The following is a 132919-nucleotide window of genomic DNA, read 5'->3' on the forward strand; positions in this document are numbered from 1 at the left end:
ATGGTTCCCCTCCGTCCCGAGGCTCATCCCGGACAGATTGTACACAATTTATTAATAACCCACCAGATGCTCGGGCACTTTCCAGCTCGGACTGTATTTCCTGATTGCTCAAATCCCGACGAGGGCGGGGGGAAGCCGCTCATTTACCTTCCTCCTCTGCTCTTTGTGCCCGACCAGCACCGACCTGACACAGAGGGAAAAGGGGAAATTCGCGCCCACATACGCCCCGTCCGGATCCTTAGTATAAACGTCGAGGTGTGAAACTAGCTTTGCTTTGGCCCCGCGAGCCCTCGTGTCCCGGGAAAACCATCCCTGGTCCTGCCGGGGCCGGCCCGCTCCCCACAGAGCGCGGAAAAGCGGCGCTGCGTCCCGCCGAGGCAGTGGAAGCAGAGAAGTCCCGTTAGCAGCCTGCCTGGACAGTGCCTGGCAGGGAGCAACGCGCCGTGAGTCCTGTTAAAACGGCAGGAATTGAGATTTATGCCCGTTATTTCCCGGGACTGTGCTAGCTGGATTGTAGAGAGCCAGGATTCCCCCTCTCGGAGCTGTTTTCCAACCGCTGGGGCGGGGAGGGGGGGCGCTCGCTATATCAAGGTGAAATTAAAACAATTCATTAAGAAAAATGATACTGCCCTAGACACGACCTCCCCCAGCCCTGGGCAGATCTGGCAGCGAAGCAGCCAGAGCCGAGGGCTTGTGCTCCTTTCTTCTTCCCTGGCAGAGGGTCTTAAGAGAGGAGGGGGAACTACTGGGAAAGACTGGTTACGCCCTGTGAGAGCCCTCCTGGAGCTGGACAAGATACTTCGCGCTCCAGGAATAGTCATCACAAACCTTTCAGTAACTCTATGTTCAATTTTAATGCATAAAGTGGGCTTTTCTTTGCTCTACAGGGAGAAGCACAAAAGCAGCTAGCTGTTTATACTACTGAATAAAATAAATGCAGGTCTCTGAGGGATGTTATACCAACCACTTACCTTGAAACATAACCCCATGGGGAAGTGAGCTATGGAGAGATACATAGTTAATGTACTTTATCTTCAGAGAAGTATCCAAGCAGCTCACTCAGCACCAGTTAACATTAGGTATCATTGCTGGTAGGGGGTGTAGTTATGATTTGGCATGTAGAGGGAGGTCACTTGTAAGGAGTAAGCAGGGCATTCTGGGCTGTAGTTTACCTTAGGTGGAACATGATATAGGGGTTAAGCCCGAAGGCAGAGGGCTTATATTAAGTCTTAAAGTTGAAGGTTAAGTACTGTAGAGAGAATCTGGAGGTAAAGTGCATTCACCATCGGAATGCATGTAACACTGCAATTTTAAAAGAAAAGTATGAAGCATGGAAATCTTTTCCTGCTCAGCGGAGGTTCAGCTCAGTAAAAGGCACTTCACTTTCTGTGGATGCAGGTGAGAGACACTCTCAGCGATAATAGCAGAAGACTGTTAGTCTGTTGCATTTTTCACAGCTCCTGACATTTGAAGTTCAATTCCACTTCCTTGCCTTCACCCCTCCCCCCCCCCGCCCAAAATATTTCGTGTAGGGAAGAGTTTTCTTCATTTCAGTTTCTGTACATACAGTGAGAGAATTAAATAATTGTAGGAAAAAAGAATTCCTTCCTCCTTGCTCCTACAGCAATGGGGAAGAACTGCAGCAAATGATGCCAGCCAGGCTTGCTGTGATTTTAAGGGAAATCAGGACATGTTGTGCTAACATGTCCAGTAAGTATGGTGTGAAAGGGAGTAGTGGGCTATCAGACTGAGCTCATCCGGTTTCATGTGGAAATCATATAAGGCCTTGCGTCCTGCTTACAATTTCACTTCCTACTGGTAAGTTCCTCTAATACTACTCATTCCTTGAAATGTCTGCCAATAAGGGAGTGGAGGGAATTTTTAAGGCTAGTAGAGGGTTCTCAGTCAGATGGTGGTCATTTTATCAAGTTTTCAATGTTCTTCCTATTTTTCTGCCTTCCTTCTGGGACAATGACTGAAAAATTTGTCCCACAGCAGGAATTCTTGTAGGCTGTTAAAGCTCTTTAAATAACACATACATTTAAAAGAATGTCTGGCTTGTTGTTGTCTTGCTAATTTTTCAGTCCTGACCTTGTCGCTGCTGAACTTGGAAAAGGGAAATTTGAGATATACCCAAAATAATAAAAGTTGCAAACTAGCTCCTTGTAACAACAACAACAGCAACAACAACAACAAACAACAACAACAAACAACAACAACAGCAAAGAAGTGTGAAGGAATAATTTCCTGCATTTCTTCTCTTTTTTCTATTACAAGTACCTTGAAAGTGGAAGGATCAGCCAACCTGTCCATTACTCTGAGGACAGACACACCACAGTACAGGCAAAATGAAAGTATGCTATAAAGATCAGTCTGCATATGCAGAACGGAGTCATTTGGGAACTTCATCTCTCACAGGACATCAGGAAATGTTTGGGGAAGAGTGAGTGAGAGGGAGAATCAGGACTCAGGACTCGTGGGCCAGTTATTCAAAATAGGGGGAAAAGGCTTCATCACCTACAGACTATCCTCCTGTTTGTACAGGACGAAGGTTTGTACAGGCAGAAAGGGTTGAATAATCAGTGATTCCAGGTACATGAGTAGTTTGGAAAACTGTTCCACATCTCCTAGGTCACATTACACTCTTAGTTAAGCTCGTCAAAACCTCATATTCCCCAAACTCCTCATATGTAAGCTAAGGTGCATGGCTCTGGACATTGTCATAGAAAGACATTTGCCTCTGTTCAAGCAGGTTCGAAATTATAAGGTTGCCTGAGGCTTGAGTGGGGAAGTCAGAAAGCCAGGACAGTCAGCAGAGCCTAAATGGTGTGTACCTTGTAGCAAGGCATGATTAGTACAGAGTATGTCTGAGCTTTGCAGGGCTCCTGGAAAGCTTGGTTCCAAATGAGAGAAAGAGAAACTGGTTTACACGCTCTTGACAGATATGCAGAGTTTTGCGCTGGGCTGTATTTTGTAAGAAACAATGAAGCAAACATGGAAATGTCTGAATTGTCTCCTTTGGACACAGCAATATATCCATTTCTTTTGGGCTGAGAAAAGCATAAAGCTGCCTGGTTGTGATTTTCTAGTCTTCCTCCTTAAACTGAGCATGGTTCCTTCTGTCTCATTTTCATTTCTGAAAAATTATCTCTCTCTTTAGAAATAATAAACAGTCAACAAGGGTTCACAAGGAGCGACTTTAGGAAACGGCAAAGGAAAGGATCGAAGACGGATGGAGATGACATTTTTGGTCAGTACATGGATTCATTTCTCCAGCAATAGTTTTCATGTTAGATACAGTTTTACCTTCCACATTGGTGTCCTTGGGATCAGCTTTCAGTTTTTGAAAGCTGGAAAAGCATATTTGTTTGGAGTGTTTTGTTTGTTTTCTTTTGTTAGAGAGGTCTCTGCATTGTTCTTATTTTGGAGGTCTTTCTGTGCACATGAACTCTGCTTGTGTCAGCCTTTCTGTTCTCTACTGATTTGTAAGGTAACAACCAACTGTTTGTGTGCCAAAAGGTGTTACTGAAATATAATAAAGTACCAAGCGATCTAGTCAATTCATTGAATGAGAGTCCCACAACCTCAACCTAGAAAATGTTGGGAGCTGCATTTAGATTGATACTTAATTTGCCACTATAATAAACAAATAAGTTAAGCCATAAACGCCATACCATTTATCAGGGAAACAAAAGCTAGTGCAGATTAGCAACCTCCTCACTTGGAACTGGGAAAAAGAAAAATAACTGAAGCCTGACACATAGTCCAAATTACAAGGTAAAAAAATGCAAATAACAAGGTCCACTGTACTTTGCAGACTGCAGACTACTACATCCACCAGCTAGCAGTTCTTGGTTAGACTTGCAGCACGAATACCAGTTTGTGATCTCTAACTGTTTTGCCTTCCTTTCACCTCTTTTAGGCATATGAAAACAGACACCTACAAGAAGATCTGCTATCTTCAGTTCCTGCCCATAGGCTTAGACCGGCCAAAGGGCTCACTGGAAAGACGTGGCTTCAGGGATTCTGCAGCTGCTTTATCTGTTCTAGGCAATGCTGGCCTGGAAAACTCTCACATCTGATATTTTGCTAGAACAAATGCTTTGTCAGGCTTCGTCCACTGCCTTGTTTACCATTTCTTGGCATTTCCAATGAATTCCAGGAAGAAAACAGACCACGCAGAACATAAAAGAAGAATACATATTTCCCTTCCAGTCCTTGCTGCTGGCTTTATGCTCGATAAAAAACAATTACTCTGGAAAGGCTTGGATTTGGGTCCCCACTGATGTTAGCAGGATAAATAGCCTCATTTTCAGTCTCTCAGTTGGAAAACAAATAATAATAACCATAATAATAGTAATAAGTATTTCCTAGTTCTCTCTGCCCCTGTTGTAATTCAAAGGAAAATTAAACTAATAACTCTCTTTGCAAGTGTGCTATGCAGATGTCAGGAGTCACGGATAAATGGATAAAACCATCCCAGGCAAAGTCCCTCGTGAAAGAGCCTCTGAACAGACAACTATTGTGCCTTAGAAGATTCAGAGTTTCCACAGCAACACAATATACATGGAGAGGGAATTGTTTCATTTTCCTGGAGTTTTCTTTTCTTCTTTTTAATTTGAATTCCACCTCTGGGCAGTACAAACCTTTATGATTTTTTGCTGCGCTCATTTCCTGCTCCATTTCCATTTCTTATCTGCCACATAGAGGTCTTTTGCAAAGAAACTTCCCCATGACTCCTAAATGTCAGTGGAATCAGGCCTTTCACAAGGGGTTGCCAGGCTAGTCTTGCCTTCCTTGTTCCTTTGGCAGACAGAAAGAAACAAAGCCTTGGGAGAAGACATGGGAGTCCCCCACGAGTTTGCAAGGTGAGCCTATTCCCAGGGTCTGTGCTGTGGTTTGCTCTGACACTTTTTTTTTTAAGAAATTAAAACATTAAAACAAAGTCCCTAACTTGCCCCTGCTGGTATCCAAGATGAGAGGAGCAGACATGAACTTCTAATTCTTCCCTTGCAAGCCTGGAAGCATCTTGCTAGTCAGCAGCAATGCCCAGCATTGGTCAATCTTGCAGTGTGTGGCTCAGAACCAAGGTGATCATATCACACCAATGCAATCTCCTTCCACATACCTTTTCAGTGAAATAAGGCACAAACCCCAGCTCTCTGGGTTGTAAGGCATCCAACTGCTGAAGAAAGGGTGTGAAATCGCAGAAGGCACACAAGGAGAAGAATCCCTCCCCCCTCATCTCCTTGGCCCTAAGAAGGTGCTCAGATACCATGCTACTGAACATGAGATGGCTCAGGAAACACACACACAGCAGATGTGATGGTTTTGTCCTGGTTAGGTTTTGGCAGTGTTGTGTAGCATGCAGACAAAATGAAGGGGCCACAATTTCACTAGGAGTTCGGCAGGTTTTTGGCTTGTGATCTTAATGGATTCATAGAATAACTGAGGTTGAAAGGGATGTCTAGAAGTCATTGAGCTTCCTGCTCAAAATAGTGTCACATCTGACCCAGCCTCACTAAGGAACTAGTGCAGGTGTACAACTGGAGGCAAAAGAAAGGAGAAGAAGAAAAGAGGGGACAAGTGTGGAGCCAGCACTGAAGAGGAGCATTTTGCAGTCTGTTCAAACATTGAAGAAGTATGACCATCAAGTGAATGGCATCTGACAGGCATTGAGGGAGTCATATGGCTCCTGTTATGTGACATAACCAGCCAGGAGGGCCCCTGGGGAACATGCAAGCACTTGGGAAAGGAAATCAGCCCCAGCTGTAGAACTCCTTAGACACTGAGGCAACTCTAAGAGTGTCCTGAAAAGAAGAGTTAAAGGGGAAAAAAAGATTGTTTGGGGAAGCAAACACAGTATGATATTGCATTTCCTGGCATCAGAACAATTAAGCTATAGGTTTGGGAACTGACTGCAGGACTACATTCCTGGAGTCTGGTCTTCTAGGGGAGAGTGTAAGCAACTAGCAAACTTGTTCCTCTGCTCTCTGATAAAATGCCACTGAAAGACAGGTACTAAATGTGCATGGTTTTATCTCCACTTCCGGTAAATTATATTAAGAGAAGAGCAAGGAAGAAACTGGGGACAAGTAGGATCCTACAGAAGGGTTTCAGCCCCAGAGCAAGCCCCCTACATTTAAATACTCAGAGCAGATTTAGTCACAGAATCACAGAATCATTCTGTGATTGGCCAAGGTTGGAAGGGACCTCTGGAGATCATCTAGTCCAACCTCCCTGCTCAAGCAGGGGCCGCTAGAGCATATTTCCCAGGATCACATCCAGACGGGTTTTGAATATCTCCAGGGAAGGAGACTCCACTACCTCTCTGGGCAACCCGTTCCAATGCTCTGTCACCCTCACAGTGATGAAGTTTTTTCTCAGGTTTAGGTGGAACTTCCTGTGGTTCAGTTTCTGCCCGTTGCCTCTTGTCCTGTTGCTGGGCACCATGGAGAAGAGGCTGGCCTCATCCTCTTGACACTCCCCCTTCAGATACTTGTACACGTTGATCAGATCCCCTCTCAATCTTCTCTTCTCCAAGCTGAACAGGCCCAGCTCTTGCAGTCTTTCTTCACAGGAGAGGTGCTCCAGCCCTCTAATCATCTTGGTAGCCCTCCGCTGGACTCTCTCCAGGAGTGCCATGTCTCTCTTGTCCTGGGGAGCCCAGAACTGGACACAGTACTCCAGGTGAGGCCTCCCCAGGGCTGAGGAGAGGCACAGGATCACCTCCCTCGTCCTGCTGGCAACACTCTGCCTAAGGCACCCCAGGAGACCATTGGCCTTCTTGGCTACAAGGCCACACTGTTGGCTCATGTTTAACTTGTTGTCCACCAGCACTCCCAGGTCCTTCTCTGCAGAGCTACTTTCCAACAGGTCAACCCCCAGCCTGTACTGGTGCAGGGGATTATTCCTGCCTAGGTGCAGGACCTTGCACTTGCCTTTGTTGAACTTCATGAGGTTCCTCTCTGCCCACCTCTCCAGCCTGCCCAGGTCCCTCTGAATGGCAGCACAGCCTTCTGGTGTGTTAGCCTCTCCTCCCAGTTTAGTATCATCAGCAAACTTGCTGAGGGTGCACTCTGTCCCTTCCTCCAGGTCATTGAGGAATATATTGAACAAGACTGGCCCCAGGACTGACCCCTGGGGGACACCACTAGCCACAGGCCTCCAACTTGACTCTGCGCCATTCACCACAACCCTCTGAGCTCGGCCATCCAGCCAGTTCTCAATCCACCTCACTGTCCACTCATCTAGCCCACACTTCCTGAGCTTACCTAGGAGGATGTGATGGGAGACAGTGTCCAAAGCCTTGCTGAAGTCCAGAAAGACAACATCCACTGCTCTGCCCTCATCTACCCAGCCAGTCATTCCATCATAGAAGGTTATCAGATTGGTCAAGCATGCTTTCCTTTTGGTGAATCCATGCTGACTACTCCTGATCACCTTCTTGTCCTCCACATGCTTAGTGAGGACCTTCAGGAGGAGCTGTTCCATCCCCTTTCCCGGGATGGAGGTGAGGCTGACAGGCCTGTAGTTTCCTGGCTCCTCCTTCTTGCCCTTTTTGAAGACTGGGGTGACATTGGCTTTCTTCCAGTCCTCAGGCACCTCTCCTGATCTCCAGGACCTTTCCAAGAGGATGGAGAGTGGCCTAGCGATAACATCCGCCAGCTCCCTCAGCACTCATGGGTGCATCCCATCGGGGCCCATGGATTTATGGATGCCAAGTTTGGACAAAAGATCTCTAACCTGATCCTCCTCAACCAAGGGAGAGTCTTCCTTTCTCCAGCCTTCCTCTCTTGTCTCCAAGGTCTGGAATTCCTCAGGACTGGCCTTAGCAGTGAAGACTGAAGCAAAGGCAGCATTCAATAACTCTGCCTTCTCTGTCTCCTTTGTCACCAGGGCACCCGCCCCATTCAGCAGCGGGCCCACGTTTTCCCTAGTCTTCCTTTTGCTATTGATGTATTTGCAGAACCCCTTCTTGTTGTCCTTGACGTCCCTTGCCAGATTTAATTCCAACTGGGCCTTAGCCTTCCTTGACGCATCCCTGCACGCTCTGACAACGTCCTTGTATTCCTCCCAAGTGGCCTGTCCCCTTTTCCACATTCTGTACACTTCCTTATTCTGCTGGAGTTTTGCCAGGAGTTCCTTGCTCATCCATGCAGGTCTCCTGCCCGCTTTGCTCAACTTCTTCCTCAGAGGGATGCACTGCTCTTGAGCCTGGAGGAAGTGACGCTTGAATATTAACCAGCTCTCTTGGACCCCTCTTCCTTCTAGGGCCCTGTCCCATGAGATTCCCCTAAGTAGGTCCCTGAAGAGGCCAAAGTCAGCTCTCCTGAAGTCCAGCGTTGCAATCCTACTCATTGCCCTGCTCCCTCCTCGGAGGATCCTCAACTCCACCATCTCATGGTCACTGCAGCCAAGGCTGCCCCCAGCCTTCACCTCTCCAACTAGACTTTCTTTGTTCGTTAGTACAAGGTCTAGCATTGCACCTCTCCTCGTTGGCGTCTCCACCACCTGAGTCAAGAAATTATCATCAATCCTCTGCAGGAACCTCTTTGACTGTTTGTGCCTAGCTGTGCTGTCTTGCCAACAGATGTCAGGGTGGTTGAAGTCCCCCATGAGAACCAGGGCCTGTGATCATGAGGCTACTTCCAGCTGTCTGTAGAAGGCCTCATCGATGACTTCCTCCTGGTCAGGTGGCCTGTAGTAGACCCCCACAACAGTGTCACCCATGTTACCCTTCCCTTTAATCCTTACCCATAGGCTCTCAACTTGCTCTTCATCCACCCCGAGGCAGAGCTCCATACATTCTAGTTGCTCCCTCACATAAAGAGCAACTCCACCACCTCGCCTTCCTGGCCTGTCTTTCCTAAAAAGCACATAGCCATCCATGACAGCATCCCAGTCATGTGAACTATCCCACCATGTCTCTGTAAGCGCAATGAGATCATGGCCCTGCGACCGCACACAGATCTCTAACTCTTCCTGCTTATTCCCCATGCTGCATGCATTGGTATTACAGGCATTTCAGAGAGCCAGTCAAGCACGCAGGCTTCCCAGAAGAGGTGCAAGAGGATCCTCCATAGCCATGTCCCATGCTGTCTCCCCTGGTTGTATGCACCCGCTGGAGGCATCCTGACTTGAGCGGTGTTTTACTGACTCCCCTGCCACTATACCACTCCCCTTCCCCCATCTTGCCTAGTTTAAAGCCCTCCGTACCAGGCTGGCCAATCTGCTGGCAAAGACACGCGTGCCCCACTTGGTAAGGTGGATCCCATCGCTCCCCATCAGCTGTTGATCTTCAAACAGGGTCCCATGGTCATAGAAACCAAAGCCCTGTTGCCAACACCAGCGGCGCAGCCAACTGTTAACTTGGAAAACTTGTCTACTCCTCCTCCTGTCCTTTCCCCTCACAGGCAAGATTGAGGAGAATAATATAATATTATATATAATATTATATTAAGATATAATAATAATATATTATATTATTATTATATAATAAATATAATAATATTTCTCTTAACAAAAATACCAGGAAACATGATATGAGTATTAAGAGGGCACTCACCAAATTATAAGGCCTGTAAGCCGGTGTTGGCCCAGAAAAGGTGGGAGAGTCCACAGGCCTACTGACAGCCTTCCCAATAACTGCAGAAGACATGGTAATGGTGTGTAGGGAGGCACAGAGGGAAAGCAGTGGCTTGGGGCAGGGTGGGAATGCTGTGACCTCAACTGTGGCAAAAGACCTGAATGAAAATACTTCACCTGCACCAGGAGTTAGCAGATCATCCACACGTGTGTGGTGAAGGAAGGCTTAAAAAACGGGGATGCTCCTTAGCCTGCTTCAGTCAATGGGGCATTGCAAAGTTCCCTCCATTAAGACCATTAGCTGAATCTGATATAATTAGCAGTTTGTTAAGGCAAACCCTCCATACTCAGTAACTCATATAGGGGAATGTAACTATCCTAGCCAGACTTCTCTGTGCTCCTAGAGCGTAAGCCAAACAAATCCTGTAAATGTCTGATGTATTGTTCTCACCACTACAAAAATGTTCAGCTGCAGTGTTATTTAGGGGAAGATTTGAATACTGAAGTGCAATAACTCATTATAACAAAATAGAACACATTCAGACAGCTCATCTTTCCTTTGGATTCACATAGCAATTTAACCTAAATTTTTCTATTTCAGATATGGACTCCAATCACACACACTCTACATCTTGGCCTATCTGAAATCCTACTAATGCTTATAATGATTTGCTCAGTTGATGGATGCTTTTCCTGCTTATCTTTCCTTCATATAAATATGATTTATTTCTGTGCAGGCGAAATGTATGATAAGAAGTTTCTGGAGCTATTTAATGATATTCACTGTTGTAGACATTATTGAAATGAGGAGATTTGATATGAAGACCTTAGTGACCCTTCTGGGAGTCTTCACTCTCTCTTCATTTCTTCTGATGTATTTCTTCCACCTGTTGTTGCAGATACTCCTAGCAATTAATTAAAAAGAATATTTCGTCACAAATGCCTCCAGATCCTTGGGATGTATTTCTGATGGTCGACTGCACAAACATTTTATTTTTCAATCCGTTTAACATGAACTTGTTTGCCCTGCTTCCTGGCACTGGAGAAACACATTGAATTCTGAATACTGAAATAAAAATTGCTGCTATTGTTTAAAACGTGCAAAAATGTATCATTTATTTAAACGCGAGATTTGTAAATCATTGAATTTCACGGGAGTTGAGTCATTAGTCAAAGTGCAGACTGCACCAGAGGTCATATTTAATTTATTTTCAAAGCCTTCATTGGTGCTCTTTGGTCCATAATGTCCTAAGTTATTCAATGCACAAAGGTGTCTACTTATGTCTCACAATAGTTAAGCTGATTAAGCTGTATTATCACTAACAAGAAACATTCATTCCACTCAAGTGAACACTGCAAACAGAGGCAGTGAATTTTCCACCACTTAGACTGGAAACACATTATAGGCAAACTGAGAGGCAAGAGCCTCACTTAGCCCAGGCCCATTTCTTCATCTGATCTCCATGGAGGAGTTAGCAACTGAAGTTTTCAGAGCAGTCAAAAAAGAAAAGGAGCAAAGGAGAGAGAAAAACAACACGTGACAATCAGATAGTTTTTCAGTGCGGCAGAGGCTAAATGATGAGGAAGTGAATGAAGGAGTGTTTATTTCTACAAAACATCTACTGAGATCGAGAAGGAAGCAGATGGAGAGAATTTAACCAAGAGCAGGAGGCTATTCTGTAGGATGAGTCCAGAGAGCTGTTTAAAATACTAAGGCAATCTGAAAAGAAATCAGGCTGGATCGGACCCAGTCATGACTAAATTAAGGCATGTTCATCCTGGTATCATCTTCAGAGGACAGGAAGAGAAGGCCTAGCATCACCGGAGACGATAGTTAACCAGTGAGTGCTGCAAATCTTGGGCTGAATCCAGAGCCCTCCAAGGTCATTGCACAGACTCTCATCGATCCCCAGGGCTTTTAGATCTGGCCTGTTGGTACCGATCCCTCTGTGGAGCTGTGACCACAAGCGTGGTAATAGCTCTACCCAACCCAGTGTGGCTGAATGCTGAAGGAAGGCTGTATCTCCACTAAAATTTCCTGAGGGCCTGGCTTTACTGATTGTTACTAGACTCCATGCAGGGCAGAGGGATAGAGCTGAGCACAGACTCTGGGTGCCTTCTCTCTGTCCTCTTTTCTCTCTACTTTTGGATTCATTTTACCTCTCTGGTATAGGCTTCTAAGTCATTACAGAGATGTAAGTAATGTTTCCATCCAAAAAGCCTACTCAGCAATAGCAGGAGCATGAAAACCATCCCTATTTGTGCTGGTGCTCAGAAGCACTATATGCCTGCCTAACATGGCATGAAGCATTTTGCACCACATGGCAGCCTTCCTACTGTTGTAGAAGCAAATCTCAGGCTGTTTGGCAGGTCCCTGAAAGCTGGATTTGCCTCTGGATCTCTGTGAGAGCTGCAGGGCTATATGAGTAGGGCATAAAGAGAGCTGTCTGTTGAGTGCATCTCCAAAGTGGCTCTCATGCCCTGTGCATTACCAGACTACAGAAACCAGCTAATGCTCATGAACTGTGCAGGAGTGTAAGCACAGAAAGAGTTGTAAAAATAACTGACTGTAAGGCTAAGACCTTGCATTTTTAATCACACTCTGGCCCCCTGGGAGTTCTTCAGAGTAGGTAGATCTATTAGACCAATGTGTCTGGCCAGGCATGCCCTTTGAAGAAGGGACAGAACTATCGTTGCAGTTAGGTTTAAGCAAGTGCTATCTTCCCTAAAGCAAGTCCCTTTTTATCATCCCTTTTATTGATATGCCAGTACAGAAGAGAGACTGGAACTGAGCTCTTGTCAGTATAGTTGAATTTTCTCTGACAAAACAGGAGGAGATCCTCGGGGCCTGAAGGGAGCTGGGGTTGGATAGGCTGTTTGTTGACCCCCAAGTCTCTACTGAGAGTGGCCTGGTCTGCACTGTGGTGCAGGCCTGGTGATTAACAAGAAGCACAAATATGTGTGTGTGTGTGTTTGTGTGTGTGTTTATGTATGTGTCTATCTTACCTCCTGGGCTGAGGATGTCCAAGAGTGATGGGATGGAGAGGGAGGCAGTTTACTCAAGGCTGATTTAGCCTTAGCAGTAGGGAAGAAAAATGCTGATGAAATGCACTAGACAGTGAGACGCACTCCTGGGGAGGTGACAACAGCTGGCTGCTTGGTTGCTTAACCTCATGAATTAGCAAGGACAGGGTGCAAATTGTCCATTTCAAATACCTGCATTTCAGGTGCTCATTTCTGATTGGGGAGCAACACCTAGGAAGCCAGTAAAAAACAATAGCTCCATATGTAAGAAGCGCTGTTATTTCACTCAGGTCCTGGATACCATGTACGGGGTAACCAGGTCATGTGAGCTAAAACACAGCTACTGGCTTGGCCCCACTGCAGAGGGGATGGGACTGAGTCCCTCCAGGCTTGCTGGAGAAGAGCTGTAGTGCCATCTCCTAATGCCTGCTCAGCAGCACCTGAAAACAGCAGGGAAGATATTACCAGAGCTGATCTGAGACAGGGGAATGTCCGATGCCCCCACAGGAAGCCGAGTCCATTTGACGCTTTGTTAATAAGTTTATTGTATCACTTTGCATAATTATCCTGTTCTTCCGAAGCCGTGAAAAAGGCTAATGCTGTAAGGGGTCTGAGGCTGCAGCTGTTTGGGCTTTTTTATTTTTTTTTTTACCCTTAACACTCTGCAGAGGCCATTGAACCTTCTACCCACTTCCCAGAATAACACCCTTCACTCTACTATCAAATCAGGACAGGGAGTCTTTCATCTGCTCAGACATGAGCAGGAATTGAAGTCACCAGAAGCAACCAGGTCCCTTTCATCATGTCCAAAATAGTGTCTCCCTGGGGGTCTCTGACCCCCATGGACCCCTTTGAGTGGTTTCCTCCCCACCCTACACACCTCCAGGAAAGAGCATATTACATGCTTGTAGACAAGGACTTGCTGGATTAATCTCAAAAGCCGCATTACAGCCTCCACAAGCTGGTTGCTAAGTGAGCAAGGGGTAAGGGAACAACAGCCATGATGTGGTCATCTCAGGACTTCATCTGAAGACAGACCCCCCCCCCCCCTTGCTCCATCAAAGATGAAAAGTGCCCCCCTCCCCCACCCAGATACAGACTTCCCTATTCCCCAACAGTTGGCCCCTATTCCTGTCACACATCCAGGTTCTCTCTTCCTGTCTTCCTGCTAATCTCAAGGCTAGCTAGTGGATAGCACCAAGCACTCTAGCAGGTATCTAGGGGAAAGCTTAAGTGAGCCATAGAAACAATGTAAAAAAATAACTATAAGGCATTATTGTTAGATCCAGCCCCTCTTCCCAGTAGTTCAAGGCCCTTTATGCCCATGCCTTGGCACAAATCTCTGCAGAGTCTTTGTGCAAGCTGAAGTAAGAGCAAGGAGCTATTTGATGTCTTCAGCACACAGACCCTCCTGACCATGTTCCCCAAATGTTCCTGAATTCAGGAAGGGAGGAAAGGAAACCTTGAGCCCCTAACAGTCTGGTGAAATGAGTAAAATGGTCTCTCCTTGGCTGCTCCAGTAGTTGAGGAGGCCAGAGGGATATGCATGACTGCTGGAGCAGAAGGCCATGCTCCACAGCTCAGCAGCAATTTCTGCTGTCAGGTACAGCTGGCAGCTCAGACACAGCAAGGTGCCAAGATGAGCTAGTAAAATACACTTTTATTGGTACAAATCAGACATCGTGAAACAAACTTGTTTTAGAAAGAGCTGTCACGCTCTGCACAGATGGGTTAGAAATGAGCTGCCCAACGACATGCTAGCAATTGGCAATGCTGGCAGACAGACTGGGTGGACAGATACACCATCAGGTTCCCACAATTTCCTCCTCTCCTTCCCTCTGCCCTTGACCTGGACAGGGGCAGAACTGATATACAAAATGCCTGAGAATGAACTTGGTGGGCTTCTGGCATGTCTCACACCCCTTGGTAGGGTTCTTTTGGTACCTCTGCTCCCCAGGTTGGGGAGTGAGTGGAGCAGGGAGAAATTCTCTTCTAGGGATGGAGTTCTGCCATTGAGGGCACCTGACAGCCTGTTAAAAGCCCTCAAAGAGAAGCAGAGCACAGAGGGAGATGTCTCCCCTGTGCAGGTGTGGAAATATGTGGACACCCCAAGTCAGGGGTTCCCCCCGCCAGGGGTTCAGAGGTTGGGGAAAGTAGAGATCCTTGTGAGGGTGGAAGGAGCAGGGGAAGGGGAACGTTATCCATTTTGGGGCCCCTCTGATGTCTGGAAACTTTCAAATCATGTCACCTTGGGCTAAAGAGTAACCCAGGAGGGCCTCTTGCTGTGCCTCTCTCAGCCACTTAAACTAACAGCTCTTCTGGCAGTCAGATCTGTTTCTGATGCATCCTGTACTGCTCAGAGAGCAGAGACTGGCGGTGACCTGGACCCCAGCTGTCTCCTGGGCTCCAGATCTCCAGCCCTGCTAGTGTCAGGTCACAGTCAGAAGGGAAGCACCCATGATGGCTGGGTTTTGCACTCTCTTCCCAGAGAAACCAGGCACCAGTGGCTGCTCTGAGCACGCAGCGCATCCTGCTGGGTCTCTGGGACAGGGTACATGTATTGGGCCAGGCTGGACTGGATCAGGTTTAGTGTGTTTCCTTTGTGTGGAGAGCCCCTTCTCATGCCTCCTGCAGCAGAAATACATGCGTGCAGCTCAGTACACTCACACAGCTGGACAAGACAAAGAGGTGATAATGTTTACAGAGAAGGAGTGTCCCTAAAAGGACACAGTGATGGGTAAACTCAAGGCAGATTTGCTTAACAGGTCATATAGACCCCCAGTACTGCCCACTGCCAACACAGCCCTGCAAAATGAGATGGGAGAACCCTCCCCCCACCCCCTTCCCTAGTCTCTTGCTCCTGAAATCCTTTCTGTGCACCCTGGCGAAGCACAGTCCTAGCAGCTCTGTGGGATTCGGAATGGTCCATACATGGGTGTGTGTGCTCCAGATGGACTTTGCAGCTGAAATAATGTAAGCGACCCCCAAGACCTTGGGCAGAGCCATTCAGGCCCAACACCAGCCACTATTTCAGGTCATTGTTAATAACCACATTGTCATGCATGTTGCAGTAGGTTGTCATCTTCTTCCTCTTGCCAAAGGTGGAAAAGCTATTCTTGTCCTCCCGGCCCAGGAAGAGGGGTCCGTCTTTGCTGGAAAGCAGGGTGGGGGTGCCAGGTATGTAGACATTGTGTTGATAATCCAGGGCTGGCAGGTGCCCCGGGTACAGGGGGCCATACCAGGGTGTCCAGATGCTATTGGTTCCTGCTGAGGCTTTCTGAAATTCTGAAGGAAAGATCAATGTGAAACCAGCTCAAGGGAGGTCACATTCCATGGCTCAATGGGGCGGTTATATTTATTTCCCGGGGTGCAAGCCCGTGGTTACTTGCCACCATCCTCCCTTCTGGGGCCTGGATACCCCTTTTCCTCCCACAGTACTCTACCACTGCCAGGAGCAGGGATGTGTCCCCCTTCGCATCTCTACCACGTGACAAAAACCCTGATCTCCCCAGCCCCAGTGCCCCAATACTAACCAGAGATGGGGGTCATCAGTGTACACAACCTCTCTTGCTCCTTCTGGAGGGCTCTACGGATTTCCCCCATGTCTTCCAGGCTCTGGGAGCTAAAGAGAAAAGACTGATTCAAAGTTGAGTCAGAGATAACCTCCCTGCCTCCACACACCCCTTCCACCTGCTCCTTCCATTCCCATACTGCCAGATTAAGTACCTCTTCAGGGCAGGTCGCTGCGTGCTTGGAGGCAGCCAGTCTGTGTTGGGTTGTTTGATCTGGAAAACACAGGGAAGGGGAAGGCCGGTTACCAGGGTCCTCTGTTGATCAGTCTAGGCCTGCCAGTACCAGGCTCTCATAATCAAAGTGGGAAGCCCACATCCTCACTTTCCCCATTCCCTTTGTGGAAAGGTAAGTAGGATCTACTCATATTACAGACAGGGAAACTGAGGAAGGGTAGAACCAGCCCATTCCCTTCTGGGCTTTTCCCAGCCTCTCGGACATTTGGGTGGCCTAAGGCTCAGACTCTTTCTACAGGGTTTAATTGTCGAGGCCTGTCCATTTGAATGGGGTTTGCTTTTCTTACTCCTGTTAATTTTAGGAAGTCTCTTTTTCAGGTGTGATGGCAGCTTAGCGCAGCTCTCAAGCCACCAAAAAGTGAGAGGTGCCGGAATGGGCCAGGGGAGGGGGGAGTGGGATAAAAATTTGGGGGTTGTAAGTGACTGGTTGGAATATTAGGCAAGTGTATTGAGAAGTGTAAGGAGATGGGCCGGGAGAGTCTGTCAGCAGTGAGTCGAGCTGATCTTCTCAGATCTGTTTTGTTAAAAGTCAAATATTTTTAAGAGGATTAGACGCTTCATCCTTCTCCATCCCAGTAATCGTGTTTCCGAAAGAGTCTTTCATTGGAGAAATTAGACATTCCTCATTTCAATACGTAACCAGAGTTGACATTAAAAATCCCTCCTCGGCTCCACTGTTCCCTCCCGTCGGCTCGGCCCGGCGCCGCACAGCGGCCGTCCCGGGGAAGCGCCGGTTCCTGCGTCGGGACCGGGTGGGAGAGGAGCGGGGGGGCCAGGACCGAGGACTTGAGCGGCGCCGCGGCGGGGGGACGGACCCGTGCGGCGCCGGGAGGGCCCGAGAGGGGCTGCAGGGGCCAGGCCCAGCCCCGGCTCCCGCAGTGGGACGCGGCGGCCCCCGCCCCGCTCCCGCGCCGCTGACACCCGCGATGGCTCCGCAGCGCTGCAGAACCCCCGCGGCCGCTCGCCGGCCTGGGGCAGCGCAGCGGCGGGGGCGTCCCGCCGTGAATTACCTACCGAGACAAAGGCGAAGCCGCCGTCACCACCCCCGCACTCCCCCGGGGCACCGGAGCCTCTAATGTGTGCGAAGGGAGGCGGGAGGGGTTTTCCACTGTCTCAGCCGAGCCTGCCGTTCCCCCGGTAATTAGACCCATAGGGGAACTCGGCGGAGAATTTCCCGCTGTCTGACGGCTGCTAATTCCCGCACTGATCAAAGGCCGGGTTATTTTATTGGAAAAGTTGTACCCGGATTCTCCCACGGCAAAGGTTGAGGGAGGTGCTCTTTCGGGGAGAGAGACGGGGGATCTGGTGGAGCCGCGGTAGGCACTGCCCAGCCCTGTGCCCGAGCCTTACCTGCTTGGAGACCTGGAGCTGCTGGTCTGGCCGGGATCGCTTCCCGGGAGCCGGGAGGTTCCCAGGATCCTTCTCATTGTTCCGGGGTGGGCTGCAGGGCTTGAGGAACATGAAGTCGCTTTGGGCGGACTCTGGGCTGAGGCAAACCTTGTAGCAGTAGCCCGGGGGGCCTCCACCAGGCACGTCCAGGCAGCCGGTAGGCGCTGTGCCTGCGGGAAGCTGCACCGCAAGATTTGATGTCTTGAGGCCATCAGAGGAGGCCCTGGGCCCTGGGCAGCACCGGCAGTGGGGTAGTGAGCAGCCACCACCTCGCCAGGAGCGCCGCTCTCCACGGCATCGGATGGCCATGAGGATGAAGATGGCAAGGAGGAAGGTGAAGGAGACTGAGCCCAGGGACACGAGGAGGTAGAGGGTGAGCGGAGAAGAGGAGGAGGCCTCAGGGGGGAGGCTGAACTCACTGAAGTCAGAGAGGGTCTGGGGCATGTTCTCCACCACTGAGAGCAGGATGGACACAGTGGCTGAGAGGGCTGGCTGTCCACCGTCGCGTACCTGCACCACCAATCTCTGCCGGGTTGCATCCTGCTCCAGAAAGGAGCGGAGGGTGCGCAGCTCACCTGTGTCTGGTGCCACACTGAAGAGGGTGAAGTCAGTGGCCTGGAGGAGCTGGTAGGAGAGGTGGGAGTTCAGCCCTGCATCCGCATCCACTGCTGACACTGTGCCCACCAGGTAGCCAGGCCCAGCTGATCTTGGCACCAGCTCAGTGGCCACCGAGCCATTGCGTGGCATGGGTGAGACGATGACAGGTGCGTTGTCATTTTGGTCCAGTACAAAGACATGAACAGTGACGTTGGTGCTGAGTGGGGGGAAACCCGCATCCTGTGCTTGCACCTGGATCTGAAAGCTGCGGATCTGCTCATAATCAAGGGAACGCAGGGCATACATGTGCCCGCTATCTGAGTTGATAGACACGTAGGTGCCCACAGGCATGCCGTGGATGTGCCCGTCAGCAATGGAGTAGGACAGGTAGGCATTCTGCTGGCAATCAGGGTCCGATGCACTGACAGAGCAAATGGAGGCACCCGGAGCATTGTTCTCCATCACATAGACGCTGTAAGACGGCTGGAGGAAGCGTGGTGCGTTGTCATTCACATCGGACACAGGGACAGTGAGGGTGCTGCGGGTCAGCAGGGCAGGTGAGCCCATATCCCGTGCTACGATGCTCACATTGTACTCGGGCACAGCCTCTCGGTCCAGCGCCTCCTTGGTGACCAGCGTGTAGTAGTTGCGGAAGGAGGAGCGGAGCTCAAAGGGCACGTCAGGGCTGACCTCGCAGCTCACTCGCCCATTCTCCCCAGAGTCCCGGTCAAGCACACTGATGACAGCGATGACAGTGCCTGGTGGGGCATCCTCCAGCACGGGCGTGGACACAGAGGTGAGGGTCACCTCTGGTGCATTGTCATTCACATCAAGAAGGTGCACAAGGACCCGGCAGTGCACAGCCACGGCTGAGGGTCCACGGTCCTTGGCTTGCACATAGAGCTCATGGAGGCTGACGCGCTCATAGTCCAGAGGGCTCTTCAGCAACACCTGCCCACTGCGAGGCTCCACACGGAAGAGATCACGGACACGCGGTGGTGCATGTCCACTGAATGAATACTCGATCTCCCCGTTGGAGCCCTCATCCAAGTCAGTGGCATTGAGCTGGATGACCAGGGTGCCGGCAGGGGCATCCTCAGGCAGGCTCACTCTGTATGAAGGCTGGTCAAAGGCAGGCACATTGTCATTTGCATCCAGCACTGTGACAAGGATGCGGGCTGTGCCTGAGCGCTCAGGAACACCACCATCGAGGGCAGTGAGCAGCAGCCGGTGTGTGCGTTGCTGCTCACGATCCAGAGCATGCTCCAGCACCAGCTCTGCAAACTTGCTGTCGTCACTGCGCGTCTTTACCTCCAGGGAGAAGAAACCATTGGGGCTGAGCTGGTAGGTACGCACAGAGTTGGTGCCCACGTCAGGGTCCTGGGCGCTCTCGAGTGGGAAGCGGGCACCAGGCACAGCAGATTCAGCCACTTCCAGCACGTACTCCTGCCAGGGGAAAGTAGGTGCATGGTCATTGATGTCCTGCACCTCCACCTCGACCCGGTAAAGCTCTAGTGGGCTCTCGACAAGTAGCTGTAGATGGAGGAGGCAGGTCCCCCCTGCCTCGCACACCTCCTCCCGGTCAATCCGCTCATTCACAAAGAGGATCCCGTTCTCGAGGTTCACCTCCAGGTGCTGCCGGGCGCCGGCCCGCGAGACAATGCGGAACCGCCGCGCTGACAGTGTGGACACGTCCAGGCCCAGGTCCTCCCCGAGGTTGGCCACGAAGGCGCCGTGCTCCAGCTCCTCCGGCACTGCGTAGCGCAGCTGCCCGGCCGCGGGGCGCGGGGCCGGGGTCCCGGTCAGGAGGAAGAGGAGGAGGGAGGGGAGGAAGATCTGTCCCTGCCCGGCGCCTGCCGCGGCTCCCATGGTCCCGCAGCTCTCCCGGAGCGGCGGCGGCGGTGGGAAGACCCGCTCCGCTGCGGCGGGGGCAGCCCCGCTCCGCCGGCGCCGCCGCGTCCTCCCTCGCGTTTGCTCGCCACTTGCACTTCCAAGTAGTTTCGGGCTCCCGGGGGCGGCGGGGGAGGGCCCCGCCCGGCGCTTCAGCACCGCATTGGTGGGCCGAGTCGCGGCCACCGGCGGCCGCTTAACCCTTTCCCTGCCGGCTCGAGGTGCCACTGGGGGTGCAGTCCGCTCGGTTTGCCCCGAGAACCGGCCCGCGGGAGCCGGACCAACTTGGGGGCGGGGAGGGGATTAGCCCCGGGGAGGAAGCGACGCCCCGTTAAAGGCGATGGGAGCGGCGGCGGGACTGGCCACTGGCCCCGCACCCGGAGCACCGGTATTACCCCGCAGTTGCTGCGCTCCTCCCCGCGGTAGATTAAGAGGAGCCCGGAAGGCAGCGGCTGCCAAATCCCCCGGCTGCGTCCCCCGCCGTGCCGGCCCTAACCTTTACCAGATGGTTAAGCCCCTCCAGACTTGATTACATTTCCCTGCACACCGTTTTCCTTGTAATGCGGAGTTTTTAATTACCGGAGCAGGGGGATTACAGCCCCGGATAAAGCTGAGCCCATCAGCGTAGAGGCGCAGAGAGACCCCCCGCCTCTTTCCCTGCCTGCTTCAATCCCCGACACCCTGCCTGCCCAGAGCCCCTCGCCCCTAATCCCGCGGCTATATCGGCCGCCCCCACCGGGCACCCGAGCGCCAGCCCCTTTGCTCCGCCGAGGCAGATCGCCCAGAGGAGCGAGCGCCAGCCTCCCCCTTCCCTCGGGGCACGATCCCTCCGGAGAGCCGGCGGCCAGGCCCTCCCGCCCCCCGGGGCAGGTCCCCCCGCGGGAGGCGCGGGCACAAACTTTCCGCCGAGCGCGGAAGAGGAGGGGGAGGCGGGTGTGGACCGAGCCTCGGCTCCCCTCCAGCCCCCGAAGGGCAATCGATGGAGCCGATGGCACTTCCCCCTCCACCCCCCAGCCCCCCAGCCCCCCGCCCCGGTACCAGTCACGGTCCCTTCGCTGGACGATCCGCTCCCGCTGCAGCCCCGGTCTCCAGCCGCTGAGGCGCCCGGGCAGCTCCGCGCTTCGCCTCCCGCCGGCGGAAGGACCGCGGCCGGCGGCGCCGTCCCCAGGCGCTCGTTAGCGGGACGGTGCGGACGCGCCGAGCCCCGGGGCCGCCTGCCCGTGGCTGATTAGGGCGCGGATAATCTCCTAATGATCTAGTTAAGGGATCGGCAGGGCTCGGAGCGGCTTTAGTTGTGCAGTGATATTTTACCGCTTTTGTCTCTGCCTCCCGGTCCCCCGTGGACTCACGGAGAAAGGAACTGCCTGCCCCAACCACTCCCCCCCTTCCCCCAAAAGACTCTCGTGGGAAGCAGAGCGTGGGGGCGAGCGAGGGATGGGAGGAAGCGCGGGGCTGCGGAAAGGGGCATAGGGGCTGGAAGAGGCAGCTGGCTACGGAAAGGGAATTTGTACCCGGGGAGCCCAAATGGCCCCACGTGGAACGTGTCACGCGTGGGGATGCCGGCTAGGGAGTGGCGGGGGGGGGAGATGTGTGGTGTGGGAGCAGAATGACAGTGCAGGGCGAACAGCGGTCAAGAGCCGCGAGCCTGAGTCGCGCATGGTCTCGGACCCAGGGCCCCCGTGAGAGCAGTAGGCTGGGGATGACACCCAGTAAATGAAGCCCAAGCAGTGTCAGAAGCTCTGATCCCTGCCACCTGCTCCCTGAACCATCTTCCAAACGAGGGCCACCTCTATCTTCTCCCTCCTGCCCCCTAACCCCCAAAAGCGATCTATTTCCCCCTTATCCCTGATCTGACCCCACTATCTCTGATCTGGTCTCCCAGTCCTTGTTCTATCCCTACCCACCTCTGCCGGGTGCCTGGACCTCCTAGAGCCACTAGCGGGACGGTTGGGATACCACTGCCCCAGCAGCCCTCTGAGCACTGCCCAGACAAGAGGGGTATTTAGGGGGCCAGGGGCTTTATGGAGGAGGTGGGGTGGGAGGGAGTCTCATTTTCTCCCCTCCAGTCCTCTCCCATCTCTGACCTAGTACATGCAGGGAAATTCTTGGAGCTGCTCTTGCCCCTTTGTCTGCTTCAGATTAAAATATTCATTCCCCCCTCCTCCGGTGTAATCTGCTTCTGGAGGGATCCCTACCCCCCCGGCCCCCTCGCTTGCCCTGTGGAGTAACAGTGCCCATTGCCTCCCATTCAGTTCTGCCTGCACTTTCCAGGCCCTGCTGCTGGTGCACCCCCTCACCCCCCCCTGCATATCTCTCAGCTGCTCCCCAGGCTTACTGCTGCTTTGGGTAGGAGGAATCTGTCCCTCTCTCCTTCCTACCTTGCTTTCCTCCCGTGGGGGCCCTGTAGACCCATCCTGTTCCTCTTCTGCATGTCCGTAAACCTTGGGGCCCTTTCCTGGCCCCCCTCCCCCCACCCACTCTCTGTCTGTGCCCTAACCCCGTCAGGCACCAAGCCACCTCGCCACATGTGTTTTACCAACCACTGAAACTCCCTCTGCCTGACCAATCCTTCTTGGTCCTCCTCTCCCCCATGTTCAGGATCTCCGAGGACCCAGGTGAAAAGTGGTAGGCTTGGAAGAAAAAGCACAAGCTGGGAGGTGACCAAGGGGTGCTGCAGGGGGACGGGGGCTCTAAGAAAGAGCCTTTTGTTGGGGAGAGCACAGCAGAGGAGGGCAGACAGCAGGGCAGGGAAGATGGCATGAGGGCAGCCCAGTTCTTCCTGCTAACGCCCCAGTTTGCATCCTATAGATTTTAAGTTCTCTCTTGTGACTGGGTCACCCATGGGAGCATTCAGCTGTCATTCTTGTTCTCCTGGGGTGAGAAATCAGGGTGCAACTAGAAGCTTGTTTTTGGAAGAGGCTGGAGGCTAGAAGGTGGGGGGGGGGTCACTTGCTCTGAGATATCTTGGCACAGGCAGGTGGGAGCCTGGGTGCTGCAGGTTGGCACTGACGTGTCTTGGCAGGCCAGCAGCAGAGATCAGGGTGGGATGTAGCAAGAAATGCCATGGGCTAGGACTGACATGCCTTGGAAAAGCCATTCAGAAATCAAAGGGGTTCATCCAACTGCCTGCTGGCACCAAGCCTTGCTCAGCCACCACTGTCACTCCACTTTCCTGCCCACTGCATTGTGGGGCAGAAGAAGCATCTGAAAGAAAAAGGTGCCCCTATCAGAGCACGTATACCTTCCCCCAACTCTCCCAAGGGGCCCATGTGCCCAGCCATGCAAGTGGGTCTGCTGCTCCCTTCCTGCCGGAAGTGAGAGTAGTTATAGTTTGGGGGACATCACAGTAGGGGGCTCCCATTTGAAGGTCAGAATGGGCCCAGCTGTTTGCTGGCCCTGCAGCTGGTGAGTCACTCCCAGGTTACCTGTGCAGGGTCAGGAGCTAGGGACTTGGCTCTGCGAAGCCAAGAGGCTCTGTGCAGCAGGTGCCTTGATCATCGCTCCTTTCTGAGAGCATGTCTGAGGATCCTTCCCTGCATTCACTTGAGAAGATAAAAGAAGTGCCTTGAAGAGGACAGTGGCTGTCCTGGTATGTTTACCAGTGCTAGTGGGGCAGTCTGCCATCCCTTGGTTGCTGGGATGTAAAGCATTAAACATGCATCAAACCATGCTAACACCATATTGGTCTCCCCAGTACAAGAAAGACATGGGCAAACTGGAGCAACTTCAGCAGAGGCCACCAATATGGCTGGGCTCTGGAGCAAATGAGGTACAAGAAGAGGCTAAGAGACATGGGCCAACCTAGAGAAGAGAAGGTGAAGGGGCATTTAACTGACTTGAACTCTCTGAATGGAAGATGGAGCCAGTGTCCTCTCAGAGGTGCTCAGGTACAGGATGAGAAACAAGGGCACAAGTTGGAACAAAGGGAATTTGTGTTAGATAGTGGCAAAAAATCTTCACCATGAGGGTGGTTATATCCTGGAAAAGGGACCAGAGAAGGTTGGGAATTGCCATTCTTGGAGATATTCAACCCTCACCTGGATGAGACACTGAGCAACCTGATTTACTGGCCCTACTGTGAGCAGCGGCTGGACCAGAGACCTCCAGAGGTCCTTCCTGACCAAAATTATTCTGTGATTCTGAAAGCCCCAGGGTATAACAATGCAGAAGCGGCCCTGGAGGTGAAGGGAACTGATGCCCAAAGGTCTTAGTTCCAAGAAAGCTCAGCTCTTATGTTGGGCAAGGAGACATTACTTTTTGCAGGTCCCTGCCCCAGAGGTGGGAATAGGATGTAGTTGAGGAAGCCAAATCAAAGGCCACTATTGACAGGGTAAATTGGATTCTCTTGACCAGCCATACATAGGAATTAATCCCCCAACCCTTCTGACTGGCATGGAGGGAGGTTGAGACACAGACTCACCTTAGCTCAGAGCAACCCACCATAGTCATCATCTACTTCTGAGCATATTCAGAACATGTGGAGACAGGTCCTGGGTCACTCAGTTCCCTTTGCTCCCTGTAGGACACAGACTTCATTGGCAGCTCATAAAGAAGCTATCTCCATTCCTGCTTGAGAGGGGGAGATTTTTCTTGCCAGCCCCAGGCTGCAAGAGGAGCTGGTTCCATGGCTGGTATCTTGTTCCTCTTGAAGTAAGAGTTCAGACTCAAAGTAGAAGAAGAAGGGTTAAGTCTCCATTATTCTCAAAGCTGGGACTTATCCTCTCCCAGGCACCTCCTTTGGCCCCCTGCTAATGTCCTGTGTGGATGTTTCCACTCCTGGAACTCTGAGCAGGACTGTGGGGTCAGTGGGAAGGAAAGTCAGGCTGAACAATGCTGTGATCCTTGGAAGGGGGAAAAGAAGAGGCCTTGCGACAGAGAAGGTGATGTCACTCCTCTGTCATGCACCATGTGACTCATCTTGGAATATTGTACACAATGTCTGTGTCTGCAGATTTGAAGGAAGGTTGAAAAACTGATTTAAGGCTTGGAAAAATACCTTAGAGGGAGACACTTAAATGAAACAGAAAGAACTTTTTTTTTCGAAAGAGGCTGAAGGTGGCTTGACTGTAAGGCCAGAGAGTTGTCACAAGGAGGAAATGTCGGGGACTACAGGACATTTAAAGGCATAAGGATCCATGGCTTGAGGTTAGAGCCTTAGGCAACTTCATTCTTTGAACAGCAAGAGAGGATCAAGCCATTAGAACTGTTGATATGTCTCTGTCTTTTGGTGTCTGCAGGTCCACGTGGGACAGAAAATTTGGTTTCATCAAACCCATGTTTCCCAGTGTACCTGGATGAAATGGGAAGATAAGCCCTGGGGAGGAGGGTTCAGATTGACCTCACATTCTCCTGCAGAGAAACTGTTGCTGCTGTCTCCTCTGTGCTGGTGATCCCAGAAGGACTTCACCTGCTCTCTCCTATGAGAAGCAGGTCCTGTAGTCACAAGGAAACCTCCTGTCAGCTCCTAAAGAGCTCCAGGGAAGGGACCATAACATTGACAGTCTCCCTTGGCAGAAGGCCTCCATGATACTGTGTTTAGAGCCTGAAATCATGCCTCCTCTCCTCTCCTCTCCTCTCCTCTCCTCCCCTCTCCTCCCCTCCCCTCTCCTCTCCTCTCCTCTCCTCTCCTCTCCTCTCCTCTCCTCTCCTCTCCTCTCCTCTCCTCTCCTCTCCTCTCCTCTCCTCACCTCACCTGGCCTCACCTCACCTGGCCTCACCTTGCCTCGCCTCTCCCCTTTCCCAACCTCTATCCTCGAGGGTACTTGGCTGCATGCTCCACTCTCCAGGAAAGATGGACATGCTTTCAAGGAACAGGCCCACTTTTCTGGTAGAAAGCACAAGGGAAGGAACATATCTGTGGGCAACAGCAGGGTTTTTCCTGGACTGGTGTCATGGAGGAGCAGTGTCCACTCACCCACCTCCTGCCCAGTGTGGCATGGGCATGCGCTCACAGTAGCGCTCGCCTCAGGAGACCCACTACAGGAAGCCACAAGGGCAGGAGGCTGAATTAACACACCAGACTCTGGTTGCTGCAGCGCACTTTCAGGCAAGCTTAGAAAGATGCCTCAGTGCTAAATAGCAGTCAGGGATATGGAAGTTAAAAGGACTCAGGCAAGAAGGCAGAGAGGTGGGAGCTGGGGCTGATGTTCGTTTGTCACTCTCCCCACACATTTCCCTATATCAATGCCCAAACAACAAATGTATGCATGCATCTCTCTTCAAACTCCCCTATTTCTGGGCTAGGTTGGCGGCTTTCAGGAGAGAAAGGGAGAAAAAGGTACATTCTCCTTTGTCCCCACTCCTTCTCTTCAGCTATCTGTTCCCATGGACCCATCCTGGGTCTTTGGGGATGCCTCTCTGGAGAGGAAATCCCAGTTCTTCCAGTCCTGGACAGGTATGGGAATGTTTCCTCTTCTGAGCTCCCCCTCCATTTCCTTTTGCCATCCCTAGACTAGAGACCCTCTCCACCTTCCTTCCTCCCCTGACCCCTGCCAGGGACTGTGTGGCCCTCCATGATGCCTCCCGACATCCCTGTCTGCTCCTGGGAGCTTTGCAGATCCTCCAAGTCTCCCTTTCTCCCCCACCAGTCCTACTTCTTTTCTCTCTGTCTGGGAGATCAGTCACTGAGGGTGTCGACACGTCCAACTCCCCCGGGAAGATGGGGAGTGCAAAGCTGGGGGTGTTGTTATGCTGCAAGGAGGCAAAGCTGCCATGAGCAGGCGCTTTGATCTACAGACAATTACAGACGAGTGTAGGACCTCGCTTCGCTCAGCCGATAAATAATGGAATTCGTGCGTTGACACAGACAGATTCCCCCAAACTGTCAGTGAAAGGGAGACGGAGAGAGAATGAACAGGGAGACAGAGTGACTGGAGGGAAGGGGAGAGGAGCAGGGAGAGAAAGGGAAGAGGAGATCCTGTGGGAAAACAAGGAGAGATGGCAAGGGAGAAAAGAACAAGTTTAGGGAGGCAATGCTGATGGAGGGAAAAGGATAAGAAGAAGAAGAAGAAGGAGCATATGGAGAAAGGACAGCGACAAGGAACACATATTTGTTGAGGGGAAGGAAAATCAGACAGGAAACATGGGTAGAAGGGGTGGGGGGAGTGATATACAGCAGGCTGGAAGCAGAGAAAAAAATCTGAAGGTGGAAAAGAAGGAGGAGGAACAAAGGCATGCCAGTGTCCCCTGGGCTCCCCAGCTGCCTGGTAGATCACTCACTCCTGAGGGCAGGGACCATATTCCTGCTTCGGGTGTGCACAGCGCTCTGCAGAGTGGCCCTGACCCCCCTGAGGCTCTCAGCACAGCAAAGCCATGTAGCAAGAACACACATGTGATTTGATCAAATGATTCCCCTGGTGCACAGCCAGCAGCAGAAATTTACTCTAAGATCACAGCTCCTCAAAAGGGCTCCCGTGGACACCCTGTCCCCATGCCTTCCCTCCCCCGTTCCCCCCTGTTTCTCCCCATCACCCTCCCCATCTTCCTATTGCCTTGATCCTTCTTCAGCCTGAAGCTGTTTGTTCTCTGGCTGAGGACGATTTTTTAATGCCTCTCCATTGCTCATGTGCCCTGCCACAAGCCTTCCATGCCCATGAGTACCGCCACCGAGCCCAGCAGAAATGATCCTTCTAGCAGCCCTCCAGCCAAACATGGCCATGCAAACAGCTCTGATAGGGATGGGGTGAGCCACTGGGGTTGTCCCTGTCCTTCCCATTTGGAGCACTCAAGGGGACCATCACTTTCCCCTCAGCCCCATTTGTGGCTTAACCCAGCCCAGACATGAGTGTGTGGAGAATGGCCTGACCTGCTTAGGTTTCCAGGACAAGCACCACTTCACTGCTACTGTCCCCTGCTCCCTGCTTGGCTCTTTTCAGAAAATCACAGCCTCCAAGCTCTGGAGGGGAACTGAAAACCTCCCGCCCCAGGGAACCCACACCCAAGTCTCCAGTCCCCCACTGCCATAGCCCCTCCAGCCCTCTACGCTCCCCTCTTTGGAAATGCAGATTCCAGCCAGGGCTTGGACTGTTGTCCTCATTGGTACATAGCAGGATCTCCCACAGGGAGGCGTTCCTCTCCTTGGTGAGGAAAGTAGGACAGGTTGCATCCCCAGAGTGGGCTGGGCCAAGGGCCAACCCACAAGCAAGGCGATGGAGCTGGGGATGCGCTGGGAAGATGCAGAGCAGCCTGGGGGCACTGGCGAGTAGTGCCATCTTCTCCACCAACCTTGCAGGGAAGCAGAGGGCACTGGCCCAGCTGGATCAGGATGACACATAGGAAACAGGGATCTCTAGGGGTGTCCCTCCAGCCAACAGGCAGGAGGGCAGGCAGAAATACTGGCTCCAGGGCTACATATGAGGGTGTTGCAGTGGAGGGTTGACTGATGGGGCACAGAAGACCCGGGAGCCTGCCTTTATGGCCAGACCCTGCCTACATCCCATTCCTCCTACACACACACCTCAGCAGAGCTGGGGTTTGAAGGTAGATCCTCCTGGCACCGTGTTACTGGGTCAAAGTAGAGCGGGAGGGCAGTTTTATGGGGATGTCTCCCATGGAAGTGATTTAGCTTAATGATGGTGAATGGCAAGAACTGCTGCCTAACTGGGGCAGCATTAGCATATGGCCTGAGTAGTGGGAAGACTGGAGCCCCTGCCAAGCACTTACACAGCAGTTTGGGGGGGCGGGGGAGGGAAACAGGCGCAAACTGCTAAAAAGCTGGTCTTCTAATATCAACATTGCCAGTAAAGCCACTGAGGCACATCACAATTACACTGACCAAGGCACAGTAATGCATGGGGCCAGGCTGGGAACCCCCTGCTTCCCCTAGCTCCCTCTGGGTCCCTGGTGCAGGGCCAAACCCAGCTGTTTTACTGGTACAGTGGGAACCCTGGGCTGGATCTGACTGCTGCTTCTCCAGTCCTGAATGCAGTCAGAAGAGAGACTGCCCCAGCCTTGCCCAGGCAGGACAGCAGAAGAGGGCAGTGATGGGGGAGGCACAGCAGCCCCCTGGATGCCCCTGCCAAGAACGGGAACAGCAGCATCATGCTGCACATGGCAGGGCTCAGGCACTCTGCAGGGTTTCTGCCCCCTTGCCTCCCGGGACAAGGCCAGGGAAGTGAGCGCCTGGGAGAGAAAACGCAGTACGAGCAAAAGGGATTTTTGCTTTCTCTGGGGTCTGTCATGACGCTTGAGTGCTTGCCTGAGCATCACCATCAATATTTAATTTCATGGAGCAGGGATAGACTCGCTCAGGCTGACCACAGGCCCCAGCTCAGCCAGGACTGTGTGGTGAGCATATAGGTCTGCTGAACTGGGAGAGTGTGCCCACAGGGTCAAGGGGGAGGGCTGCATGCCATGAAGAACCACTCCATGGCCAGGCCAGAGCTGGCCCTGCACCCCTCTGCCCAGGCACTGAGACTAAGCACTGAGCCGGCTTCAGGCAGATCAAACCACATTCCCTGGGATACCTGACAGAGTACCCTGGCCTGGACATGGGAGACATGAGAAATGTCCCTTCCTGCTCTACCAGCCCCCATTTGGCCCAGTACAAACCAGTAGAAGAACTGCAATAAAAAGGGGGCACAGCCCTGGGAAGAGTGAAGCCAGAAGCAGCAGGCACAGAGCACCCTGGGGCTGTTTGTGAAGGGAAGCAGCAAGAAGAGTTACTGAGCTGGGCCCTGCCTCCCTCCGGATAAAGCCTAAAGCCAACCCATGTCCTGCAGAGGCACAGCCTGCCCTCTACCTGCCGGGCTACAGCTCAGCATGGAAACAAAGAGGGCTAATGAAGAGCCATGGAGAATCACTGTTCTGGTGCTGCAGATAGTGAGCAAAGGGTTAACCTCCAACAGCTGTAAGCAGCACAGGGAGCTAAGGGTTAATGCAGAGTGTGCAGGGAACGTTATCTGTCTCTTCTCTAAATATTATTTCCTCCCATGAAACCAGCTTTTCATCCTTGGCTAGAGGCAGCTCCCGCTGCTGGGAATCCAGCAAGAGCTTGTATCTCTGCTCCTGCACACGCCACTGCTCCCAGCAAGCAGCCAAGACAAAGAGCCGTGCTCCCCTAGAGAAAGCAGCCCCAGCACGGGGACTGGGCAGCGCACAGAAATGCTGGCACGCGTAGGCGGGTGCTTCAGCCCAGCGGATGCAGATGGCCTCAGGCTTGGGTTTAGGTAAAAAGCTTTTAGTGAAGGCTGGGGAAGAATCGTGTTAACGAAAGCCCTCTCCCACCTCGCTACACTGCGGAGCGATTTCCTCCTCCTTCTCGCCGACATGGCATAGAGAGCAATGGAGAGCACCAAGTAGAGACAGCGGGACTTCCAAAAGGTTCGGTTGGCCCTGAACAGGCTTGAGCCCAGCAACAGGAAGCTGCACAAGCCCTGCAGCCTCCCCCAGGGAAAGGAAAGGAGGGCATTCAGGAGCAGGGGAAGCTGTGCTGCCCCTTTCACACCTCTCCCTGTGGGTGTGCTGGGATCAAGAGAACCAAGGGATGCTCCACAGGGAAAACCAAGGCAGCAGCCGTTGACGCTGCTCCAAGGTCACAAACCAGGAAAGATGAAGAGCGCAAAGCAGCCTCTGCTAGCTCATCACGCATCTCTGCGGCATTAGCCAAACTGAATTAGTTCAGGCTACAGTGAGGGTCCGTTTGGCTGCAGAGTTGGTGCCTGGGGTAAAATGGCTGCTGCTAAATCTTGTCTGAAACATCCTAAACTTCTAATGTGCGTGAAACAGCGCCATGGCAGCATCCCTTCCCCACCCCGGAGGGCACAAAGGCACAAGCGTCTCCTCTCTCCCATTCAGCTGGAGCCATGTGCTGCAGTCTGAACAGCAGCAGGTACGTGGCTGGAATGAAAGTCGCCTTTCCAGCCCGCGTGCTGAGGGAGTGTTTGCCGAAGTCAAAGAATTGCTGAGTTGAAAGGGTCAAATCTCCAAGGACAGTTGTATCTGACTGGCTATACATCATTTCAATAGCATCTTCAATGGGGATTATAATCTGAATTGAAGTGGAAAGACCTGAGGCAATGAAGCTGTCAGCAGTCTAAGATTAAGGAATTAAAACAGCAGCAAAGCATTATAGGATTTGTTCTAGACATATTGGAAAGAGAAGGCTAAACACACTTCAGCCTTCCTCGGGTAGGAATCTTCATAAAGGTACAGAGAAGGGCAAGAACAAGAATCCCATCAGCATACACAAAAGAGCGAGAGGAGAAAGGGAGAGACAGAGCTATGAAAACTCAGCCACACAAAATGTAAATCCTAACTGGAGATGGAAATGAGTCACACAAGGTTTGACTGAGGTGAACAAAAGCAGCAATGATGGGGATTTAGGGAAGGGCAGAGGTGAAATGACACTGAAAGCCAGTAGACAGGAAAGAAATGGGCCTTAATATATTGGCTGGTAAATTCTGGAATCCAGTCCAGTCTGCTCTGGGATTCCCTAATGGAAACACAGGTCCCTGGTCCTGTCCTTCCCTCCCTCCCTTCCCCCTCCCAGTTTCTTACACACATCTTCAGCACTATTTCAGAAAGCAAAGAATGAGGGCAACCGCCTGTGCAGGGGAGCTGGCAGCTGAGTAAGTAGCTGCTGAGGGAGAGGGGACAAGCCCTGCCTTCGCCTCCCTCAAGTGCTCCAGAAGACCACCGCCAGCTTTGCATACCTCGGGAGATGTCAGCCACTCTTCACAGCAAGATGCAGAAGCTCTCAAAACAAAAAAGGAGTCGAACTCCCACCAAAGGACCAATTAAAACTAACAATTTATTTATTTTTGGCAAATTGCGCACACTTTTCTGCCATTCGCTCTATCCTAGATCAATCCTGGGGAGGAACTTCTCCCTTGGATTAAAGACACCATAGTTATGCCGCGAAACGCAAAGCAAACCAGGAACGTAAAACAGTCAATTCCTTGCTGATAAAATACACGGGAAAGTTTCGGAAACCCAGGCTCCAAGCAGCCTCCAGCTCTGCTCAGCACAAGCCATAAAGATTCAGGCTGTACAAATCAGCACCACTCACTGTGGCACATTTCCTTCGGTTACATGATCTCAAAAGAAACGGAATCACTCCCTGCATCTTGAACATACAGCCCCAGAACAACAATGTCCCTTTGCCAACTAGAATAATTCTGAGTGATGCTGTCTGTACAGAAGTGTAGTACTTTATTGACACAAAAACATACCCAGCAGAACATTTCCCTGCACGCACAAGGCCACAGAGCACAGTGACAAGTAGCCAGACCTAGGACACAGAAGGAGATGGGAAGCTAATGACAGGTGGAGCTTGTTCTGCAGCACAGGTAGAGAGCGTGGAATCACTTCTCAATTCCTCCAGCCAGCTTCTACTGGGAGATTTACATACAAGTCCTCAATCAAGTCTTTAAAGAGTTGCCCAGAATCCCCTGGTAAAAACAATCTGTTTCAAGAAAGAGGAGAGTCCAGAGCTGCTCAGTGATTCTTTTTGGTTGAACCAAAACCAGAGAAACCCATCACAGCTGCCATTTCATCGTCCTCTTCAAATGTCAAGTCTTCCTCTGCCCTCCTTTTCTTCTCTCGCTGCTTCTCCTTTTTGTAGGCTTTGGCCTTTTCCTCCTGCAGCAAGGAAAAGATAAGCAAATTAATTTGAACCTCCTTAGCCGACTAAGCTTTTGAGACCCTGGGCACTGCACAGTCATCCCAAGATCTACACAGCACCCAAGTTATATCTGAGGAAATAAAATAGCCAGAGGGAACCATGGCCTGCAGTCTCCCAGGAGGTCTCCCATTGTCTACAGACTCCCAAGAGTAAAGTCACACACAGCGGATGCAGCCAAAGAGAAGCGTCATGAAGTTGTCAGCTCCTGCTTCAGAACAAACGTCAGATGCTTCACCTGGAATCAACACTGAAGCGAGAAGGAGCCGTTTTTAAAGCACGAGGCGTTTCCCTTGTACCAATGCCCTGTTCCAACAATTGCAATGTCAAATGTCACTGCCTGATGCCTTTCAGAGTGGCAGAGTGACAGCTGCTTTCTGGAACAGAAGCTGAGCTTTGAGTGGCTTTGGGGGTTTTGGCATCAAAGAGCTTGCGCTGCTCTAGTCAAAGTGTTTCACTGTGCAAGGATCACAGGCTGTGGAACAGCGCCAGGCTTGCACTGGGTCACGTAGAAGCACAGCTTTGGCTCCCAACTTAGCAACTGCTCCCACTATCCCCATCACCGTTCACCACTCAGCATCTACAGAAGACAGCTATACCCCGGAGAAAGCTACACCACAAAGTTGCTGCTGATTTCTTTGCTGCCATACATTTATTGGCAGTAGCTTTTCAACTCACAGTGCACACTGCACCACCGGGGCATCTGTCTCTTACCTCCTCCAAATAGATTAGGCTCAGCAGCACCAAAGTCTGCTGGAGAACAAAGCACAGGGCTGCTCTTAGTGCTAGGACTCCAGCAGCATCCCTAACAGGGCATCTGGCTGTGCAGCAAAGCTCAGGGCTCAGACAGGGAGACTCAAACAGGCAGCAATTTTAATATTTGGCTTTTAAGTGACCGCTGGTCAAAAAGAAGTATCCACAGAAGCTCCCCACTCCCAGGATAACTTCGTCAGCTGGTTTTCCAATGCGCTCAATCTTCATTTCACATTACTGCCATTTAAGCCCAGGTTTGAGAGGGCTTTCATATCTTTCACTGCCTCCACACACATCTTGTAGCACAGCACACCCCTCAAAAGGCTCTTCCACGTGTTGGGAGGCCACATAGAGGCAACATGCCACATGGAGAAGGAACCCCAACAATCCCAAGGACCATGTCAAACTTTAGGATGACAGGTGACAAATATATGAATCTGCTCATCAGAGCACGTAAGTTCAAACACAAGGAATGGGAGATACAAAACAGGGTGCACTCTCAGGGCTGTGCTGCTCTCAGTGGGAGCCTGAAGTGTCAAAAGTTATTCTTGCACATAAAGAGGGAAAAGGATTTCCAGGGACACCAGCAGAGAATTTAAAAAACAAAACAAAGAAACAAACCAAAGAAACAAACTCAAAGCAGCATATCAGAAGATATGTTCTATCAAGAACAAGATTTCTGTTGAATTAGGAACTACAGCTGCTTTCTTTAGGCAATGCGTTTCTTGGGAGCCCACCGAGTCAGAAGTACACTGTCACTGCTTAGGCTCACCTCCTCACGGAGCTCTTTCATCCTCTCCTCAAAGTCATAGTCTTTCTGCTTCTCCTCCATCTTCTTCTTGTTCACCTCAAAGCGTTTTTTCACCTGGTCCAGCGTGGAACGCTCCACTCTCATGGACATGCCCAGATTCCTCTGGTCTAGAGAAACAGGAACGGAGCCAGCAACATTCTTAGCCTTTAAAGATCTGTGCGCAGCCTCTTCCCTGACTCCAATTTAAATACCTCAGCATGGCATCCTCTTACTGATTGCCATCCACCCCCTTAAAACAGCTTCTATTGCCGGACTAAACTCACACACAGGCTGTACATGGTCATTCATCTCAGAAGCTCAGTACTGCCAACCTGACCTAGCTGCATTGAATCTCAGTCCACAGGATCAGCAAACAACCACTGAGAGTGCAGGCAGCGATTTTGTTCCCCATGCTCCTGAGTGACAGAGCCCAGCCCAGCACTGTACAACCACCCAGCCTTCAGGGCATCTCTTTCCACACCACGTCTGGTTATGGACGTGCCAGGTCCCTCGGAGCCACCTTGGGGAGTATGACCTAGCAGTGCCTCCCCCACAGAGAGGCATACAGTTTCTGCCCTCCTTTGGTCCTATACTCCTAGATGGGCTGGAATTTCTCATGTGAGAGGGGATGGGCTTTAGAGGAACATCATAACCTAAACAGAGAGTGAATAGGGTGATCTGGATATTACTTCCAACAACAAGAAAGACCTGGCCCATTCTTTAAAGGTTCCCAATTTGGATGCTCCCCATCATCTTGTTGTTCTGGTACTCCATGAAATTTAATCCTGGACCAGGGAAAAAAGGGCCGGACTGTGGAAGAAAAAGGATCAGAATAAAACTGGCGAGCAACAGCTCTTCCCAGACATGGGAGAAAATAAGACAAGATGTCAATAGCTTTCTGTAAGAGATCCAGGTTATACAGGACATTTCTAGCCAAAGCAGAGACATGCAGTACTAAGACAGGCCTCTGATTCAGTGGCTATGTAGGGCAGATCCAAATTTTTTGAAAGCGCCACCTCCACCAATGTCTCCAATACGTTTTGCCCGGTGGATCCCCACATCCACCCCAAAAAGCCTGCTGACTCCAGTAGCTGCACAGGTTTGCCTCAGGGATGCAAGAGTACTACCAAGCTCAAACTATACACCAGAAACAAGTGAGAGTGCAGCAAGAACAAGAAGTTTTTAGCCAGCTTTACAGACCATATCAAAAGCTCCCAAACTCACTCTGTGAATCATTTTGTACCAAAGACTTCCCCATCAGCCACTTTCCAGCCCAAGCTCAACCATTCATCCCAGAACCATGCATGCAGATGTTCTAGGATTTCTGATTCCAGATTCTCTCACCCACACTTGTTGCTAATCTCCGAGCACCTCAGATAAGCACTTCAGTGTCATCTTCACATTCATATACAAGTACAGGGCTGTAATATTGCTTATTACCCCCAAGCTAAAAAAAATTTGCCCTCAGCTCCTCTTCTGCAGCTCCTGTTTCTCAAAGGTTCAAGCATCCAAGAAGCAGTCTCCCAGTGGAGAATGGGAAGTTGGGTATTCCTCAATACAAGGGGGTGCTTATGTCTGTATTACACATATTACTGCCTTTCTAAAAAGGGGTCAAACACAAGCTTACGCAGGCAGCTAAGTTCACCTTTGAGTCTGGAACAATATGCCAAGAGTGTGTTGATGTATCCTGTTGCTCCCTGGCTTTTTCCACATCCTCACTATCTGAACATGCCAAGGAGAAGCAGTGCCAGCTCCTTGGCAGAGTCCAGACTCATGAAACGAGAGTCAGCTCAATGAGGATACAGTCTTGTTTTGACCACGTTCCACTATAACCCTCTTTTTTAAGTTATATATAGTAAAGGAACAGGTTGATGAACTGGGATTTTTTTTTTTCTTCTGACTGTATCTTAAGCTAAGGTACATGTGCGATTACAGCAATGGAAAGAAGAACCAGAGATAGGTCTGGTTTACACTTTGCACTCTCAAAGTGTTTAATCCTATCCATGCATGAACACTCTTGAACAGCTGTACAGGACAATAACAGAACCGCACAGCAACTCTAGGGTCATCCTGCCCCACTCCTGTCTGTGCTCATCTTCAGCAAATATCAGTCTCCAACACTGTAAACTCTGCTCCGTATCCTAGAGCTCAGAGATCAGCTGGTTTTGAGCTTGATACTCAACTCTCCAAAGAGAAGCTTCTGATCCAGGAGGAAGCTAGGTCCCACACCTGTTTCCTATCTAAGAACCTCTTTAAAGTTTCAGTGTTGTAAGGAAATCTCTCTCCAGATGTTCAGAGGAGACATCAGGATTTGCTGACCCTGGGCTTCTCGCAGTGCAGACAATCTGAATAGGGAAAACACTTCCACCTAACCAGAGTAAAGAGATCACTATTCCTCCTGGGCTTATTCCACACAAATGGTCCAGTAGCATAGAGAAGTTGTCAGGAGTAAAAGGCAGCACTTTCACGGCTCTCACCAGCAAACATTACCTATGCCCCAATCTCCAAAGCACATTTTGGTACATGTGTCAGTCAGTGTTTGGCACTCAGCCACTGGCCAGTATGAAGGCCCAGGACACACATGAACAGCCTGGAGCATTGCAGCAACCCTCTGAGTCAACCAACCCTCCAACGACTCACAAAAGTTATCCTTACGTTTTTTGCCATTGATGTGATCCAAGAAGTTAATGGAGTCTTTCACCACGCAGTCGCACACGTTACAGTAATACCTGACAGGAGAGAAAAATATTAGCTCCACAGCATGGAACAAACCTTGCTTTACAGAACAACTATTTAAGAGCATCTGAAATGCAAAATCCACACCTCATTTGGACCATTTGGTGCTAACCTAGACTGCTGCTCTAGACTAAAATCAAATCAGATCAATGCCCAAAAGCCAAAATGCCTCATCAGCATTACAGAAGCAAGCACAACCCCAGCACTATAAACTGAATTTCCCTCTGCTCTAATCTGGTCTCAGAGTCACTGGAGCACCAGGCCTTCCTTTGGGACAAAGCTCCTTTATCCAGCACAAGAGGGAAGTTACTTTCATTGCAAAGAGCCTCAATGAAAGGAAGCGTGCAAGGCCATGCCCCATATTTACAGAGCCACCCGAGTTAAAATCGGAGTTTCCACTTCTGACCTTGATGTCTACACCACTGTGATGGAGGACAGAAGCCAAGACCCGAGCTGACCTATCACTACAGCAGCCGTGGTATCTACCCCTTCCAGTCGCAAGGAACAGGGCTGGATGGACCCTAAGACATCACAGGGCTCAGCTGCCTTCCTCCGAGGCAGGACTGGCCAGGCAGCCCAGGTTCCCACCTTGGCTCCTGACTACAGTCTACTCTCATCTGGCTGCGAGGTAAGTCCTCCCACCCTTATCACCTCTCAAAAGCGACTCCTAGCTTTAAACAGCAGCACTCCAATCCTCTTTAACAGCTATCGCTGCAAAAACCCAGCCAGAGCCTGCACTTCCATCCCTGGATGCTGTACAGGGCTGTGCATCTCCCTGGGCATTGCTGGCTACTGTGAGTCACTCACAGGCTTACTCTTATAATAGCACAACCTTAAAGCATTTTTTTTAGCCGCTCAAGGGCTTAGGATGAGCTAAGAATCCTTTCAGCATTTGGCCAAACACAATCAACACAAATAGCAACCAAATACCATTCCTAAGGACATGCCTCTGGCTGTTTCTCTCATTCCCAGCACAGAGATATCAAAATCACAGACCCAAATCAACAGCAGTTAGTCTCTTCCTGTGAGTAGGCCTCCTGGCTAACAAAACCGAAGCGGGCAGCAGAAATCTGTCTCAGTTGCATTTTCATAGGAGGACTAAGCAGCACTGATGTCAAGCAGCAACACTGGCAGGGGCTCTGCCTGCTGCATCTCTTCCATACACCATCCTAGAAGGTTCAATTTAGGTGTAATATTGCACAGTGCCATCTCACCACGCTCAAAAGCCAGCAGGAAATCACTGCCTGGTACTCCCTAACGGTTCACTGCTTTACCAGCATCCCCAGGTATTACCCACCCTGACACAAAGACCACAACCTACCCTCCCATCTCTGACTGAGGGGTAGTTTTGGTGATGACGATGGTCTTCCCCAGCTTCGATTCCAGGTCCACCTTATAGTCTCGGTGCCGCAGGAGTTCCCTTTTGACAGGCTGAGCTGGTTTGCCTACAACATAAGCAAAAAACCCAAGTTCTCATCAGGAAGGGTCAAGCTTTACATGCTGGATTTTGTGTTGCACTCAGTGAAGAGGGGCCCACCAAGAACCTGAGAAGTACATGATTCATACAGGAATCGCACATTGCACCCAAGAAAGGGTTCCATCTCCTCCTCATTGTGCAGGCCAGAATTAAGACTCTTATAAACAGAGCGATCAGTAAGGCATCTTCAGCTCTGATTTGGGTCATCCTCCGAGATTTTCCCATTTCCAGAGGCTGTTCGTTCTCTCTTCACAAAGAATATGCAGACAGAGGCAAAGGTTCCCAGTAATTGCTTTTGTAACAATTACATTCAATGGCAAGCACAAGAAAAAGGATCAGAGCAAGCCAATCTTGAATTGCTGCTATTTCCCTTTGGGACTTTACTTTCAGCTGCTCTCTCCCTCTCAAACTCAAAGGGTTTGGGTGACTAACTGCCAAATGAGCAAAGCTTGCCTGGAGTCAGTACGTTACTCACCATCTTTCTTTTCTCTCTCTTCTGTGAGCCGCTTCTCTGCAAGTTTCTCATATTCATCTTTGTCCCACTTTCGGCGGAAGTCCAAATTCTTAGTCTGAAAAGGAAATAAAGTGTATTAACATTTGTTATACACTTTAGCTAGCTATGAGGAGAGATGGAGGAAGAATCGGAATCATTTGGCCTGTGATGCCACAGCAATAAATTATGGACACTACATTATATTCCAAATTCCTCTGTTTTCATACCCAGAAACTAAGGATGTAGCTTAAGAGAATAATACTCCATATGCCTATATCTGTTTCTTCCAGAAGAATTTCAAAGTGCTGAGCAAAGTAATGAGTTTATCTTAATAGCTCCTGAGATGATCATCCATGATTTCTATTTGAATACCAGACACAAACAGGGATTTCAACTGTTTGGTCTAAGGGCTTGGAACCTGACAAAACACAACCTAGTCATTAGCCAATTATACCTACTTTTTCCAAAGTCAGTTAAATCTGAGCTCCAAAAAAATCACATGAGGAGGCCATGAAACATAATATTAGCTATAAAGAATTTGATTAAAATATATGCACAAGTCCAGAAGGATATATACACTTGCTCTGAAAGACATCAGCAATATGTGTTCATGTCATGAGAATCAAAGCACTGAGTTTGCTATTAAATCAAAGGAAGCAGTATTCTTCATGTGAGATACGCATACAAGCAAACCAGGAAAAGCCCTGAAAACCCCATTTTTCAAATCAGGATGCAGAGACAGCAGGAAGACAATTGTACCCAACTCACAGTAAACTGTCCCATGCCCATAACTCCCCCATTCCAAATTTCAGACAAGCAGGGAAAAGGAGAAACATCTCCAAGACAGACTGGCCCTTAACTAGCTTCCCAAAGCACCTGAAACTGGGAATGACAGGATATATTGCAGGAACAGAGGCAGAGTTCAGGTGAAGCTGGCAATGAAGATATAGAAAGACTATTCTTTCTGCAGATACCTCTGTCACCACCCGTCATATGTGGATTTTTATCTAGCCACCAACACCGAGGGCAACGTGGACCTGAGAGGAACCCCTCTTCCACCCACATTTATTTATTCACTAAACTGTCAGATTCTCTTCTTGATGTCTGCCTATCATAGGCACAAAGGCCACAAAGAAAAGCCCCAGCACCTGGTAAGAGTCAGGGCTTACAGCTCAGACACTTCTTTACTTTCTGAAGAGGGTAATTCTCAGATAATTAGAAAGTTGCATTTCACTTGGCATGGCAGAGGCAGCAACAGGTTCTCAATTTCATATTGAGAATGAGGATGGCTGTATTTTAAGCCACCTTGGGGGTGGGGGAAGGACCCACATACACCCACCACCTTCTCCAGTTTAGTCAAATCAAGAATCCAATCACAATCCAAAGAAAATAAATCCCATTTGAAGCTACAGCAGCAGCACAATCATTTAAGGTTTTCTCCTCTGGCAGTCCTTCAAATGGAACGAACAACTACTGATAAGAACAAAAATGCCTTAGAGAAGTGTAGAAAAATTCTCATTTATTCCCAGAGCTTCTTAAGCACTTTAAGTGTATCATAACAGGTTTTATTAGCTACCCTGAGCAAAGGAAAAAGGAATTATCATAGAGTGCAAATTAACGTTTCAGGGTGTTTTCTGGATTCTCCTGCATACTGGCATATTATCACAAATCAAAGCTGGCTGAAGCCCAGGGAGGAGGAAATTTACTTGCTGCTTCACCCTCCTGTTATAATAAAAGGAAAATAATCTTTCATACATCTTTTCCCAGTCTCCCTAAGCCAGACACAATGAAACAAATCGAATCCAACTGCGAGCTATCTCTGACAAGATCTAAGCTTATCCAAAGGAACTTTCCTTAATTGGTCCAGTGGAAGCAAGAGTGGCTGCAAGCCCCCAAATCTAACAACTGCTCAGGGTGACATACACTATTTCCCAAACAAGTAACAACAATTAAAAAAAGAAAAGTGCTCCAAAGCCTCCTGTTTGCTGCAGATGTAGGCAGTGAATGATCTTTTCAGTTTCAAAGCCTATACAAGAATTCAGTAGTCTCAAGACTGGCGCTAAGCAGGAGGAACACAACCACCAGCGGCTAAAAATAAAACACAGGCTCCAACTCTTTCCCCAGAAGACATCCTGTTTCTTGCCCTCTCTCAGCATTGCTCGCTTCTCAGCGAGTGCCTTCAAGTGACAAAAACATTTGCAAAGAAAGCAGAAAGACACAGCCTCTGGTGCTGTAGTGCTGACAGCTGTCTTGGGTATTACTGGAGCTATTTACGACAATCTGGCTCTCCAGTTTGGTTATACAAATAGCATCTACTTCACTCATCTGATCTCAACAGGCCCAACACCAAATCCTGCAGGCTCCGTACAGGCAGAAAGACCTCACTGCCACAATACACAGATCAAGCAATGCCAATAAAACAATCAAGTTAAGCAGGAGCCATCAGAGACTTGAGGACCACAATCACAGGAAGGAAGGTTTCCCTATGCAGGGTAGTCAGCAACAGGTAGCAATTTTGGCCAGTTGGGACACTGGCAACCATTCCCCAAAGAAACTGAAAAGGAGCTGGGCAGGACGAGAGGGGGAATGGACAGAGGGAGCTCCCTCCACACCTCATCTCCGAGCCCGGGAGAGCCTCTGCGATGGGCCAGTCTTCCCCAGGAGAGCGAAGGGGGGGGGGGGGTTTCTCCACACCCGGGTTGGGACAGGTGCAACTCTCTTCACGAAGCCTAGCAGAAAAAATGGCTCCCTGGCCCTAAGGGGGCTGAGGTGGCTTCCATCTCCCCCTTTCAGCCACGAAGGGATCGAGGCTTCTCAGCTCGCAGCCGGGGGCTCGGCGAGGGGGACAGTCGGGGACGGGGCCTCCCGCAGGCCTCGGCCCCGGGGGGACGCTCACCCCGCGGCCTGCCAGCAGGCCCCGAGCACGGCCCGCCTGCGCCGGGCGCCCCTTCCCCGCCTCCGCCGCCGCCCTGCACTCCAAGAACGGCCCCAGCCGGCGCGGCCCAGTCCCCGACGGGGCCCGGAGCCCACAGAGAGAAAGGGGAACGGATCACCGCTGCCTCGCCGCCACCTACCCCGCTGCCCGACGCCATGTTGAGGATGCAGGCGATCGGCGAACGGAAACTGTCGCGCTCTGTCCGCCTGGGTCGTAAAGCGAGGCAGTCCGCCCAAGTACCAAGGAGAGCCCGCCGCTTAGGCCTAGAGTGCCACGCGGAAGCGGCGCGGGGCCGGTCACGTCACGACGTCACGACAGGTCTAGCCTCAGCGTCTGTGGTTGGCTCTCCGGCCAGAGCGCCGCGTCTCTATGGTTGCCAAGAGCCGCGGGACGCTCTAGCTGTCCCATCGCCTGCTCTGGTGCACCGGAACTCTGTGATGCCGGGAGCGGCCCCGCGTGTCGGCCCGGGGGGGGCGCGCGCCCTGCGCTGAGAGCGGCGCGCGCCGCCGCGAGCCGGGCTCGCCGCGACCGGCCATGCTGCGGCTGCGCCCGCTGGCCGCGGCCGGGCGGCTGCGCCCCGCCGGGGGCCAGCTGAGAGCCGGCCCGGCCCGGCCGCCCCGTCCACCGGGGCCGCTCGCTGACCGCGGGCTCTTGTCCCGGCAGGTGCGGGCGGCGGCGGCGGGCTCGGCCGGCGGCAGGCGGGGCCCGGCTCTGAAGACGCCCAAGGTGACGGTGGGGCGAGGAAGCGGGGGCACCGGGGGGGGGGGGCTGGGGACGGAGGGCGGGAGCTAGCGGCGGTGGCGCCCCGGCGCTGAGGGCCGCTCTGCCCCCGGACCAGGGCACCCGCGACCACCTCCCCGCGCACATGGCGCTGCGCGACCGGCTCTTCGCCACCGTCGTGGCCTGCTTCAAGCGGCACGGGGCGGCCGCCATCGACACGCCCGCGCTGGAGCTCCGGGTGAGGGGGCGCCGGGGCCGGCAGGACCCCGCAGGGCTGTGGGCCCCCCGCCTCGCTTGGGGCCGGGGGAGGGGGGAAGGGGCGCCCCCCCCGCCTCGCTTGGGGAGGGGGGAAGGGGCGCGCCCCCCCCCCGCCTCGCTTGGGGAGGGGGGAAGGGGCGCGCCCCCCGCCTCGCTTGGGGAGGGGGGAAGGGGCGCCCCCCCCCCGCCTCGCTTGGGGAGGGGGGAAGGGGCGCGCCCCCCGCCTCGCTTGGGGAGGGGGGAAGGGGCGCCCCCCCCCCGCCTCGCTTGGGGAGGGGGGAAGGGGCGCCCCCCCCCCGCCTCGCTTGGGGAGGGGGGAAGGGGCGCCCCCCCCGCCTCGCTTGGGGAGGGGGGAAGGGGCGCCCCCCCCCGCCTCGCTTGGGGAGGGGGGAAGGGGCGCCCCCCCCCGCCTCGCTTGGGGAGGGGGGAAGGGGCGCCCCCCCCCCCGCCTCGCTTGGGGAGGGGGGAGGGAGAGCTGTGCCCCCTCTTGGCATGGGGAGCAGGGACATAGGGCAGGGAGGGTGTTGGGGCCAATGCGGTGGGGGAAGGAGGGGACTGTGGAAACACCCTAGGGCAAGGGGTTGGGGGGGGGAATATGTGCCCTGCCCCAAACACATGCTGCTCTGCTTGTGGGGCTGCAGCGCTTGATCCATGGGGCTGTGGGAGAGCTGGAGAACCCTTCCATCCCGTGCTGCTTCTGCGGAGCTTCCCTGTGCCTTGCCCCTGTTTGTTTGTGGGCCTGGGGGTACTGAGGGACCCCCGGATGGTGGCACGAGTCATGCAGTTCTTCCCTGCAGGGCCCAGCGATGGTTTTAGTGCTGAAAAACTTTGTGTGTTCCCCCCTCTTCCCCACCAAGGGACTCCTCACAGCAAGGTTGGGGCTGGAGTTCAAGCCAGCCAACCTGCTCAGGGGTTTGGGCTTTAGTGCCTGTTCTCCATCCTGGGGGCTCTGAGCTTCAGCTGTTGCTGCTCTGTGCCTCCCCTAATGACTGCCTTGCTTCTCCCTAGGAAACGTTGATGGGGAAGTATGGAGACAACTCAAAGCTCATCTATGAGCTGCAGGATCAGGGAGGAGAGCTGCTGGCCCTTCGCTATGACCTGACTGTATCCTGCCACAGCCCTGAGCACGTGGGGAGCGTGCAGCCCTTGTGGAGGGTACAGTGACAGGCTGTGGTCTCTGCCTAGGTTAAAGGCGTTAGCATGAGTCCTCCTTCCCCATGTAACGTTACCCTGACCGATCTACGAATCCCAGCTTCCTTCTGTATGGATGACCGAAACTCTTGACTCCTTCACTCTGACCAGTTGAGATCCCAAGCTGGTCTGACTCTGTGACTCCCACCTCTAACTGCCTCCCAGTCAGTCCAATATCTGCAACAAATCTGCTCTTTCTCCTGCGGTCTGTGGGTATGTACCAGTATCCCCCACAATATTGGTTTTACCTCTTCCTAGACATGGTCCCCACCTGTGTGGGCTCCTGTCCTCCCCTGCCACCTTTCCCATACCTCTGCAGAGCATTGGTGGTTGTTTTGAGAGCAAAAGTGATTGCTGCAGATATGAAAGAAGCATCCATCCTGGGCCTTCTCTATCACCACTTGTCTCCCCTAAAAGCTCTTTTCTCCAATATCTCCTGCACTATGTATTGAATTGTTTCTGTATCAGACCTTAAGAAAGCAAAATGACCCAGCGAAGGTCTGTGTTTGCAAGGTGTTGACATACTGCAGTTAATGAAAAGGAAATGAAATTGTTCCTGCATTAAAAGAGCTAAGCGTAGTTCATCATACACAGCATCAGCCCAGTCTGTGTTTTAGAGAGCTGTTGCCTGGTCTGGGAGCAGCCTGCGAAGTGACAGGAGGACAGGGGTGGCTTTGGGATTCGGTTGTCCGGCTCAGGGAATCTCTGGGTTCTGTCCTTAACCCTTTGGTCTCAGGTGCCCTTCGCTCGCTATTTGGCAATGAACAAAATCACCAACATTAAGCGCTACCACATCGCTAAGGTGTACAGGAGGGACAACCCGGCCACAACCAGGGGCCGCTACAGGGAATTCTACCAGTGCGTGAGTGTTGTAGCTGCTGTGCGAGGGGAGCTGGGCTGGTTCCTCTCAGGAACGTGGGAGGAGAGAGCTGGAGAGTGGTGAGAGGGGTGGTTACTTTCAGCTGCTGTGTGCTTATACGATGCTTTGTGCCCCATTGAGCTCTGCCTCTGGAGTAGAGGCCCTGCACAGCAGTCCTGAAGCTGGGCTCCTGCTGAAGTAGAAGGGGATGCTACATAGGAGGATGGGCTGGATTTCAGGAGCAGCCCAGCTATGCCAGGAATTTCTCTACCTTTTCCTGTCCCCAGGATTTTGACATTGCTGGCCAGTTCGATCCTATGATTCCTGATGCAGAATGCCTGAAAATAGTGCATGAGATCCTGAGTGAGTTGCAGCTTGGGGACTTTCTCATTAAGGTGAGATGAGAGCCGAGTGGAGCCTTCCCTCCCATCCCCCGCTCCAGTGTGCTGTGGGTTTGAGAGACCAGTGAAAAGGTACAAGGAGACTCCAACAGCTGTAGCTTCCAGCACCTCTTGGGCAGGGGCAAGGAGAAATTGCAGTGGGATGATCTCCCCTGGGCTGAGAATGCCTCTTCCTCCTCCCAGGTCAATGACCGACGCATTTTGAACGGTGTGTTTGCCATTTGTGGTGTCCCAGAGAGCAAGTTCATAACCACATGCTCTACCGTGGACAAACTGGACAAGGTAAGGGAGTTCTGGGGGTTCTCCTACCTGTGTCCAGTGCTTTATGGGATAGTAACAAATGCTTGGAAGTAGCCCTGAAGTTGCAAAATGTGCATTTTGCTCTTTGGGCAGGTCACTTCCAGTTTCGGGATGTTCAGCCTGGGCAGTGGTTTTGCTATTCCCATCAGAAAGAAGTATCACAGCAGTTAATTCAGTAGTGTTTGTAAGGGACTCTGAGAACTCTTGGGCTAGTAGCAGTGGCCAAGAATAAAGCCTGGCATTGTCAGTGATTTCCCTTAAGGATTCCTGTGACATAGGCACAGATCATTAGTGAGAATGCTTGCTGTGAAGCATCTGCTCTCCTCCCACACACGTTCTGAATCCATGGGCTGGTGGAGACCACGGATGAGGGCATTCTGCAGTGACTGATGCTCTTGTCTCCCCTCACAGATGTCGTGGGAGGATGTGAGGAGCGAGATGCTGGGAGAAAAGGGGCTCTCTCCTGAGGCTGCGAATCGCATTGGGGAATATGTCCAGCTCCACGGTGAGCGCTTTGCAGGGGGGATCCCTTCTCCCTCTCGGCTGAAAGCCCCCCCCTCCAGCCTGCTCGGTCATTGTCCCTACAAGCACTGCCACCCTCTTGCAGGCCAGGCAGGCAGGGGCCAGCGCACCCTGGGCAGGGGCAGAGGGTGCAAAGCAGCACCCGCGACCGACTGGGCCCACGGTTGCCAGTGCAGCTCTGTTGCTGGCTCCTGGCAGACCTCAAGCATGGCTTGTTCCCACAGGTGGCCTGGAGCTGATTGAGCAGCTCCTCCAGGACCCAAAGCTATCCCAGAATCAACTAGCCAAGGAGGGGTTGGGGGACATGAAGCTGCTGTTTGAGTACCTGACGCTGTTTGGCATCACAGGGAAGGTGAGGAGGTGCAGAGGCGGGGGAATGCTGCCATCGTGGCTAGGCAGCCCTGTGTGCCCCAGCTGCACCCGGTGACGGGACTCGGCTTGTGTCCTGCAGATCTCCTTCGACCTGAGCCTGGCGCGAGGCCTGGACTATTATACAGGGGTGATCTTTGAGGCCGTCCTGGTACAGCAGGAGAACAACCATGAGGAGGAGCCAGTCAGCGTTGGGAGTGTGGCTGGAGGTGGTCGCTACGATGGGCTGGTGGGGATGTTTGATCCCAAAGGACGGAGGGTGCCCTGTGTGGGAGTCAGCATTGGGATTGAGCGGATCTTCTCCATCATGGAGCAAAGAGTGAAGGTAAGTGCTGCAGGCAGTACTTAATATGGACAAGGCTCTCAGGAGCAATCACTTGTTACAGATGATGGAAAACGCATATCTCTGTGGTGCTCAAGAAATGGGCTTTGGGGAGAGGGCATTCATGTCTCAATGTCACTGGAAGACAGAGCCCTTTTCTGCAGCCCATTGTGTGGCAGTCATTTGGCATCTGAGAGCAGCGTTTCATAGCAGACACTAAGGAAGTGACAGAGATGGGCCCTGAGTTCTAGTCCTGGTTCTGTCTTTTGTTTTCTGTGTGGCTTGGCCCAAGTCACTTCACTCTTGTCTCTCCCCTGTGAAGTTTTTCCCCCAGGGGTTGTGAAATTATAAATTCAGTAACAGCTGTGAAACTCACTTTGTAATGAGTGCCATAGGAAGCCCTGTGAGGAAAGTAATCACTGTGCATTTAGTTCTGAGCTCGTGATTGATAGTAAATGAGGCCAAGGCAATGTGTTTATACATGAAGAATCAAAAGAAATATTGGAAAGTTGTCCAGGAGGAAGGCCAATGTCCCATGGAAACAGCAGCATACAATTAAATGATCTGTCAGAATGCAGACTCCCTGGGGGGGGGGAGGGGCTCATTAAACTTGGCCATGCAGTCTTAATTGTGGACCCTGTTAGCTTCTGAAAGTTTAGCCTTGCTCAGTAATATTCACTGAACAGTGATGATTTGCTTTTAAATATGCTTGTGTTAGCCAGCTGTTACAGTCCAAGGTGAGTTTGGATGATCCTGTTGCGATCTGCGGATTCCCTCAAAGCCAGTCATGAGTGCATCTGTCCTTGCAGGCCTCTGGGGAGAAGGTTCGTACGACCGAGACGCAAGTGCTGGTGGCTACACCTCAGAAACACTTACTTGGTGCTAGACTGAAGCTCATCTCTGAGCTGTGGGAAGCAGGCATCAAGGTAAAGTAGGGATGTTGGCTTGGCCCTGTTACATTAACTGCAGTCACAGGACAGAGATCAACCCCACTAGCTGTCTGTCTATTTAGATCTGGACCTATCTGAGATCTAGCAGGCAGAGAGGGGAAACAGCTGTGAGCACCACAGGCAACCAACCACTTGCTGCAGGAGTAATGAGGCAGTTTTCTGTGGGGTTTCGGTGCTGGGTATTTTGCTGCATGATCCATCAGAGCAAATTGTGCATTAATGATTCGTGCCACCTGTTCTACTCCCTTCTAGGCAGAGATGCTCTACAAGAAGGACCCTAAACTGCTGAAACAGCTGCAGTACTGTGAGGACACAGGGATTCCCCTCGTTGCCATCATAGGAGAGCAAGAGCTGACAGACCGAGTTGTCAAACTGCGAGATGTCACAACAAGAGAAGAGGTGAGAATACCCCTTTACACCAGGATTCAAAAGTGCTTCCAAAACCTAGAAATTGTCATTGAAAGGCTCCAGCTTTTCCCTTATTGATGGTGTTCCTTTGGGTAGCTGTATCACAGATCTGTTGAATGACTTCTCCAGAAAATCCTTGTCACAAACTGCATTGGGATGCACAGCAAGTCCCCAGGGCCAGGTCAAACTGTGCTCTACTCAGCAGCCTTAAATATATTTGTTCCCCCAAGAAGAGCGCAGCAATGAGCCCCTTCATTTTTCACTGTCCCTTCTTGGACAGCCTAAACTGTACTCTGAGGCAGGAGGCAAGACACTCTGAGTAGTGGGCCCCATTAAGCCGGGGGGATGGTTGGGAAGAGGCGGTCTCCTGATCAGCAGCACTGCTTTCCGCAGAACAGGTTCTGCCGCTGCTACCTCTTTCTTACTGTTTGCTTTGTAGGTCAATATCCCAAGAGAGAAGCTTGCTGATGAGATCAGAAGAAGGCTGGAGCCCTGCAGCCATGCTGTCCAGAGCTGCTTGACTCTGTGAACTGCTGTGTAACGGGAAACCCCCAGTGTCCTTAGCCATGAACTGCCCACTGAACTCTGGTCACCACCTGTTACCCTGAAGCTCATCTGCCTAGGCTAAGGCAGTGTTGAAATGGGGTATTTGTTTGGAAGGAGTAGACAGATTTTTAAAAGGCATGGACCATGCAATCACCATCTTAACCTTCTGGTTAACTATCTGAGGGGCAGGACCTGTTTGTGTGCTCCTAATATCACAGTACCAGTAACCGTACAGCAACTTCTATCTGCTGTGAGCATCAGCTTAGTGGTGGGGAGGGAACCTGCAGCTGTGGCTGTGACCCGTACGGAGGGTCAGCAGTGTGTCAGGTTGGGGGAGGAAGCTCTGCTGGTGCTCCCAGAGGTTCAGGCCTTGTGTGAAAACTGATGGTCACAAGTCAGCCTTTGCCAGGGCGAGGGCTACAAAGGGTCATGCCGAGCCTGCAGCGCACTCTGAGGAAGAGCGGAGCCTTTGGGGCCCTGCTGTCCAGTGCAAGGCAAGGTGAGCCATGGTTGTCGGATGTTCATCCTTCTACCTAGCTGTTTGCCACAAAACACGGCAGCAAACCCCACGGGGGCTGGCGGCAGCCTGCGTCCCGCAGCGCTGCGCGGGGCAAACCGAAGCCAGGCCGGCAGTGCTGCAGGCCGCTGAGCACCCACCGGGCGCCTCGCCCCCTTTCTAAAGGGGAAAAGCTTCCCGGGGCGGGGGGGGGGGGGGGTGTGGTGGTGGTGGTGGTGGTGGGAACAGAGCAGCACTTCTGTGTAATTTTTCTGAGAACACAATCACAGAATGGTTTAGGTTGGAAGGGACCTCTGGAGATGACTAGTCCAACCTCCCTGCTCCAGGGGAGGTTGCTAGAGCATATTTCCCAGGATCACATCCACATGGGTTTTGAATATCTCCATCGAAGGAGACTCCACTACCTCTCTGGGCAACCCGTTCCAATGCTCAGTCACCCTCACAGTGAAGAAGTTTTTTCTCAGGTTTAGGTGGAACTTCCTGTGGTTCAGTTTCTGCCTGTTGCCTCTTTTCTCCGTGGTGCCCAGCAACAGGACGAGACTGGCCTCATCCTCTTGACACCCCCCCTTTCAGATACTTATACACGTTGATGAGATCACCTCTCAGCCTTCTCTTCTCCAGGCTGAACACGCCCAGCTCTCGCAGCCTTTCTTCAGAGGAGACGTGCTCCAGTCCCCTCATCCTCTTTGTAGCCCTCCTTTGTAGCTGGACTCTCTCCAGTAGCGCCATGTCTCTCTTGTACCGGAGAGCTCAGAACTGGTCACAGTACTCGAGATGTGGCCTCAGCAGGGCTGAGGAGAGGGAGACGATCTTCATCACTTGACCTGCTGGCAACACTCTGCCTAAGGCACCCCCGGATACCCTTGGCCTTCTTGGCCACAAGGGCACGTTGCTGGCTCATGGTCAACTTGTCCACTAGGACTCCCAGGTCCTTTTCTGCAGAGCTGCTTTCCAGCAGGTCAACCCCCAGCCTGTACTGGTGCAGGGGGTTGTTCCTCCCTAGGTGCAGGATCCTGCGCTTGCCTTTGTTGAACTGCATGAAGTTCCTCTCTTCCCAGCTCTCCAGCCTGTCCAGGTCCCTCTGAATGGCAGCACAGCCTTCTGGTGTGTTAGCCTCTCCTCCCAGTTTAGTATCATCAGCAAACTTGCTAAGAGTGCACTCTGTCCCTTCCTCCAGGTCATTGATGAATACATTGAACAGGACTGGACCCAGGACTGACCCCTGGGGGACACCACTAGCCACAGGCCTCCAACTAGACTCTGCGCCATTCACCACAACCCTCTGAGCTCGGCCATCCAGCCAGTTCTCAATCTACCTCCCTGTCCACTCATCTAGCCCACACTTCCTGAGCTTACCTAGGAGGATGTGATGGGAGACAGTGTCCAAAGCCTTGCTCAAGTCCAGGGAGACAACATCCACCGCTCTGCCCTCATCTACCCAGCCAGTCATTCCGTCATAGAAGGCTATCAGATTGGTCAAGCATGATTTCCCTTTGGTGAATCCATGCTGACTACTCCTGATCACCTTCTTGTCCTCCACATGCTTGGAGATGACCTTCAGGATGAGCTGTTCCATCACCTTTCCCGGGATGGAGGTGAGGCTGACAGGCCTGGAGTTTCCTGGCTCCTCCTTCTTGCCCTTGTGGAAGACTGGCGTGACATTGGCTTTCTTCCAGTCCTCAGGCCCCTCTCCTGATCTCCAGGACCTTTCCAAGATGATGGAGAGTGGCCTAGCGATAACATCTGCCAGCTCCCTCAGCACTCGTGGGTGCATCCCATCAGGGCCCATGGATTTATGGATGTCAAGTTTGGACAAAAGATCTCTAACCCGATCCTCCTCCACCAAGGGAGAGTCTTCCTTTCTCCAGCCTTCTCTCTGGTCTCCAAGGTCTGCAATTCCTGAGGACTGGCCTTAGCAGTGAAGACTGAAGCAGAGGCAGCATTCAATAACTGTGCCTTCTCTGTATCTTTTGTCACCAGGGCACCCGCCCCGTTCAGCAGCGGGCCCACGTTTTCCCTAGTCTTCCTTTTGCTATTGATGTATTTGCAGAACCCCTTCTTGTTGTCCTTGACGTCCCTTGCCAGATTTAATTCCAACTGGGCCTTAGCCTTCCTTGTCGCATCCCTGCACGCTCTGACGACGTCCCTGTATTCCTCCCAAGTGGCCTGTCCCCTTTGCCACACTCTGTGTACTTCCTTCTTCTGCGGGAGTTTTGCCAGTAGCGACTCAATACGTAAACGGAGGCAGCCGGGCGGCCCGAGCAGCCCTCCGCCCGCCTGCGCGGGGGGAGCGCGGGGGGAGGGCGGGGCCGGCCCGGCCCCGCCCCCGCCGCCCGGCGGCAGTGCGCAGGCGCGCGGCCGGGCGCAGGAGCGGGCGGCGGCGCGGCCATGGCGGCGGCGGCGGCGGCGGTGCAGGCGCAGGCGGACGCGGTGCGGCGGCTCAAGCAGGAGCAGGCCGAGCCCGACGAGGTGCGGCGGCTGCGGGGCCCGGGGGGGGAGCGCGGGGGCCGCCGAGGGGCGTGGAGGTAGCGGCAGTCCGGGCGGTTGGGCTGGGGGGACTCGGGGTGTTGAGGCGGGGGCGCTTGTAGCAGCAGCGGGGGGTGCTGGGGGACAGGGCTGCAACGGTTGTTGGAGGGACTGGGGCTGAGGTTGCGGGGGGGGGGCTGGCTGTACGGGGGATGCTGAGGCTGAAGGTGGCGGGGGAGGCCTGGGGGCTGCGCCTGGCCAGCAGGTTTAGCCCCGCTTCCCTTTTTGTTCCCTCCCCAGATCGCAAAGGAGGTGGCGAAGTTGCTGGAGATGAAGGCGCAGCTGGGAGATGAGGGGAAGTCCAAGTTCGTGCTCAAGACCCCGAAGGTAACGTCCCCGAACATATGCGCTCACGCAGCTCTCCGTGCCCACAGCCTCCTCGTTTGAACACCCACACGCGCCTGTGTGTGTGAACTCTTGGTGTGCAACACTGACCTGCCTGTCTTTGCTCTTGTTTCTGTTTCGTTTTTGCTCCTAATAGCCAGATGGTGGGAAAGAGAAGTATGAAAATGTCCCTGGCAGCATTCAACCCAGATATCCCTACTAAAACTTAAACGTTTCTGGTGCCTTTGTGATAAGCCAACCACAAGCTGATGCAGTTAAGGACGGAAATTCAAGTTATTTCACAGCTGCACACTCTAAGAGGTCTTGCATCTGCATAGGTTGCACTGTTTGAAGTAGGGTCATGACTTGTATTACCTCTGGTGAGCAGTTTAGGACTAGGACTCTTCAGGCTACGTAGCATTGACCAGTAGCACCAGTGTCTGCAAACATTGGCTCTCAAAGGTAGGGATCCTCAATGTGATCGTGTTCCCTGTTAACCTGCCAGAGTGGGTGAAGCTGCTGGCAGGCTGAGCGAGTGCACGGTGCTGTGAAGCGTAGCTGTGCTGGGACTAGGCTTGGTGGGGTAACTGCAGAGAATATACGAGCCAAAGAAAGCTAAATGCCTGGCAGTGCTTACCAGAAATGTTCAGCACGCCTTACAGTGAGGCAGGGAGGAAGGGTGTCTGTTTTCCTCATAGCTTCTGGTCTTGCATCAGTCTGTGGGAGTGGAGCCATCCTGTATAGAGTGGGTCTGGTCTGCGGCCAATATCTCTTTGTCCTTCCCTGAGGAAGGACTCTTTCCTTATGGACAGCTTTTCAGTCTTCAGGCCCCAGAGAACAGCATGAACTGTGTTACAGGTACTGAAGTTTTAAGTTTTTTGTAGCCGGAGTGTTTCTTTGCTAGCAGCTGACCAGAGCGAAACTGTTCTCCCATGCTGTGACCTGTAGACAGCTATGAAACCAGCTTATGTTAACTCTACTGACTCAGAGGAAAGCCTTCAGAACTTTCTCCCTTGACTATTCTGTTTCCTTTATCGTATATTTTGGTAAAAGTATTTGTGATCTGAGACCTAAAAAGAGGATGAGTATCTAAAGATTTGGAGAGGGGGTTCCCAGCTCTGTGAGTTCCAGGGGAAACACAGCTGGGGTTTCCTGCCTGTCTTAGCCATGTCAGGGCACTATTGAAAGCCACTCTTCACTGTGTGACCTGCAGGCAGGGTGTTGCCGAGTGTAATATGCCTGACCTCTGCTTTCTCCTGTCTGACTGTCTCTATAAAAGAGAGATGCAGTTAATTAACAGTCAGTTATGTGTTGCTGAAAGCCTAAAGCGGATGATCAAAATATTTAGTGACTCTAAATAGTGGAAAAATTAAAAGGGAGCCCATCCCAGTGAACAGCAGATGGGCACTTCATAATTAGCACCCTTTGAAAATATCTGACTTCTTTCTTTGTCAGTTCTTTGGAAAATACAAAGCTACTGCTTGTCTGGCAGCTTCAAAACGTGTCTGCCCTCCTAGCCCAGCGTCAAGAATGCGTTATTGTATGGATCCAGCTGATGGATCTGAATCAAAGCTGTGGACAGATCCTCGCTGTACGATCTGCTTTAAGAGCTTTCAGCTCTCTGGGTCCTGGATTGGCGTTAGCTCCTTTGTCTACTGCCTCTTGAAACACCTGGCTCACGTTTGGCTCTGCTGACTGTGACAGATCATGTATGAGCTGGGTCTTGATGTCTTCTAGTATTCTTTTGTGCTGCTTTTTACCAGCTGTCCTGACATCTGGTTTCTGGACTGGATCTTGGTAGATTGTGCACCTCAATTCTCTCTTCTCTGTCTCCTGCTGCGTGCCTGGCCCTCAACAGAGAAAGCTGCTGGGATTCTCTGTGTTACCTCCAAACTGATGTGTTTTTTGTTCTTCTTTTCCTCATTTCATCCCAGGGCACACGAGACTATAGCCCCAAGCAAATGGCCATTCGGGAGAGAGTCTTCAATGCTATCATCACCTGCTTCAAGCGCCACGGAGCCGAGGTCATTGACACGCCAGTGTTTGAGCTGAAGGTGAGCAAGAGCGTGGCAAGCTGGCTGAGCTGGTTCAGGTCGTGCAGTTGAAAGCTTAGGATGTATTTACAAGGTGGAAAATTCATTAATGCTGACCTTAAGGGACCTGTGACCTCAGGAGATCGTGGTCCCTCTGTGGTAAATTGGAGGGCTAAGGAGTATTTTCTTCCATCTCCTGGGGCGTCCTTCCTTTCCGTCCTTGTTCTCGGAGTGCTTTGGGGCTGATCCCCTCGATCAACTTTTAGGTAGCACAGACAGGTTGTGGACTCACTGTCCTTGGAGATATTTAAAAGCTATCTGAACATGGTCCAGGGCAACCTGCTGTAGGTGACCCTGCTTGACCCTTGAGGAGGGCTGGAATAGATGATCTCCAAAGGTCCCTTTCAACCTCAACCATTCTGTGATTCTGTGATCCACTGTCACTGAAGATGCTGCTTGTTCGTTTTTCTTTTTTGTAGGAGACACTGACGGGGAAGTATGGAGAAGACTCGAAACTCATCTATGATCTGAAAGATCAGGGGGGAGAGCTGCTGTCCCTGCGCTATGACTTGACTGTATCCTGCCACAGCCCAGTTCCCGCAATGCTGCGGGGTCTTGTAGCCTTTGGTATGCCCCTTTTGGGGCAACCCTGTCCAGAGGGCGAAGGAGGAGAGTTTCTTGATTCTGACCTCTGTAGTGGCATGGAGAGCGTGAGCAGATGGCCTGGTTCAGTGTGGGCAGGGCTCTTGCTCAGTTACTTGCTGTCCAACGCTTCAGTTGAGGGAAGTAATGCTTGCATGTGGAGGGTAGGGAGATCTATGTTAAGTAGGTTTTGTTCTACAACAGGGCACCCAATCCAGGCTACAGTGGAACGCAAGCCACATGGGAGTGAGATCTAGCCTGCAGCAGTGTAGGGAGGTGCCTGTAGGGACAGGTGTCCTTGTGCTAACAGCAGAACATGTGGGACTGTGTCTCAGAGAGCTGGGGAAGCCTCAGGGAGCTGCAAGGAGTCCAGACACTTGTTGTTGCTTTGCCTCATGGATATATACCCTACTGTGCTGGATTTTGGGGAGATAGTGAGGGCCCAGCACTGCCAGTGGGTGATGACAGGGTGGGGTGATCCCTCTCCGTTTTTGTCCTTAACCTTTTGGTTCTAGGTGCCTTTTGCTCGCTATTTGGCAATGAACAAAATCACCAACATTAAGCGCTATCACATTGCTAAGGTGTACAGGCGGGACAACCCAGCCATGACCAGGGGCCGCTACAGGGAATTTTACCAGTGTGTGAGTTTGGCTGTTGGCAGGGGTGTTGCTGAGCAGGACTCTAGGCTGGGCAGTGGTTGTGGGGACGCAGGACCAAAGTCTGTGCCATCCTGAGGTCTGCTTCCCTGTGGCTGTAAGAAGCTTAGAGAGAATCCATTGACTTTCTCCCCTGTGGGTACTAAACGCAGCTTGAGAGTGGGAGAGACTGAAGGCAGTCATAACACAGGGCCCTCTTGTAACAGGGAACTTAGTAATGCAACCTCCCGGTGCCGCAGGTAGCAGGCCATGCTTCGCACTAAGGAGGAGGGCAGCTCCATACTGTAGTGCTTGCCAGTCTGGAGCAGGGGAAGAATTTCCTCCTGATCCCACATCTGGCATCAGTTTTACATTTGGGGTCTGAACAGGGCGCGTGAATCAGGAAGGTGAGTGACTCAGCCATAGCACTTAATTGCTTCTCTCCTGTGCTTTGTCGAGCCTCCATTTCAAATGAAGGCACAGAAAAAAGAGGCCTAATTACAGAACAGGTCAGAAAGCAATTTCTTATGTGGCTCTCTCAGACAAGTATAGGAGCCCTGAAGAATGGGTTTGTTCCACTGTATTAACACAATCCGCAGGCCCTCATATCAAAACCTGTCTTAATTGAGAATATTCCTGTTTCTTCATGCAGTCCATGTTGATATCTCTCAATTCCTGACGCTGGCAAATTTCCGTTCTCAAAATACTTAGGGTATTTGCTTGGTGTCTCATTTGAAAGACCATTCCAGTGAAGTGCTGCTGCCGCGGCCACAGTAGCAATGCCAAAGTGCTCACTGCCTTTTCCTGTCCCCAGGATTTTGACATCGCTGGCCACTTCGATCCTATGATTCCTGATGCTGAGTGCCTGAAAATAGCGCATGAGATCTTGAGTGAGCTGCAGCTTGGAGACTTTCTTATTAAGGTGAGACCAGAGCCAGATCCCCAGGCAGGATTCTCTGTGCTGCAGTGCAAAGCAGCGGTCGTCGTCCCTATGGCTCTACCGAGCAGCTACCCCTCTCTAATGCCCGCTGAGGCCTCATCCAGAAACCCTAGTTCATCTGGCCTCTCCTTGCTCTTGTGCTGTCTCTGTTTACAGGTTGAATGTTGGTCCTCATCTCAGACTGCCCTTCAGATGGGAACACGGTGGGTTCCCTCAGGCCAGAGTTAGAGTTCTCTGTAGCGTTAACCGTGATCCCCTGCAAAATGTCTGGCAACCTGAGTAACAACGTGTCTGTCGTATTCACTGCCTGCAGTAAAATACAGACTCTAAGCCAGGATCTCTGCCCTTGTCTCAGCTTCTGATGCCCCCTTAGTAGGGATGTCTCCTGTTCGTGTGCAGCATTGTCTGCAAATTCCTGCCTTCCCACCAGATCCTTTTTGGGGCTGAGACCTCTTCCAGAAGACTCATGCATTACTCTAGGTTGTGCTTGCCATTTGCTTCAAAACAGCTGTCATCTTGGTGTGGTACTACGTGGCCTTGGGTGTGCAGATCAGCCAGGATGGGTGAGAGTTTACAGTGGCAGGAGTGTGATGAGTAGGTGGATCTGATGTGCCAGAGGGCGGTGGGAGCTCTGAGAGAGACCTAGAGCTGGACTGTTGTTGAGCTCTGGGAGGTGAGAGGCACAGGTCACATCTGACTGCAGGCTGGGTATTTTGCTCGCCTGGGTGGCCCCCACTGAGTGGGAAGTCGGCTTTCTGCCCTTGAACCGGTCTGGGATAAGCTGAAGGGCTGTGCACAGGAACTGCCTCTCCAGATCAAGTTGAGGTCCAGCTAGTTTGTGTTTGGCCAGTGGCAACAGCAGATTCCTCTGAGGACAGGCAGGCAACCCTGCAATGCGGAATGGCAGAATAACCTGCCTGTGTTGGAAACAGCTCCATGTCTTCCATGAGTGACCATCTGGTTATGTCAATAACCATTGAACAATCTTTGTTTCTATCTAATTTAACTGCAGATGTTCTCGCTACTCATAGAAATGTTGAATCCAGCTAAACCTTTGGCCTCAGTTACCTCCTTGTGCAGAGCATAATTAAACCATAGAATTCACTGTGCTATCAAAAAAAAAAAAATCCCTTAACAAGGTTTTAACATAATCAGATACCGCTTTGTTCTTGACCTGAGAGAACAGGGCAGTGTGCTCAATTCATCTCCTCAGTTCGTGGTCTATTCCTGAGCTGTTTTTCCACCTGCACCAGACTGATGGCATATGTCCCCATATAAGAGGACTTAGTTTTCTTCAGCTTTTTCTCTGTTGAATGAAGGTGTCTGTGGCTCTAGAAGGAGAAGCTGATGGTTGTACCCAGGCTTGGTAGGATTCAGTTGCACTAGTTGGCCTGGTGTGAGAAGAGAGGCAGCTTTGCTCCCCAAGAGTGAGGAAGAGACTGAAATTGCCCCAGAATTATAAGCAGCAGAAAACGCTGGCAGCCCCTTGCACTCTAGGTTGACTGTGCTGTTTCTCTTCCACTATCTGTCAGTCCTCTCCACTGTTCCAGCTGAGTCTCGGTCTCCACGTTCTGGTAAAGCTCATCTCATCCTGACCTTTACTTTCCAGTTCCTAATCCATGATGAAATTTTGCCCATTGCTGACTGTGGCTTCTTGAGTCTCTGGAAAGGTCTACTGGCATAGGCTTTTGAAAATGCAGATAGAATCCAATGCTGTCCTTTTTCCCCGCTATTCTGAAATGGGAAATATCTTATCCATCAGAATGCCAAGTGGCTTGGCAAGGCTAGGGTGACTGCTAGTTTCTCTCTTCCATTCCTAGAACCAGAGAGGAGAGAAACTGGATTCAGTTGAAGCATCTATTTAAGTTCGTAGTAAATGACTTGCTCCCTGTCCCCTAGGTCAACGATCGACGCATCCTTGATGGGATGTTTGCAGTTTGTGGTGTCCCAGACAGCAAGTTCCGGACGATCTGTTCCAGCGTTGACAAACTGGATAAGGTATGGGCTGGAGCTCTGGGCTGTGGTAGCTGTTGCTGAGGGCTGTGAGAGCTGGCTGGAAAATGCCAATAAACATTGAGTTGCTGCTGTTTCTTTCTTTCCTTTCCCACACAAACGTTGAGAAGGAGGCATGTTGGGCACTGCAGCCATGTAGCAGAGCTGGATTTTATGCTCTCTCCTCCGACATCCCACATGGTGCTGACAAATGGAAAGGAGAGAGGGAAAGGTGCCTCTTCTCCTTGGAGGCTCTGCAGGTCCCTAAAATTAATGTCCCAAACCTCAGCCTTCTTATGCTGCCACTGCTTATGAACCTAGAGCTTGAGATCCCACCTTTCAAACTGGGCCATGATTTTGAAAAGCCCTTTCTAATGCGGTGGTTTTGGGCTGGTGGGTTAAGGTATCACCGTTGTGTTCTGGAACCTTTGTTCAAATGTCAGAACTCAGTAGGGAAGAGATCTTGATGTAATGGCAAATCACTGTGGTTGTCTAGAAGCAGTGAACTGCAGTCATTCATAAAGGCAGTTACCCTGCAGGTGACAGGGCCACATCAAATGGAAATCGTTGAGTTGGCTGCAAAAATCATTGTGTTGTCCAGCAAATCTCGCTGTCGAGCAAGTGCTATTCTTGCTTAGCAATGTCACGTCCAGCATCCTCCCTGGGAATGTGGGGTCTGTAGTGGGTCCGTGTTGCTGGCCGTGCTGCTTGGGGGTAATCACGGCATCCTAGTAGAACATGTGCCTCTGGCTGGGTTGTGGGAGTCTTGGGAGATGAAGTGAGAGAACAGCAGGAAGACAGCAATAGGAAGCAAGATGGACTTAGAGGAATGAGGTTTCCATGTTCACTTGGAAACAAGTGTCTGAGGTAGAGAAAGGGATCAAGAAAAAAAAGCAAGAAAGAATAAGAGATCGGGAACACAGGCCTGAAGAATAACCTTAATGGCATATTCCTGCCTTCTGGCCTGGGGAGGCGTGGTCTGCTTGGTCTCACACTGCATTATATCCACCACTGCATGTGTCCACACTCATTTGTTGCCACCATCAGCACAAGGATCTCTTGCTGGGAATGTGGCTCCTTGGTGTTAACAGCTGGCCTGACCGTGCAGCATCCTAGCAGGCCACAGACAGTGTGAACATGTCACTCAGTGCCATAATCTCTCTGCTCAGTGCTGTGAGACCCTGGTAGCCCATCCCATGTTTCCTGTTCGCTTCATTCATGCCTGCGCTGGTTGGTTTAGGTGCTTTTATAAAACATGCTGTTTGTAGACATCACATTTGTATGGCTTGCTTGGGTTTGATATGATGCAGAACACTCTGTGCACAGCTGCTCCTGTTAGACACAAGAGAGGAGGTACCCACACATTCATGCTTGCCAAGCTGCCTCAAGAGCGCTAGCTGTCAGTTCTCTAAAGGGATTCAGGCCCTTATATGGCCTTTTGGAGATGAGAGAAAGGTGCCAGTCTAGGAGCAACTTTTTGTTTGCAGCTAATTCTATTGACTGTAGACCCCGGTCAGATATCTGGATGATGGAGAGAAGTCTATAAAAGTGTATACTGTCCTCTACTAATAGCTAAGGAGTAGGAATCTTAAAATAAAGATGCAAATTTTAGGCTCCAAGTTTTAGGGCAGCTTTGCTGCCTGCAGCATGGGGATACAAAGAGACTGTGCGGAGGTATAAGAGATGGAGTTACAGCCATGTGTTGAGAGCATGGCAGAGGTGATAAGGCAGTTCTCCATGTACAGCTTGTATCTCCCAAGAAGTGCCAGCGTTTAGGGAAGAGTGAGCATCGGATCAAGCAAGCTAGCTGCTAATACAAATCAGCACCTTTTGCCATGAGTCCTTCTGTCCCTTTTCAGACAGCTGAATACAGCATGGGGAGCTTGCCTGCTCCTGCCAGTACTGTTCCTGGCCTGTGCTTCCCAAAGCCCCTTTTAAGATTTCTTGGTAGGATTCAGTTCAGTCAGCAAACCTCAGCCCTGATGTGGAGCGGAACAGTGTTATTGCTTCACTGTGTCCAAGTTGCACCTTGGTAGCATTCCCAAGTTGCTTCTGACCTTGCAGGTGAGACAGTGCTAGCACTGTGGGCTGATTATCTGCATACTCAGCTTCATACAAGGGTTTCCAGCTGTGCTGAGGTCTGTGCTGTCTCAGTGCAGGCCTGCTGCATGCATTGCAGGTTAGGCACAGCTGTAGAAGCAACAGTACCAGGTGAGAGCGAAGCCAACATCTTGTTTGCAAATGCAAGTGCCAAGGGAAGAACTGAAGAATGGTAAGCGTGTAGTGATGCCTCCCCCAGACATGCCCCAACTTTCTCACCAAATGTGCTCTACACATTGAGAGAGTGAGATATACTGTTGGAAAGCATCAGGTGCGGTGGATTCTTTCTGTCGTATGCCTCTGTCTTCATTTGGGCACTGATCTTTGTCCCCTGTGTCTTGGTTTTTCTCCTTAGTAGAAAGGATGTAGTTGTCTGGGTTGTAACTGGGTATGTGCACATATCTATATTAGGGAATGATTGGACTGTTTAAAAGACAGATAAATCAAGCCAATTTCAGACTTCGAAACGACCCTTGATTAGAGTGATATTCATTAACAGTACACATTGCCAGTGGATAGTTCTTAATTATTATCCAGCATTATCACCACAAAGAATTAGTCATATACAATCTCATCCCAAATTAGCTGTGAGTGTACTTAACTGTTGCTGTGTAGTTAACACTGTTGGCTCTATCCTTGATGATCCCAGCAGCTGAGGTGGAGGCGACTTGAGCTTTCCATGGAGGGAAGGTGGAACTAAAGTGCTCAAATTCTTTCTTTCTTTCTTGTTTTTCACCACTCATTATTGGTATTTGTATGCTCCTGATTCCATCCCCAAGAAAAACGGAGGGGTTTCATCTGCTGCCAGCATGGTTTGTCTTGTTTCCGGGACCAGGACTTGTTCTGATTCCGCCATACATCTGTCCTGCTCGTTTTGCACCCTCTGTTGTTGCGTTGCAGATTTTAGTCCTTCCCTGTGCTTGCCTTCACCTCCTTTACGCAGCTGTCACAAATCTGTTTGCTGCTTTGTGGTTACATGTTTATTATATAGTTATGCTGAGCTCTGTAGCAAAAGGTTTTTACATAGTTGCTGGCAATGCGATTAGTAGTGTTACAGTGTTACAAAAGGCTACTACAGTGTCGGTTATTATATTACACTTCTAGGTGGGTTCAAGGCAAGTGTATTAATTATGTGCTGCTAAGAATACTTCATGGGTGCAACAGGCCTTAGCTTTGGCTACATGTCATTTTCTGTTTCTCTCATGCAGTGCTTGCCCGCCCTGACACTGACAGAGTCCCACAGTGTAAAGACAGGTTGGAAGCAGATGAGTCTGTTCACCAGTATAAGGCAGGACAGAGGGCCAGGGCTGCCAAAGAGGGTCTCCAGGAAGGACAGTATCCCTGGGGCAGTGGCTGATGTTCTTGTCTTCCCTTGCAGATGCCATGGGAAGATGTGAGGAGTGAGATGCTGGGAGAAAAGGGGCTCTCTCCTGAGGCTGCGAATCGCATTGGGGAATATGTCCAGCTCCACGGTGAGCGCTTTGCAGGGGGGATCCCTTCTCCCTCTCGGCTGAAAGCCCCCCTCCAGCCTGCTCGGTCATTGTCCCTACAAGCACTGCCACCCTCTTGCAGGCCAGGCAGGCAGGGGCCAGCGCACCCTGGGCAGGGGCAGAGGGTGCAAAGCAGCACCCGCGACCGACTGGGCCCACGGTGCCCAGACCCCAGTGCAGCTCTGTTGCTGGCTCCTGGCAGACCTCAAGCATGGCTTGTTCCCACAGGTGGCCTGGAGCTGATTGAGCAGCTCCTCCAGGACCCAAAGCTATCCCAGAATCAACTAGCCAAGGAGGGGTTGGGGGACATGAAGCTGCTGTTTGAGTACCTGACGCTGTTTGGCATCACAGGGAAGGTGAGGAGGTGCAGAGGCGGGGGAATGCTGCCATCGTGGCTAGGCAGCCCTGTGTGCCCCAGCTGCACCCGGTGACGGGACTCGGCTTGTGTCCTGCAGATCTCCTTCGACCTGAGCCTGGCGCGAGGCCTGGACTATTATACAGGGGTGATCTTTGAGGCCGTCCTGGTACAGCAGGAGAACAACCATGAGGAGGAGCCAGTCAGCGTTGGGAGTGTGGCTGGAGGTGGTCGCTACGATGGGCTGGTGGGGATGTTTGATCCCAAAGGACGGAGGGTGCCCTGTGTGGGAGTCAGCATTGGGATTGAGCGGATCTTCTCCATCATGGAGCAGAAGGTGGAGGTACGTGCCTTGGTGCTTGATTACGAAGGGAAAAAGGCAAGATTTACACTCTTCCCTGTGTCAGTTGTGCCCCAGACCAGCAGATGCTGAAGTGAGTCTTACTCACTGTGGTCCTTGATGGAGGAGCCAGCCAGGACCCCACTCTGCTCTGCAGCAGGAGTCAGAGCCAGGTCACAGTCTCCCCTTTCCTGTTGCTTCGGAGATGATCTCTGGAGGTCTCACTAGAGATAAGATTCCTCTTCTAGCACCCCTGGAGATGGGAGCCTGGCATGTTCAGCTGCAGCTGTAGGGGGTACTTTAATTCTCAACAGTACCAGGTACTCAGATCAAATGCCTTAGTGTTCCCCACTGCATTGAACATCTAAAGTGACCCCCTGGCCTTCTTGGCAGCACTGTCCTGCAAGGCTGACTGAGTGACAGCAGCCCTGCATGTGTACCCAGCACATACAAGGCGCTATGGAGACCAGAAAGGAGTTGGATATCCCAGATTAGGGAGCACAGTGTGTCTGGGAGGTCCCGGATATCTTATTCCTGTTCCCTCCTCCTCAGAGTTTCTCTGGCCGTTCCTTGTCTTCAGTCCTATTCAATGTGTTATGCATGTCTTTGTAGGTTCCCAACACACTACCTCCCATTTACATCCCCCAGAGCTCTGTTGTGGGGGGCTCTCTCCTGACAGCCAGATACAGTCTGGATTTCTTAGTGGAAAATGAACCCTCCCCCTACTGTGTCCAATCCTAGGCAGGTTTGTCCTTTTGCAGGTGACCTTTAAAGGCTTCTCCCTCCAAAGAATGAAGAGACAAGAAAATGCCACTTTGAGTATCCAGTGTCTCCTGTGGAAGCAGGTGGCTGATGATTACTCCTGACAGTGCTGGAGCATATCAGCTTGCTGCTGTTAAGTTCAACCCGCAGTTTCCAGCCCAGCTGTGGAGCAGACAGCTAACTCTGTCCAGCTCCTGCTGGGTTGCTCCAGAGCCACCCAAAGCAGGTTTCTGTGAGGCTGAAACCCCTTGGGTGCAGAGGAATGATCTCTAGGTAGAAACTGAGAGAGGTGTCGTTCATCCTCAGCAGATCCTCCAGCATGCGTGCACTTGCAGTGCGGGAGGGAGGCTGTGTTAAGCCCCCCTTGCAGAATGATCCCCCCGCAAGGTTGGATTTGGCTCCAGGAGAGGGTCTGTGGCCCCCTCCCTGACTGTGATGAGGCTATGCTGCTTGTCCCACTGAGCCTGGTCCTCTGCTGAACAGATGGACCTGGTATGTGGACCATTCCTACTCATAGGGTCTGGAATATCTTTGTATGTCCATGGCCTTTATTGAGTCCGCCTCTCCTCCAGGCCTCTGCAGAGAAGATCCGGACAACAGAGACACAGGTACTAGTGGCCTCTGCCCAGAAGAAGCTCCTAGAAGAGCGGCTGAAGCTCATCTCTGAGCTGTGGGACGCTGGGATCAAGGTACAAACAGCTGGTATCTAAGTGAGGAGCTGCCTGATCTACCCTCCTGTTTCCTGCTCCAGGAATTGACCTGATCTAGCTTTATCAGGGGAGGAGGGAGTTGTGGGGAGAAAGTGGGCAGCAGACTGCCTTCGTGACTGGAGCCTGCCTCTTCTCTGTGTCCTGAATTGGACGTTCCCTGGGAAGGGCTGGACGCAATTTGGTTAGCCCCCTAGCATTGCAGGGGCTACTCTGGCTGCATCTTTAGCTTAGGATGGATTTCCAAGCCAGGCAATGCTCTAACCCCTGCTGCATGGCAGCTGTGATGTCATGCTGCCTCCAACAGAAAGCCAAAAACACAAGGCCTTTCAAGGAGGGGAAGGAGTCAGGGAGGAGCCTGGGCTGTGTTTTGTGCATGTGAAAGGTGAGTTGTGTGGCAGGCCCTGCTCCCTGCTGGCAGCTTTCTCCCAGCCTCCTCAGAGACTGAGCAGTGCCTGGGTACTCTGCGGGGGATTCTGAGCCTGCAAGGACATCACAGGTGCCAGCCCTGGTCTGCTACAGACAAGCTAATGAGCTGGTGCTGTCCAGGATAAACGGGGTCTTGTGGGTGCCTTTGAGCTTCGTGGTGTTACTCACTAGCTGTAATGTCCAGCCTTCTCCGTTAGCTAGTCTCCCAGCCCGCCCCACTCACCAGACAGCAATGAGCAGAGTAGGACCAGGAATGTCTGGCTGAGGGTATGGAGAAATGGGCTGGTGCTGAGCACAATGTTGTGTTCTGGGTCTCTTCCAGGCAGAGATGCTGTACAAGAAGAATCCTAAACTACTGAATCAACTGCAGTACTGCGAGGACACAGGCATTCCCCTTGTTGCCATCGTGGGTGAGCAGGAGCTCAAGGATGGAGTTGTCAAGCTGCGGGTCGTGGCCACCAGGGAGGAGGTGAGGCCTGTGGTACCTCGGAGTGGGACTGCAAGCTACTTAACCCTTCATCCCATCTCAGGCCAGCCCTCAAGACCTGTTCATACCCCGTTGTTCAGCAGCAGTGCAGTCAGGCTGTATGTAGCAAGGTGGCTTTGCAGGCTCACATTTTGAGCTTAGCATCCAAAGGGGGAGATTGAAGGAGCGAGGCACTTCCACCTAATGTGAAGAGCTTCCAAGACTTAGGACTGCTTGTCCGGGAGGTGCTGCGGAGGGAAAGACTGTCCACAGACGACAGTCAGAGGAATGAGAGCCAGGGCCGGCGGACTCGAGATGAGGTCCATGGATTGGTGGCAGTTCTTTAATAGGCCTGGACTTGTCTGTGCACCTTTGGAGACAGTGTGAGGTGAGTCTCCTCAGCCTTTCTAGCAGTTTAGGTTCTCAGGTCTTTATATATTGCCCCTCTCATTGGATTTTTTTTTTTAAAGCTGTGGTGTTTCAGAAGTCCCTGAAGACACCCGATGTTCCAGTTCTTCCCTCTGCACAGTTCCTCCAAGCCAAGGAGCACTGTCCCCTCCACCTCTGGAGAGTCTCCCATCCCGTGGCCTCCTTGAACTCCCAGCTCCTCAGTTCAGGGGTCTGGAGTGTTGGGGGGGAAACTCAACGGGCTGTGTGGCTGCTCCCGCTCTCCTTCCAGCGCATAGGACATCACTGATCACCCTGGGTGTGCTGTGTTAGGATGAGTGGTGACAACAGTAACCCATGCACTGGCTGTGGCTTTGGAACCAGTAGGAAGCAGTCTGAGAAGAACGTAGCTCTTCAGTTATTTGTCAGGAGGGTGCGTGGCAGAATTGCTGAGAGGCACTGCCACTTGCAGGGCCCTATCTAGATCTGCCTTTGCTGCTTGATCTCTGTGGAGGAACAGGGGACAGAGCACCATGGTGTGATCTCCTGAGACAGGGCGGCGAATGCAGTGTGGGCCGTTCCTCTAGGACCAGAGAAAGTCGCAATACTTCAAGCTGCTTGTGTTGTATTTATGGAACTTTGTGCTCCCCCTTTATAGGTTGATGTTCGCAGGGAGAGCCTTGTTGAGGAGATCAAGACACGAACAAGCCCGTCTTAAGCCCTTCTGGCTGCCTCTACTCATTCACTGGATTTCAGCTGACAGACTTCCTCCTGTAAATGCCAAGCTGCTTGTCTCCTTTGCCAAGCAGTGTGGCAGCGGGTGCAGGGCTGGGGAGCATTTGAAAGCTGTATTTATTCTCGACTTGTGCCCTCCTTTTCCCAGTGGGAGCAGAGAAGCTGCATTGCCTTCTACAAAACACTATGGCCCTGAGCATGTTGCTGGAAAGATGTTTTGCGAGAGTCCCTGGCAAGCGTTTGCCTCCTGTCCGTGATCGTTATGGTGACATGTGGAGCCCCATGCTGTTGGCAGACCCCGGGGTCTTGGCTGCAGCTTCTTGTTCCCTTCATTTTGAATAAACCTCCTATCTAGCATCTCTGCTCTGGCTGCAGGGAGGTGACCTTATCCAAAGCAAAATGTAAAGCCCATTCCAAGAAACATAATAAATCTTCTGTCTGTCTTATCCCTGCCTTCTGTTTTCTCCTGCTTTTTGTTTGGGGCAGGGATTCATTTACCTGCATCCGCTACTCTGAGTGTGCCATTTTGGCTGTTTCTTAAGCTGCACTTCCCGGCCCCTTGAACGAGTGCTTCTGCGAAACACTGCGCTGCGTGCAAAGAAACAGTGTGCTGAGGTCTGGCCCAGACAAAACAGCACAGCCCTGTGCAGGCTCATCATGCTGCTGCGCCAGCTGAGACGGGTCTCCTTGCCCCCTGCGCAAAGACTGTGGGTGCTCTGTCCCCAGCGGTAGCCACCCCACCTCTGTGCCCGTTCACCTCAGCGCTGACCCACACCTCTTGCCCAGCACGGTGCTCGGGGCCCCTCTGCAAAGCAGGTATATTTTTTGATTTGCCCGATCTTTCCCATTCCCAGCTGTCCTGCGGTTGCGGAGCCCACGTCCCGCCGCGAGGCGGTGGGGCCCATAGCTTGGGGGCCCGGGGTATCCCCGCGGCAGCCGCTTGCCCGGGGGCGCGTCCCCGGGGACGGGCCGGCACCGGGTGGGCTCGGCGGGCCGGGGCGGGGCGGCGGGGCGGCGGGGGCCCTCCCGCCCCGGGGCGGGGTAGCCGCGGCCCAATGGGCGGTTGCGGCGCTGGAAGCTTCCAGGCCGCGGCGAGGGCGGAGCGGCGGCGGCGAGGAGCGGGCGCGGCGATGGAGGCGGAGGTAGGTGCCGTCGGGGAGCGAGGGGGCTCGCTTGCGGGCACGGCTGCCGGCGGCGGGTCCCGGTCTGGCCCCGCCGCGCTTCCCTTCGCGGGGCGGAGGGGCGGCGCCGATCGTCCCTCCCGGCGGCCCCCGTGGGGCTGATGGAGCGGCAGCTTCGCGGCGGCGCTCCGGTGCTGCCGTCGGATCCGGCAGTGGTGCCGCTTAGCTGGGCGGAGAGGGGAGGTGCGGCCGTCGGTTTCGGAGCCGTGTCCGTCGGGGGCTGGCGGGAGGAGCTCGGGGCCGGAGGTCCCGGGGCCGGTCTTGCTGCGTTTCCCCGTCGTGGTCCGCACCGGGGAGCAGCGCTCCGAGCCACGCTCCCTCGGGCGGCGGCGGGGCCGGGCCCGGGCCGAGAGCCGTCGGGGCGGCGTTGGCTCTTCGCTCCGTGCCTTCCGCCGGCGCGGCGGCACCGCGGGAACGGCATCCTCCCGGGGGCGCAGCTGATGGCTTCCCGGGCTTGGAGTCCCGATCCCGTCCTGCTGCGTCTCTTCTGCCTCGCCAGGTTGGCCCCCTGCCTAGGTGGTGTTTATAGACCATCAAGGTGATGTTAGCACCTAATCGGCTGGGGCTGTGCTCCCAGCTGGCTATGGACGGCTTTGCTTTGAACGTGCTGGGAGAGCCGGGCCCTGCCCTTCCCGAGGGCCCAGGTGTGCCCACACGTACAAGCTACCCGAGAAGGTGGGGAGAGATGGCCTGAAAGGGCAGGCAGTAGCCTGGGCCCTGACCTGGCCCTGGAGCTGTGGAGGCGGGAGGCTTGGTTGCAGAGTGGCATATGTGGCTGGATGTGAAGCTGGTCTTTCTGCTTCTTCTCAGCAGAGTTGACCCACTTTAGGGTCCCCATCTCTATGCAGAAGTGTTTTCTCACCTTCAAGAAGGGCCAAACCCTATGGAGAGAAAGCGGCCGTTACCTAATGGTGCAAACAAAGATACCTCAGGTTAAGATGTACCCAAATTGATAAGTTTAACTTTAATCTCCCTCAGTTCATGGCCTTCAGAGGTCGTAACAGGACCTTTTAGCACTTAATAAGCTGAAATGCAGTATTGTTGAGTAGCTGGTGTTTTCAGTCCCTCCTTGAAGTTCCTGTGACCCCAAAAGCCTGGGAAGATGCTAGCAGAGAAGAGATTTGGCTGTCTGGGGGTCCTAGCCTAACTGGGATCCCATGTTAAAATGGGTCATCTTGGCTCTAGTCCTTTCTTGCAGTGCTGCAAGGCTGTTGAGCAGGTGCCTGTGTCTCTGCTTTCAAAGCTCCCGTGGACATCTGTAGAAGAATCCTTAGTGTCCTTGTGTTCTACAAAATCTCTGGAGTTGCCTGTTTCACATGGAGCAGGCTTGGAGAGCAGACACGGAAGCCCATAGGATGTACAGTGTTGGGAGTTTACTCTGGTTTCCTGATGGGCCTTGCCTTAAGGGCACAGCAGCTAAGCGTTTGCCCCTCCATGAGGCAGCTGCAGCTGGTGGTAGGGCTTGCGATTGCTTCCTGGGGTTGGGATGCCCCTAGTTGGGAAGTTGGAAACTTTTTGCCCGGAGCTGTACTAGCATCATCTGCCATTGCAGGCATGGACCGACAGCATCAACCAAGCCAATAAGATGGCCCTGATCGCCTGGGTGAAAGAAACCGGCATCGACCTGGTGCAGATCAACGGGCAGAGGCGATACGGCGGCCCCCCACCAGGTACATGAAGGGCATGTTAGGACTGCAGTGCCCTGGGAGCATGGCATGCCTGGGCGCCTGGTGGGTGTGGAGGTTAAGCGGGTCTTGCCCACGTGTGCTGTGTCACTGTGTGCCTACAGGCTGGGTGGGTGACCCCCCACCGACGGGCTCAGAGGTGTTCATCGGGAAGCTGCCGCAGGACATGTACGAGAACACACTGATCCCGCTCTTCCAGAGCGTGGGGAAGCTCTACGAGTTTCGCCTCATGATGACGTTCAGTGGGCTCAACCGGGGCTTTGCCTATGCCAAGTACAGCAACCGGCGCAGTGCCAAGGTGGCGATCACCGCCCTCAACAACTTTGAGGTTCAGGAAGGCTGTACCATCCTGGTATGCAAGAGCACAGAGAAGTGTGAGCTGAGTGTGGATGGCCTGGCCACCTCGCTGAGTCGGAAGCGCCTGGAGGCCATGCTGCAGGAGGCTGCTGAGGGTATCCTCAGCATCACTCTGTATACCAGCCCATACCAGAAACGGGCCCAGCTTGCAGTGCTGAAGTACAACTCGCACCGGGCTGCTGCCATGGCCAAGAAAAGCCTGATGGAAGGTACTGGGAGGCGAGTGGGAGGCTTGGTTGCTGTGGGATGGTGCTGGGCCTTGTCTTCCTGGTGTCTGTAGGCAAGCACTGGCCCCAGCTCCAGGCTCAGCTGAGAGGTGACTTCAGCCTTGAGACATCCCCTGTCCTCTCCCCATGTTCCCTCCAGGACCAGAGGTCCTCCATGAGGCTGATCCCTGGCAGTCCTCGGGCAAATCTTGCAGTGCTGGGGGGCATCTGGAGGTCCTCAGTCTAATTGCCTGCTCAGAGCAGGAACATCACTGCTACTAGTCTGGGTCAGTTGGGGCTTTGGCTAAGTTCTGCAAACCCCCTTGGTGGAGGCACTGCACCTTTCAGTGCTGTGTCCCACCCTCCTAAGGGACCTGTTTCCCAAAGGTCCAACTTGAGCCTCTCAGGTCCCAATTTGTGCCCATGTCCCCAGCTTTTATCTGCCCCAGCTGAGAAGCATTTGGCTCTGTCATCTTTGCGCCTGTCTCCAGGTAGCTGTAGGCTGTCTTTAAAAACACCCAAGCTTCACAGCCAGCCCTGTGCCGCAGCCTAGCTTGGTTGCAAAACGGAGCGGAGAAGTGGTACTCTGAAATGAGAGCTGGCCTGTGGCTGAGTGAGGTGTCGTAGAGTTGAGGCATCCTGTGCGGTTCATGCACTCTGGGTCAGTGTCAGACCAGCCCTTGGTCACCATGCCGGATGCTGGGGAACAGGAGAGGATAGTGCGATACTAGAGGGCTGGTGCAGAAGTGTCTCGTGCAAGCTGGACGCTCTCTCACACAGGGAATATGAGGCTCTATGAGGAGGAGATGAGGGTGGACTGGCTGAAACCTGACCTGAAACAAAAACTGCGATCCAGTGAGAAGCCACTGGCCATCTGGGTGTCACGTGGCAAGTCTTCAGGGAGCACCAAGCAAGCGCAGGTGCACCTGTCTCCGGTGTTGTGCAACGTGTTGGACCGTCTGGACGCCCTGTGCCAGAGGCGACACCTAGGGGCCCCCTTGTTCTTCACAAAGTGTGTCCAGGCAAACCCCGATGGTTGGCTGCGATTTTGGTGCCAAGTGGTGATCCCGGCGTACCCACTGCCCTTCAGTGGGTTCACATGGGTCCGGCAGGATGTGCCGGGTGCCAGCGGGCATGACAAGGCAAAGGATGTGCTGGCGCTGCAGGTGCTCAGGATGCTAGGTGAGTCCTTACACAGAACTAACACAATACTTACCTCTCTCAAAGTCTTGGAGGATCTCCTGGGACTGTGGGAGTTCTGGGCTACATAGGGCAGGCTGGGACCGAATGTGGGAAGGAACCAGCCCAGCCTGGTAGGTTGGGCCAGGATCCTGGCGCAGAAACACTGACAAACCCCAGCCATATGTAACTCCAGCAGCTGTGAGCACAGGGTGGGGTTTCTGGTTGGAAGTAGAGGGTGCAAGGAGCTGGGAGGAGGCTTTGGGGTGTTGAGCTCTTGGCTTCCTGCAGCACTGCACAGAGCCTGATGCTCTCTTCTCCGTCACAGGATGCCGGCTGGCCTAGGCGGTCGTCCCACCTGAACCATGGGCCGATCCTGAACCATTGCTTACTCATCACCAGCCCACAGGAGCAGGATGCAGGCCCAGCCGGGGATGCGGTCCTGTTTGTTTTGGTTTGTTTGTGTTTGAGAGCTGGCTCTGGAGGATGGAGGTGTAGTCACAGTCCGTGATGGCTTCCCCATCCTCAGCTGGCATTTGGTTCTGTTCTGTTCTTGGGGGTATAGGTTTTACTCACCTGGTTTGGCAGTTTTTTAACTGGTTTGTGTTGCTCTGTGCTGGTGGGGAAGCCCAGTGTAGGTCCTGGGAGAAGAGGAAATTGGAGGGACTCCTGGCAGTGGGTGAAGACCAAGAAGCCTTAGGGGACCTCCCGGGCTGGCCTAGGATCATGGGCACCGTGCGTGGCCTTGGCTCTCCTCTGCTAGCATGCCTGGTATCCAACGAACAGCCTGGCTGATGGCGTGAGGCTGATGTTCAAGATGGGGACAGGGCTGTGCATGGGGACTGTCCTGGTAAAGGAGGTATGTCCCATTGGCTGGCAGAGCTGTTTTTTAACTAGGAGAGCGTCTGCAGGCTCTTGGAGGTGTGGAGCTGTTCATATCCCTGGGCTGCGAGAAAGCAGTGCTGGGGTTATCGGCTGTCTATGAATGAGTCCTCAGCACCAGGAGGACCGGCTGCAAGCTGGCCACTTGGTATTAAAGTAGCCTGGAAGGTGCCCCGCTGTGTCATGTCATCTTTTGCCACCACAGTTTCCTTGGCCCTGTGTGGCAGCTCAGCAGGTGGGGTCTGAGCTCGGGGTCTGCGCTCTGAGCTCAGGGTGTGCCTAGGCCCTGAGCGTTTAAAACAGGGTAACAGCTGGTCCCTGGGCTCTTAGGTATTCGGGGCTCCTGAGGTCCTGGAGCAGCTCATGAGGGCTTAGGTGCGTATGGGAAGATGGGACGTTGCCTCCTGGTAGGATGGAGTAGCTGGCCTTGAACTGTGGATCCCGGGGAAGAAACACTGGTTATGGAAGGCGCTGCTTTGGGGAGTGCGAAGCTCCAGGCTGCATCAAGACACAACTGAGTCCCTAAATCCTAGAGCTGCTGTAGGTACCCTCTGTAAGGTCTACTGAGATGCCATAAAGGGTGGCAGTTTCGGCGTGAGGGTTATAGTAAGGCCCCTTCAGCTTTCTAAGCTGGCCTCTAGGGAAGCTAGAGGCTGGCAGGCCCTGGCAGCATCACCCAAGCAGCTACTGTGGCTGAGCAGACCACAAGACAGGCAAGAGCCTCTCCCTGGTCCTCTCAGTGAGACCCAGAGCACTTGGGCTGCAAACCAGAGCCCTCTGTGTGCTCTCTGGATCACTCGAGATCCAACCTTGTGGTGCTTCTTCAATCACCCCCAAGGCCCACTGTGTGTCTTTTGGTGACACTGGAGCTCTCCACGTGCCTTTCCTCAGTTCAACGCCAGGCCCTCCATATGGCTTCCTGTGCTCTCCGTTTCATCTGCCATCTTGCTCTCTGAGGTGTTGTGATGCCCTTTGCTGTGCACAAAGGCCCTGCGTATAAGGCCCTGTGCTCTTGATGCTGGACAGAGCCCTACATGTGCCCTTTGGTTCCCTCAAAACCCCTCCGTGTGCTTCTCCACGCTCGCTGTTGCCCTGCATGTACTTTGCAGTGCCTATCAGAATGCCTTGTTTTGCTTTTGGTGTCCAACAAGAGCTCTCTGGTTTGCTTTTGGTGCCATCCAGAGCCATCTGTATTTCTATTGGTGCTGCCAAAAGCCATCCACGTGTCCTTCAGTGACCCCAGCACCCCCCGGTTGCCTTTCTTTGCATCCCTGAGGCCTCTGTGTAGTTTTCCTTCCCTCCCCTAAAGCTCTCTGCACCTTCTTGCGGCCTTTTGGTGTCTCCCAGAGCTCTAGGTGCTGCTGAGCTTCCTCCCTGTGCTTTCAGCATGGGCTGTGTCTTCTGCTGTCCCTGGGCTCCTCTGTGCCTTTTGGTACATGTCACCACCTGCATGTGACTGAGTCTCTCAGAGCTCTCTGTTTGCTTCCGGAGTACCCTACAGTCCCTGGTTTGCAATTTGGCATGCCTTGCAGCCCCTAGTTTACCTTTCCAGGCATGCCAGAGCTTCTCCCCTTTGGCTGCCTGAGCCCTTTGAGTGCCTTTCAGAGCCCTCCAGAGCTTTTGTTTCCCCTCCAGAGAGCCTGCCGTGTGCCTTTGGGTGCAACCTGGAGCTCTCTGGAGCTAGAGCCCTTGTTTTGCCTTAAATTGCACCCCAGGATGCTCAGATTGCCTTCTGGAGTGCCTTCCTATTCCCACTCCTATGTTTGCCTTTTGATGTGTCATGTTTCTTCCCCGGCCCCCTGCAGACCCATGTTCATCTTTGGAGGGGCTGGCTGCACAGGAGCTTCCTGGGGAGGGATCAGGGTTGTGAGTTTGCATCAAGAGGTGCAGCTCCCCAGCAAGCTGAGGCAGAGCAATTTCATCTCTCCCTGAGCCTCTTTGTGCCCCAGCGATGAGCAGGGTGGGCTGGGCTGGGGGAGAACAGCTGGTGTAAGCAGAGAGGTTTGGCTTCAACCCTCTGTGCAGCCCTGTGAAACATCCCTGTGCTGAGAGCTGGGTGCTCAGGGGAGCTCCTCCAGCTCTCTGCCTTTGCCACTGCCAGTGACCCTCTTGGGGACCTGTTATTGCTGCCTGGGGTGAGCTGGCATGGAAGGATGACTCTGTGGCCACCAGCCTTGGGGACAACCGGGCAAACAGGATGGGGACACCATGGCTGTCATGTTGGTTCCTCCAGTGGCTTTATTAGCTCTGGGGTGCTCTGGGCAGTGCCGCACGCTCCTCACTGGAGCTCCCTGAGGGACTGCTGCTACCCAGGGCTTTGTGTTGGGGGGTTGACGGGGAGGTGGCAATTCTGTGCTTGCTGCCCAAGGGGGGCTCTGTTTGTCAGTGATCTAACAAAGTGGTGCTGAATATCAGGCTCTGCTCCTGTCCCCTTGCCCAGGACTCCCAGCAGTTGCACTGCCCCAGCTCTTGGGAGCCAGGGGTGTTACTGGAGTTGGTGCAGCAGGACTGGATCACACCAGATGCACCCTGGCTGGGGCTAGGGCAGACCCCAGGTGTCCTCAGCCCTTGGGAGCAGAGTGCCAAAGCTGGAGGCTGCTGTGGGACGTGATTTAGGGCCACTATGTTAGGGTGTGTTATAAAAAAAGCTCCTCTGCAGGGACACAGAGGAACAGGGGCAAGCGGGGGAACCCAAATAATGCCCTGACTCGGCTTCTCCCAGGCCCATCACAGGAGAGCAGCTCACCCATCAGTGACTCAGCTGCAATGACCTGGTCAGAGAAAGGAGCCAGAGCCCCAGCCCCAACGCCCACAGAGCTGTCCCAGAAGAGCATCAGCCCCATGGGCCAGGGGGACGCCCACTGCAAGGAGTCAAGGGGAGCAGCTCCCCAAAGCCCCTTTCCCCCTGAGGAGGGCTGTTCCGCTGGGGTATGGGATGTAGAGGAAGAGCATTTTGGGACTACACAAGACTTTTTTAATGGGATGCTTAGGGAGAAACCAAAGGTGTAGGGGGTGAGGCTGGATCCTAGTGGTTTGGGGGAAACAAAGGTGGGGAAAATAGAGGGATAAGGGGGTAAAAAGGGCCAATTTTTGCATGCAAAGAGTGGTGGTCTGCATGCTTGCCTGGGCAAGCACAGCACAGTCAGTCCTATCTTCTTTATTTCCTAACTTTCTTCCTGGGTGAGGGATCTCTTCTGGGTGCGTGTGTGTGTTGGGGGGGGGGGTGTGGCAGTCTAAGTGCCAGCAACTGGGGGGTGGGGGGGTGTGGCAGTCTAAGTGCCAGCAACTGGGGGGTGGGGGGGTGGGGGGGGGTGCCATGGATGTGTCAGAGGGCCCATGTGTTGGGATGCCAGCAACCAGCGAGACCAGAGTGGGCTGTGGTTGCAGCAACTGGAGTGAGTGAGGACATATAAGTCAGTGTGTGATTGCTAGGGAATACCAGGCCAGACATGCCAGCAAGGAGGTTATGTGGCTTGGGGGGGGGGGGGGGGGCCAGGAAGGTGCATGTGACTCTAAGGATGAGCACACAGGAGTTGGCTGCAGAGGACCCAGGGGTCCTAGCCAACTGCCAGAGAGAGTGTAGGGTCTGGAAGGTGGCTGGGGGGGGGGGTGTGGGGAGGGGGGGGGGATGTGGGTGGGTGTGGATTGGGGTGGGGGGGAAATAGGTGTGTGTATGGGGGGGGGGGCTGTACCAGCTGGTACAGTGAGGCTGTGGCCTTGGCTGGGGAGACCTGGGATCCAGGGGCAGCTACTGAGTAGACTCAGTATCTCAGCATAGCTCAGGGTGGGAGAAGGAATGCCCATACTTTCCACAGACAGCCCTTCATCCTGGGCTAGGATGAGGCCATTCGTGCTGCTTGTGTTTGAGTGAGTGCTGTGTGCGGCCCAGACCGAGGACACCTGGGGTCTGCCCTAGCTTCAGCCAGGGTGCATCTGGGGCCGGGGGGGGGGAGGAGAGCAGCCCCTGGGTATGCAGAGGCTCCTGGGGCAGCCCAGCCCTGTCCCCATGCTCCCTGCAAGCAAGGGATTTGCCCGATTGGCCCCACACCCAGGTCTCGCAGCTGTTATGCAGCTGGGCATGGGACCCCCAGGGCAAGGGGGCCCTGTTCTTCTGTGGCATGGGTACACCCTAGCCCTGGGCACCAGGAATGCGGCTGGGTGAAGAGGTCCCATCTCTGGGGGCAGCCCAGCACCACGCAGAGGGTGAACGCATGGCACTGCAGTGTCCTGAGCCGTGCTGGGGCACCAACAGGGCAGGGCTGCCACGTCCCAAGTCAACAGTGGGGAAGCGTCCCACAGGGGGATCAGACCAACCCCCACAGACAAAATTTCTGTGACCGTCCTCCCAGCAGGGCCTCAGGGATGGGAGAAGGGACACAGTAGGTCAGACCCAGGCACATGGAGCTGCAGCAGCCACCTGTCCTTCCTCCTGCCCTCCAAGCCCCTGGTTGCTGCAGCCCCTGTCCACCCTCTGCTCCCACCTGCCCAGCAGAGCTTTGGGTGCTCTGCGTTCCCCCTTCCTCATGATCCCTGTCACCACCAGGTCCCCTTCACCAGCCTCCTGCCCCCACTGTCCCGCTGTCCTCACTGCTGGGGCTTTCTAAGGCGCTCGGCCTCACAGCGCTGCCGTGGCAGCAGCCTGGTCCCCCCAGCCCTATCCCCATCCTGGTGGAGAGCAGCCACAAGGGGCTGCAGGGGGAGGTGGGGGCAGCTCCAAAAGTCTGTCCCCCCCCCCCGAGCCCTTGGCCCCCAGTTGGCCAGGATCCACACACACTGTGGGCTGTGGCCAGGGGCCCTTTGGGCTCTGTTGAGGCTGCGGTCCCTGTGCCTGCAGGTCTCTCCCAGGAGCTGACATGGTCGGAGATGCTCAGAGGGCCAGGCCCCAGGTGAGGCCACGTTGCCCCAGTGCTGGGGCTGCTGGGCCAGCGTGCCTGGCTGGCTCATGGCCCCAGCCCCGAGCTGTCCCATGGGAGCTGCTCACATCTTGCACATGTACCCATGTGGGTACATGTGCAAGATGTGGGGTTTGCAATGGGACAAGCCCTACTCCAGGCTTGTGGGGGGCCCTGTTCATCCATCTGCTCAGCCCTGCTGCTTTGTGCAGCCTTACAGGGGGAGTCCTGTGTCTCCCAAACCACTGTGGCTGTCCTGGTGCTCCTGCTCTCTCCAACAAGTTGGAAGGGCCAACGTGTGCTGTGAAACAGAGACACTACCCACGAGGCCAGCTTCTGCACCAACCCGGGCTTGCACACAGCTGACAGGGGTGGCAGCCTGCCTGGTGGTACAGATCCTCATCCTATGTCAAGGTTGGAGCTGGGGCAGGATTTCAGAAAGAGACTATGAATGCACATAGCAAGGAAGGATCTAGAGACCAAGTTGGGAATCCTCCCTGCCTTGGTGTGGCAGTCCTACGAGGTGTCCGTCTGCAGGGTGGTGCCCCCCCCCCCCCCATCCCCTGTACTGCTGCACTCTGGTGTTGCTCCATCTACAGCCAGACACGGGAGGCCCTGTTTCTGCCAGAGGCAGCCCTGTTCCTTCTGGAGGAGGCCTGGGGGGGCTCTGGAGATCCTCATCAAGGCGAAGAGGCTGCACCATCAATGGGAGGTTGCTCAGACCATCTGTGCCCCAGGCACTTGAGTCACCCCAGACAGCATCATACACAGCTCCCCATCCAACTTCTTCCTCAGCACATGCCCTGCCTTCCACGACCCACCTGGCACTGCTTGGAGCCACAGCCCAACTGCTTCCCCTGGAAGCAGAACCAGATCAGCGAGTGCAAGGTAAAGAAATACCACAAAGTCTGGCTTGGTGCACCTCCTGGCCCGGTGCATGGGTCCCACAGAGGAGCACATGAAGAGGAGGGTGGGCAGTTCAGCCTGGCCATCCCCTGCAGCTCTCTGGAGGCTAGCGAGGCAGGCAGCAGGCTGGGCGAGAGCTGGGGCTGCTCCGAGACAGCCTCCATCGAGATGGTGGGCTGGAGTTGAAGGAAGATCCAGCAGGAGCTGGCATTCAGGCCTGAGAATCATAGGCCCCTCACATCTCACCATCACCCTCGGGCGTGGGGAAAGGAGCCCTGAGCCCAAGCAAGTGCTCAGCCTCCTCCACGTCTGCCCCAAGCCCCTGTGCGGCCGCAAGCCTGTGGCTAGTGGTTGGGGAGCCCCCCCGATGGGGCAAGGGTGCCCTGGAAGAAAGGGAGCAGGGGGTCTCTGGCTCTCCCTTTCGGGCTTTCCTAGGAAGGAAAGAATCTACCTCCTGCCTCAGAGGCACTAGAAGAAAGGATGACTGCCCTGGCTGATGAGGCTGGCCAGCCCCACAGCAGTCCCATGAGTACGGGACCGCCTTCTGCAGGAGGAGGTGGACTCCCACACCTTGCTTCTTGCCTTACACAGCTCCACTTGGCACAGGGGCTAGGCTGGCCATGAGGAATGTGTCCTGCCTTGGTGTGGCTCAGGACCATGTGGGAGGCTGCAAGCTGCCAGGAGAAGGAGCAGGGCTGGAGGAAGGGTCAAGCCAGCTCATGAAGCAGCCAAATCTCTTTATTACAACAGTCTGGAAGGAGAGACATCAGCCCAGCTTTGGTAAGAGCCAATGGAGAGGGAGTCCCTGTCTCCAGGAAGACCACCCATCTTATCCATGGTCAGCAGCACCCATCAGATACAGATGCATCATCTCTCCAATGTACCTTATGATGAATCTGCAGATACATCATATCTTCATCTTCTTCAAGGGGGGAGCCTGGAGGTCCAGCTGGGAGATGGTGCTGGCAGTGAAGGGGATGCGCTGGCTGATCCTCTTGCCGATAGTCTCCACCTGGAGTACAAGCCACCAAAAGCCTATGGGTGCCAGCCCTGAGCACACCCCTGGCCTGCAGGCCTCAGCCCCTGTGCCTGGGCTCACTAGCAGCTCTGCTGCCACTAAGGCCATACCTGGAAGCCAAGCTGCTGCAACCGGCCATGCAGGCTGTCCAGGATCCTCCTGCCATCGAAGATAAAGGCCGGCTTGAGCATGGCCTGGTAGATTCGCCCATAGTCCAGCTCCTGGAACAACATACAAGGGGAACTCACAAAGCTGAGAATCGGGACTGAAAGCGGTGGCTTCTCCCAGGCAAGACCACAGGGCTGCCGGGGGGCTCAGCCCCCTGTTTGGTAAGTCCTGGTTTGCACGCGGGGTGCAGGTGGTTGTAGGGTTAGAGGCTCCAGGGGATGGCTTGGACTTGAAGGGGGAGGAACAAACAATCCCACAAGGGGAAGGAGAATGTGGCAGAGTTGATGCCCAAGTAGAGTAACCACAAGGGCGCTGAGTCTTTCCAAGCAGCATGGCCAAGGCTGGGGCACCTTACCTTGAAGATGTCCCATTCAGTGCAGATCACGATGGCATGGGCATTGTCACAGGCCTCGTAGGGGTCTGAGGCAATGGAGACCAGGCTGAGCCCTGCAAGACACAGGCACAGCAGCATGCTACCTTCTGGGACACAACTGCTGGGGCCTGGGATGGCACCAGGGATCTGTGCCAAGCTTTCGGGCTGGGGAGTATCAGTGGCCTGCAGTCCCTGCCAGCCCAGGCAAACACTGGCCCTACCCCTCTCTGGATCCTCAGCTGAAGCAGTGGTGTGAGACAGGTCCTGCATGATCTGCTCCTTCTTCACTTTGGGGTCATAGATGTGCAGGCGGGCACCCTCATCCATCAGGTACTTGCTGATGTGGATGCTGGATGACTCCCTGGGCCGAGAGAGGGAGAGCTGAGCCATGCTGGGGGGGCCTGTGTGCCCATCTCAGGGTGGCAATTGTTTGCTGCAGCCAGCTGGAGCAAGAGCCAAGGCTATGCTAGCAGCCCTTGGTTTCCCAGCCCCAGTTCCTCTCGGCCTGGCCTTCAGGTTTCCTTTAAATGCTGCCTTTCACATTCCTCACAGGGCATCGTGGGAACATAATTTTACTGCCGCCCTGAGGGGGAGCTGCAGAGAGCAGGACACTCATCACATCTGTGACTGTTGAAGGACTGCAGGTAGGGGAATGGCCTGGCTCAGCTACTCCCTCACCCTCCACCAGCTGGTACCTTGTGTCCCCTGTGTCCTTTTTGAAGGCGAAGCCTAAGAGCGCGATCTTCTTGTCCGTGACAGTGTTGAAGAGGCAGCTGACAATACGGGCAGCAAACCGCCGGCGCTGGTATTCATTGAGTTCGATTACCTGGTGGGAGGTGCTGTGGCAGGTCAGGCCAGGTGCTGAGCCACAGCCCAGCAGCTGTGGTGAGTGCCAGCTCCCAGAGTGGGATGCCAACCCCAACCCTGGCCACGACAGGACCCTGGCCAGGCCTTACCTGCTGCCAATACCGAGCCACTTCAGGCAAGTTGAGAGCCTCACAGAGATAGACCAGGTTGAGGACATCTTTCTGGAAACAGCTGCCCCCAAAACCTGCTCTGACAGAGCACCATGGTCAGATAGTGCCAGTTGGAGACCCTAAGGGTTCCCTTGGAGAGGGGGTAACTGCAAACCTCTCTCTCCACCCCAGCACTAGGAGAGGCAGATGACAAGCTGGGACAGGCCAGGGGGACACCAGGGCTGATAAAGGACAAGTGAACTGCCAGGTAGATGCATCTCATCAGTCTACATGAGATGTCCCAGCCTAGATGCCAGTGCAGACCCAGGGATCTTCCTCATGCTTCCTGGGGCCGAGGAGCAGGGACCCCCTGGGCACAGCACGGTGGGCGCGAGGGCTGCAGTCACCCACTGGGGCAGAAGGTGCAGGACTCACCCACACTGGCCTTGAGGAAGCGGTTGCCAATGCGCTGATCTGTGCCAATGGCGTGGGCCACTTCCTCCACGTCAGCCCCTGTCACCTCACACAGGGCGCTGATGGAGTTGATGCTGCTGATCCTCTGGGCCAGGAACGCGTTGGCAGCCTGGACAAAGGAGATATGTGGGACCCTTGCCCACTTCTCTTGGGCCAGCTTAGGGATAGGAGCACGTACCAGCTTGGAGAGCTCTGAAGACCACGTGTTGGTAGTGATGATGCGGGTTTTGGGCACCCAGCGCACATAGATGCTGCTGAGGGTTTCGATCGCCCTTTGCCCCTCGGGCGTCTCGTCACCACCAATGAGGACACGGTCGGGGTTCTTCAGATCGGAGATGGCTGTGCCTTCAGCCAAGAACTCAGGGTTTGACAGGACCTGTGAGGACGAGACTGCGTGGGTGTGGGACGCTGTAACCTCCCCCCTTTCCAGTTCTTGCTGTCTCTGATCTAGCAATCAGATATGGGGGCCTCCCCTCTGATATCACATCTCCCTGTGATTCCCAGCCACCCTCTAACTTGTGATCTCCCAGGATCTTTAGCATTCAATGGCACTGGAAGTGAAGACTCTGCTCCAGCAGGCCGCCCACCCATGCTGTACCTGGAAGGACAGGTCAGATTTGGTGTTCGCATTGAAGATCCGCTGGATGCTCTCAGCTGCTCGCACAGGCACTGTGCTTTTCTCCACCACAATCTTGTAACCTGTGGCTACCTGGGCGATGCGCCGGGCACAGGCCTCGATGTACTTCAGATCAGCTGCCCGGCCCTTGCCGAGCCCGAAGGTCTTGGTGGGAGTGTTCACCTGCAGAGAGAGCCAACACATTGGGAGAGTCGAGCGGCCACAGCAGTTGGAAAGAAAGGAGGTCACTGTTGTCACCAAGACCCAGAGAGGCACACAGCATGGGGCAGGTCTTAGCCATGGGCTGCCCTCCCCCCCCTCACCGATATGAAGATGATGTCAGCCTCTCTCACTGCCTTGTCGATATCAGTTGAGAAGAAGAGGTTGATGCCGCGCTGGGCCTCCACCACCTCCTGCAGGCCAGGCTGCAAGAAAAAGGAACAGGCGTGGGCCCCTGAAAGCAGGGATGCATGGTAGAGAGCTGGGTACCACCTGCTGAACGCCCATGAGCACCCAGAGCCGTACTTTTTGGGAAGCTGCTGAAGAAGGGGAACAGCAGGACCCCAACAGCCAGCCACACGAGGTTACCCTACCCAGATTCTGGGCTCTGCTAAAACATGGCATGCAAAGGCCCGTGGTGCAGGGGCACGGGGCTGTGCAAACCCTCCTGAGAAGCTCACCTGCCTGGCATGGCCTCACCTCAAAAATGGGCAGCTGGTCCGAATTCCAGGCCCGAATACGCTCCTCATTGACATCCACCACTGTGACAGCAATTTCTGGGCACATCTGGGCAATGACGCTGCATGTGGGCCCTCCCACGTAGCCAGCCCCAATGCAGCAAATGCGCTTCACTGGCCCCATGGTCCCAGGGCTGGCCAGAGCCCAGAGGGCTCACTGATACCTAGGGGAAACAGCTATGCTGTGGATTAGTCTGCCCCTGCAACTGCCCCCTGCAACCCTCTTTGCCAGCAGCCCCCTCCGGCAACGTCTGAGGCTGGGGAGCGAGGTGAGCACACGGCAGGTTGCCTAGCTCCAGAGAGACCAGCCTTCTTGCTGTTTGCCAAGAGCTCCACGCTTGGCTGGGGAAGCTGCCATGCATCATGATTTACGGGATTTTAAGCCCTATAGACATAACGCAGGCTGCAGGCTCTTCTGGGTCACATAGTGCCACAGGAAAGCACTCTCCTTCCCCTGCCTTAGTCCAGGCTGCCAGGCCCCCCCACCCCGTGCCTGCAGCCACCGCCTCTAGCAAGGTCTCCAGGCCAACGCGCACCCTGCCCTGCAAGGACGAACCAGTGAGTGCAGGTGGCGGTGCTGCCCAGTGCAGGGCTACAGGGAAGGCGGCAAAGCAACCCGGGCAGTTCAAGCAGCTCTGCCGGCAGAGTCAGCACTTACAAATCCCTGCGCTGCGTCTGCCGAGCCTCAGGCGGTGTCCAAGCCTCAGGACAACTTCAGCCCAGTTGAGCCCATGTAACGTGGTCAGCAAGTTCAACATCTCCATGCCACGTGGGGCCGGAGGGGGCACCAGGCAGGTGCTGTTGGGCACCCAGAACTGGGGCAGGTCAATGCATCCCCTTGCTCTGTCCCTTAGCAGAGTGAGGAAAAAAAAACCACTTTCCCTCACAAAAATCAGTCCTTTTAAAACACACCTGGTGTCTAGGTTAATTAATGAACAACACTTAACATCTCTGCCTCGGACAGTGACATGGGGGCAGCTGGGGGGCACCCTGCATCACCCGCTGCAGCCTCATGGGGTGAGCAGGACGCCACCCAGGGCTGGGCAGGCCCACGGGGAAGGGCTGGATCTGGTGGCCAGTGCTGTGCTGGGTGCCGTGACGCCCTGCAGCACCCCACGTTACACACCCCAGGGACCTGCGCCTCCCTGGGCTCAGAGCCCCAGCTGAGGGGCCCCGCACCGGCGACCCCCCGCCGCGTGCCCCTCGTCCCGGGCCCCCCGCACTGGTGACTCCTAGTCACGTCCCCCCGCCCCCATCAGCCTGCCCTTCAGCACCCCCCAGCCACACCCTCCCCCATCTCAGGGCCCCCACCCCAGGGTGCTGCCCCACCTGCAAGCCCCCTCTGGTGATCCCCGGCCTTGCCTCCCCCCCCCCCCAGGAACCCCACTCTGGGGATAGCACCATGTCGGGTCCCAATTGCCCCCAAACCGCGTCGCTCCCCCGCCCCTCCACACCTCCAACACCCCCTATGAACGCTGCTCCCCCCAACATTAGGGACCCCACCCTGAGGCAGCGCCCTCCCAGCCCCTGGCCTCCAGCACTGCTGTGCCCATGGGCCCGGGTCCCCCGGCCCGCCACCCCCACTCAGCCCCCCCCCCCCCACACCCCTTAAGGGCCCGTCCGCGGCCCAGCTTGAGCGGCAGCCCCGCGAACCAATGAGAACACCGCCTCCCGGCGGCACGGCCCAATGAGGCGAGCGCGCCGCCCCCCCTCAGAACGGCCTACCTCGGCGCGGCGGCCGCTTCCCGCCGGGCGCGCGCGACGCCTGCGCACGGCTCCTCCCGCTGCCGGCGCCCAGCCCCGCCGAGCGGGAGCCCCGCCCCTGCCCCGGCGCGGCACAGACCCAGCCAAACGGCCCCACCCGCAGCGCTTTATTGGCCGGCCCGAGCCCCGCCCCCCTCCGAGCCCCGCCCCGGACCTCTGCCGTGCCGGCCCGGCCCCCCCGTACCCGGGCCCCGACCTCCGGGGCGCTGGGCGCCCTGGCCTGGCTCCCAGGGCTACGTGCCCCGCCTCAGTCACTGTCATCGCTGTCGCTCCCCGTTGCCGCTTCCTCCACCGCCTCCGGCTCCTCGCGCAGATCCGCAAAGAAGTCCTCGCCGCCGCCCGCAGCCTTGCTGCTCAGGGCCTTCAGCGGCCCTCCCTTCTTCTTCTTCTTCCGGTAGTCGTCCACCACGATGGAGGCCAGCGAGGAGATGTCCCAGAACTTCACCTTCTGGTCGTGGGCGCAGCTGGCCAGGAGCTGCCCCCCAGGGGCCACGGCCAGCTGCTCGATGGGCTCCCCCGCGTGCTGCCCGACGCAGCCCAGCACCCGGTTCGGCAAGACGTTCACTGCCCTGGAGACAAGGTGAACGACACCTGAGCGAGGACTGTCCTGGGCCAACTGCGACCTCATCCAAGCCATAAGCCCATCCCTGTAGCAGCAGGTCAGACGCACGCCTCCCGTGTGCCAGTGCAACCTTTGCTCGCCTTCCTCCTTTTCCCTCCTCCTCACTCCCACCCAAGGGTAATCTTGTCCTGTGAGTTCCCTAAAGCCTCCTCCCGTCCCAGCCCAGGCCCAGGGCACTCTGACCTGATGACTCCATCAAGGGACCCTGTGCACACGATGTTCTCTGTGATGGGGACCATGCAGTCGATGGACTCGGCCCTCAGAGCGAAGCGGTCACTGGTGGCCCCAAAGCCATCCCAGTTGAAGAGGTAGATTGTCCCCTCGCTGGAGCCACAAGCCACTTTCTTCCCCCTCTGAGCAAGGTGGGGGAACATAAGATGGAGGCAAGGAAACGAGCCTGGGGACTCGGAGAGCGAGCCGTGGGGCTGAGGCCCTTGCTCCGCAGCAGGGCCTAGCACCTACCTTCAGGAGCACAACGGATGTCAGGTCCCCGTTCTGCGGCTCTGAGAGCAGCTCAAAGCGCCGTCTCTTGATGTTGAAGACGCCCAAGGTGCCATCACCGCTGCAGGAAACAGAATGAGCCTCTCATGGGGGCAGGATCCTGAGGCAGGGTGCAGACAGCAGGAGCCCTGGTCACAGGGGAGTGCCCCGCACGAGCACAGGTTGCTGATCCAGGCACCAAGGAGCCTTGCGGTACCTGGCAGTCAGCAGGAGCTTCCCATTACCATCCACAGCCATAGCGCTGATGTATTCCTCGTGCTGCCGGGCCTCCAGGACCGTGGCCCCTTTACGCAAGTCCCACACCTTCAGCGCGCCACCGTCATCCCCCGTAGCAAAGACGTGGTCATTGATAGGCAGCACACAGTTGAGGGCTGAGCTGCGAAGACCCCAGCCCCGCGCCGGCAAAGTCACGGTACACGCTCTTGCCCTGGCCACTAGCAAACGGAGCCCAGAGCATTGGGGCTGACTCTTCAGCCTCCAACTGCCTGGCCCCGGGCTCCACGGAAGGGGAGGGAACGGGGTGTCAGGGTAGCTGGGATGAGCCATCCCCTCTGCAGGGGGTTGCCTAGCCTGCAATGGCCTACGCACAGGTACCTGTGAGCCTTGGAGAAGCGCGTCTCCAGCCGGCCCTCCTCCACTGTCAGGACGTGGATAGACTTATCCTTGGACACCGTGAAGAGCTCTGGAGAGCCGTGTCAGCACCAAGGGCACTGGCATCACCCGGGGCGGGTGCGTGGGTCCCCCTGACCCTTCGGGGCGTGCCCTGGGCTCACGCTCTGCCTGCGGGAGAGGCGCTTGCCCAGCGCCCCAGCCGAGGCCTCCAGCAGGCGAAGCACCCAGCCGCCCCGCGGGGTCGCACACTCACTCTGCCCGTCGAGGGAAAAGGCCACATCCCGGCACGACTTCAGGTGGTGCCCCGACGACCAGAGCTCCCGGTTCTCTCCCTCCACGCAGGAGTACGAGTACCTGCGGGCACTGCCTCAGGCTCGGGAAGGCCCGGGCCCCGCACCACCAGGAGGAGCCACCTCCCGGGCCCCGCGGAGGTCCTGCCCCGCGGCACCCGCCGATTCTGCGCCACCCCGAGCTCCGGCTGCGGCCGTGCCCCCGCAGGGCCCGGGGACAGGCGGCTCCGCGCCCCCAGCCCCGCTCACAAGTACACGTCGCCGTCCACGTCCCCCGCCGCCAGCACGGCCCGGGCCGGGTGCAGGGCGACGGCGTTGGCCGCCGCCTCGAAGAGGATGTCCTCGGGGGTGTCCCGCAGCCGCGGCTCCCTCCCCGCCTCCGCCGCCTCCGCCTCGTCGTCGGCCGAGCACACCTGGGGCAGAACGGCGCGGTGAGCCGGGCACCGGCACCGGCACCGGCACCGGCACCGGCACCGGCACCGGCACCGGCACCGGCACCTCCCCGCCGTGCTCACCTCCCCCGCCGCCGCCATGCCGGCGCACGAGCCACGCCACCTGCTATGCGCAGGCGCGGCGCTCCGCCTCTCATTTGCATGCAGCGCCGGGACGCTCGTTCTCTCCGAGCGGGCGCTCCCCAGGGCCCGGACAGCCCCGCCCACCGTCCGCATGATGCGCAGTCTCATTTGCATGGGGCGATGCGCGAGGCTCTTAGCCCAGCTGCGGCGAGTAGTCTCGCGGGCCGGCTATAGCCCAGCGGTTACTTCGTTCAATTGCAGCGTGTTTGCTTTCGCCCCGACAGGGGTTCGATCCCGCGGGCACCCCTGGCCCTTTTGTCGGACGCCACTCCGCAATTTAATTTGTTAATGGACCCGGCCTTTTAATTTGTTCTGTTTCTTAATTACTCATTTGCACCCTAGGGTCCTACTGCCCTTGGCAGCACCTCAGTTTGCACCTTCCAGGACAGCTGGGGCAGCCAGACAAGCCCGGAAGCACCCTGGCAGGGGCCTGTTCTCTAGCCTCCCGCAAGAGTCCCATGTCCTAGGGGAAGAAAGCAGCCAGGGCCTGGTGCTAACTGACAGCCCTGCTGGGAGTTCAAAGGCTGGGCCCAGCAGGCTCAGCTGCAAGAAGCACACAGCACCCCAAGGTGCTGCCCAGCACCCCATCCAACCCCCCAGGAGCCTTGTCCCTAGCTTAGGGACTATTCCAGCTCCCTGCAGGCTGCACACTGCAGTGACAAGCTTTGCCTCATGTTGGCTGCAGCCCCAGGCTCTCTGCTCTGCCAACCGCATCGCATCCACCACGCGGCTCGCCCCCAGGCCAGACCAGGCCGGCCAGCACAGCAAAGCATTGCCCTGAGCCCTGGCACACCCCTGCCTCCGAGACAGGGAGGCACACTGAGCCACGGCACCAGGCAGCAGAGAGCAGCTCTGAGGCTGGGGCTGCACAGCTCAGGGATGCTTGCTGCTCCCACGTTAGGTGTAGTCCCATTTTGGCAGCTTGGACAAAATTTACATGCAGGAAGGAGTATGAACTATCAGGTCCCATCTTTCTCATGCACCAAGGCACAGGTGTCTAATAACACATCCAGCTGAGGTGTACTTCCTCAGATAGGCTTAGCAGCTGATTTTCTTCAGCTGTTGCTCAAAACCACCATTAGTATAGCATTTACTATTTCTCCAGGCACTAAGACAGCCTTGATGTACTCTAACCCTTACTGGTTGCACACAGATTCTCACAGGTTCTCTGGAAATCCACATTACATAGGAAGGACTTGCGTTTTCTTTTTACCCTTTATAACTTGTTACCAACTTCTCTGCAGGTATAGCAGCAGTACTACATAAGCTTAACTGAAATTCATTTCAGGTTCCAACATCTGAGATCCCCCAGCCTGGGTCAAGCCTCTGGCCCTGCTCTAGTTGCTGGGCAGCAGAGAGCCCACCCCTGCCCCAGACAGCTCCCATGCAGGATGTCCTTGTCTGGGATAAGGGAAGGAAGGGGGGGTCTGCCATACGAAGGGTAGCAAAACCAGGCTGCAGACCCAAATGGATGGTCACTACCAGGGAAAGACACGTGTGAGGGAAGGAGCTCATGCTGCTGTCAGTTAATCCAGGCACCCTCCCTCCACACCCCCCGTCCACTCACTGACATTCACTCAAAGTTAGTGCAATTTTATTGCAGCTACAAGGGTTACAAATCACAGGCTGCACAGCCAACTCCAGCGGGGAGAGCCTAGGCACACAACCCCACAGCACAATGTCAGGCAGCACATATCACTCCGGCCTGGAGCAGAGAGGAAATAGCTCAGGGGCCAAGGAGAGGCAGAACCCAGCCTGCAGCACATCAGTGAGCTCTAGGAACACAGCATCCAGTGGGCTGGGGCTCCAGGAGCTGAAGGACGAGACATGGGAACGTAGCCAGGGCATCAGTACTTGGGCCTTTTCACCTCAACCCTGAAACAAGACGTGGGAGTGATGCTGGTGAGAAGGACATGCAGCAGACAGGTCAATTCCCCTCCCACCCAGGGCTCAGCACTGGGGCCCCGTCCAGAGCTTCACCCCACAGCAGAGCGCTGGGCCTCAACAGTTCTTGGATGCACCTGGCCAGACAGGGTACAGCTACCTGCCTGGTGAAGGAAGAGCCCAAGCAGGGCCCTCAGCTCTCAGGACTATTCAGCACCCACCCACAGCCAGGGACAGAGGTGTCCTGCAAGCCCTGCAGAAGCACCCTGGAGAGGCTGCACATTCTCCACTGTCTCTCCAGCCTCACTGATGAGAGCTGGCAAGGAGGAGACTGAGAGTCCCCAGCCCCTCCAGCCCCAGGGACAGGTGGCAGGAGGCAGCCACGCTCTCCACACTGAAGGACGCGGGCCCCAGAGCTGCCCAGCTATTGAGCTGAAAGCAGAGGCAACTATACTAACCCATCAGCCTCCAACTTCTTCCTCTTCTCGATGATCTGCAGAGAAAACACAAGCTCCTGTTACCCTGAGGACAGACAGCTGCCTGTAACCACACAAGGACAACTCACTTCTACAAGGGCAAGGCTCCTTAAAGGGAAAGACAGGCTGGAGCTCAGGCCTTGCAGCAGAGGGCTGACGCCAGCTGAGGTAAGGGGAAGCTGTGCTACAACCTGCCCAAGCCCAGAGAAACTTGGCCTGTTCCCTCTCTTTGCTCCATTTGAGCCAGCAAGGACAGGCCATGTTTTCTTAGGGTCTGTTCTTGCTTCCTCCCAGGCCATGCCGTTCCACTGGGCTGTTCATGGTGAGCTCATCCTGTCACGACACCCTCCTCCCAGAGCTCCCAGCACTGCCAGCTGGTGAACAGGGAGCCAGTAACAAGCCCATTCAGAGAGCTCAGAGCTGCCAGCTTTGGATGCATTCACCTGCTACAGAGCCCTGAGCAAAGCTACCCTGGATCAGGGCTGCTCCCAGGGTAAGAGCTGCAAAAGGAGAACCTGAGGCTCTGGATACCTCCTCATTCCTGAAGCCCCAAGTATTTGGGTCTGGCTAACAGTCTGGTAAGGAGCAGACTCAGCTTCTGGAGAGAACCAGAACTGCTGCACATCAGCAATGCCTGGCAGCAAGGTCACAGGCTGGACTGAAGGGAGGTGCCAGTGAGTGCAGAGCTGGGGCAGGAACTCTCCCGACCCCAGGATGCGCTAGCAGTTCATGGCCCAGGCAGACAGCACCCCAGCTTCAGGCACTAACCGCACTGATCTTCTTCCACTGGCGGTCCAGCTCTGCCTTGTCATTTGTCTCCTTGAAGCGACGAGTTTTGCGTCCCTCAGACATTTTGATTCCGTACTGGAACGCCGCTCTGGGGAAGGAGTGAGATAGTGAGCTCAGTGCTCAGAGCAGATGCACTGGGCTGACAGTGGAATGGACACTTAGATCTGCTCCAGTTACAGGCCTGCTCTGGGCAGCCTGGGCTGAGCTGGAGTCCCAAAGGAAGATCCTAAGAGCAAAGACAAGCCGACAGGCACTGGACTCGGGGAAAGCTTCCTCTAGCCCTCACCAGGGGATCCCCTCCTTGATTTAAGCTCCCCCAGGGTGTGGGTTTGGCCAGTGTTACTGTCCCCACCCAGAACCCTCCTCCAGCTGCATCCAGCCCTTCACAAGTGCCGCACTCACTTGGGCAGAGCCTCTTTGTTGTTCATGTATTCACTGTACTCCTCCTGCGTGTCAAAGTCCCAGCGGCCCAGGGGCCCTTTCTTGTTACCCTGCAGCAAAAAGAGAGACTCAGTGCTGCTCCTCAGTCAACGCTGGTCAGGGCTTCTCATGCAGCCTGTGGACCTGGGCAAGATCTCAGCCTCCCATCAGCTCCAGTTCAACGCTACAAAGAAGGCAGCACTGAACTCTAGCACCAAGCCTGGATTTGGCTCCGAGATCCCTTCCCTGAGGAACCCCAAATGGTAGATACTGTGGAATAGGGAGTCGAGACAGACTAGCTCAACGTCCGAATGGCATCTCAATCGATCGTCAGAAAGCAGCGCATATTTGCTCCCCGGGGCAATAGCTCCTTCACAGACCCAGTCACGTAGCACTTCAGCAAGCCTCAAAACACATTCAACACCCAGCTCCAGAGCATCCAAACCCTCTGCACAAGCATGCTCCCCTCCTGTGGGCTCCTCTGAGCCTGCACTGATGCCTAGCTCACTGCCTGGTCCTAAAAGCTTGCAAGGGCATACCTGATCCATTTTGCTGTAGTCCACTTCTTCATCGCTGTCTACAGCCATATCATCCATTCTGCAAAAGGCAAGGAAAGTGCTTCAAGGGGGTCCTCGGGACACACATCAGGACCTCAAGACCCAGCTACAATGCTAATGAGGCGGCAAGCTGGTGGGAGCCATCTGTCAAAGCCCCAGGCCAAACATGCTCAATTCCCAGACCAGAGGGAAGTTCCTCTACCTGCAAGCCCTAAAGGTAAACCTGGATAACAAGGACATCCAAGGTCAAACTTCATACGCTAAGGTGACTCTACAGGCTCAAAGTTGCTTTTCTTTGCTGACTGACTGCTTTGCAGCCAGAGCTCAATGAGCACATCCTTCACCAGGGCACACAGCAGATTCCGAGCCCCCTCCACCAATCCCTGGGAAAGGACTAGGACGGGGGTAGCACGCTCCAGGTAGCTGTTTCTGGCAGAGACCTGCTAAGAGTTTTCTCTACCTGAACCAAGGACCCAGGGAGCACTTTACTAACTAGTTGCACAGGGTGGCAAGGCCCCCAAACAGAGACAGCAAGGAGCAGTGTGCTGGTGTGCCAGCTCTTGCTGCCAGAGAACAGCAGCCCCTCGGTGCATCCTACTCCCACCCCACATCTTCCTGGGGCTCCCTTACGTGGCAGGGTAGCACTCAGCATAGCTGTTTGACATGCCAAAGAAGTCACCCAGTTGCTTCTTGTCTTCCGGCTTCTTCAACGTGACAGTGGTAAAGGAAAGCAACAGGACGGCAACACCACATAGCCCCGCAGCAAAGGGCCGAGCACGGCCAGGCAAAGAGCTATTTCCTCCCGCCCTCTCCAAGCGGAGACTGCCCCACCACAAGCAACTCAAAGGCTGCAAAGGCTCGTATGCAGTGCATAAAACGCAACAAGGTTTGAATGATGTTTCTCCACTACAGCAAAAGAAGCCCTTCTGCACTGAGGAAGGGCAGTCACACAACTCTGCTTGTGCGAGGCTTGCCCTCAAGGAAAACCCAGCCCTGTAGTCAACCAGGCTGGCACAGATGGTAAAGGATATGTCTCTGTTCCCTCCCAGCCAGCAGCTCCAGCAAACTTCTCATTGATGGATTTGATGAGCTCCTTGGCAGAGCCAGGTCCTGGGGTAGAAAAAGCAGCAGATTCAGTTTTGGTGGGGGAACAGCTCCTCTTGACACACATGCAGGGCTGGCAGGAGCCCCTTCTGCACAACCACTTCATACAGCCTCCTGGGGCAGCCAGAGGCAGCCTGCTGCAAGGTAGTTGGGATGGCCGGTCCTAGGCAGGGACAACAGCCAGCAGGACAGGCTCCATACAGGGTAGAAAAGGAGGAGCTGGGAGAACAACCGAGAAGCAACAAATGCTAGTCTGAGGACAGAGAGGGATGAGCGAGGAGCAGGTTTTGCAAGGCTGATTCCGGGAGACCCTGAAACCTCTTCAATTTACAGTCAGCACAAAGCTTGCTGTGCTGGTTCACTGCCAGGGAAACATCTACGCACACGCTCAGCCAGGGCTGGCACGCACCGGCCTGGAGGCACAAGGCTCCTCACCCCAATACCCACCCCTTATGGCAGCCAGTTCCCCCTGTCATAGCAGTCTCTGGGAGCACAGAGGGCTCATGCAGGCTAGAGAGATGGAGCAAAGCAGCTGCTCTGCAGTTTGCAACCCCGTCTGATCTTGCTCAAGCGTCCACACCACTTGACTCACCTTTGTCAATGTCTGTGGGCTGGAAAGAAAAGGGAGAGATACAGTGTTACCTGGGAGAGCTGGAAGCAGGCAAGTGACAGAGCTGCAGGATACGCAGCTCCGCCTTAGACTGTCCGTGGCAAGCGTATGCACACAGGACCAAGCCATAAGGGTCACCAGCTCGCTCCAGTCCTGCCTTACTGCTGGAGAAGAGGATAATTACCCAGCCAGCCACCAGTCTCTGGCTCTGTGAGACAGAGCTCAGCAAGAGCTGAACACAGGCATGTGTGATGACCTGATCAACAAGACACCCGAAGCCATCAGAGTAACCACACTAACCCCACAGCTGCACTCCCCAAAGAGCAGAGATCAGGTGGGAAAAGTTCACGCTTCATAAGTGGGGACTCACCTCGTCATCAGCTTTGGGCTTCTCAAAGTAGCTGTGCCTCTTCTTTTCCTCCTCCCGCTCACGGTCACGCTCTCTCTCGCGGTCACGCTCCCGGTCCCTCTCACGTTCCCTGTCCCGGTCGCGCTCTCGCTCCCTGTCGCGCTCTCTCTCACGGTACCTTTCCCGCTCCTTCTCTCGTGGAATCTTCGCAGTGGAGGGTACGTAATCCCCAATGTCTTCAAAGATGCTAGAAGGGGAAAAGAGCTTCCAATTACGAATGAGGCAACAGGAGAGGCCACAATTGCCTTGCCTTGAACTGGAACCTAACAAAAGAAGCACGCAGCACCAGCAGAGAGCTAAGGATGCCCACTGGAACTGGCTTCCACGTCTATCTGAGGTATCGCTGCATCTCTGCTCTCCCCTACTGCCTTGACTTACTTCCTGTGGACCAGGACAACACAAAGCCCTTGCATGCCTCAAATCTGAGCTAAAACCAGGGCCTGCCCCGAGCCTGGGCCACCTTGTCCTAAAAACAACTCCAATAAAACTACATCTGGAGAGGCACTTTGCTCTAGGTGCCCTAAACTCAGCCCTCTCCCAATTTAGAGAGACATTCCAAAGAGCAGAAAGCTATGACCCAACAGCCCTAGTGAGGTCACTTACTTCATATCAGCTTCAGGGGGTTTCTTCTCATCCAGCTTCCCTGCAAGGACACAGAAGCAGTCAGAGGCAGGTCATTCCCCACCCCACCCACATTACTTCCCTGTTATCCACCCCTGCTTCCCAAGCCCCTACAGAAGCAGGCCTAGAGGATGCCCTCACAACTTCCCCTAGGGCTCCCAACATCATATCTGACCCCCTCAGCAAGCTGCCATGCCCCTCCCTGAAAGGGGGCATTTCCCCAAGGAATGGGGGCTTAAACAGGGAAGAGAGTGCAACATGAGCCACTCGTGCAGCTGTAAGTCCCTTGTGGTCCCGGCTCAGAGCAGCCTGCCTCCATAACCCAGTGCTCGGGGAACTAAAAGAAGTTACCATCCTCCAAGTCCACTGCCTCATGGTGCAGGGGAGTATGACACCACCAAAATAACTCTCGTTCTTTTGAGGTGCACTTCAAGGTTAAAGTCCTGCTATTGGCTCACTTGAGCTCCTACCTTTGTCTTTCTTCTTGAGCTTCTTGTTGCGCGTCCCTTGCCTGAGATAGGAGAGGATCTGTGTCAATTTGCTGATGACAATGTCATTTGTGGTCAGCGTAGTTTGTGCCTGAAAGAGAAATCCCCAAGGAAGCAGCTGATTCTCTAGCCAAGGATCCCCTCTTGCCAGGCCCTGCCCTGGCCAATTCATACCAAAGCAGTTAGGAAACCTGGACGCTAGCTGGGTACCTCCATGGTGGGGCAGTCAGCCTTGCTCCGGATCAGCGTGGTTGGGATATCAGTGTCTGCATACTCGTCATCCAGATCCACCACATAGGCCATTCTCCCGGGCAGGAACAGCTCGTTCCGTTCATAGGCTTTACTCTTGAACAGAATACGGTAGATATTCCGCCCTGGGAGGAAGGAAACGTGTGGGAGAGCCACTCTTGAGAGCACTACGGATAGTCCCACACTGAGGCATCTGTAGCTGATCAGAGATCTCATAACTACCCGCTAGGAGAGACACTTCCTCCAGCCCTAAAAAAATCAGAATTTCTACACGACAAAGATATTCCTGCTTGCCAGACCCTCCTGTCCAACAGGTTAAAACTTTCATTCCTCCATCCACCCTTCGAGACTCCTCCCACCCTTCCTGGCACAACCCATGTAAGGTGGTGAGCAGTCACATGCACATAATCTTACCCAACCGAGTCTTGAATTCAATTTTGTTTTCAGGATCTTCATCTTTCCTAAGAAGAAAGAGAAGCATTACAGTAAGTGTTTGCATGCCTCCTCTTCCTCCTCTCCGGGAGGCCTCTGCACGCAGGAGCAGAGCGCCCTGAAACACTTACTTGGTTTCCTTTTGGGGCTTCTCCATCATTTCCTCCTCTTCCTTCTCTTTGCTGGCAATCTCAGCCCGTACCTGGCCACAAAGCAAATCCATGCATTACAGACCAATCCATGATACAGCTGCTCATCTGAGCCAGCAAGAGTTCCTCCACCAGATCCCCAACCCCTCTTAAACCTCTCCCAAAAAGAGCAAGCTATTCCAAGAACACACTGACAACGCTAGACTGAAGTGTCTATAAACAGTGAATACTACCTTCTCCCCACCCTCTGCGCCAGTAGAGAAGAGGAGAGAACAGAGGAATACGAGTGGAACTCTGGCAAGCCAAGCGCTGCTCAGAGCAACATGGTGCTATCTGTGCTCACCTTCTGCAGCAGCGCAAAATCCAGACCCTTCACCAAGTGAGTGTGCTCCATGTCACCACCCAAGAACTTGGACTCCTGGATCAACTGTCTCCTCTTCTCTGCAGCTGACTTATCCCTGTGCAACAAAAATAGAGCCAATTATGAGAGAGTCACTCTGGAGTAGACTGGCAACACAAGGCCTGGCCATAGGCTCACGTACGCCTCTGCAGTGGGCCCCACAGCTCTGTAGTTCGCAGTCGTGCTGATCAGCTCTGTTTCCTCGTAGTCCTTGTTGACTCCATCTCTCCTCTCCTTGGCTCGATCCCTATACTTCTCAGCCAGCTCCCTCTCACGCTCTATCTCCTGCTGGCGCAGCTTTGCATAATAGCTGGGGTTGGAGAAACAGCTCAGTGTTAGAGCTACAGGGTTACACTTATAACGCCCGGTCAGCTAACACAGCCCCCGAAGGCCCCAGCACATGCCTTTTCTGCTCCCTACTCCATCCCCAAACATGGGCTAAAGCACCAAGGGACACAGCACGCTTTGAAAACACTAGTCAAGATGAAACTGTTCTACAGGTTCACTGGAGAGGAGCCTAGCCCCTTCTAAAGGGAAGGGCCTCGAGCACAGTTCTGCTGCACAGGTGTGCACCAGGGGAAATGCTCACTAGTACAGATACCCCAGCACTGTCCAGATCTGCCAGTCACTTGCAGAGCGCTCTCCCACTTCTTCTGGCAGAGAAGCTTCGCCCCCACCCTGCTGCTACCCTTCCACATCCATTCCCACAAGCAGTGGCAGTCACTCAGTCCAAACCCTTCTCACTCTACTTGGCTCCTTTGCTCTTGCTCCAAAGTCTCAAACTAGTCCCGCCCATTTAGGGTCCTCTTTGGTAGCCCAAGCTGCTGAAGAATTGCTTCCATGGGAAGGAGATGACATGGGCCGATGTCTCTCGATGCATCATTTTCCCCATTTACCTTTTCTTCTTCCTTCTGCGAGCGGCTGGATCTTCATCTTCGTTGTACTCCCGGGGCATCCTGGAGAAGGGTGAGAAACCACACACATCATAAGCTGCACAGACTCACATCATCGAAGGCAGCTAGACAGAACAGTAACTCAGGAACTACAAGGCACTGAGATACTCAAAGGGTTTCACAGAACGACAAACCAAAGCTGCCTCTCGGGACCCTTTACGTAGTTGTTTAAAAACATGCAAAATCCACTCTGTCATTCCCAAGAGTTCTGACCAACTTATTTATCCAACCAACTCCAATAACACATACACAATTTGGACCTGAGCACAAAGCAAGGGCAAAGTCTGCTCCTTGGCCCTGCCTGCACACTCAAGTTAGCCACTGTAGAGCGCAAGCAGAGAGAGTCAAACAGAAACAGTCTTGAAGGGAGAGAGGCCATGCTTGGTCCCACAGCTGTGTGAAATGCATTCTACTCACTCATGGTGGCGAGATTTGGAGGGTGGCGCAGATGTTGGCGCAGCCCGCGGGGTCATGAGAAGCTTTCGGAAGTCTTCATTGGTCAACTTGGATCTGCAGAGAAGACACGGTAAAAATAACAATCATCTCCCAAAGAAAGATCAGCCTGAGGGGTGGGTACCGCAGAGACCGAGGGATCGCCAGGGCATCCTGTGTGACAGGATCGAACACAGGGCAGCCGCGGAGGGAACCTGGAGGCTGCGTCGGTCCCTCTCAGCCTCCTGACATGAGGATGGGCATCGTAACCCTGAGGCCAGCAGGCCTGGCTCGATCCCGCCCCGCCGGCCGGGCGCTGTGCTCACTGGTGGAAGGAGTGTGCGTCGTCCACATCGTGGCCATCGGGGGCCAGGGGGTTGGAGAACGGCTCGCCTGGGGGACGGGAGGAGAGAGAGCGCTCAGAGCCTGCCTCACCCCCCTGCTGCCCCCCCCCCCCCCAGCCCGGGCCCGGCCCGCAGGCAGGACAGGGGCAGCGGCCACTCCGCTCGCCTCCGGCCGCGCACCGGCCCCGGCCCGGGACGGGCTGGCAGGGGAGCGCGGGGCCCGGTATCACCGCCAGGAACCGCTACCCCGGCTGACTCCGTGCCCCCGGGAAGGCCCCGCACCCCCCCCCCGCCCGAGGGGCCTCCCGACGCCCTGGCACCGGCGGGTCCCGACACCCGGGCGACTCCCGCGCTCCCCGCCCAGGGTGTCGCCCCTGCAGGCCCCCGGGAGCGCCCCCCGGCCCACTCACTGTCCCGCTCCGGCATCTCGGCCCGCTCCGCGCAACAGCCCCGCACCGGAAGCGCCGCTCCGCCCTCCCAGCACCCCCCGCGGCCAGCCCTTCCGCCCGCGCCCCCCCCCCCCCGCATTGGCCAGCCTCGGGACCAGGGCCGCTGTGATTGGCGGCCGCCGAAGCCCCGCCCCCAGCCGTAGCTAGGGGAGGCCTAGAAGGAAGATGGCAGCGGCGGTTGTGAGGGGCATCGGGGGCGGCCTGGGCCGCAGCTTGCGGGAGCTCCGCATCCACCTGTGCCAGCGCTCCCCGGGCAGCCGCGGCGTGAGGTGCGGGCTGGCTGCGGGGCGGCGCTGTACACGGGCGGGGGGGGGGACGGTGCTCGGCGCTGTACACGGGGGGGGCGGTGCTCGGCGCTGTACACGGGGGGGGCGGTGCTCGGCGCTGTGCACGGGGGGGGCGGGGGCGGTGCTCGGCGCTGTACACGGGGGGGCGGTGCTCGGCGCTGTACACGGGGGGGCGGTGCTCGGCGCTGTGCACGGGGGGGGCGGGGGCGGTGCTCGGCGCTGTACACGGCGGGGGCGGTGCTCGGCGCTGTACACGGGGGGGCGGTGCTCGGCGCTGTACACGGGGGGGGGCGGTGCTCGGCGCTGTACACGGGGGGGCGGTGCTCGGCGCTGTACACGGGGGGGGCGGTGCTCGGCGCTGTACACGGGGGGGCGGTGCTCGGCGCTGTACACGGGGGGGGGCGGTGCTCGGCGCTGTACACGGGGGGGGCGGTGCTCGGCGCTGTACACGGGGGGGGGGGGCGGTGCTCGGCGCTGTACACGGGGGGGCGGTGCTCGGCGCTGTACACGGGGGGGGCGGTGCTCGGCGCTGTACACGGGGGGGCGGTGCTCGGCGCTGTACACGGGGGGGGGGGCGGTGCTCGGCGCTGTACACGGGGGGGGGCGGTGCTCGGCGCTGTACACGGGGGGGGCGGTGCTCGGCGCTGTACACGGGGGGGGGGGCGGTGCTCGGCGCTGTACACGGGGGGGGGCGGTGCTCGGCGCTGTACACGGGGGGGCGGTGCTCGGCGCTGTACACGGGGGGGGGGGCGGTGCTCGGCGCTGTACACGGGGGGGGGCGGTGCTCGGCGCTGTACACGGGGGGGGGCGGTGCTCGGCGCTGTACACGGGGGGGGCGGTGCTCGGCGCTGTACACGGGGGGGCGGTGCTCGGCGCTGTACACGGGGGGGGCGGTGCTCGGCGCTGTACACGGGCGGGGGCGGTGCTCGGCGCTGTACACGGGGGGGGGCGGTGCTCGGCGCTGTACACGGGGGGGGCGGTGCTCGGCGCTGTACACGGGGGGGGGCGGGGGCGGTGCTCGGCGCTGTACACGGGGGGGGGGCGGTGCTCGGCGCTGTACACGGGGGGGGCGGTGCTCGGCGCTGTACACGGGGGCGGTGCTCGGCGCTGTACACGGCGGGGGGGGGACGGTGCTCGGCGCTGTACACGGAGGGGGGGCGGTGCTCGGCGCTGTACACGGAGGGGGGGCGGTGCTCGGCGCTGTACACGGGGGGGGGCGGTGCTCGGCACTGTACACGGAGGGGGGGGGCGGTGCTCGGCGCTGTACACGGGGGGGGCGGTGCTCGGCGCTGTACACGGGGGGGGCGGTGCTCGGCGCTGTACACGGGGGGGCGGTGCTCGGCGCTGTACACGGGGGGGGGGGCGGTGCTCGGCGCTGTACACGGGGTGGGGGGGGCGGTGCTCGGCGCTGTACACGGGGGAGGGACGGTGCTCGGCGCTGTACACGGGGGGGGCGGTGCTCGGCGCTGTACACGGGGGGGGGGGGGGGCGGTGCTCGGCGCTGTACACGGGGGGGGGGGGGTGCTCGGCACTGCACCGGGAGGCGGGCCGGGACGGTGCTCAGCACTGTGTGCCGGAGTAGAGCTGGGACTGAGCCCCGTGTCACAGCTGCGGGAGGCCCCCGTCCCTGGCGGCCGGCAGACGTGGGTCCGCTGCCACGGCAGTTCGGCGCCCTCGGGGCACTGGGGTACCCCGGCGGTACAAGAGCGCCCCTCCCGCTAGCCTGCCGGAGCCAGCATCGGGCCCCGAGGCTCCCCGGGTCCCAGACGTGCTGCCGAACCGCCTCTCGGGAGGGGGCTTGGCCGTGCTCTTCGTGCCCTGGGAATCTGACCCTCCTCTCTTCCCAGAGACTTCATTGAGCAGCACTACGTGACCCTGAAGAAGGCAAACCCGGATTTTCCCATCCTAATTCGCGAATGCTCTGAGGTGCAGCCCAAACTGTGGGCTCGATACGGTAAGCGGGGAGGTACCTGCAGTGAAATACCTTCTGACAAAATCTAGAAAAAAAACGTGGTACCACAGTGCTGTGGTCTACAGGAAATCAGGGAGTTTGGTAATTAAAGCAATGCAAATCCTCTCTGAGGGAGCAAGTCTCTGTGAGACAAGATGTGGCTGGGGCCCCATTTCTTTAGAAGAGGAGAATGCAGGAACACAGATAACCCCACCATTAATGTACTTGAAATTCAAAATCTTGCCAATTAATGATAATTCTTGCTTATCAGTTAAACTACTGCGATAAAGTTGTTTTCATTACCTCCTTGGTGTGTTACGGCTGTGTAACCTGGTGGGAGGCACAAAACGCACACTCCCTGGGAGGTATTTGCCAGCTTGTGCCCGTTATCTCCCACACCCATAAGATGCCTATGCAAAAAAAAGAAAAAAGTTTTCTGCTTTTTCTTTCGAGTTTCACTGTATCCTCAGTGAAACTAATGAAGGAGCAGAAAAGCTCCTAGAGAGGAGGCTTTGGTTTCTTCTCAAAGGCATCTGGGACAGACAAAAATCACTTTGAAAGAAAGTTTCTAAGAGACACAATGACTCTTGAAACATGAATTTCCCAGTGTGAGTAGAAGGACCAACAAAGCCTTCAAGTACAGTGTGTCTCTTCTGTCTTGTTGTGAGTTGCAGGAAGACACACTGCAAGGCAGGAGCTGCTGTAGAAGCAAGTCCTTCAGTAGTGTTTTACTGAAGTGTTTGTGAGGATCTGGATGCGTGGGGCTTGAAAGCCACCAGGCTGCTTTGGGGACATCACCACAGTCTCTGTTCAGCTGCATTAAGAGTTAACAAGAAGAGGCAAGCAAGCATGGCATGCTGTCTTGGCTTTTCTAAGGGAAAGGCTGAGTCACAGGGTAAAGGGAAGGTGGAACCGGTAACTTGGGCATGGCAAGGCATCCTGGAGAGGGCTGGGTGATAAAGGAGGGTGGGGGTAGCCACACCTGTGGCTCTAGTGACCCTGGCTGAAGCCCTAGGAAAACTAAATCAGGACTTTACCTTGCCCTTTCAGTAGAAAAGGAACAAGGCATCTGCTCCCTCTCTCACTTTCCGTCTCTCCTACAGAGTTCGGCAAGGAGAGAAGCGTGCCATTGAATAACCTGAGCATGGATGAAGTAGCCAAGGCTTTAGAGAACGTTGTAAAAAGCAAGGTCTGAAGACAGAGTGAACCTGTGCGCACCGAAGACTTTACTGATGAGCTTTAATGTGAAACATGTCTATCCTTAAGTTATTAATCACATAAATGTACGTGCTCACCCTGAGCTTTGTGTGTTGCGCTTAAAGCTGTGACAAAAGGAGACACTCCAGTTGGTTTATATTTGCTGGATTATAAACCAGCAAATCCAGAAGGGTTTATATACCACCTTCCCAGAAATGAGAGCCTTTCTGCACTGGCCGTAGCACAGCTCTGCCCTGGCCACACACAGTGAGGCATGGGGCAGACTTAGTTCTGACTAGGCCAAATTTAATTCTGACTAGGTGACTGTAAAGACCTTGGGGAGCAGAGAAGAACAATCGTACTTTGCCAAGAATCCCCATCCAGGACCAACAGCCTTGCACTGGGGCTTACAGCTGGATGTTAGACCTTTAACCATCCCTAGGTCAGTGGTATGTGAAAGCAGAGCACACTGAACGATTTATTCCTCCTTGTAGCGCAAGGGCAGGTGGAGGGAAGGGAGACAGCATCACCTAGGAGAGAGCAGGCAATGCAGCATGTGTGGTACTGACAGCAGAGTCTCCCGCCGGCTGCAAGGCCATGTCCAGCAGTGCTCGCACCCGCTCCTGGAGTTCTGGGGTGCTCTGATGCTGCTCAAGGGCCCGGTGCCCTCCTTGGCTGATGAAGTCAACAGCAGCCTGTGTAAGGAGAGAGGGATAAGAGCTGGCTGGATCCCGGTTGCCTCTTGAGAGCTGAGGCAGCTGAGTAGCCACTACAGTTGCTCCTATCTGTCCTGGTGCCACAACTGCCATTGTACACCCTAGGGAGCAGGGCTAGAAAATTCACCATTGCCCTACCAGACACACAAGCCCAGAGTCAGATAAATATAGCTGCTTGATCATTTTAAGCACAAAACTGTGTTGATCCACCTGCACGTTAACACCTGCAGTGAGTCCCAAGGGCTCTGCACAGAAACAGGCCTCTCCTTGGTCTTTTCCCACCCTCTGAGAAGGGGGAACCATTAGCCCATTTTTCCATAGCAGCCCCAAGCTGGGTCTGCCCAGATAGGACACTGGGCTGAGAGTGTGGAGTTGTAATGGAAATATTAAAATTGGTCTGAATGAAGCATCAATGGAAATGCGTGAAAGCAGTGGAAGAAATGGCAGAACAAGGGTTCAAAGACAGCTTGTATTACCATCAGTTGTGTTCCTGGCTATCAATAAACCACAGAGAAACACGTTTACATGAAGCCCTGAAAGACTCTGCTTGCTACAGCTGCATCACAAACAACTTGGCAGTGAAATCCATCTGCTCTGCAGCAGAAGGATGGCCAAAAGGGCCCAGCAACAAGCCACATGCCCTTCTTCTCCCACTTAGCCAGATAGGACGAGGAAAAACAGATGCTAGGCAGCAGGCTGGCTGGGAGTATATGGAACCTGAAGAAAGCATAACTGAAGCAAAACCCCATAATAACCAGTAACTCCTTAAGGGTACAAACAACCTGTCCAAAAAAACCACTTTGTCCCTGTCAATCAAGAGGAACCCAAGAGACGTGACAAGGACTTTTGTCCTGTGTCACACAGTTGACCCTGGTCCCTCCTTAGGCACATATCTGTGTGCTGAGACGTGTAGGGGCAAGAGTTGAAGTGGGTGAAACCAATTTTGTTTTAATAACCGTTCTCATCCCCTGCCATAAGATTTCATGCTGAGCTCTGTGGTGTGAATCCCACAACCCTACCTCCGGCCAGTGCAGGAAGAGGAGATGCAACAGCTCAAGACATTGCCCCACCACTTCTGAGTCTGCAAGCTTGAGGATGCCCAGCAGTGGGGCAACTGTAGCCTGCTGGTGCAGCTCCTGGCAGTAGGCCGGCCCCTTCTCCGCTATATTGCACAGCACGGTCAGGACCTGGAGGGAGAAGCTGTGACAGTGATCAAGCAAAACCCCATCAACAGAGAGGGGATTTCCAAGACTTTGGAGGGCTGCAAACAACCTCCCCAGCAGCTGTCTGGAGGTCAGCAAGGCACGTTTCCCCAGCTCCATATACCAACTGATGCCAGCTGGTTTTTGAATGCTCTTTAAAAGCTTTCCCTGTCCTCACCCTGCACTGTTCATCCACCTGCCCTGCTCTGGTTTGACTTGGCAGGATCCCTCTCTCAGCAGTCAAGGCCAGACCACCCCCAGTAGAGCATCCTCCAAGAGGAATGCATTGGGGTCTTCCAAAAGAAGGCAGCAGCTTCCCTCAACCCACTCCAGGTGTTGGCAGGCCTGACACCAAGCTAACGTATGCCTTGGGTTCCTGCAACGACAGTAGCTGGGACAGCTGGGGATCCCTCCTCTGCTGGGACAGGCCCCTGTCAAGGGCAAATATGGAGGCAGTGACTTTAGGGGAGGTAGATGGTGATACTAACACAATGCAGGACTCTCTGCCAAGCTGTTATCACTGTCCTAAGCTAACCTCCAACCTGAGCACTGCACATGCTGGATTCATGTTCCTGAAAGCTTTTTCCCAGATCTGGGGCATGAGGCAAGGTCTTACCAACACGCTCACTGTCTGGGAACACGGCAGGAGCTGCAGCAGGCCTGGGAGCAGGTCCAGAGTGAGCACAGCAGAGCAGAAGAAAGGCTCATCCGCTAGGAGGAGTGGAGGATGAACATGTTAATGAAACTGAGGCCTCAGTGCAGGAGGTGGCTGCAGACAAGGGACAGAGATGGCACATGCCAGCTCCACTTGGCAAACACAAGGTGTGCTCACAGCACACAACAGGCTCAGATTCAGGCGCGCAAGGTGCCAGAGGATAGACGATCCCTGCCCACTACATCTTATCAAGTTCAAAACCTATCCTGGGAACTGAATCAAGGCGACAACACACATAAGGGGAAAGGTCTGTTCGATTTCAGAGCATTTCTGCTGTCACACCTTAGAAAGGATAATTTGTCCATCCCACAGGCATTGCCATATGCTTGACTTCAAGCACCTTCTGGCAGTCCCTCCCGTGCTGTCTGTGCCAGTGTGGGGTGTGGCTCTGCTGGGAGGCTCCTCGTGCAACAATTTCCGAGTCTCCCATCAATCAGGGCAGGTCCCAGCAGCAGCAGCTCTAGCTCTGCTCTTGGCCACACAGGGACACTCACCTGTAAGGTTGTTCAGCAGCCAGAGACACTCCTGCACAATAAATGGGTGCTCCTGGAAGAAGCACTGCAGGATTATGAACAGGGCCACAAGCAGGCGCTCATCCTGGATCTGCACTTCACAGTCCACCATCTCCTCTGCAAGCAGGTTGCTAAGGCACCGCAGAACTGGGCAGACGAGCTGTGACAGTGGGAAACAATGTCCTAAAACTGGACTGCATCCCCACAGCAATTTTGAGAAAGGCAGTGTTGGAGGTATGGAAAAAAAGGAGATTAGGGTATTATTCAGTCTTTCACAGGTAGTTCACAAAACAAGGCTTGAAGGAAGGAGCAAGACAACACTCTAAGGCAACCAGATAAGGAAGTTCCCAAATAAACCTGAAGAGAACAACAGTTGATAAACAGGAGAGAACTACTTGAACTACGGGTGAACTATCCGAATTAGCATAAGGAAAAACCCACCTACAAGCAGGGAAGCCCCCTGCTGATCAAAGCCCCTTCCCCATAGAGCATGCGTAGTAGAAAAAGAGAATACTGTGACTTTAAATGAAGATAAGACCTAATAGAACCAATAAGAACAAGGCGGACTTAATGTAGTTGTAAACTATACTGATAACTGTTGCTTAAACTGTATAAAGTGTAAGCTGTGTAGTAATCAGGTGTGCTAGCTTTGTGGGATTACCACCTAGCACCCATCTCTGCGCAGAAAGGAATTAAACAAATATCTCGACTCTGTGTGTTTTCGGCTCATGGCACACCGGGTGAAAGAACCCTTCTTTGGGACAACAGCAGGAGCCCTGCCTAAGTCTTACCAGCTCCAGGCCATCAGGAGTCCTTTGGGAGATTTCAGAAGCCAGGTCGAGCAAGAGTGAGGCAAGAGCAGGTACAGCCCCCAGTGATAGCAATGCTGCATTGGCTGTGTGGCTGCAAAGGGAAGGGACAGCTTGGTTGCTCTCTGCACCCAGGCCTTGCCAAATACCTGGACCTGGAATTGCTTGCTGCCCTCCTGAACCATCACAGGGTTCATTTCACATTTGAAGAGCAGCTTGTGTCTGGGCAGACACTTTTAGCAAGTTTAAAAGTCCATGGAAAACAGATATCCTCAAAGTGGCTCTGGAGACAACCACCCGGGGGCTCTTCTCCGAGTCCCCACATACACTCCTTTTCCCTCTGCCAGGGCTGCGGAAAGAGATGTCACCAAAATGGCCAAGGTGAGGCAGGCAGAGGTTGTTAGCTGCAGCCAGCCTGGCCATGGGACACTGAGTCAACCCCATAAGCTTGAGCATTCAGGGAGCTTGTGGAGTGCAGGGCCAGACAAGGGGAGGCAATGGAGGGCTTTTCAGAGGACTAGGAACAGTCTTGGGTTACCATCAGCAGTATCACTCTGTAAACAAACTCAGTGATCCTGCAAACAGCATGTGTGCACTAAGAAGTGAGACTGGATGTGCCCAGCATGAGAGGGAAATCGCTTTCTCAAAGGAAAAGGGTGAGGGGAGGCAGTCGAGGTTAGACCCCTCACACGGGACCCAGACTGCCAGACTGACAGCAGCGGGCTCTGCGCAGGCCTGCGCTCCAGCCGGCAGAGCCTTCGCACTTCTGCTTTCGGCTGCCCCAGGGGACTCAAAGAGGAAAAGTGTTTACCTACAAACGATGTAGTGGAGACACCACGCAAACTCCACAGCGGCTCCTGTCCCAGACTTGAGGCCGGAGCAAACCAGTCGAAGCATGTGCTGGGGGAGACCGGAGTCTAGAACCAAGCTGGGGGCAGAAGGGTAGAGTTAACGGAGCCACGGACCCGAGCACAAAGCAGGACAGACAACTGACAGGCAAAGATCAGCCCCCACTGCCAGGCACATGCTCCAAAAAGCACCTAGAAGAGACTCTCACCAAAGGGCTACAGACACTGGCACCGCTAAGGTTCAGTGTAAGGCAGCTGCAAGCTCTCAGCAAACACCCACTGGCTGCTTATATTGATTAATTAATGAATCCAGACTGCTCAGTTATCTCTGTCATAGGAAATACCATGCCTGGCACTAACATCCCTGTCCGTGGCAGGGCCTCGGAGACATTCAGAACACCTTGGCTGGGGTCACATCTTTGGCACTGGGGACTGTCAAGCTCATCTTTTCCCTGGCAGGAAGAACATGGCCCGAGTTTCCCCGTTAGCCCAGCCCGCTCCCCACTGTCCTTTACCAAAATACCAAGGCTGTCTGCTCAGATGAGGCTGAAGGAACAGAGCCAAGCCCTGCACCCTGATCTGCATAAAATCTCCATATTTCTGGTAGGCTTCTGCTCTGAACTATTAATATCACTGGGATGGGAGATGCATCATTGTCCCTGGCATGCAAATACCATGCTGGGCCCCAGGGCCCATCCTGATACAGCGTAAAATGCTCAGACTCACGGTACAATCTCTGTGGGGGCTTCCTTGGCTTGGAGGAGCTGCGACAGGACATAGCCCAGACCTTCCAGCACAGCCTCATGAGGGGACTGCAGTTAAAGAGAATGAAGCTAATTCCACAAAACAGACCCATGGGGAACCCAGGCCACCGGCCACCATGCTGGGGAAAGGGCGATACCTTTATGTAACGTCAAACCCAGCAGCTGAGAGGTACAGTCTCTCCATGTCTGGGAAAGAAGGGGCAACAGCAGGGGATGGGAGCGATGGAGCCAGTTCAGGCTTTGTGTGAACAGGCCACAGCAGCTTTGTTGCTCCAGATACTCAGATCTGTGAACGACAGCCCTGCTCACCGTGTGCTGGCCTCGTATGCCTGCGGGACCCAAAGCATGCAGCAGGGAGAAGCCTGCAGGACATTGTGTTAGAGACAGTTTATCCACAAGCCACAGTTATGCATGGGAGAGATTCAGCTGGAGAAGAGTGCAAGGTGGTACCCCGAGTCCTTAAACTGGAAGGCAAGAGAGCCCATGCAAGCCCCTCGCCTGCCTCTACACACAGCTGTGACTACAAGGAGGGCTAGTAACTCAGTACTGTCAGAGAGCATCTAAGGGTCACAAGGAAAGACCTTTCTCAGGATATGGCATGGGAAGAGCCTTGGCAGAGCTATTTCACCCACCTGGATGCAGGATGCCAGCGCTGGAATAATGCCCTGAGGCAGAAGCTGTTTCCGCCCGGCCTCGCTTTCTACTACCAGGTTCCCCAGCGTGTACAAACACAGCTCCTGAAACACAGCCGAGAGACCAGGTCACCCCCTCCATGTTCCCCAGCAGGGCCCCGGTCAGCCTGTGTACTCAGGGCATGGCAGCCAGCAGGACTTTGCGGCCCTGCACCCTGAGGCCATGCTTCCCCAGGGCAGGGCAGAAGCTGTCTCCAGAGGGGCAAACACAGGTGGATGAAGCTGGACTCCTCCAGCTCCCCCTGTTCCCAGCTAGACTGGCTTCAGTTTATCCTTGTTCTCTTGCTCAGGCTGGGACTGGCAGAACATCTGATCATTTCCATTTCAGAGGTTTTCCGGGCCTCTATTATTCCCATCACATTTCTCTGAGACCCCTGTAATTCCAGGGTATCTTCTTGGAGGCTGCCTATGTGCCACATTAAAACATGATGACTGTCTTGTCCCTTCGCTCTGATCATGTCTGCTCCTCAGAGAGGCACTGCATGCCAGGCAAGGCTCTCTGCTCTGTAGCTTATGCGCAGTGCCTTCCCTAAACTGACCACTTGCTTCAAATACTGGCCGAGTAACATAGCCTTCCCCTCCACCATCGAGGCCTCTGTCAGGATCTCCCCCTGCCTTTGTGCTGCCTGTTTGTCCAGCCCAGGCAGCGCTCTCACAGATCCGGACACTGCAGGCATCAGCTGACCAAGCTTGCAAAACACACAGGTATCCCAAAACTACTCCAACTGTTCATTCCTTTGTCTGGATCAAACTCCATGGTTTGGAGCAACAAGCACCCTGCTCTTCCTCTCCACCTGGATGAAAGCTGCCTGTTTTCTGCTCCACAGTTCAGACAACAAAGTATCCGTCCTCTCATCCCAGCCTATGAGGGCTCATTTCTTTCAGTAGCTCCTTGCAAGCAATCCAAGGTCTTTTAAACATCTGAAATGACTTGCATCGCCTCGTTCTGCTTTATGTATCACACAGACACCAAGGCCACAGACCTGATGGTGGAGTTCAAGTGCCACAACCCACAGTCCCCCTGAAGACATAGCTCTGAGCTGGAGAGGGCAGCTGGTCCTGGGGCTACACAGAGGAACCCATTGCAAATGGGACAAACCATTGCAAATAGGGTAAACTGCATCCTAGGCTCTGCCAGGAACACAGCCAGCAGAACGAGAAATGGGGTTATCCCCTCTGCTTGGCACTGGTGAGGCCACACTAGGGTGCTGGGCCCAGTCTGGAGCCCCCAGGTCAGGAGAGGGGCTGGTGGAGGCAGCCAGAATAGCTGAGACATGGGGCAAAGGGCTGAGAGAGGGGTGGGACGGGTGCTGGGCTGGGTTCGCCTGGCCGAGATGAAGCCTAGGGGCATATATATGAGCAGCTTGCAGCTACCTGGAAGGGGGTGCAAACATGATAAGGCCAAACTCCTCTTGGTTTTGGGATAGGGCACAACAAGGGGGGTTTTCCATGCTTGCGGGTTTCCAAGACTCAGTCAGACAAAGCCACAGCTGCTCTGGGCTAGTGCTGGGGCCAGTCCTGCTCTGAGGAGGAGGCTGGACTAGAGACTTCCAGAGGGTACTTCCCACTAGCATTTTTCTGAGGGCCCTGTTAGGCCAAGGCTGACCAAAACAGGTCCTACTGAAACCTAATGGCTACCAAAGGAGCATCATGAGCAAGAGCCCTGGCAAACACAGGCCCGGATCTTACCGTGAACTCAACACTGTGTCCTGAGAGGTAGGTCAGGAGATAGGAGGTCACCGGCAGGCATGCCTCAGCCACAGCAGGGTCACTGGAGTGGGAGAGCTCATGGAGACAGCGAGCTGCTTCCATCTGCATGTCGGCCAGGCTGCTGGTGAACAGTCCAACGAGCACCCGAACACTGCCATCCAGCCTGGAGGAACCCAAAGGGTGCTGTTACCTCCTGCTTTCCCATCCTCAGCCACGCATCAGCGTGTCCATGCAAAGAGGGGGACAAAGGACCGCTCTGGGCACAGCCTCAACAACACTGCTTCGGGCCAGCAGCCACACAGCATCAGACTGGGGCTGACCTGACAAATTTTTGCTGGGTCTCCTTATTCTGCAGAGCCCAGCGGAGGCGGCTCAACGATCTTTTCCTGTCCTCTGAACCTCTCTGCACGCCTCTGAGCAGTTCCAAAACCTAGCAGAAAATAAAGAGCCGGGTGAGTTTCAAGCAGTGCCACCAGGGCAAAGATTTCATCCTGTTAACCTCAGAAGCAAACAAGCCCAGGGCACAACTGCAGATGGTCATGATGGACCTTGGTGCTTCTCAGGGTAACTACATCTCACAAACACTCCCAGCCCCTCCCCAGCCACACAGGGTCCTCAGCATGTCTGGAGGCTGGGGAAGAGCTCCAGGGATTCCCATCATCACGCAGAAGGCCACATTCTTCACCTCCTCCTCCGTGAGGGGGTCCGGCACCATCTCCACTCCATCCTGCCTGCCCTCTGCCACGGGCTCTTCCCGCAGAAGCCGCTTGCTGACCAGCTGCTCCTGCCGCCGGGCCTTCCTGAGAACTGCAATCAAACCGGTCCCTGTTACCACCTGCTTACATCAAGGCACATTTTGATCCAAAACAGCCTCTTTCTTTTTAATGGGGAGAAGCTGCCAGTTCCTTCTTGTACAAGCTACAAGGGATGGAGGAGGCAAGGACTGAGTTTTAACCTTGCACCCCACAACTTTGAGGCCTGGGGCCGGGTGCAGACTGGGAGTTGCCCATCAGTGCATGAGGCCACAGCAGCCAGGCAAAGACCCAAGAAAGCACGATGGAGCCTCAGAGGCTGCACTGGGAGGGCCCCAGAGCTGGTTTTACACAGGGCAGACCTTAAAAAACCCAAACCACAGGGAGACACAGGGAGGAAACGGGGTGTCCAAGACAGAAAGGCCACAGGGATGAGAAGGGATGTAAAGCACCATCCCAAATCTGCAGGGAGCCCTGGGATGCCAGCCCGCGGGACCATCTTGTGCACCCCACTGGGGATGCATGGCACCCAGTGGGAAGGCGGGCAGGGTGAGGGTCCCTGGGGGCTGTTTCGGTCCTGCTGTGGGGCAGAGCCGGTTGTGCTCTGTGCTACCCCACCGACCCGACTGCGCCTCTGTCCCCCCCCACCCTCACCCTGCTGCCTCCCGCGTCCCCTTCCCCTGTTACTCTCCCCCGTTCACGGGGGGCCCATGGGGCCCCACGGCTGGCGAAGGGCAGCCGCAGGCGACCGGGCCCCGAGCGGCAGCTCCCTCCAGAACCGCCTCCAGGGACCGGATCGCCCCCCCGACGGCCTCCAGCCCCCCGCGGTGGCCCGCGGGCATCCCGAGCCCCACCAGCAGCCAGGTCCTCCGGCCCGACGGCTCCAGGGCCCGGCCCGGCCCGCCCGGCCCGGCCCGCCCCCACCCGGGCCTCGGCCCCGGGCCGCCTCCTCGGCTCCCGACCTGCCTCTCGCTCCCGCCGCCGGGCGCGCAGCTCCTCCAGGCCGCGGCCGCTGGGCCGGGCTCGGCGCCGCCTCCAGCCCCACATGGCGGCGTGGAAGAGGCGGCGGGGCGGGAGCGCGGGGGAAGGGCCGAGAGGGCGGTGGGGAGGGGCGGGGCCGGGGCGGAGCGCGGCGGGGCGGGGCGGGGCCGGGAGCGAGGGGGAAGGGCCGAGAGGGCGGTGGGGAGGGGCGGAGCGCGGCGGGGCGGGGCGGAGCGCGGCGGGGCGGAGAGGGGCGGGGCTGGGAGCGAGAGGGAAGGGCCGAGAGGGCGGTGGGGAGGGGCGGGGCCGGGGCGGAGCGGGGCGCGGCGGGGCGGGGCGGGGGGGCGGGGCGGGGCGGGGCGGGGCGGGGCCGGGAGCGCGGGGGAAGGGCCGAGAGGGCGGTGGGGAGGGGCGGAGCGGAGAGCGGCGGGGCGGGGCGGAGCGCGGCGGGGCGGAGAGGGGCGGGGCCGAGAGCGAGAGGGAAGGGCCGAGAGGGCGGTGGGGAGGGGCGGGGCCGGGGCGGAGCGCGGCGGGGCGGGGCGGGGCCGGGGCGGGGCGGAGCGGGGCCGGGGCGGGGCCGGGAGCGCGGGGGAAGGGCCGAGAGGGCGGTGGGGAGGGCGGGGCCGGGGCGGAGAGCGGCGGGGCCGGGGCGGGGCCGGGGCGGGGCGGGGCGGAGCGGGGCCGGGGCGGGGCCGGGAGCGCGGGGGAAGGGCCGAGAGGGCGGTGGGGAGGGCGGGGCCGGGGCGGAGCGCGGCGGGGCGGGGCGGGGCCGGGGCGGGGCGGAGCGGGGCCGGGGCGGGGCCGGGAGCGCGGGGGAAGGGCCGAGAGGGCGGTGGGGAGGGCGGGGCCGGGGCGGAGCGCGGCGGGGCCGGGGCGGGGCCGGGAGCGAGGGGGAAGGGCCGAGAGCGGGGCGGAGCGGAGCGGGGCGGGGCGGGGCGGGGCCGGAGTGGGGCCGGGGCGGAGCGTGGCGGGGCGGGGCCGAGGCGGAGCGCGTCGGGGCCGGGCACGAAGGGGCGCGGTGCGGCGGGAGCGCGGGGAAAGGGCGGAGAGGGCGGCGGGGCGGGGCGGGGCGGGGCGCGGGTACCGCCGGGGGAGGCTGACGGGGCGGGGCGGGGCGGGGTCCCCGGGCCCTCGGGGCCCCTCGATGAGGACCGGGCGGGCGTCACGCCGTTAACGCAGCGTTAACCCAGCCGCGCCGCAGCGCCGCGCCGAGCCGCTGGGTGCGGGGCTGGGGCCGGTGGGCCCGGGGTGCCCCGCTGGCCCCTTGGTGCCCGTGAGCAGGGCTGGTCCGTCTGCCTCCCTCGCAGGCCACCTCGGGGTGGCCGTCTCTGCACAACCGGGGTGGGCCCTGGGCCGCCATAACCCCGTACCCCTGATCCCGCTCCTCACGGAAGGTGACCCCCGGTGCCTGGGTGGTGGGACAGCTCTTCTCCTGCTGCGTGGGGTGGGTTAGTCGGCCGTGGGCAGCCCTGGCGGCACGAGCCGAGGTGGTGTTCCCAGTCCGTCAGGCAGCGGGGACGTCCAGGCCAAGGTCTGGCTGTCCGAGAGGCATAAAGACGTGAAACATGCTGAGATGCCAACGGGTCATCCCTGCCAACGGCTCCCCCCAGGAGCTGGGCCACCGCCATCCACGGCCAGGGCAAACACAGCTGCACTGTTCAGTCACAGAGATCGCGTGGTGGCCATCTCCCTGTCAGCACTGGGTCATGCTCTGCCTTGACCTCCACAGGTGTCGTGCTGGGCCCTCACATGGAAATACAGATGTGAGCATACAAAGGTAACAGAAACTACCAAGAGGATGAACTTGAGCCTTGCAGGGCTGAAACCAGTCAGCCTCCAGGCTCAGGCAAGGTTTCCATCTCCACAGGGGTGGATTTCATTCTCGAGGAATCCAGAAAAGCCCAGAGACTCACCAGCAACATAAGGCAATGGGTCTCAGTGTCTTCCACAGTAGAAATTACAACCAGAAGGATGTCATCCAAAGGACAGGTGCAAAATCAGATGTCTTTGAAGCTGAATGTGGCTGACTGCTAAGGAGATGGAAGAGCTCAGTTTTCACAAGAAGAAGCTGTTTGGGCAAATTTGCAGCAGATAGCAAGAATAGGGAATTAAAAAGTACCAGACCCAGAGAGTTAGAGGTATTGATTTCACTAAGGGAAGTAGTGAGGAGAACTCAAAAAGGCTGCAACAACTTTTCAGCAATTTGCATGGAAGCAGTTTCATGTAACCCAAGAATGGAGAAGGGGAATTGCTGGATTGCTCAAGAAGAGGAAGTGAAATTAGTGCAACAGTAAGACCAAAATGCTGAGAGCAAGAAAAGGAACCGCAGTGGGTGAAACAACCGGAAGGAGATCTTCCCTTCGCCCACCCCAGAAAGACAGTGCCAGAGAGCCTGGACCAGGCATGCTGTGCCCGAGAGGTTCTTGCGCTGATCATGTCTTTCATCAACAACGAACCAGGAATTGCGTCTTCCAGATGTGCTGATTCATTGTCTTTCTGAAACCTTTTAGTAACAGAGAAATCCTTGTGGAGGAAAACCAGGATCTTCCAAAATACCCAGCGATCTCTGCTCGCCGACTGGCAGCATTAAAATTTGGAGCAGTCACTGCCACTGGTAATTACCTCTGGAGCACAGGGCAGATGGTGTGGTTTCCTTGGCTGAGCCAAGGAGCCAGCTGGCCAAGGATGCCCAGTCTTGGGTGAAGATGTGCCCTTTGCAGCACTGGGCTGTGCAGTGTGGAGCAGGTTGTGTGAGAGGCTGATGGGGACGAAGAATATTTTGTCAGTAGATGTCCTCATCCTATGTGGGACGTGGATCCAGGGACTATCTGGAGGCAGGGTATGACAATCCTTCTTCATTGGCAGCTGTGGGGTGCTGACCACCCAGCAGGCTCAGGTGCATTCAGGCACCCCAACCCCACTGTTCCCCGATCCTTCCTAGGAAAGCTGGGACTATTGGCACTTACACCAAAACCCCTCCCTGCCTGCAGCCAAGGGCAACCGTCGTTATCTGGGAGCCCTGTGCTGCAGGGAAGTGGACCAGAAGTGACTTGGGGTGGTTGCTTTCCGTGGCACAGGCGGCCCCTTTGTGCTCAGGAAGTTCCTCAGCAGGAGTGGTGCAGCACCCGGGAGCCTGTTGCCACGTGTCTGCCAGCCCCGGGTGCGTGGATCAAGGTGGGTGGTGCAGAGGGGGTTCATTAAACACAAGCAGGACAGGGCTGCGAAAGAAGAAACAGCTGGAAGGCACCTGCAGGCCGTAAAGTCTCCTTAGGCTGGAGGCAGGGGAAGATCTGGCTCTGGAGAGCAGAGTGCTTGCAGAGCCTTTGGCACCTGAACCTAGGAGTTGGCAGCAGCAAGAGGAAGCAGCCACAAGAGCAGGGAAAGATTTCAGTCGTGACCTGGCCGGTGAGTCCCTGGGCAACCCACCCTTGCTTAATGCTGCTTCCCCGGTGAGGGGAGGCTTCATGCAAGTGCTTCTTTGCACTAGGAGGATAGTTTTTGCCTCGGAGGGTGGTACAACCCCATGGCAGCATAGAGGCGGGGGGAGATCTCTGTCCTTGGAGATTTTTGAGACTCAGCCAGACAAAGCTGTGGCAAGCTTTGGCCAGTGCCAGCAACAGACCTGCTCCAAGCAGGAGGTTGGACTGGAGACACCCCAAGGCCCCTTCCCACCACTCCTAGGGGTCCTTAATGAAGCTGGGGCAACACAGGAGCTTTTAATCTTTGACTGCTACTTTTTTGCAAGCTCTTAATAAGACTCTCCCTTCAGCTGGGCAGAAGAGGAGTCTCCCTTCTTCGCTGACAGGAGCGTTAGAAAGCCTCAGAAATGATTTCCTACTTTCTGCTTAGCAGCTGGTAATGAATCAAATTCCTGTGTGAGAAAGAGGAAAATATGAAGCCCTCCACTGCAATTTCCTGTCCCAGATTGCGCAGACAGCCATGCAGAAACACAGAGCTGTGGCTCTCCCATCTTGCAAACTAAGAGATTGGGCTTTTTTGTACGTTGCTCAGCATTTCTGGTTTTTCCTGATCCTCAGAATTTACTGGTCACTTAGAAACAGGAAGCTCTGCAGCAGGGCAGCCCAGGCATGAAAATTGTGTGGGGCTCAGCAGCCACTGCCTCAGAGGGAGCCCCCCTGTCTCTGCGTCTCAGCCCTGTCTTGCTGAAATCCTGCTTTTCCAGTGGCCCCAACTCCACGCTGAGGAGCAGGTGGCACACGTGTAGCTCTTGGGTGTTTCACCGATGGTTCCAAAGGGCTGAGAGCTTTGCATTGGGTAACCAGTGGTGAGCTACACTGGTGCTGATGGAGAGTGCTGGACCCACACGAAGGGCAGTCCAGCAGGCATGAGGAGGGCAGCTCTGTCTCCATGAGGCTATCCTGTTGCTGAGACTCTCCTGTGCTGCATAGGCCCCAAGTCAGCCCTTCCCGTCTCTCATACCTGCATGCTGCTCTGCTGCCACTGCCATAGCAGAGTGCTGCCCTTTCACCATTGCTGTCCTCATTTCTAGGCTGATTGCCATGAATGCGGCCATCCTCCTTCTGCTGGGGCTGGGTCTGGTGGAGGGAGAAGGCAGGTGCTTCTTCAACCGCACTGAGGAGCATTGCGTGTGCCACAGCCTGTCCCAGGAGAGCCTTTCGAGCATCATCCAGTGCCTCCCGGCCTCTGTCGTGGAGTTTTGGGGGGGAGACCTGGAGAGGTATGCAGCCTTAACCATTAGCGACCTGCAACCCTCCGTCATTGACATGCTGGAAACCCTCAACATCAGGAAACTTGTCTTTGGTGACCTCCTGGTGCCTGAGGTCCTCCTCGCCCAAGTGTTGAAGTTCTTCTCCTACACCCAGGTGCAGGAGCTGGTATTTGAGAGCTGCAATTTTGTGGGGAGAAGCAACTGGACCGAAATGGCCGGGCAGAACTTGCCCATATTGAACCTGCGCTTCCACAACGTGACATCAGCCCCTCTGACAGGCCACGAGCAGGGCTTCTCCAGCCTGAGCGGCTGGCTGGAGACCCTGCAGGAGTTGGCAGTCACCAGCTCCCATGTCACCGCTCTGCCCTGTGCCATCGGCAGGGTGTTCAGAGGTCTGCGCTCCCTGGATGTGGCGCAAAACAGCCTCAGGGATGAGAGCTTGATGCCCGCCTTCTGCGAGGGTGCATTCCCACAGCTCCAGCTACTGAGTTTGCAACGCAACAACCTGACATCCTACCACAGCGTGTGTGAGAGTCTGCAGCTGCTGCACGAGCTCCAGCATTTAGACCTCAGCGAGAACAAGCTCATTGCTGGTCTGGCTTCCTCCTGCCAGTGGCCGATGTCCCTCCGAGTCTTTAACTTGTCTGGCACCGGCTTGGATGAAGTCCTCACACCTCTGCCTCCCAATCTAGAAGTGTTGGACATGAGCTGCAACCACCTCCGTACTTTAGACATCTCTCTTGCCTCCCTGAAGATGCTCTTCCTCAGCCAAAACATGCTGCGAGATGTCTCCTTCGTTAGGAATTTCCCCAGGTTGGAAATCCTCCATCTAGATTACAATTTGATCCCAGAGCTGCCATGGGATGAGCTGCGGATCCTGGGGCACCTGAGGGATGTGACCGCAGCTGGAAACCCCTACAACTGCTCGTGCTCCGGGGCCGCGGGGATCCAGATGCTGGCAGGAATGGTGCACCTTGGGCCGGGCTGGCCCCGAGACTATGTGTGCCATTCGCCCCCTCGATACCAGGGTGTTTTGGTGAAGGATGTACCTGTCTCAGTACTGCAGTGCAACAGTGCTGCAGTGATCACTCCCATCTGTGTTATCCTTGCCTTACTCTGTGTGGCTGGAGCAGTCTACCTGGCCCAATCCAGGTCCGGGCTGTTTCAGGCCTGCCGTAGGGCTGTGAAGGGATCGTAGTACCGTTCCCATCAGTGCTTCCTCTACAGCAGCTCAGCCATGGCATATTCAGCTCCAGGGGCTGCAAGGCCAGGAGCTGAATATGCCCATGGCAAGACTCACATGACCCCAACGTGCTAGTGGGAAATTCTTTGGGATCCCCAGTCCAGCCTCCCCCACGGAGTAGGACTGTCCTAGCCATTAACTCAGGGTGGCCACAGCTTTGTCTGGCCAAATCTTGGAAAGCCCCAAGAATGGAGTTTGCCCTCACTGTGCTTTGTCCCAGGGCTGCACCCTCCTGGAAAGATTTTCCTAATGTCCAACCTGAACCTCCTAAATCCCACTTTGCACCCATTGCCCCTGTGATCTCATCTGCCCCGAGCAAGACGAGTTTGGCTCCACCGTGCTTGCACCTCCCTCCAAGTAGCTGCAGGCTCCTCTTAGATCCCTCCGAGGGTCATCTTGGCTGGACGATCCCAGACCAGCTCCCCCCACCTCTCTCGTAGCCCTGTGCCCCCCAGCACAGTTGTCCCGGCAGCCTCCACAGGTCTCTCTCCTGCTCCTCCACCTCTCCTGACCTGGGGGCTCCAGACTGGGCCATGTCTGCAAGGATGTCTGGTTTGTGAGGATATCTGCCTAATTGCTATTGAGCATAAGAGAAAAAACACAAGAAAGGAAAAGTGTACGCAAACCCTAACGAGCAGGAGATAATGGAGACAGTAACAAAGACCAGAGCTCTCAAGGCACTGGTGGGTGACCCTCCCGTGTGACCTCAAAGAGGTTGAACTGCAAACTTTTAATTGTTAAGAAGAAGAAAACAGGTTTATTCTGGGTTATCAGAATGGGTCTCATAGGAAAGACCACACTAATTATGGGATGTTGAGGGGGATTGTGGGAGCGTGCAAAACTTACTATAGGATGTTTAAGAGAAGTATCAAAGCTGAAAGGGAGGGGTCATGGTGAATGGCTGGGGAAGGAACAAGCATGGAAAAATAGAGAGGATGGAGGAGAAAAGGGGCTGGTTGCAGGTAAGCAGGGCTGGTCAAGGTGCTTGTCTGGCTGAGCCCTGCACCTGGTCCCCACATTTTCTGTGTGATCTCCCTCTCTGTACTTTGTGCATGTGTGTGTGTGTATATTGGTTGTGTTACCTGCTTGTGTTACCTGCTAGCAAACAGCTGGATGACCCATTGAGTAGGAAACCAGAATATAGAAAGACCCAAGGTCAGAGTTGGAGACTGGATAAATCTGGCCCAGGGTCCAGGCATGAATCCTGGATGGTTTTGGGGTCTGCTGAAGGGTTTGAGGGCCTGCGGGTGTGCGTGTGCCTGGGGATTGAGAGTATGTGCCACCGCTGAATGTCAGTCCTGATCAGTTGGAGGGGAAGGATGGGGTCAGGCCACTCGTGTGCTCGTGTTCATGTGAGTGCTATAGCTGTTTAGGTGGGTGATGGTAAAGGCGTGTTTGATCCTTGGGGCTGGCTATGTCCGTACTGTGGGTTTGTATTTGCATTTTTTTGAATTTGCACTCAGCCTCACTGCCAGCGTGACCTGGGAATGGGGAGCAGCAGCCTCCATCTAGTGAAGCAGGAAGGAGAAATCCTAAGACTTGCCTTCCCTTAGCAGCACCCAGATGAGGCCTCTGCCAAGCCAAGGGGATGATCCAAACCCTTACTTCACTGGCCATGCTCCTCCTGACAGAGACCCAGATGCCATTTGCCTCATTTACAGTGATGGCTCATGTGCAACCTGACATCACCCCCACTCCTGAAGACGTTTGGGGAAGCAGAGGTTCGGGGAAGCAGGGGCAGCTCCATAATCTCCTTCTGCAAAGGGGAATAGTGGCAGACACGACACAAATGTTTGCAACTCCCTGTGGTGCCTGATCCCATCCAAATGCAGGGGGCAGGGGCTGTCCTGGGACCTCTCTCCTGTCTCCCACAGTCTGTATTTCCCTGTAGTGTGGAGACCCTGGCTTCAGCATTTCCTTTCGTGCTTTCTTGATATGACTGATTTCAAATAAATGTGGTTCCATGGTTTGTGGTTGCTCCTTGTGTCTAGAAAGCCTTCATGGTGGTCCAGGGTCCCTCCTCTCCTGTTCCCTCATTGCAAGGATGTCACTGGTGGAGCTGGGAGCATGCTAACAACCTGGCAAGTGGGGCCAGGTGCCCACTGGTCTCCCATGGCCCCACTGGCTTCTGGAGTTGGGAGCAGTGCTGGGGGGAGCCAGGCTGCAGGGGGCAGGTGTCCCGGGGCACTTGGCCAACCCAGCATCAATTATGCACGCGCGGCACCGAGATGGCTCACCTTGCGGCCCAGCGAGAGCCCTGGCTACAATTGCCCTCCCTGGCTGCTATGTCTGAGGGCCTGGAGAAGCCCTCGGGGTGTCATTGCCATCAAACTGCCCCACGTTGAATGATCCCCAATGTCGTCAGACCTCGCTACTCCTTCGCCAGTCATGCTCGATGTCGCAGGATGTGACATCTCCAGGCTGGGCTCTGTCCCTGCCCATGCCTGACATCCATTAATAATGCATGAAAACACGATCACCCCATGTAACCTCATCCCCTGCCCTGTCCCAAACACCAGCTCCAAGTTTGCTCATACTGAGCTGGTCATGGATACTGAGGAGGTGAGCGTCATTGAGTGGGAGAGCATGGGGTGGTTTGGGGGGATCTGTCCTCTGCCTTCAGCATGGTATGGCCTGACACTGCGCAGTGCTGAGGGGCTCATTCAGCTCCTTGCAGCTGCTGGGTGGTTGGGGCAGGACCCAGCTCACTCCCTCTTTACCACATATCCCTCCAGGCCGAGCAGGATGTATGCGTACGAGCAGCTGTGGGGCTCCACCAGGCAGCAGGTAGGGCCAGGGCCTGGGACATGGCTGCCTGCAGCATCCCAGCCCCTTTGGGCACCAGCCCTGCCTAAACCCCCTCCCCAGGGAACTGGGGTTGGGTGCTGCAACCTTGGGGACAGTGACAACTGTGGTGGCATTGGGGACAAGGGTCCTACTGCTGGGACTGGCCCCGGGTGGCGGTGACAGGGAGTGGGCACCATCCCCCATACAGTGGCACTGAGCGCCATGTTCACAGCGGGAGGGCTCGAGGTGATGGGGGATGTGCAACCCCTAGGACGTGGCTGCAAGGGGTGGGCAGAGCGAGGGCTTATGGGGATGGCCCCCTCCACACATCACCCCCTGTTTCGTTTTACAGGGCCGGGGAAGAGCTGGGCAACCAGCAGTGAAGACCCTGCGCAGCTCCTCTTTGCGGAGAAGGGGGTCCAGGTGAGAGTGGCAGGGACAAGGGAACTAAGGGGATGAAGGTCCATGGGAGATGAGATGGGAGCAGGGGGCCCCATCCCACCTACCTGCCAGACCAGGAGCCCCAGCAGAGGCCTGTCACACTCAGGATCCCAGTGGGCACTGATCTGCCCTACACCTCTCTGGGTCCCTCTCTTGCAGGGGGTTTCTTGAGAGTTAGCAGGCAGCTGAAGGAAGGGGGTCTCCCCCATCCTCCAGGCCTGTGCCAGGCCCTCCATGCCATGCTCAGATCCAGCAGTGCCCAGTCCCTCCTGCAGCCTGTGCTGGTCACACTGGGACGGGGGAGAGCTGACCATTAATGTGCTTCTTTCCGCATGCCAGGAGAGCTGCTTGAGCATCGATGGCATCTTTCACCTGGATGCAGGACAGGTACTCCTAGGTCCCCGTCCCCACATCCTTTCCCAGCTTGCTGGGTGCTCCAGCGGCCTGTTGGCCCCAAGCAGGGGCAGATCGCTCTGCAGCTCACCTGGTTCCTGTCCAGAGGTACCAGGTGCCACTGTCAACTCCTCAGGGGCTGCAGGCAGTGCTTCGCGCCTGAGGCTTAGTCCTATGTGCAGCTCTGCTGCTGCTTTTCACCACCTCCTGTCTCCTTCTGGGTGCTGGGATGTGACTGCCATCCATGCCATGCTGTCTGTGCTGTGCTATCTGTCATGCCTTCTATGCCATGCCATCTGTGCCATGCCATACCATCCGTGCCGTGCATCTGTGCTGTGCCATCCATGCCACACCATCTATGCTGTGCTACCTAATCTATGCCAGTGCCATCTCTGCTGCACCACCTGTGCCGGGCCAGCTGTGCTGTGCCATCCCTGCTATGCCATCTATGTCTTTCCTTCCAGGAGAAGGTTTTGGAGCTGGCAAGACCCCAGCTGGCTCTGGTGCCCCTCGGCTATAGTGTGTCCCTGCTGCTATGGGACCCCCATGGTCCTGGGACACAGCTGCCACTCCAGGGCATCGTCTGGCAGGTAAGGGCACAGCCACAGGGAGGAAACAGTGCATCCAACATGCCCTGCCATGCTGGGCTCTGGGTACCCACCCAGGCTGGGGGTGCCAGGCTCATCCAGTAGGCCCCAATCCTGCTGGTACAAGTGTGAGACCCAGCCATGGGTGCCAGGAACCTGTGGCTCTCAACTTGGCCGACTTGCCCCCAGGTGATTGACAGTGTCTTCCAAGAGCTGGAGGCCGCAGGTGGTGACGCACAGGTACTGCAGACAGTCAGCCTGGTCCAGGTACGGTGGGAGCAGGGATGGCTGGGACAGGGTGCCTGGGGTGGGGTCCCGCTCCCCCTCTGCCATTGGCCAGCCTCTGCTGTGCTGTGGGGCTTACACAGTACCAGTGTCTGACCCCAGGGGCTGGAGACCTTGAGATTTCAGGTTTTCTCACCTTCTCACAGGACTTTCCAGGTGTGGGAGGCCCAGCCTGCCCAGGGGGTGTCTCCAAGCTTCCCCAGAGGCATGTCATGCTCCAGCAGCATGGTGGGCACAGGAGCCCTCTAACACTTCCCTGCCCACCGTGGGGCTGGGCTTTTCCTGATGCTGACCCTGAAAGCATCAGGGCCTGAAAGACCTTCCTATTTGTGCCCACCTGGCATGAAGGAGATGCCTGCTCCCACTGCCAGGCTGGGCCCTTGCTTTTGGCTCCCAGATGCCACCAGGGCCTGCCAGGCTCTGCATGAATTTGGATGTCCCCAGGGCAGTGGCTCTCCCCAGCTCTGGAGCTGGAAATGCCGGTGGTGACCCCAAGACGTATCCCTTCTCAGCCGCCACATTTGCATGGGCATGAGCAAACCGAGGCTCCAGCAAGCACAGGGGCTCCCAGCAGCCCCATCTTGCTGCTGTGTGTCTAAGGCTGCCCCATTCCAGGTCTGCGCCCAGGGGGGAGCCTGGGACCTGCTCTGTCCTGGTGGCCAAGCCCTGCAGGTGATGGACGTCGCACCCCTGGGCCTGTAGGTACCCAGTGCCCCATGGTCTGGCATCTGCACCCCGGGGCTGGAGCTGGTGGCCAATCACAGGGCAGAAGGCTGGGCATGGAGCAGTGCCCAGCCAGGGGATGGGCAGGGGTGTCCCTCATGGGCATGGAGGAGGTGGGTGAACATGGCCCCTCTCACTTGCTCTTGCCTCTCTTTGCTTCCAGGATGGTGGAGGAGGTGACAGAAATCGCCGTGCCCGATGCCCGAGCTGCCATGAGCGTCTATGCATGGGGGCTGGGTGCCCTTCCAGCACCACTCCTGAGGTGCACGCAGCACCCTGCGGCAGATGGGTGCTCGGCTGTGCAGGGGTGAGGGATTCAGGCGGCACCCGGGGAGGGACACTCTCGGAACGGCTCGGCTCATAGGGCCAGAGCTGGGCTGCTGCACTAGGGAGGGATCAGGCTGCGGGTGCTGGGGCTGGCTCCAGCCACCTCTGCAGCCCTGCTCATCCACCCGCCTCTCCCCAGGACCAGCAGCCTCTTCACACTCACGCTGGAGCGGGAGCTGGAGGGATGTGGGCGCCGGCGCTCGGCCCTCAGGATCCTGGCAGTCTCCGGAGGCCCTGGGCCCAGCCCTGAGCCGTATGTACCAGAGCCACATCTCTGCCCTGGGCTTGGGTTGAGCCAAGTCCTCAAGGACTCCCATGAAGCAGTGGTGCCAGGCCAGCGGTTGAGGAGGGGGTTCGGTACCTGGAAGAGAGGCTGTTTGGCCTCAAAGGGGCAGGAGAGACTTGGCACCCCAACAGGAGTGTGTGCCTGGGAACCGGGAGGGGGAAATGGGCTGGCTTGCTCCCACTCTGGCCCAGCCTGACTAACCGGGAGACCAGTCCCAAAGCCCTCGTGGACTGGTGCTCAGCCCAGCTGGAGGTGCAGGCCCCACTGTGGTGCTGCTGTGCCCCTCGGCTCTGAGCCCAATTGCTCCCCTTGCGCTGACTCTCAGCAGGCTCTCTCCCCTGCTCGGGGCGCTGGCAACGGGACAGCCACCGGCCAGTGCTGGCTCCCTGCCCTGGATCGTCGAGCGGCTGCTGGAGGGGAACAGCCTCACGTTCCTGCTGCTGTGTGTGACGCTGCCAGGTACCCCCGGGAAGGGGGTGCCCACCTTGGGGTGCCCTTCCCTGGGCCTTCCCCCCCCCAGCTAGCTCCTGGCACTCACTCCCTGCTCTTCCGCTGCCCTGTCCCCTGCCCGGGGCTGCCCGCAGTCACTGGCAGGCCAGGCAGCAGCTCTGCTCATCCGTGCCAGCCTGGCCTGTCTACAGCGATGCTGTGCCGGGCCCTGGGGCATCCCTGTGCCCACGGACACCGTGGCCCCTGTCCAGGCACCCAGGGCTCGCTACTCTTTCAGATACTTCCGGAGAAGAGACCCTGGCAGCCCTGGCACTGGCTGAGAGGGTGAAGGGGCTGGCCAAGACAGTCTCACCCACCCACTGGGACCCCGAGCAAGAGGCGGCGGTGCGGCGGGCAGAGATCCGAGGGCTGCGGGTCAAGCTGCTGGCTGGAGCCAGCCGCCCAGAGCAGGAGACAGTTGTGGCCCAGCTGCGGAGAGCCCTGCGGGAGCTGCAGGTGAGGGGATGCTCTGGGCACCATGTGCCTCAACTGGGACCTATGGTGGCACTGTCCCCCCAGATGAGGTCCTGGCTGTGTCCTGGTGTCACAAACCTTTGGCACCGAGGGCAGGGGATGGAGCCAGGAGTGGCCAGCCTGGGGAGGGGGACAATGGAGTGGGACATGCCCATGCAGCTGTACCATGCCTGGAGGTCTCCTGCACCCCAGCAAGGACCCCCAGCCCCTTTTTCCAGGTGCTGAAGAGCCAGAGGTGGGAGAAGAAGCAGATGGTGACCAAGGCATTCAGGGCAAACCAGATGCATCGACCTGGTGCCAAGGTGGGCACAGGCCAGGCCTTCCTGTGTGGGGACAACTTGGGCACAGGTGAAGCCCTGAATCCTGCTGACATCCCCCATAATGTCCCCTCCTGCTCCCACAGGAACCGGTCCCTGCAGGGAACCCAGCACTGGGCAAACAGCCTGGGACCCAAGAGCCCCCAGATGGAGCCAGCCTGGAGCAGGGGAGAGGTACAGAGTATGGGCACAGAGACATGCCACTGTGCCCTGGCGGCTGATATAAGGGCATGAGGCATCGCTTTACATTATGGGAAACCCCTCTGCTCAGGGGGCTGGGAGAGGGGCTCGTGCCTTTGTTTAAACTGGCTTCTCCAGCCCCCCGTGTCACACTCATTTTCCTTCTCTTCCCGACGAGGAGCCAGTGCCGCCGAGAACTGCCAGAGAGGGAACAGCCAGGCGCCTGGGAAGGTGGGACTGGGCCTGGTGGAAGAGTCTTTGCCGGGCGAAGCACCATGGCCGTGCGCAGCCAGCGGGGCTGGCATGGTGAGTGAGACCCTGCTGGATCCGTGTCTGGAGCTGGGCAGGGGTGCAGTGGTGGAGGGCTGCAGTCCCTCAGAACAGCAGCCCTGGGTCCCCCACATGCTCGGCACCTTGCCAGGCCCCACAGCCGCAGTCTGAACTCTCTCTGCTCTCTGTCAGGCGAGGAGCCAGTGCCAGCCATGCCCGTCCCAGCCATGCCCGTCCCTAGAGGTCCAGTTCTCTGAGGCCAAGGCCCGGAGGCAGCACCTGCAGGCTCAGCACCACCTGCTCCTCCAGCGGGAGCTCAGGGAGCTTGGGGATGAGGCAGCACCAGGCCAGGAGGTGAGTGGGGAGGTGGGCACAGGAGGAGAGCCCTGAGCAGGACAGGGGGAGAGACTGGAGCTGAAGGAAACCCTCTACCAGGAAGCCTAGCCTCCCTCACCTCCCCGGAGCAGCTCTCCTGTGGCAGGGCAGCAGGCAAGAGCCCCAGGCAGCTGGGAAACCCCAGAGCTGCCCTGTCCTTGTCCCTCCCCCATCCCTGCAGTGGGACATGGCTCGCTGGCAGCGGGAGGTGGTTGTGTTGAGCCGGAGCCTGGAGGCAGCACAGAGAGAGCGTGAGGTGGCTGAACAGGACCTGGAGGCCCTGCTGCACAGCCACCGGCAGGAGATGGAGGCCTGGAGGCAGCATACGCTGCAGGTGGGCATGGGACGCATGTCCAGGCTGCCGGCATCGCCCTGCTTGCAGGGGGCAGGGACAGCACCAGGGCCACATGCGTGAGCCTTGGTTGTCTCTGCAGGTGTTTCAGGCCCAGCGGCACCTGGCAGAGGAGCGGGCAGAGGCGCTGGATCGCCGGTACCGGGCACTTCTGCAAGAGGTGCTCCGGGATGCCGTGGAGCTCTCTGCACAAAACCAGCAGCTGAGGGCAGCCAGGCAGCAAGGTTTGGCCAGTGCCGCCACGCAGACGTCCTGAGTCAACAGCCCCAGGGTGGTGGGCACAGCTGCCCTGGCAGGAAGGAGATGTCCACAGATCCCTGCCACCCGGGCCCACACCCTGTGATACGTGTGAGCCACCAGCCCTGATGCCAGTGGAATGGGCAGGCCCTAGCTGTAACCATCCCCCAGGGCAAGTCCTCCAATCCAGCCTGCTCTAGCTTCTGAGCGCTGCCGCTGCAGGAGTCTGGCCCTGCCAAGGGTGCCAGGGCAGGACCCTCACTGGCAGAATGGAGTTTTTCACCCCTCTGCCCCCATGAGGAAAACCCTGCCCTGCAGTGGGGGCAAGTGTCTGCAGGAGCACAGGCCTGGGCACAGCTCTGCCGCCCCAAGCCAGAGCCTCAAAGGCGTGCAAGGTAATGAGACCAGACAGCTGCGCAGGCAGGGCTCCCCGCAGGCACCGTGCTGATGCAGACAAGCACAGCAGCGGAAGCAAGGCGGGCACCATGGGAGATTTAACAGCCCTGGGGGTGACGCCACACGGATTAAAGTGGGTTTCCTTCACCAATGAGCACTGTCAGGCTCAGATGTGCCCCGGGCCCCTTGAACGGTGACACCGTAGGGCTCTGCCAAGCAAAGCAGATGCCTTCCTGCAGGGAGGACAAACACACGCATGCTGTTGAACAGCAACTTTAATAATCCTGGCAGAGCCAGCACCAACTTCTGCCTGCCAGGAATTCACCAGCAGCAGTGCTCATGCAAATCCAGGTACCATCTCCCCTGTGGGGAGTGGGCAAAACAGTCCCCGCATCCTCATATTCCCTGCCTGCTCAGGGCAGAGCAGCGGTGGTGGGCAGCCACACTGCACGCAGGAAGGGCAAAGTGGCCCCAGGGACTCCAGCTCCTGGCTAAAGGCTGGAAAAATGCTGGGAGGAGGTGGGGGAGAGACCCCAGGCTATGGCCTAAGGCTCTCCAGAGAGCAGCACACAGCCCAGTGCAGAGGACAGGTACCTCTAAAAGCCCACAGGGAGAAAACCATCACCTTTCTGGGTGCTCAGAAGTGGCATGGACCAGTCTAGGGCACCTCCCACACAAGGACTTCAGTGCCAGGCTCCCCCAGAGATGAGAGCTGGCCATCAGCTGGGCACACTTGGTAGATGTGGCCCCCAGCCACAGGAAAGCACCATCCCACAGTGTCACAGGAATAAAAAGAGCACCAGAGCAACATCGGCCTGACAGACTGTGCAGCAGGGCTCAGTAAACATTCACGTGAGCCTACAGCACACCAGAGCTAACCACTGCAGGAGGAATATTTGAGCCAGGAGCGTTGGCTGGCATGGGAGAGAACGTGTTCTTTGGTGCGTAGAAGATGGGGTGGGGGGGGGACGCGGCTGGATGATGCAGTATGCTATGTGCCGGGGGCTCAGGATCCGCTTTAGAGGCTGGGCCCACCCAATGAAGCAGGAACCCCAGGACACAGAGCAGTCCCTCTTCCCAAAGGCACTTGGAGTCTGGCTGGGCAGTAGGCTGGAGCAGGGCCCAGCTCCCCCAACCCGGGGCATTCTGACACAGGGGCCAGTGCTGCTTTGCACACATATTACACTGCTAAAATAGGGGTAGAGAGGTCCCAGCCCATCTTTTGTGGAACTGAAGGCTGCCTTCCCCAGCTTCAGGTAGATTTGGAGGGAAGATTTGGACTTGATCCTGTAAAGAGAAGGGCACAGAAGGAAGGCGCCCTTTTTGGCTCCAGTCCCCTGGAAACACGGACAGGGCACCCGTCCCTTCAGCGCTCTTTCTCCTGGAGTCCTTGCTAGCACTGCCTGCACTGACCGAAGCCCTCATGTGCACTTGTTCCAGCTCAGTAACAACTCGCATTCAGCTGCCCTACCTCCTCGCATGCGCACAGAAGGGCGGGGAGGCTGACAGTCTGAGCAGCGCTATGCTTCTAATATAAGCCAGCCCCAGTACGGCAATGACACTCGAGAAGAATGACTAAAGGCTGCCCTGGTGCTGCACGCAGGGCGGGAAGGTAGCAGCTACGTGACCCCATAGTACAAGTGAACAGCAAGGCCAATACTTGCGACAGCAACGAAGAAGAAGAGGGTGAGCTGCAGGTCAAAGAGGGTGACGGACAGGAGAGCGTTGACCAGGATTGAGCAGGAGATCACAAAGAGCCTGGTGATGTTACTGCTGTGCTTCATGACCACAGACATGATCAAGCCATTCAAAGCCTGGCTAACCACGATGACCAGCACCCAGGAGGAGAAGCCCTCCAGGAAACCTCCCTCTGTGCTGCTCCAGAAGTGGCCAGTCACGTTGAGCAGGACCCCAAAGAAGTAGAGGAAGAGGTTCTGGAGGCTGAGAGGTAGAGCCTGGGCTTTCAGAATAGCTTCTGTATAGACAGCAGACAAACCTGATATGAGGCAGTACACCGAGATGAGCAGCAAGCCCACCAGCGTGATGTGCAGCTGCATCCTGGAGGGGCTGCCAGGGTCACGTGGATCCTGCAGGCCTCCACAGCTGTAGCTCACCCCTGCAGCCGTCAGCAGGAAGAGAGCCAGCCACTTACGCATGCAGAGTCTTTGGCGCAGGAAGAGGCTGTAGAGGAGCGCCGTGCTGACAATCTTTAAGTTACTCAGGACCTGGTAAGTGCTGGGATCCATGAAGAGCTGCATGTGAACCACCAGGTTGTTGTTTGCAGCATAGAGCAGGGCAGAGAGGGCAAAGGGGGCAACATGATACCATGACACAGTGCCGCCCAGCAGCTTTCGGTCCCAGATCAGCAGGAACAGGAAGGAGAACACCAGCTTCGTCAGCTCGATAAGAACCACAACGGACGAGGAGCTGAAGGGGATCTTCCCATCCACCTTACACAGATTTAGGAGGGGAGCGTGAGAGCCATATATGGCTACAGACAAGATCAGCATCAGTCCCCACAGCCCTTTCCGAAGCACCCAGTTGGCAGGACTGAACAGAAAGCGAGCAGCATTACCAGACAATGTTACCATCTTCAGGTGTCAGCCAGCAAGGGTAAGCTGCTGCCAGGGCAAGCTGCTGCCAGGGCAGGGAGGCCAGACAGACTTGCACCCTAGAACATTCAAGAAGAGATCAAATACCATGAATTTAATGAGCCCGATTAAGACGTGTTAGCCGTTACATTTCTAGTGCAGTGGAAGGGAACAGTTTTATTCTTCGTTCAGGAGGGAGCTTCAGGCCTTCCCAGGAAGCCACACAAAGCACGTTCCTTGGGCACAGCGATCACTGGATGGAAGAGCGCATGGGTGGTGAACACGATGACAGCCTTTCACTCCACAGGGGAACAGGGGGAGAGGTGAGGGGAAAAGGCAGCTGGCAAACACTCGGCTGCTGACGCTTCCAAGCTATGATAGGTTAACAGGGCAATCACCTCTCTCACGATACTCTAATAAATATCCCAGAATCAGACTGGCTGATGTCTCATAACTGCTATAAAGCATTTTTCCAGTGGAAAAGAATGGAGCATGTGACTGCTGTCCCCGAAAGCCCTAGGAGCCTTCTGCTCCTGCTGTCTAACCAAGAAGAGCTGCTTCCAGAGAGTCACCTCCGCCAAAGGGCTCCCTTCTAGTCCCGGCCTTTTTTCAGAGAATTGAAATAGTCCCGGATTGTCTTTTCAACATTGGGAACAGCGTAGTTCTGAGCAGCATATATCCCCGTGCAGGTCCCCGCCACAAATCCCAGGACTGCCGAAAAGCGGAGTTTGGCTACAACGTAGCCCGCCAGAAACCCCTTGAGAAAGGGAGAGGCCAGCAGGGAGCCGTCCTGCAGCGCGAGAGAAGAGAGAAGGGTGAGGGCGCCGCGGGCGGGACACAGCCGAGCGGCACCCGACGCTCCGGCGGCCTCCTCGGCGCCGGCCGCCAGAGCCGCGTCCCCGCCACAGCTTACCTGCCCCACGCCCGCGTGCACCTCGTCCTCCACCCTCCGCTGCAGGCTCTCCAGCTGGTCCTTCAGGAAGGCGAGGTCCTTCAGCTTGGGCGGCGAGTCCTGCGCGAGAAACACGCGCTGCAGGCGGCCGCCAGCCGCGGCGCGGCCACCGAAGGGGACGCGGGGACACGCAAGGGCCCCCGGGCCTCCCCACTCACCTTATCGTCCGCCATCTTCCCGCCGGCGGCGCACGCGCGGCCCGCGCCTCATCGGGCGCCAGCAGGGGCGCGCGGCGCCATCTTGAGACGGGCCGGAAGGGGGGCGGGAGAAGCGGGACGGGCGCCGCCGGGCGCCGCGTGCGGCGGTGACGTCATCCCCGCGCGCCCCCCGCCCCCCTCCCGGTACCGCCCGCCCCAGGGGGCCGGGGCCGGGGCCGCCCCCCTCGTACCGCCCCCCCCCCCGCCGGTACCGCCCGCTCCCCTCCCGGTACCGCCTGCCCCAGGGGGCCGGGGCCGCCCCCCTCGTACCGCCCCCCCCCCCGCCGGTACCGCCCGCCCCAGGGGGCCGGGGCCGCCCCCCTCGTATCGCCCCCCCCCCGCCGGTACCGCCCCCCCGCCCCCCCCGCCGGTACCGCCCCCCCGCCCCCCCCCCGCCGGTACCGCCCGCCCCCCTCCCGGTACCGCCTGCCCCAGGGGGCCGGGGCCGCCCCCCTCGTACCGCCCCGCCCCCCGCCGGTACCGCCCGCCCGGCTGGGCCCCCGCGGGAGCCGGTGGCGGAGCGAGATGTGGCGCCGGGGTCCTGGGGGCGGCTGGGGAAGGGGGGCGCTTTCAGCACGGGGGGCGGCTGGGCGCCAACGCGTGGCCCCACAGGTGTGGGAACGCGGCCCGGCAGCCGCCCCCGGCTCTGCAAACCGGCACGGTAAAGTCACGCTGGTTCGTCAGGCCTCAGCAGAGCGTTCGGCTGAGCTTGGTCTCGAGGAGCCTGCGTGGCTCTGTCCCAGGGGATGGTGCGACGGTGCCGGGGTTGGCTGCGATAGTGGAGTGGCCCCATGTGTGACTGCCCCTCTGCTCCCCCTGCCCCCTTTCCTTGGGCTCACAGGTTTTGGGATGCCAGTCAGCCCCTGTCTGGACTGTTACCTCCAACCACTGAGTCTTTGTTTGTTCAGGCCTAGGGAAGGAGCAGCAGCAGGTGAGCTTGAAGGCCTGGGAGGGATGCAAAGGAGAAGAGGAAGGCGGTGGAGACAATGCACTGCCTTTGGTTCCTGGCCTGCTGGTGGAAGACGAGCCTCAGCATGGCGTGGGAGCACCATGTCCTTGCCAGCTCCATGGGAACGTTTCTGTCAAGTGGAGGAGGAGATTCTGCAGGATTTTGAGATCTGCTGCACAGTAAGTCACAGAGATACGGGAGCAGGCTGAGCCCAGCCCTTGCGTCACTGTCTTCCCTCTGCTCTAGCTGCCTGACCTGAAGAGGCATGTAAATAGGGTCCCTGATTATTGAAGCCCCAATCCTTTTCTAAGCCTTATGTTTTATGCCTTCGTTTTTACACCTGCGCTCCCCTAAGGATGCTGTGATCCACCTGTAGGCAGGGGAATGTCCTCCTAGCCATGGTGGGGACCAGTCTCTGTAGTCAAACGTGGGAGAAAATGTCAAGGTACCATACTGAGTTAAGGCAGCTGGGTGAGAGTGGGAGTCAAGAGCCAGGGTCCGAGGGACGCAGTGTCAAGGCTGGGAGAGCCCAGCTGTGGTTCCCATGTGTCAGGATCTGCCCCTCTGCAGCCCCTGTTTCCTCTGGGTCTCCTCCCTTCATGCCTCCACTGCACCTGGGTGAGCTCTTGTGTCCTAAAGGCCCCTTCTATGTAAGTCTGTGTAAATAGATACTGCAAGTGTGGATGGAGAAATAGCTACCAGAGAGCAGCAGGCCAGAGAAAGGAAAAGTACATGCTGAAAGGTAGATTGTGAAAGTCTCCCAAAAACTGATGAGGTCTGGAGACTGGCAGTAGTGTTGAATCCCCAAGAACTGGAAAACTCAGGATACCATGAGTCTGCCAAATCTGTACGAGGCTGCTAACAGAGGTTAGCATCAGCTGTGCGTTGTGTAACTTGGGCCATGTCCAAGAATGCGGAGGCTGCTGTGTGCAAACAGAGACTGCAGGATTATACAAGCATCCAATGAGTGAAGAGCCCCTCTGAGGGATGTTGTGAGCACCCACCTGGAAGTCCCTGCTGCGTCAGTGTGACCCTCCACTCCTCAGTAAACAGCTGGCGTTGGACCCCAGGGATTGTTGCCCAGGTAGCAGCACGGTGAATGCAAGTGACCTGTGTGAATAAGTCACTGGGCTGTGGGACAGGTTATCTGCTGTTAGTAATACCAGCTTGAGTCTGTTAATAGTAACAGCTTAATGACTGAAAGATGTTCTAATAAATTTTAGCTCTGACTCGATCCCCTTAAGGTAAAAGGTAGTTTACACCACTTGGACGCTTGTTCCACATCTCCCCAGAGGGAGAGCTTGGGAAGAGCAGGAGTTGGGGATCCCTCTCACCCATCTGTGTGTGTTGCAGTGCCTGGAGACCAGCAGAGGATAGGCAACAGCTCACCAAAGAGAGCCTGCAGGTGCTGATATTTGTGCAGTCCCTGTGCCACCATAGCAGGTGAGGAGGTTCACCCCATAGGGCTGGTTAGGGAGAGCAGGCTGTGCCCACAGCCCACACAGGAGACAGCAGTTCTCAGCTGTGGCTGTGCAATGCCTGGCTAATGCAGAGAGCAGGAGCCGTGGCCAGCAGGGACGGCTCTCTAGCAACACATTTATTAAGCAAAAAGCCATGCGGAAAGTGAGTGTATGCTCGTGCAGTCTAGAGAGACGTAGAGCGCAGAAAAGCAGCAAGCAGCTTCCAGCTTAGGGATCTGAGAAATACTAAGGCCTTGAGTCTGTGTCTCAGCCCTGCTCCTGCTCTTGTGGTGGCAGGTCCTTGCCTCAGAGCCCTGGTGTAAGCCTGGAGGACATCCACGTTGGAGGCTTTTGGCCTCAGCTCTCCAGTGACTCGCTGTGACTTTGGCTGGGGTCAGACACAGGCAGCAGGGGTCTGTCAGGACATGTTTGGTCCCAAACGTGATGCCTGGGTATCCTAAATCCTATGGCTGGGGTTCCCTCCTGCTCGCTCCCTGGCCGTAAGCTGTGATACCTGGACAGCTGTCCTTTACCCAGCAGTGAGGGGTAGAGGCAGCCCCTGTCAGCTCTCTCCTGCTGCAGGTTTCAGGGCAGAGATGATGGTCTCTTGCTGTATTAGGCTATGTCCAGCCCAGGGACAGCGCTAGCAGCAGGATCAAGAGGCAGAATCCTTCTCATCCTTGTTAAACCCTCTTCCTCTCCCTTTCAGGACCAGGACACCTGTGTTTGTGCAGAAAATGCTGTGGGTTCTTCCCTTACCATTCAAAGTGGATCGAAGTCAATGCTTTTTTTCTGGGGAAAGAGGGTGACCAGGGCATCCTCCCTGCATCCACATCTGCCATGATTCCCTGGCTTACTCTTCTTGCCATGAACAGCTTCATGCTCTCCCAGACGGGCTTGGGAGGATGCTCAGGTATGATGGGAGCAGCAGCCTGGCTGGCTCCTGCTCTTACTGCAGACAAAATCAATGAGGAAAGAACAAAAATGAGTCCTTAAAATTAGCCCTTTGAAGTTGTTACCTAAAGGCTGGAGCTGGCAGCTGATCCTAAGCAAACTGCTGTGACTTTGCTGCCTGGAGCAGTCAGGGTGGTTTCTCTACCAGGGTCTGTTCCCAGCACCGCAAGTTTGTTGTCTTCAGGATGAGGCAAGAAGGGGAAAACCCCCAGCCTCCATTTTAGCTCAGCAGATTTTCGTGCGAACTTCACAGCAGCTGAAGCCAGGTAACACATGTTGCTTCAGCTTCCCTGTAGCTGACCAGCAGTGCACGTTTGCTGGCACAAGCCAGGATGCCTGGAAGATCCTCTTCCGAGCAGAGCAGGGTCCCAACAACGCAGCACCCAATTCAAACAAACTGCTGCTGCTGCCTTCCCCCTTCTGAGATAGGGTGTCCCCGAGACAGGTATCCCTGCTTGGGGCCCAGTCCCTGGGCAGTGGAGATGCACTCCAGCCTTTGGTCCTAAGGGCAACGTTACCCAAGGGGTGGAGCAGGGCTCATAGGACCTTAGTCAGGGCTGCAGGGTAGGGCCAAAGCAGGAGTGATAGGCAGGTGAAGGAAGCTTCATGTTTTATTTCTCTGTAGCACACCCAGAAACTAAAGTGGCCTCAGTCCCACCTTCGCCCTGAAGCTCCAAGCACATTGATGGGGTGGCAGCTCTTCTCCAGTGCTTCTGGGGTGGAAAAAAAGCCTCTCCTGCCCTGC

The 132919-nt window shown here is 55.4% G+C and overlaps 12 protein-coding genes across 35 annotated transcripts; 5 read left to right on the forward strand and 7 right to left on the reverse strand.

The window, feature by feature from the left end:
• Nucleotides 1-14253: 14253 nt before the first annotated feature.
• LOC104150469 (protocadherin-10-like) lies at nt 14254-20414 on the reverse strand. 2 transcript variants are annotated; one of them, XM_009684739.2, is made up of 4 exons: nt 17769-20414; nt 16339-16397; nt 16146-16234; nt 14254-15897 (listed from the first exon to the last, which is right to left on the reverse strand). In XM_009684739.2, the coding sequence occupies exons 1-4, from the start codon at nt 20271-20273 to the stop codon at nt 15638-15640; spliced, it is 2913 nt and encodes a 970-aa protein (XP_009683034.2). In that variant the 5' UTR covers nt 20274-20414; the 3' UTR covers nt 14254-15637. The 2 variants fall into 2 exon arrangements, with proteins under 2 accessions (XP_009683034.2, XP_068816061.1); XM_068959960.1 differs by having other exon boundaries at nt 16146-16248; nt 17769-20390.
• An 11609-nt stretch (nt 20415-32023) lies between these two features.
• ZMAT2 (zinc finger matrin-type 2) lies at nt 32024-42370 on the reverse strand. The gene is made up of 6 exons (XM_068959810.1): nt 42237-42370; nt 39145-39238; nt 38514-38637; nt 37112-37185; nt 34439-34584; nt 32024-32873 (listed from the first exon to the last, which is right to left on the reverse strand). Exons 1-6 carry the CDS (start codon nt 42252-42254, stop codon nt 32730-32732), a joined length of 600 nt encoding a protein of 199 aa, XP_068815911.1. The 5' UTR covers nt 42255-42370; the 3' UTR covers nt 32024-32729.
• Nucleotides 42253-49105, forward strand: LOC104150470 (histidine--tRNA ligase, cytoplasmic). 2 transcript variants are annotated; one of them, XM_068959801.1, is made up of 13 exons: nt 42253-42516; nt 42761-42823; nt 42936-43055; nt 44084-44179; nt 45003-45128; nt 45413-45520; nt 45710-45808; nt 46238-46331; nt 46573-46700; nt 46800-47042; nt 47849-47965; nt 48242-48388; nt 48837-49105. In XM_068959801.1, the coding sequence occupies exons 1-13, from the start codon at nt 42253-42255 to the stop codon at nt 48924-48926; spliced, it is 1695 nt and encodes a 564-aa protein (XP_068815902.1). In that variant the 3' UTR covers nt 48927-49105. The 2 variants fall into 2 exon arrangements, with proteins under 2 accessions (XP_068815902.1, XP_068815903.1); XM_068959802.1 differs by having other exon boundaries at nt 42295-42415.
• A 141-nt stretch (nt 49106-49246) lies between these two features.
• On the forward strand, nt 49247-66769 carry LOC104150472 (histidine--tRNA ligase, cytoplasmic). Of its 3 annotated transcripts, none has more exons than XR_011143943.1 (13): nt 49247-49442; nt 52227-52313; nt 54245-54364; nt 54823-54918; nt 55501-55626; nt 56435-56542; nt 58460-58558; nt 62031-62124; nt 62371-62498; nt 62598-62840; nt 64172-64288; nt 65058-65589; nt 65672-66769. XR_011143943.1 is itself a non-coding variant. In XM_068959803.1 (13 exons), exons 1-13 carry the CDS (start codon nt 51849-51851, stop codon nt 66304-66306), a joined length of 1506 nt encoding a protein of 501 aa, XP_068815904.1. In that variant the 5' UTR covers nt 51800-51848; the 3' UTR covers nt 66307-66769. The 3 variants fall into 3 exon arrangements, 1 of the variants encoding a protein (XP_068815904.1); XR_011143942.1 differs by lacking the exon at nt 49247-49442 and adding an exon at nt 51800-51929; XM_068959803.1 differs by lacking the exon at nt 49247-49442 and adding an exon at nt 51800-51929 and having other exon boundaries at nt 65058-65204; nt 66247-66769.
• Nucleotides 66770-66883: 114 nt separating this feature from the next.
• DND1 (DND microRNA-mediated repression inhibitor 1) lies at nt 66884-71984 on the forward strand. 5 transcript variants are annotated; one of them, XM_068959806.1, is made up of 6 exons: nt 66884-67139; nt 68318-68436; nt 69057-69174; nt 69294-69755; nt 70533-70934; nt 71260-71983. In XM_068959806.1, exons 2-6 carry the CDS (start codon nt 68347-68349, stop codon nt 71274-71276), a joined length of 1089 nt encoding a protein of 362 aa, XP_068815907.1. In that variant the 5' UTR covers nt 66884-67139; nt 68318-68346; the 3' UTR covers nt 71277-71983. The 5 variants fall into 5 exon arrangements, with proteins under 5 accessions (XP_068815907.1, XP_068815910.1, XP_068815909.1 ...); XM_068959809.1 differs by lacking the exon at nt 68318-68436; XM_068959808.1 differs by lacking the exons at nt 66884-67139; nt 68318-68436 and adding an exon at nt 67420-67465 and having other exon boundaries at nt 71260-71984.
• Nucleotides 71985-78331: 6347 nt separating this feature from the next.
• Nucleotides 78332-83777, reverse strand: LOC104150474 (UDP-glucose 6-dehydrogenase). Of its 5 annotated transcripts, none has more exons than XM_068959666.1 (13): nt 83679-83777; nt 82612-82802; nt 81916-82117; nt 81540-81641; nt 81199-81399; nt 80779-80976; nt 80562-80709; nt 80127-80221; nt 79866-79996; nt 79392-79531; nt 79153-79244; nt 78740-78850; nt 78332-78623 (listed from the first exon to the last, which is right to left on the reverse strand). In XM_068959666.1, the coding sequence occupies exons 3-13, from the start codon at nt 82075-82077 to the stop codon at nt 78519-78521; spliced, it is 1485 nt and encodes a 494-aa protein (XP_068815767.1). In that variant the 5' UTR covers nt 82078-82117; nt 82612-82802; nt 83679-83777; the 3' UTR covers nt 78332-78518. The 5 variants fall into 5 exon arrangements, with proteins under 5 accessions (XP_068815767.1, XP_068815770.1, XP_068815769.1 ...); XM_068959669.1 differs by having other exon boundaries at nt 81916-82130; nt 83679-83768; XM_068959668.1 differs by lacking the exon at nt 83679-83777 and adding an exon at nt 83559-83669.
• A 777-nt stretch (nt 83778-84554) lies between these two features.
• On the reverse strand, nt 84555-86304 carry WDR55 (WD repeat domain 55). Of its 3 annotated transcripts, XM_068959671.1 has the most exons (7): nt 86258-86296; nt 85992-86155; nt 85706-85806; nt 85435-85522; nt 85065-85216; nt 84802-84901; nt 84555-84692 (listed from the first exon to the last, which is right to left on the reverse strand). In XM_068959671.1, the coding sequence occupies exons 1-6, from the start codon at nt 86273-86275 to the stop codon at nt 84822-84824; spliced, it is 603 nt and encodes a 200-aa protein (XP_068815772.1). In that variant the 5' UTR covers nt 86276-86296; the 3' UTR covers nt 84555-84692; nt 84802-84821. The 3 variants fall into 3 exon arrangements, 2 of the variants coding, with proteins under 2 accessions (XP_068815772.1, XP_068815773.1); XR_011143925.1 differs by lacking the exon at nt 84555-84692 and having other exon boundaries at nt 85065-85274; nt 86258-86304; XM_068959672.1 differs by lacking the exons at nt 84555-84692; nt 84802-84901 and having other exon boundaries at nt 85050-85274; nt 86258-86304.
• Nucleotides 86305-87894: 1590 nt separating this feature from the next.
• Nucleotides 87895-97145, reverse strand: IK (IK cytokine). The gene is made up of 20 exons (XM_068959710.1): nt 97045-97145; nt 96617-96683; nt 96276-96368; nt 95802-95861; nt 95048-95215; nt 94849-94963; nt 94488-94558; nt 94339-94385; nt 93886-94049; nt 93658-93766; nt 93170-93209; nt 92528-92753; nt 92140-92158; nt 91475-91553; nt 91074-91154; nt 90426-90483; nt 89869-89957; nt 89446-89554; nt 88660-88694; nt 87895-88192 (listed from the first exon to the last, which is right to left on the reverse strand). The coding sequence occupies exons 1-20, from the start codon at nt 97058-97060 to the stop codon at nt 88165-88167; spliced, it is 1674 nt and encodes a 557-aa protein (XP_068815811.1). The 5' UTR covers nt 97061-97145; the 3' UTR covers nt 87895-88164.
• A 7-nt stretch (nt 97146-97152) lies between these two features.
• NDUFA2 (NADH:ubiquinone oxidoreductase subunit A2) lies at nt 97153-100621 on the forward strand. Its single transcript, XM_068959715.1, has 3 exons — nt 97153-97352; nt 99218-99324; nt 100425-100621. Exons 1-3 carry the CDS (start codon nt 97249-97251, stop codon nt 100514-100516), a joined length of 303 nt encoding a protein of 100 aa, XP_068815816.1. The 5' UTR covers nt 97153-97248; the 3' UTR covers nt 100517-100621.
• Nucleotides 100544-110351, reverse strand: TMCO6 (transmembrane and coiled-coil domains 6). Of its 3 annotated transcripts, none has more exons than XM_068959713.1 (12): nt 110201-110351; nt 109172-109293; nt 108807-108916; nt 108466-108649; nt 106717-106821; nt 106047-106132; nt 105284-105400; nt 104455-104566; nt 103646-103823; nt 103053-103147; nt 102254-102421; nt 100544-101213 (listed from the first exon to the last, which is right to left on the reverse strand). In XM_068959713.1, exons 1-12 carry the CDS (start codon nt 110283-110285, stop codon nt 101049-101051), a joined length of 1527 nt encoding a protein of 508 aa, XP_068815814.1. In that variant the 5' UTR covers nt 110286-110351; the 3' UTR covers nt 100544-101048. The 3 variants fall into 3 exon arrangements, with proteins under 3 accessions (XP_068815814.1, XP_068815813.1, XP_068815815.1); XM_068959712.1 differs by having other exon boundaries at nt 110093-110314; XM_068959714.1 differs by having other exon boundaries at nt 110205-110309.
• A 2198-nt stretch (nt 110352-112549) lies between these two features.
• On the forward strand, nt 112550-118128 carry CD14 (CD14 molecule). Of its 3 annotated transcripts, none has more exons than XM_009684749.2 (2): nt 112550-113624; nt 114730-118128. In XM_009684749.2, exon 2 carries the CDS (start codon nt 114740-114742, stop codon nt 116105-116107), a length of 1368 nt encoding a protein of 455 aa, XP_009683044.1. In that variant the 5' UTR covers nt 112550-113624; nt 114730-114739; the 3' UTR covers nt 116108-118128. The 3 variants fall into 3 exon arrangements, with proteins under 3 accessions (XP_009683044.1, XP_009683042.1, XP_068815817.1); XM_009684747.2 differs by having other exon boundaries at nt 112593-113058; XM_068959716.1 differs by having other exon boundaries at nt 112594-112833.
• A 7203-nt stretch (nt 118129-125331) lies between these two features.
• On the reverse strand, nt 125332-128914 carry LOC104150478 (SLC35A4 upstream open reading frame protein). Of its 6 annotated transcripts, none has more exons than XM_068959717.1 (3): nt 128773-128814; nt 128576-128674; nt 125332-127915 (listed from the first exon to the last, which is right to left on the reverse strand). In XM_068959717.1, the coding sequence occupies exon 3, from the start codon at nt 127660-127662 to the stop codon at nt 126691-126693; it is 972 nt and encodes a 323-aa protein (XP_068815818.1). In that variant the 5' UTR covers nt 127663-127915; nt 128576-128674; nt 128773-128814; the 3' UTR covers nt 125332-126690. The 6 variants fall into 6 exon arrangements, with proteins under 6 accessions (XP_068815818.1, XP_068815819.1, XP_068815822.1 ...); XM_068959718.1 differs by having other exon boundaries at nt 125332-127742; nt 128773-128804; XM_068959722.1 differs by having other exon boundaries at nt 127757-128452; nt 128773-128914.
• Between the last annotated feature and the right edge of the window lie 4005 nt (nt 128915-132919).

The sequence above is a fragment of the Struthio camelus genome, chromosome 13 (genome assembly GCF_040807025.1).
Source record: "Struthio camelus isolate bStrCam1 chromosome 13, bStrCam1.hap1, whole genome shotgun sequence".
Taxonomy (NCBI): Eukaryota; Metazoa; Chordata; class Aves; order Struthioniformes; family Struthionidae; genus Struthio; species Struthio camelus.

Coding starts and splice junctions, on each gene's coding strand:
- IK (XM_068959710.1), bottom strand. Junction 92,754..93,169: donor CCCCCTGAAGCTGATATGAA/GTAAGTGACCTC, acceptor TTCCCCTTCTAG/CATCTTTGAAGACATTGGGG. Junction 88,695..89,445: donor AGTGGAAGAAGATCAGTGCG/GTTAGTGCCTGA, acceptor TTTTCTCTGCAG/ATCATCGAGAAGAGGAAGAA.
- ZMAT2 (XM_068959810.1), bottom strand. Junction 38,638..39,144: donor AGAGAGAGAAAAGAAAGATG/GTGAGTAACGTA, acceptor CTTATGTTGTAG/GCAAACCAGCTCAGCCTGTC. Junction 34,585..37,111: donor TCACATCAATGGCAAAAAAC/GTAAGGATAACT, acceptor CTGTTTCTCTAG/ACCAGAGGAATCTGGGCATG.
- CD14 (XM_009684747.2), top strand. CDS start 113,009: ATGTCCTCATCCTATGTGGGACGTGGATCCAGGGACTATCTGGAGGCA. Junction 113,059..114,729: donor AGGGACTATCTGGAGGCAGG/GTATGACAATCC, acceptor CCTCATTTCTAG/GCTGATTGCCATGAATGCGG.
- WDR55 (XM_068959671.1), bottom strand. Junction 85,523..85,705: donor CTTTTCCCTCGACGGGCAGA/GTGAGTGTGCGA, acceptor ACGGCTCTCCAG/AGCTCTTCACGGTGTCCAAG. Junction 85,217..85,434: donor CGCTTCTCCAAGGCTCACAG/GTACCTGTGCGT, acceptor GGGTCTTCGCAG/CTCAGCCCTCAACTGTGTGC.
- LOC104150474 (XM_068959666.1), bottom strand. CDS start 82,077: ATGGGGCCAGTGAAGCGCATTTGCTGCATTGGGGCTGGCTACGTGGGA. Junction 80,222..80,561: donor CTTCCTCAAGGCCAGTGTGG/GTGAGTCCTGCA, acceptor CTGTCAGAGCAG/GTTTTGGGGGCAGCTGTTTC. Junction 79,532..79,865: donor AAGGACACAGGGGACACAAG/GTACCAGCTGGT, acceptor CTCTCGGCCCAG/GGAGTCATCCAGCATCCACA.
- TMCO6 (XM_068959712.1), bottom strand. CDS start 110,285: ATGTGGGGCTGGAGGCGGCGCCGAGCCCGGCCCAGCGGCCGCGGCCTG. Junction 103,824..104,454: donor CTCCTGATGGCCTGGAGCTG/GTAAGACTTAGG, acceptor CCACTGTCACAG/CTCGTCTGCCCAGTTCTGCG. Junction 103,148..103,645: donor GCTGCTGAACAACCTTACAG/GTGAGTGTCCCT, acceptor CACTCCTCCTAG/CGGATGAGCCTTTCTTCTGC.
- LOC104150472 (XM_068959803.1), top strand. CDS start 51,849: ATGGCGGCGGCGGCGGCGGCGGTGCAGGCGCAGGCGGACGCGGTGCGG. Junction 51,930..52,226: donor AGCAGGCCGAGCCCGACGAG/GTGCGGCGGCTG, acceptor TTCCCTCCCCAG/ATCGCAAAGGAGGTGGCGAA. Junction 62,841..64,171: donor TCATGGAGCAGAAGGTGGAG/GTACGTGCCTTG, acceptor CCTCTCCTCCAG/GCCTCTGCAGAGAAGATCCG.
- LOC104150469 (XM_009684739.2), bottom strand. CDS start 20,273: ATGGGAGCCGCGGCAGGCGCCGGGCAGGGACAGATCTTCCTCCCCTCC. Junction 16,398..17,768: donor AGCTCCAGGTCTCCAAGCAG/GTAAGGCTCGGG, acceptor TGTGTTTTCCAG/ATCAAACAACCCAACACAGA. Junction 16,235..16,338: donor CAGCGACCTGCCCTGAAGAG/GTACTTAATCTG, acceptor TTTTCTCTTTAG/CTCCCAGAGCCTGGAAGACA.
- LOC104150478 (XM_068959717.1), bottom strand. CDS start 127,662: ATGGTAACATTGTCTGGTAATGCTGCTCGCTTTCTGTTCAGTCCTGCC.
- DND1 (XM_068959806.1), top strand. CDS start 68,347: ATGCAGAAGTGTTTTCTCACCTTCAAGAAGGGCCAAACCCTATGGAGA. Junction 68,437..69,056: donor TGCAAACAAAGATACCTCAG/GTTAAGATGTAC, acceptor CTGCCATTGCAG/GCATGGACCGACAGCATCAA. Junction 69,756..70,532: donor CAAGAAAAGCCTGATGGAAG/GTACTGGGAGGC, acceptor TCTCTCACACAG/GGAATATGAGGCTCTATGAG.
- LOC104150470 (XM_068959801.1), top strand. CDS start 42,253: ATGTTGAGGATGCAGGCGATCGGCGAACGGAAACTGTCGCGCTCTGTC. Junction 42,824..42,935: donor CGGCTCTGAAGACGCCCAAG/GTGACGGTGGGG, acceptor CCCCCGGACCAG/GGCACCCGCGACCACCTCCC. Junction 47,043..47,848: donor TCATGGAGCAAAGAGTGAAG/GTAAGTGCTGCA, acceptor CTGTCCTTGCAG/GCCTCTGGGGAGAAGGTTCG.
- NDUFA2 (XM_068959715.1), top strand. CDS start 97,249: ATGGCAGCGGCGGTTGTGAGGGGCATCGGGGGCGGCCTGGGCCGCAGC. Junction 97,353..99,217: donor CCGGGCAGCCGCGGCGTGAG/GTGCGGGCTGGC, acceptor CTCTCTTCCCAG/AGACTTCATTGAGCAGCACT. Junction 99,325..100,424: donor CAAACTGTGGGCTCGATACG/GTAAGCGGGGAG, acceptor TCTCTCCTACAG/AGTTCGGCAAGGAGAGAAGC.